Here is a 144,179-nt window from a genome sequence, read left to right on the forward strand (position 1 = left end):
TTATTCAAGCATTAAACACATTTTCACCTGCACGCTGTTTCCGACATCTACGGTGACTCTTCCGAGCTCTGGACAGCACCGACACTCAACAACAACACATCATTTGCAGACTATAATTACCGGTTTGCAAAAAAATATTTTGAAATTAGGTAAAGTGGCGAAGTGCTTTACACCACCGCATCCAACGCTTTGCATTGGACGTGGTGATGTATGGCTTGGATGCAGCTGCTCGGCCATGGAAAGCCATTCCATGAAGCTCTCTGCGTACTGTACGTGGGCTAATTGGAAGGTCAGATGAAGTTAAGAGCTCTGTAGCAACTGTGCAGAAAGTCTTTGCACTATGCGCGTAAAAGTTGAAGTTAAAGTGCCAATGATTGTCACACAAACACACACACCAGGTGCGGTAAAATGATCCTCTGCATTCGACCCATCCCCTCAGGGGAGCAGTGAGCAGCAGCAGTGGCCGCACCCGGGAATCAGTCAATCAATCAATGTTTATTTATACAGCCCTAAATCACAAGTGTCTCAAAGGGCTGCACAAACCACAACGACATCCTCGGTAGAGCCCACATAAGGGCAAGGAAAAACTCACCCCAGAGGGACGTCGGTGACAATGATGACTATGAGAAACCTTGGAGAGGACCGCATATGTGGGCAACCCCCCCTCCCCTAAGGGACCGAAAGCAATGAATGTCGAGCGGGTCTAACATGATATTGTGAAAGTCCAATCCATAGTGGATCTAACATAACGGTGAGAGTCCCGTCCATAGTGGAGCCAGCAAGAAACCATCTCAAGCGGAGGCGGATCAGCAGCGCAGTGATGTCCCCAAGCGATACACAGGCGAGCGGTCCATTCTGGGTCGCGACTCTGGACAGCCAGTGCTTCATCCATGGCTACTGGACCTGTGTCCCCCCCCCGCCCTCCTCCACAAGGGAGAGGGGGACAGAGGAGAAAAAGGAAATAAACGGCAGATCAACTGGTCTAAAAAGGGGGTTTAATTAAAGGCTAGAGTATACAAATTAGTTTTAAGATGAGACTTAAAGGGGAACATTATCACCATTTCAGAATGGTTAAAACCAATAAAAATCAGTTCCTAGTGGCTTATTTTATTTTTCAAAATTTTTTTCAAAATTTTACCCATCCTAGAATATCCCTAAAAAAAGCTTTAAAATGCTTGATTTTCGCTATTTGCTTAAGCCACTGTCCATTTCCCTGTGACGTCACATAGCGATTCCAATACAAACAATGGCGAATAGCACAGCAAGATATAGCGACATTAGCTCGGATTCAGACTCGGATTTCAGCGGCTTAAGCGATTCAACAGATTACGCATGTATTGAAACAGATGGTCGGAGTATGGAGGCAGATAGCGAAAACGAAATTGAAGAATAAACTGAAGCTATTGAGCGAATAGCTATTGACGCTAATCGGCCATCTTTGCGTTAGCATCGCCGGTAAAATGTGCAGACCAACCGATCAGGACTTTCACATTGACACTGGATCAACTTAAATCCGTCGATTTGTAAGTGTTTGTTTCGCATTAAATGTGGGTAGAAGGAAACACTGGATGTAAATATAGTTTCAAATGTACATACAGGTAGCCTAAATAGCATGTTGGCATCAATTAGCTGGCAGTCACGCCGCGACCAAATATGTCTGATTAGCACATAAGTCATAATGTAACATCCACAACACTCACCATTGTGATTTCGTTGACTTTATCGTTGGGAATGCATCTGCTTTGAGTGTCGCAGAATATCCAGACATTCTTGCCATCTCTGTCGTAGCATCGCCGGTAAAAACCAAACGAGGGACTTTCGCATCTCTTGACACTGGAGCAACTTAAATCCGTCGATTGCTAAGTGTTTGTTTGGCATTAAATGTGGATGGAGGGAAAGGCTGGATGCAAATATAGCTACAAATGAGGCATAATGCTGCAATATGTACACACAGCTAGCCTAAATAGCATGTTAGCATCGATTAGCATGCCGTGCTAATCGATGCACATTCTACGTAAATCAACTTGAATCCGTCCCTGATCGTGTCGTTACACCCTCCGACAACACACCGACGAGGCAAGATGTCTCCAAGGTATCGGAAAACAGTCGAAAAAACGTAAAATAACAGAGCTGATTTGACTCGATGCGTCTGATGTGTAGGGAAAAATGGCGTTGAGTACCGATGTGACGTCACGTTCTGACGTCTTCGCTCAGAGAGGCATAAACAGAAAGGCGTTTAATTCGCCAAAATTCACCCATTTAGAGTTCGGAAATCGGTTGAAAAAATATACGGTCTTTTTTCTGCAACATCAAGGTATATATTGACGCTTACATAGGTCTGGTGATAATGTTCTCCTTTAAATGCTTCACTTGGTTGCTGTTGTTCCCAAACTCTTCACTTTTCTTATAACAGTTGGCGACACTTGACGCCGAATGCCAGGCAGGGAGGTAACGGGTCCAATTTTCATAGTCTTTGGTATGACTCGGCCGGGGTTTGAACTCACGACCTACCAATCTCAGGATGGACACTAACCGCAAGCATCCGCTGACCCCTCCACTGCTCTAACGTCCACTGGCGACATGCTTTACACCACTGAATCCCACACTTTGCGTTGGACGTGGTGATGTATGGCTTAGATGCAGCTGCCCGGCCATGGAAACCCGTTCCATGAAGCTCTCTGCGTACTGTACGTGGGCTAATTGGAAGGTTCAACTGTGGAACAGCTTGGATGATTCCGTAAAATGTTCCAGTTCCATTCACACATTTAAAAAACACCTTAAGACCAATGTCTTGAAAAAGTGTATCACTTTTGAATCAACACAGTAGTTAATACTATGATCAATGTTAATTACAAACTAAATGTGGTATATAAATAATAATGGAAGTATAATTGTTTGTATATAGCATATCGCTGGTGCAAAGGTTTAACGGGTGTACACGGATGTTTCACATGCCTTTATTGTGTATAATCATTGAAATGTGTTTATGTTGTCTATAATGTGTATTTATAATATGTTGTGCAAAGGTCATCTTGTACTTGCCGTATTTCCTTGAATTTCCGCCGGGTATATAGTATGCGCCTGCCTAGAATTACTGCCGGGTCAAACTCGTTTTGCAAAATAATTAGCATATCCCTAAAATTTCCGCCGGGTCAAACTCGCCACGTCACGAGTGACACTTCATCTGTCATCATTTTCGAAATGGAGGAGGCTGATTTCAATAATTTGAAATCGCATAAAGGGAAGAAGATTAGGAGCTATTCAGTAGGATTTAAGGTCCAAGCTATTGAATATGCTAAAAAGAACTGTAAGCAGCTATGTTTTATTAGTATACCGTAGCTGCGTGTGTCAAATATGAGTCATTAAATGACTCCCGCCTCCTGGTGGTAGAGGGCGCTAGTGATATTTCTTGCGACTACTCGGCTGCAGAAGAAGGGACAACAAGCAGCAAGAGTGAGCAGCGATCGTTTGTTTTTTCCTCGGGCTTGCACTTTTAACATGGAGGATTACATATCTAAAATAAACAGTTTTCTAAACTGGACTTTCAATCGAAGCAGGAGGTAGTAAAGGAAGATCTAATAATAATAATAACTGCTATAGCAGCCGCAACATTAATGCTGCCACAACGACGACTCTTGCGGACCTACTGCCCTCGGTAATGGCACCCTTCCCAAAGTATGTGGGCTCTATTGATAACCTCACTAACAACTTTAACAACGCCCTGCGCGAAACCATTGATAACATAGCACCGCTGAAGTTAAAAAAGGCTCCAAAAAGGCGTACGCCATGGTTTACTGAAGAAACTAGAGCTCAGAAATTATGTAGAAAGCTGGAACGCAAATGGCGCACGACTAAACTTGAGGTGCACCATCAAGCATGGAGTGATAGTTTAATAACTTATAAACGCATGCTTACCTTAGCTAAAACTAATTATTACTCAAATCTCATCCGCATTAATAAAAACGATCCAAAATTTTTGTTTAGTACAGTAGCATCGCTAACCCAACAAGGGACTCCTTCCAGTAGCTCCACCCATTCGGCAGATGACTTTATGAAGTTCTTTAGTAAGAAAATTTAACTTATTAGAAAGGAGATTAAAGACAATGCGTCCCAGCTACAACTGGGTTATAGTAACACAGATACGATTGTATATACGGCGGATACTGCAAATATCCAAAATAGTTTCTCTCGTTTTGATGAAATAACATTAGAAGGATTGTTACAACGTGTAAATGGAATAAAACAAACAACATGTTTACTTGACCCACTTCCTGGGAAACTTATCAAGGAGCTTTTTGTATTATTAAGTCCATCAGTGCTAAATATTATAAACTTATCACTTTCCTCGGGCACTGTTCCCGTTGCATTCAAAAAAGCGGTTATTCATCCTCTCCTTAAAAGACCTAACCTCGATCCTGACCTCATGGTAAACTACCGACCGGTGTCTCACCTTCCCTTTATTTCGAAAATCCTCGAAAAAATTGTTGCAGAGCAGCTAAATGAGCACTTAGCGTTTAACAATCTATGTGAAACCTTTCAATCCGGTTTCAGGGCAAATCACTCGACTGAGACAGCCCTCGCAAAATTGACTAATGATCTATTGCTAACGATGGACTCTGATGCGTCATCTATGTTGCTGCTCCTCGATCTTAGCGCTGCTTTCGATACCGTCGATCATAATATTTTATTAGAGCGTATCAAAATACGAATTGGTATGTCGGACTCAGCCCTGTCATGGTTTAACTCTTATCTTACTGATAGGATGCAGTGCGTCTCCTATAACAGTGTGACCTCGGACTATGTTAAGGTAACGTGTGGAGTTCCCCAGGGTTCGGTCCTTGGCCCTGTACTCTTCAGCATCTACATGCTGCCGCTGGGTGACGTCATACGCAAATACGGTATTAGCTTTCACTGTTATGCTGATGACACCCAACTCTACATGCCCCTAAAGCTGACCAACACGCCGGACTGTAGTCAGTTGGAAGCGTGTCTTAATGAAATTAAACAATGGATGTCCGCTAACTTTTTGCAACTTAATGCCAAAAAAACGGAAATGCTGATTATCGGTCCTGCTAGACACCGACCTCTATTTAATAATACAACTTTAACATTTGACAACCAAATAATAAAACAAGGTGACTCTGTAAAAAATCTGGGTATTATCTTCGACCCAACTCTCTCCTTTGAGTCACACATTAAAAGCGTTACTAAAACGGCCTTCTTTCATCTCGGTAATATCGCAAAAATTCGCTCCATTTTGTCCACTAAAGACGCCGAGATCATTATCCATGCGTTTGTTACGTCTCGTCTTGATTACTGTAACGTATTATTTTCGGGTCTCCCCATGTCTAGCATTAAAAGATTACAGTTGGTACAAAATGCGGCTGCTAGACTTTTGACAAGAACAAGAAAGTTTGATCATATTACGCCTGTACTGGCTCACCTGCACTGGCTTCCTGTGCACTTAAGATGTGACTTTAAGGTTTTACTACTTACGTATAAAATACTACACGGTCTAGCTCCAGCCTATCTTGCCGATTGTATTGTACCGTATGTCCCGGCAAGAAATCTGCGTTCAAAAGACTCCGGCTTATTAGTGATTCCTAGAGCTCAAAAAAAGTCTGCGGGCTATAGAGCGTTTTCCGTTCGGGCTCCAGTACTCTGGAATGCCCTCCCGGTAACAGTTCGAGATGCTACCTCAGTAGAAGCATTTAAGTCTCACCTTAAAACTCATCTGTATACTCTAGCCTTTAAATAGACCTCCTTTTTAGACCAGTTAATCTGCCGCTTCTTTTCTTTCTCCTATGTCCCCCCCTCCCTTGTGGAGGGGGTCCGGTCCGATGACCATGGATGAAGTACTGGCTGTCCAGAGTCGAGACCCAGGATGGACCGCTCGTCGGGACCCAGGATGGACCGCTCGCCTGTATCGGTTGGGGACATCTCTACGCTGCTGATCCGCTTGAGATGGTTTCCTGTGGACGGGACTCTCGCTGCTGTCTTGGAGCCACTATGGATTGAACTTTCACAGTATCATGTTAGACCCGCTCGACATCCATTGCTTTCGGTCCCCTAGAGGGGGGGGGGGGGGGGGGGGGGTTGCCCACATCTGAGGTCCTCTCCAAGGTTTCTCATAGTCAGCATTGTCACTGGCGTCCCACTGGATGTGAATTCTCCCTGCCCACTGGGTGTGAGTTTTCCTTGCCCTTTTGTGGGTTCTTCCGAGGATGTTGTAGTCGTAATGATTTGTGCAGTCCTTTGAGACATTTGTGATTTGGGGCTATATAAATAAACATTGATTGATTGATTGATTGATCTCCATCTAGACAGAGAGACTTAAAACTAAAGAAAGATAAGGAAGACTTCTATAAACAAGTTATCGATGCTTTTGATCAGAAGGAGCTGCGCATGGACTTCATTTATAAGTAAAAGTAAGACCATAATAAGGTTTTTGTTAATTAAATGTGCTTTTCATGATGGTATCCTTACATCACACTCAAACTTATAAGCGCAGGACTAAATTTACCGCATGCCTTTGGTAAGCGCCGGAGTGGGAAAAGGTTTTAAAATAATTAGCGCAAGCTTGCCTTTACCGCATGCCTTTGGTAAACGCTGGAGTGAGAAGAGGTTTTAGATTAATTAGCGCCCCGGCGGCACTTCAAGGAAATACGGTAGGTGTAATAAGTGTTCAACTTCAGCCTAAACCCTTTCGCTCTGAAACATTTTCATTTTCAATTTCAATCTATGAACGTACAACTGTTTGTTTATTTTGTTGACCGTTGACCGAAGAATAATAATAAACTAAACTAAGTTTGGAGCCCTGTGACAACTGACTGTGCAGAAAGTCTTTGCACTATACTGACCTTCTCTGTCAGTTTACCTGGCCTACCACTTGGTTGCTGTTGTTCCCAAACTCGTCACTTTTCTTGTAACGGTTGGCGACATCTTTGCACTATGCGCTACAGCAGGGGTAGGGAACCTGTGGCTCTTTTGAGGACTGCATCTTGCGCTCAGATAAATCTTAGCTGACGTTGCTTAATACGGTAAGTAATGAATAATTCCGCTGGTAATCACAGTGTTAAAAATAACGTTCGAAATATAAAACATTCTCATGCATTTGAATCCATCCATCCGTTTCTATCGCACCTGTTCAAGAAGTCACATTAATGGTCAAAAGTATTTTATTTATTATTGGTTAGCCTCAGAATAACAATGTTATTAAAAAGAATAAGAGATGCACACATTTTTTGTTGTAATCAGGGAAAGTCCAAATAAAAGAGGAGGCGTACAATTTTCTTGTCAGAGCGTTGAACGACACTGTACAAAGTACAGGTCTACGCGTTTCTCCTCATTGAGCTAAATTGAATTCTGTCTCTGTTGAATTCCTTGCTTCTTGTCTGGTTAATAGATGTCATCAGTGTTTGAACCTGACGGTTGTAGTCAGTGGTAAAAATATTATATGCTCTCACGGAAATACATTTTGAAAATATTTGGCTTTCATGGCTCTCTCAGCCAAAAAGGTGCGTACAGCATCCGCTGACCCCTCTCTGGCAGTTGACGTTGCCCACCACTTGGTTGCTGTTGTTCCCAAACACTTCCATTTTCTTATAAAAAAAAGCCCACAGTTAACTTTGGAATATTTAGGAGCGAGGAAAATTTCACTGTTGCACAGGTGGCATCCTGTGACAGTTCCACGCTGGAAATCACTGAGAGCGGCCCATTCTTTCACAAATATAGAAACAGTCTCCATGCCTAAGTGCTTGATTTGATACACCTGTAGCCGGGCCAAGTGATTAAGACACCTGATTGCCATCATTTGAACGGGTGGCCTAATAGTTTTGGCAATACAGTGCAGTGTTTTCCAACCTTTTTTGAGGCACATTTTTTTGCGTTGAAAAAATCCGGAGGCACACTACCAGCAGAAATCGTTAAAAAACGAAACTCAGATGACAGTAAAAAGGTTTTGTCGCAATTGTTGGATATGAATTCACACCGCAACCATAACCATGCATCACTATAGCTCTTGTCTCAAAGTAGGTGTACTGTCACCACCCGTCACATCCCGCCGTGATTTATTTGGAGTTTTTCGGTGTTTTCCTGTATGTAGTGTTTTAGTTCTTGTCTTGCGCTCCTATTTTGGTGTTGATTGTCATGTCATGTACGGATGTACTTTGTGGACGCCGTCTGCTCCACAACGCTGTAAGTCTTTGCTGTCGTCCAGCATTCTGTTTTTGTTTACTTTGTAGCCAGCTCAGTTTTATTTTTGTTCTGCATAGCTTTCCCTAAGCTTCAATGCCTTTTCTTAGCAGCACTCACCTTTTATTTTGGGTTCAAGCATCAGACACCTTTTTTACCTGCACGCTGCCTCCCGCAGTTTCCGACGTCTACAAAGCAATTATCTACCTTCTGCCACCTACTGAAATGGAAGAGGATGACACGGTTACTCCGCCGACCTCTAGGCAGCACCGACACTCAACAACAACTCATTTTTGCAGACCATGAGGTGGCGACTTGTCCAGGGTGTATCCCGCCTTCCGCCCGAATGCAGCTGAGATAGGCTCCAGCGACCCCAAACTGGACAGGCGGTAGAAAATGGATGGGTGGACTGGTTTGCAAAAAATATTTTTAACCCAAATAGGTGAAATTAGTGGCACACCAGACTGGTCTCACGGCACACTGGTGTGCCGCGGCACAGTGGTTGAAAAACACTGATATAGTGTACCTGTCATGTTTTGTTCTGGATGAGACCGACTAGCAATCCTTCAAAGTGTATTTATACAGCTTTTGAGCACTAAAAAGTTGCAATATGATTTCTTCTTTCAGGAGACTTTCATATCGTGTAAATATTAGCACTCCCCCCACCCCGCAGAAGAGGAGGAAGCAGCATCACCCACAAGAAGAGGAATAGAAGTACAATGTCACGAACAGATGAGGTCAACAAGATGACGGAGAACGTCTACAAGGTGCGAGCGCCTCATTATTTCCACATTTACCTTGGAAGCAGGACGTTTGATGTTTGCTCTTTGTGTTTGCCAACAGGGCATTCTGGACCACTTCAACCCCAGCTTGAAGAATTTTGTCACCATGGGGAAACACTATGAGAAAGCCCTCACAGGTCCGTGCAAACATCTTCACTTCATGTTTATTTTAGAGATGTTCCCATCAGGGCTCCATGCCATTCAGGCACCACTCATCCAGCAAAAAGTGCTATTGAGGGTGTGACAGTGAGCAAACAACGTCAATAGTACAAGTACCGTATTTCCTTGAATTGCCTCTCCTCACTCCGACGCTTACCAAAGGCATGCGGTAAATTTAGGCCTGCGCTTATAAATTTGAGTGTGATGTAAGGATACCATCATGAAAAGCACATTTAATAAAAGAAACGTTGTTATGGTCTTACCTTTACCTATAAATGAAGTCCATGCGCAGCTCCTTCTGATCAAAAGCATCGATAACTTGTTTATAGAAGTCTTCCTTATCTTTCTTCAGTTTTAAAAGTCTCTGTCTCGATGGATATCTTCCGTTTTTACCTCCTGCTTCGATTGAAAGTCCAGTTTAGAAAACTTTTTTATTTTAGATATGTAATCCTCCATGTTAAAAGTGCAAGCGAGAGGAAAAAAATAAACGATTGCGGCTCACTTTTGCTGCTTTTTGTCACTTCTTCTGCAGCCGAGTAGTCGCAAGAAGGATCACTAGCGCCCTCTGCCACCGGGAGGCGGGAGTCATTTAATGACTCATATTTGACACACGCAGCTACGGTGTATTAATAAAACATAGCTGCTTACTGTTCTTTTTAGCATATTCAATAGCTTGGACCTTCAATCCTACTGAATAGCTCTTAATCTTCTTCCCGTTATGCGATTTCAAATGATTGAAATCAGCCTCCTCCATTTTGAAAATGATGACAGGACAAGTGTCACTCGTGACGTGGCGAGTTTGACCCGGCGGAAATTCTAGGCATATGCTTATTATTTGGCGAAACGAGTTTGACCCGGTGGAAATTCTAGACATGCGCTAATAAAAATAATATTCGACCCGGCGTTAATCCTGAGCCGTCGGAAATGCTAAGCATGCGTTAATTATTTTGCGAAACGAGTTTGACCCGGCAGTAATTCTAAGCAGGCGCATACTATATACCCGGCGGCAATACAATGAAATACGGTAACCCAGTGGTCAAATGTGGCTGCAGATGTGATTATTGACACTATCGTGATAGGATAGCCTAATTTCCTAAGGTGAAGAAATATTGTTAAATAGATAACAATAATATGAATTAAATTGTGTGTAGAATTTTGAGGACAAAAAGTATTATTTTCCATTTTGGAATAAAGCCATAAAAACAAAATGTGAAAGAACCATACAAATTCATGCTTGTCCTCATTAGCCGTTGTAGACCGCATTCCCAAGAAGATCCCATCAAGTCCCCCGAGCATGTAACCAGGGTCCGCAGATTGAGTCGAGGTCACCGGGCAACAAGCCAGCACAAACTCTTAAAAGGGAACTGCACTTTTTGCGGGGGATTTTGTTCGTACACAACTAGCCAGACAGAATTTTGTCACCAGTGTATTTGTAATGAACACGCATGATGTGCTGCGTGTATCACGATCAATATTAAAGTGACCCACTACATACCTTTATTTGGGTAAGCACTCCATTTATGTCGAACTAGCTTGTCTTCAATTCTCATTTACAGCGTCAAATGTCACTTTCACTTCACCCCCTCGGCTTCCGTCTGCTCCAACATCTCACCCTTCCTTCGTGCTCGCTTCTATAAGCAGTACTTCAACCTCAGTATATTCAGCTTCAAAAAGATACGGTTGGGAATCCTCATTTGTGCAAAAATAATCCTTCATGTTGTTTTGTTACCGGATCCAACATAATTAGAAAACACTCACGTTTGTTTCCGGAAGTAGGAACACACATTTGTTGCCAGATGTCGGAAGTGTGTTGCAATGGAAACTGAAATAAATGCGCGGAGGGAAGAAATTCCGGCATTGCTTAAAATGACTGATATATGGTAAATATTTGTAACTAAATTATATATATATATATATATATATATATATGTATGTATGTACATATATATATATATGTATGTGTATATATATATATATATATATATATATATATATATATATATATATATATATTTGCAGTGTGTATATTGTACATATTACATATTGTTATGAAGGTTTCTGTTTCTACATTATATATATACTTGCAGTGTGTTATTGTTATGAAGGTGTCTGTTACTACATTATATCTAAGGGTTATTTTTTTTAACAACTTTCAAATTCTAAAAAAAAAAAAGACGTGAGTTATTGTCCCTCATAATGACTGTGAACAAAAGGTATCAATTCCACCCAAAGTGCAGTTCCCCTTTAAGGGAGTGAGCTTTGAAGGTGGACTCATGGAAGTGTTGTCTCCTGCAGGCGTGACGCTGGCGGCCAAGGGCTACTTCGACGCCCTGGTCAAGCTGGGAGAGCTGGCCAGCGACAGCCAAGGTTCCAAGGAGCTGGGTGAGTAGCTTTCGGGCCAAAATCCCCAAACGAGTCGCTCAAAGGCCGCAAATCAGCTCAGAAGGTTTTGGGTCTTGACGTCTGGGGCCAGTTGGGAAATAGTCAGGCAGGCAGGAGGAAATGTAGAGAGAGTGGGCTCATTGTTGGGGGGATTAACAACACCACATGATCTCATTGTGAGGCCCCAAAAAAGCAGGGGGCTTGGGGTGGTGGTGGGGGCTGAGGGCGAGGTGCCAGAGATTGCATGGTGGCCGAAACACAGGACAAACATTTTCACCCACCAGCATGTAAGCCGCACCCGCTTCATTTTAGAAGAAATACGTATTTTCGCCGCACCATAAGCTGCAGAAACTGTAAGATGCTCCTTTTATCCTACACTTTGAACCCCGCGGCTAATAAGACGGTGCGGGTAATTTATGGATCTTTCTCCGATAACAGACTTAATAAAGATAGTTTTAAAACTAAAAGCAAATACACTTTGAAAGTGTTTTTTGCCTGATTTAGCCATTCCTTTACCACTTTTGGGATCATTGTCCTGTTGGAACACCCAACTGCGCCCAAGACCCAACATCGGGGCTGATGATTTTAGCTCGTCCTGAAGAATTTGGAACTACAGCATTTCCTTGAATGCCGCCGGGGCGCTAATTAATTTAAAACCTCTTCTCACTCCGGCACTTGCCAAAGGCATGCGGTAAATTTAGGCCTGCGCTTATAAATTTGAGTGAAAAGCACATTTAATAAAAAAAACTTTATTATGGTCTTACTTTTACTTATACATGAAGTCCATGCGCAGCTCCTTTTAATCAAAAGCATCAATAACTTTATAGAAGTCTTCCTTATCTTTCTTCAGTTTTAAAAGTCTCTGTCTCGATGGAGATCTTCCTTTATTACCTCCTGCTTCGATTGAAAGTCCAGTTTAGAAAACTGTTTTATTTTAGATATGTAATCCTCCATGTTAAAAGTGCAAACGAGAGGAAAACATAAACGATCGCTGCTCACTCTTGCTGCTTGTTGTCACTTCTTCTGCAGCCGAGTAGTCGCAAGAAGGATCAGTAGCGCCCTCTACCACCAGGAGGCGGGAGTCATTTAATGACTCATATTTGACACACGCAGCTACGGTGTATTAATAAAACATAGCTGCTTACGGTTCTTTTTAGCATATTCAATAGCTTGGACCTTCAATCCTACTGAATAGCTCTTAATCTTCTTCCCTTTATGCGATTTCAAATTATTGAAATCAACCTCCTCCATTTTGATAAATGATGACAGGTGAAGTGTCACTCGTGACGTGACGAGTTTGACCCGGCGGAAATTCTAGGCATATGCTAATTATTTGGCGAAACCAGTTTGACCTGGCGGAAATTCTAGACATGCGCTAATAAAAAATATTTTTTTGAAAAACTATTTTTACCTGGCGTTAATCCTGAGCCGGCAGTAATGCTAAGCATGCGCTAATTATTTAGCGAAACGAGTTTGACCCGGCAGTAATTTTAGGCAGGCGCATATTATATACCCGGCGGCAATTCAAGGAAATACGGTAATCCTCCTTTTTCATTGTCCCATTTAAAGCAGCAGTTCCATTGGCAGCAAAACAGGCCCAGATCATAATACTACCACCACCATGCTTGGCGGTAGGCATGGTGTTCCAGGGATTAAAGGCCTCCCCTTTTCTCCTCCAAACATATTGCTGGGTATTGTGGCCAAACAGCTCCAGTTTTGTTTCATCTGATTGATTGATTGATTGAAACTTCCTTAGTAGATTGCACAGTTCAGTACATATTCCGTACAATTGACCACTAAATGGTTACACCCGAATAAGTTTTTCAACTTGTTTAAGTCGGGGTTCACGTAAATCATTTCATGGTAACATCAACCCTGACATCACATGGACAAAGATAAGACCTTCTGGAGGAAAGTTCTGTGGTCAGATGAAAGAAAAATGGAGCTGTTTGGCCACAATACCCAGCAATATGTTTGGAGGAGAAAAGGTGAGGCCTTTAATCCCAGGAACACCATTCCTACCGTCAAGCGTGGGGGTGGTATTATTATGCTCTGGGCCTGTTTTGCTGCCATTGGAACTGGCACTGGAACAATCTAAAATCATCAGGTGGGGTCTTGGGCGCAGTTGGGTGTTCCAACAGGACAATGACATCAAAAGTGGTAAAGGAATGGCTAAAACTGGCTAAAATAAAGGTTTTAGAATGGCCTTCCCACAGCTTTGCTTTTCTTACATGGACTTAAATGTGTGGACAATGCTGAAGAAACAAGTCCATGTCAGGAAAAACAACAATTTGTTCCTGGGATTAAAGGCCTCACCTTTTCTCCTCCAAACATATTGCTGGGTATTGTGGCCAAACAGCTCCATTTTTGTTTAATCTGACCACAGAACTTTTCCCCAGAATGTCTTATCTTTGTCCTTGTGATGTCAGATCAAACAAAAAGTGAGCTGCTTGGCCACAATACCCAGCAATATGTTTGGAGGAGAAAAGGTGAGTCCTTTAATCCCAGGAACACCACACGTACTGTCAAGCATGGTGGTGCTAGTATTATGCTCTGGGCCTGTTTTGCTGTCAATATAACTGCTGTTTTACAGAGAGTAAATGGGACAATTAGCTCCAAATTCATTTCATGAAGTAATGACTATCCAAGTCTGTTGTGCAGGAGACACCTTGTTCCAGATGGCCGAGGTCCACAGACAGATCCAGGTGCAGCTGGAAGACGTGGTAAGTAAGATGTCGCACTTGTGAATGAGACGTGACCCAACCGTGTGTGTGTGTGTGTGTGTGTGTGTGTCAGCTCAAGTTGTTTCATTCGGAGCTGCTGGCCCAGCTGGATCAGAAGCTGGAACTGGACATCAAGTACCTGACAGTAAGTCAACGCACCTTTTTGTATTATCGGGCTGCCAAATATAATAATGCATAAAAAAATTAAAAAAAACATGACGTGGATGTCGGAAGGAAATAGTGCAACCGGGTAGTGCACATGCAGGGGACATGCAGGTGAATACAGGAAACCATGATTGAGGGGTCCGATTGGCAACCTGGGCCAGGTGCGCTCAGATTGCCAATCAGGCACAAGTGTGGGAGGTGCCGGGGCCAAAGGTAATGAGACAAACAGGAAGTAAGACCACTGGAAAAGAAAACACTGTAAACAAAGTCAAGTTCTCACCTTCAATGACATTTGAAATACATGCAAAGTTGGTCATCAGCACAATATTGCCTTCCTTATTTTGACTTGCATAATATTCCTTTTTTTGACTTGCATAATATACTCCTATGTATGTGTGTGTATATATCCATCCATTTTCTACCGCTTATTCCCTTTTGGGGTCGCGGGGGGCGCTGGCGCCTATCTCAGCTACTATCGGGCGGAAGGCGGGGTACACCCTGGACAAGTCGCCACCTCATCGCAGGGCCAACACAGATAGAAAGACAACATTCACACTCACATTCACACACTAGGGACCATTTAGTGTTGCCAATCAACCTATCCCCAGTGCATGTCTTTGGAGGTGGGAGGGGCCTATCCCCAGGTGCATGTTTTTGGAGGTGGGAGAAGGCCGGAGTACCCGGAGGGAACCCACGCATTCACAGGGAGGACATGCAAACTCCACACAGAAAGATCCCGAGCCTGGGATTGAACACCAGACTACTCAGGACTTTCGTATTGTGAGGCAGACGCACTAACCCCTCTTCCACCGTGAAGCCCATTATTTATTTATTTATTTATTTATTTATTTATTTATTTATATATATATATACATATATATATATATATATATATATATATATATATATATATATATATATATATATATATATATATATATATATATATATATATATATATATATATATATATATATATATATATGTGTTTATATATATATGTGTATGTATATGTATATGTACATGTGTGTGTATATATATATGTGTGTGTATGTACATGTGTGTGTATATATATATGTGTGTATGTGCATATACAGGTATATATGTGTATATATATGTGTATGTATATGTATGTATGTGTATGTATAAATACACATATATTCTGTATGTATATATATATGTATATGTATGAATACACATATGTATAAATATATATATAAATGTGTATTTATATCTGTATGTATTTATATGTATGTGTGTATGTATATGTATAAATACATATATACTGTATGTATATGTATGTGTATATGTATGTATATGTGTATGTATATATATGTATTTGTATATATGTATATGTATAAATACACATATGTATGTATATGTATGTGTGTATATATTTATGTATATGTGTATATATATATGTGTGTGTGTGTGTATATATATATATATAGTATATGTGTGTATATATGTATAAGTGTTTGTGTGTGTATGTATATATATATATATATATATATATGTGCGTATGTATGTATGTATTTATGTGCATATGTATGGCTATATGCATGTGTGTGGATATATATATATATATATATATATATATATATATATATATATATATATATACACAGTCGTGATTGCAGAACTAAGTCCTCAGCAGACATTTATTTGGAGGATATTTTTACCTTTTTCTTCATGATTTTGATACATTTATTTATTGACATTTTACGCCCCTTCTTTTTTCAAAAAAAAGAAGGGGCGGCCCCACTCTGACTGGACCCTTTAACAAGACCTTCTTGAATCTCTCTTCCCTCCTTCAGGCCACGTTAAAGAAGTACCAGACCGAGCGACGGTCCAAGTCCGAGTCCATCGAGCGCTGCCAGGCCCAGCTGAAGAAGCTGCGCAGGAAGAGTTTGGGCAGCCGGCACCCCAACAAATACGGAGACCGAGAGATGCAGGCCAGTACCCCACACGTCTCAACAGCCCCAACATTTTTGGACTCCAGCCGGCTGGGAGGAATAAAATATAACCAAAAAATACCCGCGAAAATTTTCCGGTATCGATTGAGGCTAAAAAAAACTAGCATTAAACACTTACATGCTAACGTTAGCTTGCTATACTGGGAACAGTTAGCATACTTGCAAAAGGGAGACATATCTCAAAACCCATGAATTGTAGTTTTTTGCAAACAAAATTACCAGAAAAATGGTAGCTTAGAAGTTAGCAGACTCCTAAAATGGTGGCAAGTATCAAAATCAATGATTTCTAAGTTTAATCATAAAAAATGCGTCCATAAAACATTAGCATGTTATTGTTAGCATGATGACATAGGAAAAGTTAGCGTACTTCTAAGAGGGCTCCAAGTATCAAAATTCATGATTTTTAGGTTTATATGACTTATAAAATTAGCAAAAATGTTCACATAAAACATTAGCATGATGACCTAAGAAAAGTTACTGTATTTTTAAGATATTGCCACTTATGAAAAGCCATCGTTTTTATGTTTAAACATAAAAATTGTGCATAACAGTTAGCATAAAATATTAGCGTGATCATGTTAGCATGATGACCTAGGAAAAGTTAGCGTACTTTTAAGGTAGTGCCAAGTATGAAAAGCCATCGTTTTAAGGTTTAAACATAAAAAAAATTGCAAAAAAGCTATCATAAAATGTTAGCATGTTAACGTTGGCATGATGACCTAGGTAAAGTTAGCATACTTTTAAGATAGTGCCACCTATGAAAAGCCATCGTTTTTAGCTTTAGACATAAAAAGTTAACAAAACAGCTAGCTTAAAATGTTAGCATGATGACCTTGGAAAAGTTAGCATACTTTCAAAATAGTGCCACCTATGGAAAGCCATCGTTTTTAGCTTTTGACATAAAAAATTAACAAAACAGCTAGAATAAAATGTTAGCATGTTAACGTTAGCATTATGACATAGGAAAAGTTAGTGTACTGCTCAGATGGCGCCAAGTATCTATATCGATGACTTTTAAGTTTAACCATACAAAATGAGCAAAATGCTAACATAAAAGATTAGCATGCTAACATCCCTAACCATAACGAACGTGGATGGCAATTATCTCCATGATTGTTTTGGCTTCTTTTGTGAGACAGGAAGTGATGACACAGGAAGTGACATCACACGTTTATTTCTCTGCGCTTACCGCCCTCAGTTTGTGGAGCTGATGAGTCGGCGCCAGGTGGAACTGGACACTCTGGTTGCTACGGGTTACAGGTCGGCGCTAACTGAGGAGCGCAGACGATACTGCTTCCTGGTGGAGCGCCAGTGTTGTGTGAGCAAGATGCTCATCAACTACCACTGCAAGGTGACGTCTCATACTCACACTAATAAATACAAACCCCGTTTCCATACGAGTTGGGAAATTGTGTTAGATGTAAATATAAACGGAATACAATGATTTGCAAATCCTTTTCAACCCATATTCAGTTGAATGCACTACAAAGACAAGATATTTGATGTTCAAACTCATAAACTTTATTTTTTTTTGCAAATAATCATTAACTTAGAATTTCATGGCTGCAACACGCGCCAAAGTAGTTGGGAAAGGGCATGTTCACCACTGTTACCTCACCTTTTCTTTTAACAACACTAAATAAAAGTTTGGGAACTGAGGAAACTAATTGTTGAAGCTTTGAAAATGGAATTCTTTCCCATTCTTGTTTTATGTAGAGCTTCAGTTGTTCAACAGTCCGGGGTCTTGTTGTCGTATTTTATGCTTCATAATGCGCCACACATTTGCGATGGGAGACATGTCTGGACTGCAGGCGCGCCAGGAAAGTACCCGCACTCTTTTACTACGAAGCCACGCTGTTGTAACACGTGGCTTGGCATTGTTTTGCTGAAATAAGCAGGGGCGTCCATGATAACGTTACTTGGATGACAACATACTGTATGTTGCTCCAAAACCTGTATGTACCATTTAACATTAATGGTGCCTTCACAGATATGTAAGTTACCCATGCCTTGGGCACTAATACACCCCCATACCTTCACAGATGCTGGCTTTTGAACTTTGCGCCGATAACAATCCGGATGGTTACGTTCCTCTTTGTTCCGGAGGACACCAGGTCCACAGTTTCCAAATATAATTTGAAATGTGGACTCGTCAGACCACAGAACACTTTTCTACTTTGCATCAGTCCATCTTAGATGAGCTCGGGCCGAGTGAAGCCGGCGGCGTTCCTGGGTGTTGTTGATAAATGGCTTTCGCTTTGCATAGTGGAGTTTTAACTTGCACTTACAGATGTAGCGACCAACTGTAGTTACTGACAGTAATTTTATGAAGTGTTCCTGAGCCCATGTGGTGATATCCTTTACACAGTGATGTCGGGGTTTTGATGCAGTACCGCCTGAGGGATCAAAGGTCCGTAATATCATGGCTTACGTGCAGTGATTTCTCCAGATTCTCTGAACCTTGTGATGATTTTACGGACTGTAGATGGTAAAATCCCTAAATTCCTTGCAATAGCTCGTTGAGAAATGTTGTTCTAAAACTGTTCGACAATTTGCTTACAAATTGGTGACCCTCGCCCCATCCTTGTTTGTGAATTGCTGAGCATTTCATGGAAGCTGCTTTTATACCCAATCATGGGACCCACCTGTTCCCAATTAGCCTGCACACCTGTGGGATGTTCCATATAAGTGTTTGATGAGCATTCCTCAACTTTATCAGTATTTATTGCCACCTTTCCCAACTTCTTTGTCACGTGTTGCTGGCATCAAATTCTAAAGTTAATGACTAATTGCAAAAAATTTTTTTTTAAATGTTTCAAGTTTTTAATATTATTGTTGTTGTGTTAAAAAAATAGTGTAAAAATCAAATAAATTAAGAAAATAAATAAATATGACTAAAAACACAAATGTAATTTAATAATAATAGTATGTCTTTTTTTAAAGGGATTGTTTTTTATAAAAGTTATTGTTATGGTTAAAAAATAAATTTTGTAAGAATAAAATAAGTACAAAATAAATAAATGTGACTAAAACACTACGTATATTCAATAATAATATTATGTCTGTTTTTCAAGTGTTTGTTTTTGTAAAGCTATTATTATTGTTGTGGTTAAAAAATATACTGTGTAAGAATAAAATTTGTAAAAAATAAATGAATATGACCAAAAACATTACTGATATTTAATAATAATATATGTATTTCTCAAATGTATTGTTTTGAATAATAATTATTATTTTTGTGGTTAAAAAATATAAAGTTTTACAATTAAATAACTAAAAAAATAAATAAATATTATTAAAAACATTAGTGTTATTTAATAACAATATTTTGCCTATTTTTCTAATGTATTTTTTAAAAATAAATATGATTATTGTTGTGGTTAACAAATAAATCATGTAAGAATAAAATAAGTACAAAATAAGTAAATATTACTAAAAATATGACTGCTATTTCATAATCATATGGAGTGTATTTTTTAAATGTTTGTTTTTTTTCAATATTATTATATAGTGTAAGAATTATGAATAATTAAGAAAATAAATATTACTAAAAACACTAGCATTATTTAATAATAATAGCATGTCTATTTTTCAATTATTTTTTTTATAAATAATATTATTGTTGTAATTCAAAAAATGTATCTTGTAACAATAAAAGAAGAAAAGACATAAATGAATATGACCAAAAACACTACTGATGTTTAATAATAATATTATGTCTGTTTTTAAAAAAATGTGTTTTTTATAGTTATTATTGTTGTGGTTGACAAAATATAGAGTGTAATAATATAATAGGTACAAAATAAATAATTATGACAAAAAACATTACTGATATTTAATAATAATATGGCTATTTTTCAAATGTATTGTTTTTAATAATCATTATTATTGTTGTGGTTAGAAAATATACAGTTTAAGAATTAAATAACTACAAAATAAATAAATATTATTGAAAACCAAGTTATTTAATACAAATATTTTGCCAATTTTTCAAATGTATTGTTTTTTTAGAAATATGAAAATTGTTGTGGTTAAACAATAAATCATGTAAGAATAAAATAAGTACAAAATAAGTAAATATTACTAAAAACACGACTGCTATTTTATAATCATATTGTGTGTATTTTTTAAATGTTTTGTTTTTTAATATTGTTGTGGTTGAAAAAATGTAGAGTGTAATAATAAAATAAGTACAAAATAAATGAATATGACCAAAAACATTACTGATATTTAATAATAATATGGCTATTTTTCAAATGTATTGTTTTTAATAATCATTATCAATGTTGTGGTTAAAAAATATACAGTTTAAGAGTAAAATAAGTACAAAATAAATAAATATGATTAAAAACACTAGTGGTATTTAATACATTCATTTGGCCTATTTTTTCATTGTTTTTTATGAATTTGATTATTGTGGTTGAAAAATTAATTATGTAGCAATAAAATAAGCACAAAATAAGTAAATATTACTAAAAACACGACTGCTATTTTATAATCATATTGTGTGTTTTTCAAATCTATTGTTGTGTTTAAAAAAAGTATTGAATATAATAAGAATAAAATAAATTAAGAAAATAAATAAATACTATTAAAAACAGTAGATATTTTTCTAATGTATTATTTTTAATCATCATGATTATTATTATGGTTGTAATAATACTGTGTAAAAGTATAATAAATATAAGATAAATTAATATTTCTGCTCTTATTTAATAATAATATTAAGTGTTTTTCAAATGTTTTATTTCTATTACTCATTACTTTTGTTGTGCTTCAAATAAATGAAAATAAGATAAATACAAAGTAAATGAATAATACCAAAACCTTGGTGATGATTACAATATTTGTGTTTGATGAGCAAATAAATGTTGGCTTGTGGTCTCTTCCTGTCAGGTGAGAGAGCTCCTGGCGCAGAAAGTGTCGTCGTGGCAACAGTCCTGCACGCAGCCAACCAAACTGCCGGAGCGCGCGCTCAATCTGATGCGTCACACGGCGCCGCAAAGCTCCGGAGCCGCCGGGGTGGCCGAGCTCCTTCGCCACACCAAGCCAGAGCAGGTGACCGCCTCCTCCCGCAGTCACAAGATGCAATTTGAAGGGCAACTGCACTTATTGGAGGAAGCACAACCTTCTCCTGTCCAGGTGAGAGTCAGCACCGCTATCCACTTTCACTGACTCAGAGGCCGTGCAGCAGCTCAGTATGGCAATACAGCAGCATAAGCCAGTTAGCTGCTGAAAGTAGTTCCTCTGTGTTAGCGCCTATAATAACAATATCACTAATACTTGTCAATATTCAGGTCACCGCCTGTACATTGAGTGAAATAGGAAAAGTTAGCGTACTTGTAAGATGGCGCCAAGTATCTAATTCCATGTTTTTTAAGGTTTATATGAATGAAATTAGCAAAAATGCTAACATGTTAACAGTAGCATGATAAGATAGGACAAGTTTGTGTACTTGCAAAATGGTGCCAAGTATTAAAATCCATGATTTTTAGGTTTATATGAATGAAATTTGCAAAAATGCTAACATGCTAACATTACTATGATAAGATAAGAAAAGTTAGCGAACTTGTAAGATGGCGCCAAGTATCGAAATCCATATTTTTTAGGTTTATATGAATGAAATTTGCAAAAATGCTAACATGTTAACAGTAACATGATAGGATAAGACAGGTTTGTGTACTTGCAAAATGGTGCCAAGTATTAAAATCCATGATTTTTAGATTTATATGAATGAAATTTGCAAAAATGCTAACATGCTAACATTAGCATGATAAGATAAGAAAAGTTAGCGAACTTGTAAGATGGCGCCAAGTATCAAAATCCATTGATTTTAGGTTTATATGAATGAAATTTGCAAAAATGAAGCATGCTAACAATAGCATGATGAGATAAGAAAAGTTAACGTACTTGTAAGATGGTGCCAAGTATCAAAAGCAAGGATTTTTAGGTTTATATGAAATAAAATTTGCAAAAATGCTAACATGCTAACAATAGCATGATGAGATAAGAAAAGTTAGCATAGTTGTAAGATGGCGCCGAGTATCAACATCCATGGTTTTTAGGTTTATATGAATGAAATTTGCAAAAATGCTAGCATGCTAACAATAGCATAATGAGATAGGACAGTTTTAAGTACTTGTACGATGGCGCCAAGTATCTAATGCCATGTTTTTTAGGTTTGTATGAATGAAATTAGCAAAAATGCTAGCATGCTAACAATAGCATGATGAGATAAGAAAAGTTAGTGTACTTGTAAGATGGTGGCAAGTATCAACATCCATGTTTTTTAGGTTTATATGAAGGAAATTTGCAAAAATGCTAGCATGCTAACAATAGCATGATGAGATAGGAAAAGTTAGCGTACTTGTAAGATGGCGCCAAGTATCAAAATCCATGGTTTTTAGGTTTATATGAATGAAATTTGCAAAAATGGTAGCATGCTAACAATAGCATGATGAGATAAGAAAAGTTAGCGTACTTGTAAGATGGCGCCAAGTATCAAAATCCATGATTTTTAAGTTTAAAAGAATGACGTTAGCAAAAATGCTAGCATGCCAACAATAGCATGACGAGATAAGAAAAGTAGGCGTACTTGTAAGATGGCGCCAAGTATCAAAATCCATGATTTTTAAGTTTATTTGAATGACATTAACAAAAATGCTAACAAGCTAACAATAGCATGATGAGATAAGAAAAGTTAGCGTACTTGTAAGATGGCGCCAAGTATCAAAATCCATGATTTTTAGGTTTATATGAATGAAACAGGCAAAAATGTTTGCATGCTAACATTAGCATGATGTTTTTGCAAGGCTTCTATGGGCACAATGTAGCGCTCCCATTGGCTGCATTGTTAGCCACCTCTTACTTTTCATATTTTACAACTCAGAATGTGCGCTGTGTGACAAGTGCACTTTCCCTTTAAGAAGCCAGCTGACAAACCCGGATGTTCTTTCAAAGTTTGCATAGAAGAGCTACCACTTCCCCCTGACCTTGTCACTGACCGTGTGACCTTGACCTTGTCACTGACCGTGTGACCTTGACCTTGTGACCTTTTGCAGAGGCCGTCAGTTCCAGAAGTGCCGCCGCTGTTAAACGGCGGTCGCTCGCAGCCGCGCTCGCTCCCTTCCTCGTCCTCCCAGAGCGAGTCCCCGCCCACCTCGCAGGGCTTCTCCAGGGGCGGGTCTCCGCAGCTGGGCGTGTCCACCCAGGCCGCCTCCCCCTCCCTCCTCATGGCGGCCAACACCAGCCACCTGTCGCCCAGCCTCATCCCCTCCACCGTCATGTCCGTCCAGCAGGTGTCGCCGTCCAGCAGCTGCTCGCAGGGCGTGACCCTCGCCATCCCGCACAGCCCGCCGCTGACCCACAGCGCCCCCCTCTCCAGGGCCGTCACACCCGTGCACCAGGGGGCGGGGCCCGCAGGTAACAGCACGCCGCCCTGGCTGATGAAGGCCGCCGACATGTGCGGCACTTCCACCCTTCCTCTACCCAGGAAGCCCGGCGGCGACGTGAGGCTGGCTGGCTTTCCAGGTAAGTGTACTTGTGAGATGGCGCCAACCGTCAAAATCCACCATGTCAAGGTTTATAGGAATGACATTAGCGAAAATGCTAGCATGTTAACGTTAGCATGACGACATAGAAAAAGTCAGCGTAATTGTAAGTGCGCCAAGTATCAAAATCTTTACTTTTAGATTTATATTAATGAAATTAGCAAAAATGCTGGCAAAAAAACCCGTTAGCATGCTAACGTTAGCATGATGAGAAAGGTAAAGATAGCGTATTTGTAAGATGGCGCCAAGTATCAAAAGCCATGTTAAGGTTTATATGAATGAAATTAGCAAAGATGCTAGCAAAAATGCTAGCATAAATGTTAGACAGAGGAAAAATTGTTGTACGTTCAAGATGGCGCCACGTATCAAAATCCTTGATGCTTAGGTTTATAAGAATGACATTAGTGAAAATGCTAGCATGTTAACATTAGCATGACGACATAGAAAAAGTTAGAGTAATTGTAAGAGAGCGCCAAGTATCCAAATCCTTTACTCTTACTTTGAATGAAATTAGCAAAAATGCTGGCAAAAAAAATGTTAGTATGCTAACATTAGCATGATGAGATGGGTAAAGATAGCATAGTTGTAAGATGGCGCCAAGTATCAAAATCCATGTTAAGGTTTATATGAATGAAATTAGCGAAAATGCTAGCAAAAAAAACGTTAGCATGCTAACATTAGCACTGTGAAATGGGTAAAGTTAGCGTACTTGTAAGATGGCGCCAAGTATCAAAATCCTTGATGCTTAGATTTATATGAATGACATTAGTGAAAATGCTAGCACTTTAACGTTAGCATGACGACATAGAAAAAGTTAGAGTAATTGTAAGAGGGCTCCAAGTATCAAAATCCTTTTCTTTTACTTTGAATGAAATCAGCAAAAATGCTGGCAAAAAAATGTTAGCATGCTAACATTACCATGATGAGATAGGTAATGATAGCATAGTTGTAAGATGGCGCCGAGTATCAAAATCCATGTTAAGGTTTATATGAATGAAATCATCAAAAATGCTAGCATAAATGTTAGACAGAGGAAAAATTGTTGTACGTTCAAGATGGCGCCAAGTATTAAAATCCTTGATGCTTAGATTTATATGAATGACATTAGCGAAAATGCTAGCACTTTAACGTTAGCATGACGACATAGAAAAAGTTAGAGTAATTGTAAGAGGGCGCCAAGTATCAAAATCCTTTTCTTTTACTTTGAATGAGATCAGCCAAAATGCTGGCAAAAAAATGTTAGCTTGCTAACATTAGCATGATGAGATAGGTAATGATAGCATAGTTGTAAGATGGCGCCAAGTATCAAAATCCATGTTAAGATTTATATGAATGAAATTAGCGAAAATGCTAACCAAAAAACGTCAGCATGCTAATGTCAGCACTGTGAAATAGGTAAAGTTAGCGTACTTGTAAGATAGCGCCAAGTATCAAAATCCTTGATGCTTAGATTTATATGAATGACATTAGCGAAAATGCTAGCATGTTAACGTTAGCATGACGACATAGAAAAAGTTAGCGTAATTGTAAGTGTGCCAAGTATCAAAATCCTTTACTTTTAGATTTATATTAATGAGATTAGCAAAAATGCTGGCAAAAAAAACGTTAGCATGCTAACGTTAGCATGATGAGAATGGTAAAGATAGCATATTTGTAAGATGACGCCAAGTATCAAAAGCCATGTTAAGGTTTATATGAATGAAATGATTAAAAATGCTAGCAAAAATGCTAGCATAAATGTTAGAGGAAAAATTGTTGTACATCCAAGATGGCGCCATGTATCAAACTCCTTGATGCTTAGGTTTATATGAATGACATTAGCGAAAATGCTAGCATGTTAACGTTAGCATGACTACATAGAAAAAGTTAGCGTAATTGTAAGAGGGCGCCATGTATCGAAATCCTTTACTTTAACTTTGAAAGAAATTTGCAAAAATGCTGGCAAAAAAATGTTAGCCTGCTAACATTAGCATAATGAGATAGGGAAAGATAGCATAGTTGTAAGATGGCGCCAAGTATCAAAAGCCATGTTAAGGTTTATATGAATTAAATTAGCGAAAATGCTAGCAAAAAAATGTTAGCATGCTAACGTTAGCACTGTGAAATAGGTAGCGTACTTGTAAGATAGCGCCAAGTATCAAAATCCATGTTAAGGTTTATATGAATGAAATTAGCAAAAATGCTAGCGAAAAAACGTTAGCATGCTAACGTTAGCACTTGTAAGATGGCGCCAAGTATGAACAATAGACGTGTAAAAGAAGTTAGCATGTGTGCTAACGTCTCCCTCCTCCAGGCTCCAGGGTGCTAGCTGAGTCGGGGCCGCGGCGAGTGGCGGCCATGTTTGCTCACGCCCCCGCGGCGTCGGAGGGAGGGAGCGTGGCCTCCCTGCTGCACTTCCTGGCCGGGGACAGCGTGACGCTGCTGATCTCGGAGCCCAGGGACGGCTGGCACTACGGACGCAACGAGCGCACGGGCCGGTGACTGCTGCCTCTTTTTATACAGTTTGTCCTTCCAACATGTAGCATAGCATCCTTCTTCTTGGGACTGAAAAATATATAATTTATCAGCTGCCATTTAATCATAATAATCTCAGTCTATTTGTCAAATATAATTATGAATCATAATTATTGTTTTTAATCAAATACCAAACAATAAAATCATTTAAAAAATACATAACACTAAAACCACTGAGATAAATATAATATCAATAGTGATAATGATAATTTATTTATTTGTTTTGGATATCATTTATTGTTGTGGTTAAAAAAGTAAGAGTAAAATAAATAAATATTACTAACGATGCTACTGCTATTTTATAAAAATTTTTCCAATGTTTTTTTAATAAACTTTTTTGTTGTTATTTAAAATATATAATAGTAAAATTAATAAATATTACTAAGAAAAATCTGCCATTTGAAAATACTATTTTTTGTTTTCAAAATATTTTAATAATTACTATTGTTGCGGTTAAAAATAAGAGTAAAATCAATAAATATTACTAACGATGCTTACTAACGATGCTACTTCTATTTAATAATGTATTTTTTCCAATGCTTTTTTTAAATTAAAACTATTTTTGTTGTTGAAAACATATCATAGTAAAATAAATAAATATTACAAAAAATGTCTGCCATTTAAGAATACTATTGACTTTTTTCAAATGTTTTTTTAAATAATTATTATTGTTGTGGTTAAAAAATATATTATCAACAATGCTACTGCTATTTAATAATGTATACTTTTTTCCAATTCATTTTTTAAATAAATATTATTTTTGTTGTAAAAAATATGTAATAGTCAAATAAATATATATTTAAAAAAAAAAATCGTCTGCCATTTGTAAATACTAAAAAAAAAATGTTTAAATAATAATTATTCTTGTTGTGGTTTAAGAAAAAAAGAGTAAAATAAATATTACTAACAATACTACTGCTATGTAATATATAATTGTTTCCAATTTATTTTTGTTAAAAATATATTACAGTAAAAAAAAAATATTACTAAAAATATCTGCCGTTTGAAAATACTTTTGTAATTTTTCAAAAGTTTTTTAAAATAATTACTATTGTTGTGGTTAAAAAAATATAAGAGTAAAATTAATAAATATTACTAAAAATGCTAATGCTATTTAATAATGTATCCTTTTTTCCAATGCATTTTTTGAATAAATATTATTTTTGTTGTTAAAAATATGTAATAGTGAAATAAATAAATATTTTTAAAAAAATTATCTGCCATTGGTAAATACTATTTTATTTTTTCAAATGTTTTTAAAATAATAATTATTATTGTTGGGGTTTAAAAAAAGGAGTAAAATAAATATTACTAACAATACTACTGCTATTTATTTATTTTTTTTTCGATTTAATAAACATTTTTGTTAAAAGTATACAACAGTAAAATAAATCTGTATTACTAAAAACATCTGTCGTTTGAAAATACTTTTGTAATTTTTCCAATGTTTTTTAAAATAATAATGACTATTGTTGTGGTTAAAGAAATATAAGAGTAAAATTAATAAATATTACAAACAATGCTACCGCTATTTAATAATATATCTTTTTTTCCAATGTATTTTTTAATAAATATTATTTTTGTTGTTAAAAATATATAACCATAAAATGAATAAATATTACGAAAAAACCTCTGCCATTTGAAAATACTATTGTGTTTTTTCAAATGCTTTTAAATAATAATTACTATTGTTGTGGTTAAAAAAAAAAAGTAAAATAAATCAATATTACTAACAATGCTACTGCTATTTAATATCTTTTTTTCCAATGCATTTTTTAAATAAAAAATATGTAATTGTAAAATAAATAAATATCACTAAAAGAAAACGTCTGCCATTTGAAAATACTATTGTCTTTTTTCAAATGTTTTTAAAAAATAATAATTACCAATGTTTTTGGTTAAAAAAAAAAAGAGTAAAATAAATAGATATTACTAACAATGATACCGCTATTTAATAAAACAAACAAAAAAACGTCTGCCGTCTGAAAATATTATCGTCATTTTTCAAATGTTTTTTTAAAATAATTATTATTGTTGTGGTTAAAAAAAATATTACTAACAATGCTACCGCTATTTAATAATATATCTTTGTTTCCAATGCATTTTTTATATAGATATTATTTGTGTTGTTGTTAAAAATATGTAATAGCAAAATAAATATTTTTTTAAAAATCGTCTGCCATTTGTAAATACTATTGTATTTTTTCAAATGTTTTTAAAATAATAATTATTATTGTTGTGGTTTAAAAATAAGAGTAAAATAAATATTACTAACAATACTACTGCTATTTAATAATATATTTTTTTAAATAACTATTTTTTTTAAAAGATATATAACAAGAAAATAAATAAATATAACTAAAAAGGTTTGCTATTTGAAAATATTATTTTATTTTTTCAAATGTTTTTTAAAATAATAATTAGTATTTCTGTGGTTAAAAAAATAAGATTAAAATAAATAAATATTACTAACAATGCTACTACTATTTAATAATATCTTTTTTCCAATGCATTTCTTAAATAAATATTATTTTTGTTGTTGTTAAAAATATGTAATAGTAAAATAAAAATATATATTTTTTTTAATCGTCTGCCATTTGTAAATACTATTGTATTTTTTCAAATGTTTTAAAAATAATATATGTTATTGTTGTGGTTTAAAAAAAGAGTTAAATTAATAAATATTACTAACAATACTACTGCTATTTAACAATATATATTTTTTAAATAAACATTTTTGTTAAAAATATCTAACAGCAAAATAAATAAGTATTACTAAAAATGTCTGCTATTTTAAAATACTATTGTATTTTTTCAAATGTTTTTTAAAATATTTATTATTGTTGTGGTTAAAAAAATAATAGTAAAATAAATAAATATTACTAACAATGCTACTGCTATTTAATAATGTCTTTTTTTCCAATGCATTTTTAAAATAAAATAATATTGTTGTTGTTGTTGTTAAAAATATATAAGTGTAAAATAAATAAATATAACCAAAAGAAAACGTCTGCCATTTGAAAATACTATTGTCTTTTTTTTCAAATCTGGGATCTGAGCCGTGGATTTCGTTGTGGCTTGTGCAGCCCTTTGAGACACTCGTGATTTAGGGCTATATAAATACACTTTGACTGATTGATTGATTGAAATAATAAGTATTATTGTCGTGGTTAAAAATCTACATAATAGTACAATTATTTACCAATACTATTATTTGTTTTAAATAATGTAAAAATTATTATCATTATTGTTGTTGTGGTTGAAAATGTACAAGTATAAGAAAAATACATAATAAATAAACAATACCAAAACTACTACTATTTAACAAGATAATAATAATATTCCCAAAAAAAAAAATAATAATGATTATTATCAAATGTGTTTTTATACGTACTGCATACATGTACTGTATATAAAGAAATATGAATGTATATAATCAATGTGATTATTTGTAGTTTGTATTCATTCATGTTTAGTAAAAAGTATGTTGCTGTGCTTCATATAAAATAATACTCCTGTTTGGAAAAGGCATTGTTATTATTATATGTGATCAATACTTTATAAAGAAAAGCAACATGTGATGTCTCGACAGAAAAGGCTGGTTCCCTTTCTCCTACACTCAACACGCTGGGACGGATCACCTGGACAGGTGAGTGTTGCCCACAACTATAAGCACGGGAAGTCAAGTGTACCTAATGGAGTGTCCCCCACCCCTTGCAGAGACCACTTCCTGTCCAAGGCCAACAGCACCAGCATGAGTGGGCTGGACCAGCTGGTGTCTCCGCCCCTCGCTGCCGAGTCAGACGAGGACCGCCGCCTTCCTCCGCCCAGGGTCAGCACCTTCCGGCCACGCCCTTACAGCATGGCCGACAGCCAGCAGGTGACACTGACACACTGGGACGGTGGTACAGTGGGACGGTGAGAGTGAAGCAGAGAGTTGATGGTTGCTGAGTGAAAATGTGTGCTCTTCTTCCCAGATCACTGCCCAGTTGGCCTCACCACCATCCTCTCCCACCAGGTGAGCATCCTCCACACAACAACCATCACACCAATAATCATCAACTATAATGATTGGAATCATAATAACGATCATAGTCATCATCGTAAAACAATAATGATTATAACAATACCAACAATATAAATTATAACAATATTCATCATCATCATAATAACAACCATGATGATTATAATAATAATAATAATAATAATAACCATAATAATAATTATAATCATAACACCAATAATAATTATAATCATAATGACAATAATAACTACAATTTAATAACAATAATAATAATCATAATGGCAACCATAATGATTGTTATAGTTATAACAATAATAATAATAGCCATAAAGACTATAAGAATAATAACAACAATATTAATCAATACAATATAATCATAGCAAAAATAATAATAATGATAAAAATAACAATGATGATAACAATAAAATTAATAATAATAGTAATAATGATAATAACATATAACGATAATAATAGTAATATAATACTAATAAAAATATGAAAAAAATAATAGTATCACCATTAATGACTATAATAATATTGATATTATAAATATTAATAATAATAACGACAACAATATAATTATGATAATCATAGTAATAACAATAATGATTTAAATAACAATTATAATAAATTGCAATAATAATGACAATAACTATAATAATAACAATAATGTTAATTATAATAATACAAATAATAATAATAATCATATTGATAGCAATAATAATATTAATAATTACAATATAATCATAAAACAAATAATAATAATGAAAACAAAAATAAAATTAATAACAATATTAGTACTAATAATAACAACAAATAATAATGATGATAACAATAGTAATAATACTAATAAGAATATTAACAATAATAATACAACCATTTATGACAATAATTATATAAATTATAATAATAGTAATAATATTGATAATAATAATACTAATAACAATAATATAATTATAATAGTCATAGTAATAGCAATAATAATTAAAATAATAACAAATATAATAAAAAATAACAATAATAATAACAATAATGACAATGACAATAACTATAGTAACAATAATGACAATACTGATAATACAAATAATAAAAGTTATAATATTGATAGCAATAGTAATAATAATAATAATAATACTAACAACAATATAATAATAATAATCATAGTAATAATAATAATTAAAGTAATAACAATTATGACAATAATGACAATAATAATAACTATAATAATAATAACACTGATGACAATAATAATATCAATGATAATATCAATACTAATAATAGTAATAACAATAATAACAACAACAATAATGATAATATAAACAAAAAACATAATGATCATAATAATAATAATGATAATAAAACTAATAATAACAATAATAATGATAATTATAATGATAATAACAATGATAATAATAATTAACAATAATAATAATTATGACAACAATAATAATATTGATAATAATATTAATTATAATAATAATATTGATAATAATAATATTAATAGTAACAATAACAGTTATGGTGATAATAATAATACTACTATTAATAATAATAATAGTAATTATAACAGTAATAGTAATAGTGATAACTAATAATAATAATAGTAATAATAACAATAATAGTGATACTAATTATACCAATTGTAATATTAATAAATATAATAATAATAATGATAATACAGTAACTACTATCAATTTGTCTTCTTTCTAACACTTAACTGTTCAGAGCCAACCCTTTTGCTCACGTGCGCCTCAGAAAGACTGTGACCAACGACCGCTCAGCCCCCATCATGGAGTGATGGCTGCTTATATCGCATGGAGTCACAGCACCCCTCTTCTACCATGGCTGCTTATATCGCATGGAGTCACAGCACCCCTCTTCTACCATGGCTGCTTATATCGCATGGAGTCACAGCACCCCTCTTCTACCATGGCTGCTTGTATCGCATGGAGTCACAGCACCCCTCTTCTACCATGGCTGCTTATATCGCATGGAGTGACAGCACCCCTCTTCTACCATGGCTGCTTATATCGCATGGAGTGACAGCACCCCTCTTCTACCATGGCTGCTTGTATCGCATGGAGTGACAGCACCCCTCTTCTACCATGGCTGCTTATATCGCATGGAGTGACAGCACCCCTCTTCTACCATGGCTGCTTATATCGCATGGAGTGACAGCACCCCTCTTCTACCATGGCTGCTTATATCGCATGGAGTCACAGCACCACTGTTCTACCATGGCTGCTTATATCGCATGGAGTGACAGCAACACTGTTCTACCATGGCTGCTTATATCGCATGGAGTCACAGCAACACTGTTCTACCATGGCTGCTTATATCGCATGGAGTCACAGCACCCCTCTTCTACCATGGCTGCTTATATCGCATGGAGTGACAGCACCCCTCTTCTACCATGGCTGCTTATATCGCATGGAGTCACAGCACCCCTCTTCTACCATGGCTGCTTATATCGCATGGAGTCACAGCACCCCTCTTCTACCATGGCTGCTTATATCGCATGGAGTCACAGCACCCCTCTTCTACCATGGCTGCTTATATCGCATGGAGTGACAGCACCCCTCTTCTACCATGGCTGCTTATATCGCATGGAGTCACAGCACCCCTTTTCTACCATGGCTGCTTATATCGCATGGAGTCACAGCACCACTGTTCTACCATGGCTGCTTATATCGCATGGAGTGACAGCACCACTGTTCTACCATGGCTGCTTATATCGCATGGAGTGACAGCACCACTGTTCTACCATGGCTGCTTATATCGCATGGAGTGACAGCAACACTGTTCTACCATGGCTGCTTATATCGCATGGAGTGACAGCACCACTGTTCTACCATGGCTGCTTATATCGCATGGAGTGACAGCACCACTGTTCTACCATGGCTGCTTATATCGCATGGAGTGACAGCACCACTGTTCTACCATGGCTGCTTATATCGCATGGAGTGACAGCACCACTGTTCTACCATGGCTGCTTATATCGCACTCATTGGAGAAACTACAAACTAGGGCTGTCATTGTCTCATCATGATATCATCAAGACAAATAAGTTTGATGACGTGTGTGCATGTAAAATGTGTGATATCATGTGCGATATGAGCGGTCATGCAGTGTGTTTACTTGTGTGTGATATCATGTGCAATATGAGCGGTCCTGCAAAGTGTTTACTTGAGTATGATATCATGTGCAATATGAGCAGCTTTTACTTGTGTGTGATATCATGTGCAATACGAGCAGTCCTGCAGTGTGTTTACTTGTGTTGATATCATGTGCGATACAAGTAGTCATGCAGCATGCTTGCTTCTGTGTGATATTATGTGCAATACAAACAGTCCTGCAGAGTGATTACTTGTGTGTGATATCATGAGCGATACGAGCAGTCCTGCCGTGTTTCTTCTTGAGTGATATAATGTGCGATACGAGCAGTATTTAATTGTGTGAAATATCATGTACAGTATTAACAGTACTGGAGCATGTCTGTGTGTGATATCATGTGCGATACGAGCAGTCTTGCAGCGTGTTTACTTGTGTGTGATATCATATGCGATACGAGCAGCCCTGCAGCGTGTTTACTTGTGTGTGATATCATGTGCGATACGAGCAACCCTGCAGCGTGTTTACTTGTGTGTGATATCATGTGCAATGCAAGCAGTCTTGCAGTGTGTTTACTTGTGTGTGATATCATGTGTGATACAAGCAGTCCTGCATTGTGTTTACTTGAGTTGTGATATCATGTGCGACACAAGCAGTCCTGCAGTGTGTTTACTTGTGTGTGATATCATGTGTGATACAAGCAGTCCTGCAGACAGTTTGAGTTGTGATATCATGTGCGATACAAGCAGTGCTGCAGCGTGTGTACTTGTGTGTGATATCATGTGCAATATAAGCAAAGCAGTGCTTCAGTTTGTGTACTGGTGCGTGATATGTGCAATACAAGCAGCCCTGCAATGTTTACTTGTGTGTGATATGATGTGCGATACGAGCAGTCCTGCAGCGGTTTTCTTGTGTGATATAGTGTGTAATATGAGCAGTATTTACTTGTGTGTAATATTGTGTGCGATACAAACAGTCCTGCAGCGTTTTTCTTTGTGTGTTACATCATGTGTGATACGAGTGGTCCTGCAGCATCTTTACTTGTGTGTGATATCATGTGCAATACAAGCAGTCCTGCAGCATGTTTACAGATGTGTGATACAAGCAGTCCTGCAGCGTTTTTGCTTGTGTGTAATATCATGTGCGATACGAGGAGTCCTGCAGCATTTTTTGCTTGTGTGTGATATCATTTGCGAAACGAGCAGTCCTGCAGCGTGTATACTTGTGTGTGATATCATGTGCGATACGAGCAGTCCTGCAGCATTTTTTGCTTGTGTGTGATATCATTTGCGAAACGAGCAGTCCTGCAGCGTGTTCACTTGTGTGTGATATCATGTGCGATACGAGCAGTCTTGCAGTGTTTTAACTTGTGTGTGATATCATGTGCGGTGCGATACGAGCAGTCTTGCAGTGTTTTAACTTGTGTGCAGTGCGATACAAGCAGTGTTGACTTGTGCAAAGCAGGACAGCCAGTTAACATCTAAATATCCACCTAAGTAGTAGTAGTAGTAACCTTGTGATTATCGCTCAGCTGCAACATAACTACAGTCTACTTCCACACCACTACAACCAGCACACATGGACTTCCTGTTTTGTGCCAAGTAAGTTGTATTAACTTGGATTGTACGAGAGAAAATAACCATGCACACTTTTCATTTTCTTTTTTAAGATGAAGTGACAGTTTAGTCACATGTTGCTGCTTTCCTGGGCTTGCTCTTTAGTTCCTGTCCAGCGCTCTTATTTTGTAGTTTCCACTTCATGTTGGTTAGTAATCAAGTCTGTGTATATACAGTATATACATATATATATACATATATATACATATATATACATATATGTATATATATATATATATATATATATGTATATATGTATGTATATATATATATGTATATATGTATATATATATATATGTATATATCCATCTATTTTTTACCGTTTGTCACCTTTGGGGTCAAGGGGAGTGCTGGAGCACATCTTAGCTGCATTCGGGCGGAAAGCGGGGTACACCCTGGACAAGTCACCACCTCATCGCAGGGCATCTATACAGTATATATGTATGTATGTATATATATATATATAATTACATATATATATATATGTATACACATATTCATATAAATATGTATGTATGCATGTATCTATATATGTATATATAACTATATACATAGATATATATCTATATATGTGTATATGTATGTATATATGTATATGTATATATATATGTGTGTATATATATATATACATATGTATAAATATGTATGTATATGTATCTATATATGTATATATATATGTGTGTGTGTATGTATATATATATGTATAAATATACATATACATACATATAAATATGTATGTATATGTATCTATATATAAATATATATACATGGATGTATATGTATATATATATATATATACAAATATACATATATATAAATGTGTGTATATATATATATATATATATTATACCTGAGCAGCTGGACAGGGCAGACTAAAACAATTTTTTTTAAATTAAATTGAATGAAAATCAAATACATCAACTCGGGACGTCCTGTTGTGGACATTGGCGTAAAGCCAATTAATATATTCTTATACTAAAACACTTTTTTGTAGATTTTAAGTGAAAAAAAACTGGCAGCGCAGCCACCAATTTCATGGCTTATGCTAGAATGAAGTGCCAGGGTTTTTTTTGTTGTGTTTTTTTTGGCCTAAAAGGGCCCTCCTTTTTTTCTAGGTGGTTATTGCTGGGCCTCACGTCTTCAGACAGTTTTGGTAGACCGCGACACCTTTGATCAGTTTCATGAGCAGGAGAAGAAGGAAAACGATTGTGCAGGTTTTTAGGATCTTTTGGTGTCTTTATGATGGGTGCTGCAGTCCCACAAGGCAGCAGCACGCCCTGGATATGTTGGAGAGGGTTTGGGGTCCAAGTGTGAGAAGAAGCAAAGTGTTGTTGAAGGTTGATGAGAAGTTTGACAAATGTGATCTCTTCTTCTTGTAGAAGACGTGAACATTTGTAGAAGCAGAACAAGCATGTTAGTGATCAGCATGTATTAGTCACTCCCATTTATGTTGCTTTCAATTTCTATTTTGATATCAATGGGAAAAAAAAGTTTGCTGCTGTAGAAAGGAAGTGGAAGTTTGAACACGACTATGCACCTACAATGTTGTCCAATAAAATCCAATGCATGAAGGAAGGAATTCTTGTGTTGTGAGTTTGTGGTGCAAAACCATGAAATGATGAGAATATTGCGGTGTAAAAAGTTCTGATTGAAGATTCTGTGATTGCACATTCAAGTTGTCTGCTTTTATTCAGCCAGTCATGATTTTTCTTGCTCAACAGCAACAATCACATCAATACAGTCACATCTCATTGGACTTAAGTCTTTTTTACAAATATTTACTGACAGAGTAGTTTGAAAAATGTTCCGTTGATTTGACTTTTAACCACAGGTTGCTTCAATCCCACGGAAGTATTGCGGTAGAAAAACTGTTTACAAACCTGTCTCTCAAGTTGTGTGTCTGTAATCTGAATATGTACTAGTTTGTGTATCTGTGTCTCAATTTGTGTGTCTGTAATCTGAATATGTACTAGTTTGTGTATCTGCGTCTCAATTTGTGTGTAATCCAAATGTGTATTAATTTGTGTGTCTGTATCTCAATCTGTGTGTATATTCCGTAAATGTACTAATTTGTGTGTCTGTATCTCAATCTGTGTCTGTAATCCAAATTTGTACTAATTTGTGTGTCTGTATCTCAATCTGTGTGTGTGTGTAACGTGAATGTGTACTAATTTGTGTGTCTATCTTAATTTGTGTGTCTGTATCTCAGTCTGTACGTGTGTAATCCAAATGTGTACTAATTTTTGTGTCTGTATCTTAATGTGTGTGTATATTCCGAAAGTGTACTAATTTGTGTGTGTGTATTCCGAAAGTGTACTAATTTGTGTATCTGTATCTCAATCTCTGTGTGTGTATTCCGAAAGTGTACTAATTTGTGTGTCTGTATCTCAATCTGTGCGTGTAATCTGAATGTGTACTAATTTGTGTGTCTGTATCTCAATCTGTGTGTGTGTAATCTGAAAGTGTACTAATTTGTGTGTCTGTATCTCAATCTGTGTGTGTGTAATCCGTAAATGTACTAATTTGTGTGTCTGTATGTCAATCTGTGTGTGTGTAATCTGAAAGTGTACTAATTTGTGTGTCTGTATCTCAATCTGTGTGTGTGTAATCCGTAAATGTACTAATTTGTGTGTCTGTATCTCAATCTGTGTGTGTGTAATCCGTAAATGTACTAATTTGTGTGTCTGTATCTCAATCTGAGAGTGTGTGTGTAATCTGAAGGTGTAATATTTTGTGTGTCTGTATCTCAATTTGTGTGTGTGTGTGTAATCTGAATGTGTAAGAATTTGTGTGTCTGCATCTCAATCTGTCTGTGTGTAATCTGAATGTGTAAGAATTTGTGTGTCTGTATCTCAATCTGTGTGTGTGTTTAATCTGAATGTGTACTAATTTGTGTCTGTATCTCAATCTGTGTCTGTAATCAGAATGTGTACTAATTTGTGTCTGTAATCCGAATGTGTACTAATTTGTGTGTCTGCATCTCAATCTGTGTGTGTGTAATCCAAATGTGTACTAATTTGTGTTTCTGTATCTCAATATGTGCGTCTGTAATCCAAAAGTGTACTAATTTGTGTGTCTATATCTCAATCGGTGTATGTAATCCGAATGTGTACTAATTTGTGTGTCTGTATCTCAATCTGAGAGTGTGTGTGTAATCTGAAGGTGTAATATTTTGTGTGTCCGTATCTCAATTTGTGTGTGTGTGTGTGTAATCTGAATGTGTAAGAATTTGTGTGTCTGCATCTCAATCTGTCTGTGTGTAATCTGAATGTGTAAGAATTTGTGTGTCTGTATCTCAATCTGTGTGTGTGTGTTTAATCTGAATGTGTACTAATTTGTGTGTCTGTATCTCAATCTGTGTGTGTGTAATCCGTAAATGTACTAATTTGTGTGTCTGTATCTCAATCTGTGTGTGTGTAATCCGTAAATGTACTAATTTGTGTGTCTGTATCTCAATCTGAGAGTGTGTGTGTAATCTGAAGGTGTAATATTTTGTGTGTCTGTATCTCAATTTGTGTGTGTGTGTAATCTGAATGTGTAAGAATTTGTGTGTCTGCATCTCAATCTGTCTGTGTGTAATCTGAATGTGTAAGAATTTGTGTGTCTGTATCTCAATCTGTGTGTGTGTGTTTAATCTGAATGTGTACTAATTTGTGTGTCTGTATCTCAATCTGTGTCTGTAATCAGAATGTGTACTAATTTGTGTCTGTCATCCGAATGTGTACTAATTTGTGTGTCTGCATCTCAATCTGTGTGTGTGTAATCCAAATGTGTACTAATTTGTGTTTCTGTATCTCAATATGTGCGTCTGTAATCCAAAAGTGTACTAATTTGTGTGTATATCTCAATCGGTGTCTGTAATCCGAATGTGTACTAATTTGTGTGTCTGTATCTCAATCTGAGAGTGTGTGTGTAATCTGAAGGTTTAATATTTTGTGTGTCTGTATCTCAATTTGTGTGTGTGTGTGTAATCTGAATGTGTAAGAATTTGTGTGTCTGCATCTCAATCTGTCTGTGTGTAAGCTGAATGTGTAAGAATTTGTGTGTCTGTATCTCAATCTGTGTGTGTGTGTTTAATCTGAATGTGTACTAATTTGTGTGTCTGTATCTCAATCTGTGTGTGTGTAATCCGTAAATGTACTAATTTGTGTGTCTGTATCTCAATCTGTGTGTGTGTAATCCGTAAATGTACTAATTTGTGTGTCTGTATCTCAATCTGAGAGTGTGTGTGTAATCTGAAGGTGTAATATTTTGTGTGTCTGTATTTCAATTTGTGTGTGTGTGTAATCTGAATGTGTAAGAATTTGTGTGTCTGCATCTCAATCTGTCTGTGTGTAATCTGAATGTGTAAGAATTTGTGTGTCTATCTCAATCTCTGTGTGTGTGTTTAATCTGAATGTGTACTAATTTGTGTGTCTGTATCTCAATCTGTGTCTGTAATCAGAATGTGTACTAATTTGTGTCTGTCATCCGAATGTGTACTAATTTGTGTGTCTGCATCTCAATCTGTGTGTGTGTAATCCAAATGTGTACTAATTTGTGTTTCTGTATCTCAATATGTGCGTCTGTAATCCAAAAGTGTACTAATTTGTCTGTCTATATCTCAATCGGTGTCTGTAATCCGAATGTGTACTAATTTGTGTGTCTGTATCTCAATCTGAGAGTGTGTGTGTAATCTGAAGGTGTAATATTTTGTGTGTCTGTATCTCAATTTGTGTGTGTGTGTAATCTGAATGTGTAAGAATTTGTGTGTCTGCATCTCAATCTGTCTGTGTGTAATCTGAATGTGTAAGAATTTGTGTGTCTGTATCTCAATCTGTGTGTGTGTTTAATCTGAATGTGTACTAATTTGTGTGTCTGTATCTCAATCTGTGTGTGTGTAATCCGTAAATGTACTAATTTGTGTGTCTGTATCTCAATCTGTGTGTGTGTAATCCGTAAATGTACTAATTTGTGTGTCTGTATCTCAATCTGAGAGTGTGTGTGTAATCTGAAGGTGTAATATTTTGTGTGTCTGTATCTCAATTTGTGTGTGTGTGTAATCTGAATGTGTAAGAATTTGTGTGTCTGTATCTCAATCTGTGTGTGTGTGTTTAATCTGAATGTGTACTAATTTGTGTGTCTGTATCTCAATCTGTGTCTTTAATCAGAATGTGTACTAATTTGTGTCTGTCATCCGAATGTGTACTAATTTGTGTGTCTGCATCTCAATCTGTGTGTGTGTAATCCAAATGTGTACTAATTTGTGTTTCTGCATCTCAATATGTGCGTCTGTAATCCAAAAGTGTACTAATTTGTCTGTCTATATCTCAATCTGAGAGTGTGTGTGTAATCTGAAGGTGTAATATTTTGTGTGTCCGTATCTCAATTTGTGTGTGTGTGTGTAATCTGAATGTGTAAGAATTTGTGTGTCTGCATCTCAATCTGTCTGTGTGTAATCTGAATGTGTAAGAATTTGTGTGTCTGTATCTCAATCTGTGTGTGTGTGTTTAATCTGAATGTGTACTAATTTGTGTGTCTGTATCTCAATCTGTGTGTGTGTGTGTAATCAGAATGTGTACTAATTTGTGTCTGTCATCCGAATGTGTACTAATTTGTGTGTCTGCATCTCAATCTGTGCGTCTGTAATCCAAGTGTACTAATTTGTGTGTCTATATCTCAATCGGTGTCTGTAATCCGAATGTGTACTAATTTGTGTGTCTGTATCTCAATCTGTGCGTCTGTAATCGAAAAATGTACTAATTTGTGTGTCTATATCTCAATCGGTGTCTGTAATCCGAATGTGTACTAATTTGTGTGTCTGTATCTCAATCTGTGTGTGTCTGAGGCCATGGTTTTCAGTGAGAAAGGGTGGACTGCACCCCTGGAGTCTTAAGTGGAGCTGGGACATCATGGGGAGACTCGGAGATAGGGTGAGGAGCTGGGACATCAATCAATCAATGTTTATTTATATAGCCCCAAATCACAAATGTCTCAAAGGACTGCACAAATCATTACGACTACAACATCCTCGGAAGAACCCACAAAAGGGCAAGGAAAACTCACACCCAGTGGGCAGGGAGAATTCACATTCAGTGGGACGCCAGCGACAATGCTGACTATGAGAAACCTTGGAGAGGACCTCAGATGTGGGCAACCCCCCCCCTCTAGGGGACCGAAAGCAATCATGGGGAGACTCGGAGATAGGGTGAAGAGAGGGACATCGTGAAGAGACTCAGAGATAGGGTGAGGAGAGGGACATCGTGAAGAGACTCAGAGATAGGGTGAGGAGCTGGGACATCATGGAGAGACTCAGAGATAGGGTGAGGAGCTGGGACATCATGGAGGGACTCGGAGATAGGGTGAGGAGCTGGGACATCATGGAGAGACTCAGAGATTGGGTGAGGAGAGGGACATCATGGAGAGACTCAGAGATAGGGTGAGGAGAGGGACATCATAGAGAGACTCAGAGATAGGGTGAGAAGACGGACATCACGGAGAGACTCAGAGATAGGGTGAAGAGCTGGGACATCACGGAGAGACTCAGAGATAGGGTGAGGAGAGGGACATCATGGAGAGACTCAGAGATAGGGTGAGAAGAGGGACATCACGGAGAGACTCAGAGATAGGGCGAAGAGCTGGGACATCACGGAGAGACTCAGAGATAGGGTGAGGAGAGGGACATCATGGAGAGACTCGGAGATAGGGTGAGGAGAGGGACATCATGGAGAGACTCAGAGATAGGGTGAGGAGAGGGACATTATGGAGAGACTCAGAGATAGGGTGAGGAGAGGGACATCATAGAGAGACTCAGAGATAGGGTGAGAAGAGGGACATCACGGAGAGACTCAGAGATAGGGCGAAGAGCTGGGACATCACGGAGAGACTCAGAGATAGGGTGAGGAGAGGGACATCATGGAGAGACTCGGAGATAGGGTGAGGAGCTGGGACATCATGGAGAGACTCAGAGATAGCGTGAGGAGAGGGACATCATGGAGAGACTCGGAGATAGGGTGTGGAGAGGGACATCACTGAGAGACTCAGAGATAGGGTGAAGAGCTGGGACATCACGGAGAGACTCGGAGATAGGGTGAGGAGAGGGACATCACGGAGAGACTCGGAGATAGGGTGAGGAGAGGGACATCACGGAGAGACTCGGAGATAGGGTGAGGAGAGGGACATCACTGAGAGACTCAGAGATAGGGTGAGGAGAGGGACATCACGGAGAGACTCGGAGATAGGGTGAGGAGAGGGACATCACGGAGAGACTCGGAGATAGGGTGAGGAGAGGGACATCACTGAGAGACTCAGAGATAGGATGAGGAGAGGGACATCATGGAGAGACTCGGAGATAGGGTGAGGAGCTGGGACATCATGGAGAGACTCAGAGATAGGGTGAGGAGCTGGGACATTATGGAGAGACTCAGAGATAGGGTGAGGAGCTGGGACATCATGGAGAGACTCAGAGATAGGGTGAGGAGAGGGACATCATGGAGAGACTCGGAGATAGGGTGTGGAGAGGGACATCACTGAGAGACTCAGAGATAGGGTGAAGAGCTGGGACATCACGGAGAGACTCGGAGATAGGGTGAGGAGAGGGACATCACGGAGAGACTCGGAGATAGGGTGAGGAGAGGGACATCACGGAGAGACTCGGAGATAGGGTGAGGAGAGGGACATCACGGAGAGACTCTGAGATAGGGTGAGGAGAGGGACATCACTGAGAGACTCAGAGATAGGGTGAGGAGAGGGACATCATGGAGAGACTCGGAGATAGGGTGAGGAGCTGGGACATCATGGAGAGACTCAGAGATAGGGTGAGGAGAGGGACATTATGGAGAGACTCAGAGATAGGGTGAGGAGAGGGACATCATAGAGAGACTCAGAGATAGAGTGAGAAGAGGGACATCACGGATAGACTCAGAGATAGGGTGAAGAGCTGGGACATCACGTAGAGACTCAGAGATAGGGTGAGGAGAGGGACATCATGGAGAGACTCGGAGATAGGGTGAGGAGCTGGGACATCATGGAGAGACTCAGAGATAGGGTGAGGAGAGGGACATCATGGAGAGACTCGGAGATAGGGTGTGGAGAGGGACAATATGGAGAGACTCAGAGATAGGGTGAGAAGAGGGACATCACTGAGAGACTCAGAGATAGGGTGAAGAACTGGGACATCACGGAGAGACTCGGGGATAGGGTGAGTAGCTGGGAGATCATGGAGAGACAGAGATAGGGTGAGGAGCTGGGACATCACGGGAGACTCAGAGATAGGGTGAGGAGAGGGACATCATGGAGAGACTCGGAGATAGGGTGAGGAGCTGGGACATCATGGAGAGACTCAGAGATAGGGTGAGGAGAGGGACATCATGGAGAGACTCAGAGATAGGGTGAGGAGAGGGACATCACGGAGAGACAGAGATAGGGTGAGGAGCTGGGACATCATGGAGAGACTCAGAGATAGGGTGAGGAGAGGGACATCATGGAGGGACTCAGAGATAGGGTGAGGAGAGGGACATCACGGAGAGACTCGGAGATAGGGTGAGGAGCTGGGACATCATGGAGACTCGTGCCTTTTGGTTGGGGAGCCTTTGGGACTGTGTGAAAAGGGATGGCACTTCAGTGACTTCTGTTGTGGGGTTTTTCTTGTGAACTTTTGGACCTGCCTCCCAGGAGCCTTTTGGCCATGGGGACCTGCTGCTGGGTCTCTGCCACACCAGAGTCTGTTTGGAGAGACTGGAGGAGATGCGGATGAAGAGACATAACTGCAGAGCTGGACAAGCTTCACAGTGTCTTGGCTGAATGATCAGGTATCGGACACCTCGAACGTATCCCCGCTGGACTGAACACTGGTCGAGAGTTGGTGGGCGGGTGAGGGTGGATTTGGCTCTCTTGGTTGCTTTGTTGGGTCCGCTCCTGTCTCTGGCCATGCTCCCCCCACCCCAGCAGTTGGTGGCGTGGAACACCGCAGAGGCCACCACCACGGTGTATGTTTTTGTTTTTTTTGTTATTTTACTTTTGTGGCTGTGTGTAGAAGTGGCTGGTCGCATCAGCTCTGCCTTTTTCGCGTTTACCTGTGTCTCACCTTTTTTGTAAGGGCCGCCGGAAGTTGTCCGACCCGTCAGCGATCCTGTTCTGTTTGACTGCTCTTGAATAAGGTTGTGCTGAAAATCTTAAATTTCCCCTCGGGGATTATTCAAGTATTTCTGATTCTGATAGTGAAAGATTCAAAGTGTGGCCATCATCTCCAAATGCAATCATGTCACAGGGAGTCAGGAAATAATCAGCAGTTTTTCTTCGAACGCACAATTTTACTGACAGGTTGCCAAACGACAGAACCTTACAAATTTATCAACCATTCCAGCGATGGACCTTGAGGGTCACACGGGTGTGCAGGAACGTCGGGCATGTTTCCATCATCTCGCACAGGAACTGCAAGGATGCAAGGGACATGAACGTCTAAGGTAAGTTAAGATGTTTGCTAGTGTGGAGACTCTGCAAGTCAGTTGTGATTACCGTATTCACACCTAAAATCCTTCATTCCCTCAAAACTGGATAATGCGCCTTTTAACCCCAGTTTACCTACCTGACTACGTCAAGGGTTTTGTAGCATTGGACAGACACCAACACTGTCATAAACATGTGCCATATAGTGAGACCACACTAAACAACAATGACAAACACATTTCGGGAGAATATTTGCACCACAACACAACAAATACCCAGAATTCCCTGCAGAACCAACTCTATGGGGACACTACACTATTTCATTCGATATATGGTGTAGTGATAAGTGTGACCAGTAGATGGCAGTCAAACATAAAAGATAAGTCCCAAGTAAACAACAGTAACATTTTATATGTTCCATTGAAAATATAGAACATTACACACGGCACTCCAAAATCTATCAAAATGTTTAAGTAGTAAATGTTTTAGTGCCATTTCTAATGTAAAGTAGTATAAAGTTCTCACTTATATCTGTCAGTAAACTCACCACGAAAGCGCTAAAACATACCGGTGTAGTGAGTTTACATTATTCACCCAAGGAACTTTAATTATTATATTATTGCCTCCCCGGTAACAGTTAGAGATGCTATCTCAGTACAAGCATTTAAGTTCCATCTTAAAACAAATTTTTATACTCTAGCCTTTAAATAGACCCCCTTTTAGACGAGTTGATCTGCCGTATCTTTTCTGCTCTGCCCCCCTCTTCTTCGTGGAAGGTGTGTGGGGGTGGGGTGGGGGGGGGGGGGGGGCACAGGTTCGGTGGCCATGGATGAAGTGCTGGCTGTCCAAAGTGGGGACCCGGGTGGACTTATCCCCTGTGCATCGGTTGGGGACATCTCTGCGCTGTGACCTGTCTCCCCTCGGAATGATCTCCTGCTGAACCCACTATGGACTAAACTCACTATTATGTTAGATCCACTATGGACTGGACTCACTATTATGTTAGATCCACTATGGACTGGACTCACTATTATGTTAGATCCACTAAGGACTAAACTCACTATTATGTTAGATCCACTATGGACAAGACTCACTATTATGTTAGATCCACTATGGACAAGACTCACTATTATGTTAGATCCACTATGGACAAGACTCACTATTATGTTAGATCCACTATGGACCGGACTCTCACTATTATGTTAGATCCACTACGGACTGGACTCACTATTATGTTAAATCCACTATGGACTGGACTCTCACTATTATGTTAGATCCACTTTGGACTGGACTATCACTATTATGTTAGATTCACTTTGGACTGGACTATCACACTATTATGTTTGATCCACTATGGACTGGACTCTCACACTATTATGTTAGGTGTACTATGGACTGAACTCTCACACTATTATGTTAGATCTATTATGGACTGGACTCTCACACTATTATGTTAGATCCACTATGGACTGGACGCTCACTATAGTGTTAGATCCACTATGGACTGGACTCTCACTATAGTGTTAGATCCACTATGGACTGGACTCTCACTATTATGTTAGATCCACTATGGACTGGACTCACTATTATGTTAGATCCACTATGGACTGGACTCTCACACTATTATGTTAGATCTACATGGACTGGACTCTCTCAGATACTGCGCCATTATCTCTTATGTGTGACTGCCATCTACTGGTCACACCATGTACCAAATGAAATAGCTTCGAGGTCGGTAAGCACGACCCAAATGATTCCGTGCATTGGGTTATAAGGCACCTTGTCCAGTTTTGAGAAAATTAAAAGGATTTTAAGTGCGCCTTACAGTCTGAAAAATACGGTAATCCAACTGACCGCAGTTTGGTAAGGCCATTCACACGATCACATGCTTACAGCAGCACACAGACGACAATGCACCAATACAGAGAGCCAGTAGTCGCAGCGTATGTACGCGGCGTCATCTTGGCAAACAAAGGAGCAGGAAAGACAAACAATCATACCTGGGTAGTTGTATGGCACCGCCGCATTCATCATGGCAGAATACTTGGTGGTAGGACTTATAAATGGAAGAATGATACCTGACAAAGGAAGGAGATCATAGTGTTTGCCCCAGTGACTCGACAAATACAGCCGTGGTCAAAAGTTCACATTTGGAACATCACATCATGGCTGTCTTGAGTTTCCAATCATTTTTTTGTGATGTAGTAATTGGAGCACATACTTGTTGCTCACAAAAAACATTCAAGTTTGGTTCGTTTAAGTCAGGACTTTGGGAAGGTCATTCTAAAACCTTCAGTCTAGCCTGATGTACCCATTCCTTTACCATTTTTGACCTGTGTTTGGGGTCATCGTCCTGTTGGGACACCCAACTGTAGCCAAGACCCAACCTCTGGGCTGATGATTTTAGCTTGTCCTGAACAATTTGGTGGTAATCCTCCTTTTTTATTGTCCCATTTACTCTCTGTAAAGCACCAGTTCCATCGGCAAAAAAAAAAACAGGCCCGGAGCATAATACTACCACCACCATGCTTGACAGTAGGTGTGGTGTTCCTGGGATTAAAGGACTCGCCTTTTCTTCTCCAAACATCCATCCATCCATTTTTCTACCGCTTATTCCCTTTTGGGGTTGCGGGGGGCGCTGGTGCCTATCTCAGCTACAATCAGGTGGAAGGCGGGGTACACCCTGGACAAGTCGCCACCTCATCACAGGGCCAACACAGATAGACAGAAAACATTCACACTCACATTCACACACTAGGGCCAATTTAGCTTTGCCAATCAACCTATCCCCAGGTGCATGTCTTTGGAAGTGGGAGGAAGCCGGAGTACCCGGAGGGACCCCACGCATTCACGGGGAGAACATGCAAACTCCACACAGAAAGATCCCGAGCCTGGATCCGAACCCAGGACTGCAGGACCTTCGTATTGTGAGGCAATAACCCCTCTGCCACCGTGAAGCCCTTCTCCAAACATATTGCTGGGTATTGTGGCCAAACAGCTCAGTTTCATCTGACGTCACATGGATGTCTGGAGGAAAATGGAGCTGTTTGGCCACAATACCCAGCAATATGCTTGGAGGAGAAAAGGTGAGGCCTTTAATCCCAGGAACGCCAAACCTACCGTCAAGCATAGTGGCGGTATAGTGTTATGCTCTGGGCCTGTTTTGCTGTCAAATGGAACTGGTGCTTTAAATGGGACAATGAAAAAGGAGGATCACCTCCAAATTCTTCAGGACAAGCTAAAATCATCAGCCCGGAGGTTGGGTCTTGGGGGCAGTTGGGTCTTCCAAGTATACATTTGACCCAGCAGATTTGCTCACATTTTTAGTAGAGCCATAATAAATTCATAAAAGAAGCAAACTTCATGAATGTTTTTTTTGTGAGCAACAAGTATGTGATCCAATCACTACATCACCAAAAAATAAGAGCTGTAGAAATGAATGGAAACCTTAAGACAGCCAGGACATGATGTTCTTTGCAGGTGTATGTACACCAGGGGTGTCCAAACTTTTTCCACGGAGGGCCGCACATGGAAAAATTTAAGCATGCGGGGGCCATTTTGATATTTTTCATTTTCAAACCATAACAAAATATATGGATTTTTTTTTTAATCCTTAGAGCTCCTGTGGAGCATAGAGGGTCTCAGTCACTAAAATGTTGAAAATAAGTAAAAAAAAAAAATTTGTTTTTAATTTAATACTTACAGTAAATTTCTATATCAATTTGAGGGTGATATAAAGTAAAACAAATAAGGTTGTATGCCTTTTCTGTCAAAGACAACTTTTTTTTATAGTAAAACTGAAATATGCAGTATTTAGATAGATGGATAGATAGTCCTTTTTGATTCCTTCAGAAGAGTTCCTTTATTTAGCAATTAAAGCCCTCAAAGATGAATAATGCAGGACACCATTGATTTTAATTATTTAATATTTTTGAGTAATCACAGTGAAAAGTTACATAAAATCCTACTAAATATATTTGAGATCCGAAAGGTTCCCCACTCATAAAATGATGCATTTCTATTAGTTTTTTTTTACTTTTAACACTTAAATTTCAAGATCAACTTCCGATATATCTGTCGATTTCAAAGGCCTACTGAAAGCCACTACTACCCACCACGCAGTCTGATAGTTTATATATTAATGATGCAATAATAACATTGCAACACATGCCAATACGGCCTTTTTAGTTTACTAAATTGCAAATGTTAATTTCCCGGAAGTTTCTTCTTGAAAACGTCGCGTCAAGGCTGTTAGGAAATATGAGCACTGCACACACACACAGCTAAAAGTCGTCTGCTTTAACCGCATAATTACACAGTATTTTGGAGATCTGTGTTGCTGAATCTTTTGCAATTTGTTCAATTAATATTGGAGAAGTCAAAGTAGAAAGATGGAGTTGGGAAGCTTTAGCCTTTGGCCACACAAACACACGGTGATTCCTTGTTTAAAATTCCCGGAGGTGAAACTTTACTCTGGATCACAGCGAACATGGATCCCGACCGAATGTCAACCATCAGGTTTCGGTGAGAAAATTGTGGTAAAAAGTCGCTTCTAACCGGAGATCAGCTGAGCTTGTGCCGCCCATAAAGCTGCCGTTGACTTCCCTGAGACACTCCGCGTCAACATGACACACCCCTCCGACTATCAGGTACTGTTAAACTCACAAAAACACTAGCAACACAATAGAAAGAAAAGGGATTTTGCAGAATTATCTTAGTAAATGTGTCTAAAAACATCTGAATCCGTCCCAATGCAATTGCGTTTTTTTTTACTTGTTTTTTTTAATTCGAGTCCGTCGCTATCAATATCCTCAAACACGAATCTTTCATCCTCGCTCGTATTAATGGGGAAATTGTCGTTTTCTCGGTCCGAATAACTCTTTTTGTTGGAGGCTCCCATTAAAAACTGTGAATATGTGAGGAGCCATCAACATGTGACGTCAGCGTCTGCGACTTCCGGTAAACGCAGGGCTTTTCTGTTAGCACCAAAAGTTGCGAACGTTATCGTGGATGTTCTCTACTAAATCCTTTCAGCAAAAATATGGCAATATCGCAAAATGATCAAGTATGACACATGGAATGGACCTGCTATCCCCGTTTAAATAAGAAAATCTAATTTCAGGAAGCTTTTAAATTCTAACTAGGTGGAAGGCGGCGTACACCCTGGACAAGTCGCCACCTCATCACAGGGCCAACACAGATAGACGGACAACATTCACACTCACATTCACACACTAGGGCCAATTTAGCTTTGCCAATCAACCTATCCCCAGGTGCATGTCTTTGGAAGTGGGAGGAAGCCAGAGTACCCGGAGGGAACCCACGCATTCACGGGGAGAACATGCAAACTCCACACAGAAAGATCCCGAGCCTGGATTCGAACCCAGGACTGCAGGACCTTGGTATTGTGAGGCAATAACCCCTCTGCCACCGTGAAGCCCTTCTCCAAACATATTGCTGGGTATTGTGGCCAAACAGCTGAGTTTCATCTGACGTCACATGGATGTCTGGAGGAAAATGGAGCTGTTTGGCCACAATACCCAGCAATATGCTTGGAGGAGAAAAGGTGAGGCCTTTAATCCCAGGAACGCCATACCTACCGTCAAGCATAGTGGCGGTATAGTGTTATGCTCTGGGCCTGTTTTGCTGTCAAATGGAACTGGTGCTTTAAATGGGACAATGAAAAAGGAGGATCACCTCCAAATTCTTCAGGACAAGCTAAAATCATCAGCCCGGAGGTTGGGTCTTGGGGGCAGTTGGGTCTTCCAAGTATACATTTGACCCAGCAGATTTGCTCACATTTTTAGTAGAGCCATAATAAATTCATAAAAGAAGCAAACTTCATGAATGTTTTTTTTGTGAGCAACAAGTATGTGATCCAATCACTACATCACCAAAAAATAAGAGCTGTAGAAATGAATGGAAACCTTAAGACAGCCAGGACATGATGTTCTTTGCAGGTGTATGTACACCAGGGGTGTCCAAACTTTTTCCACGGAGGGCCGCACATGGAAAAATTTAAGCATGCGGGGGCCATTTTGATATTTTTCATTTTCAAACCATAACAAAATATATGGATTTTTTTTTTAATCCTTAGTGCTCCTGTGGAGCATAGAGGGTCTCAGTCACTAAAATGTTGAAAATAAGTCAAAAAAATTTTTATTTTTTATTTAATACTTACAGTAAATTTCTATATCACTTTGAGGTTGATATAAAGTACAACAAATACGGTTTTATGCCTTTTCTGTCAAAGACAACTTTTTTTTATAGTAAAACTGAAATATGCAGTATTTAGATAGATAGATAGATAGATAGATAGTACTTTATTGATTCCTTCAGAAGAGTTCCTTTATTTAGCAATTAAAGCCCTCAAAGATGAATAATGCAGGACACCATTGATTTTAATTATTTAATATTTTTCAGTAATCACAGTGAAAAGTTACATAAAATCCTACTAAATATATTTGAGATCCGAAAGGTTCCCCACTCATAAAATGATGCATTTCTATTAGTTTTTTTTTTTACTTTTAACACTTAAATTTCAAGATCAACTTCCGATATATCTGTCGATTTTAAAGGCCTACTGAAAGCCACTACTACCCACCATGCAGTCTGATAGTTTATATATCAATGATGCAATAATAACATTGCAACACATGCCAATACGGCCTTTTTAGTTTACTAAATTGCAATTGTTAATTTCCCGGAAGTTTCTTCTTGAAAACGTCGCGTCAAGGCTGTTAGAAAATATGAGCGCTGCACACACACACAGCTAAAAGTGGTCTGCTTTAACGGCATAATTACACAGTATTTTGGAGATCTGTGTTGCTGAATCTTTTGCAATTTGTTCAATTAATATTGGAGAAGTCAAAGTAGAAAGATGGAGTTGGGAAGCTTTAGCCTTTAGCCACACAAACACACGGTGATTCCTTGTTTAAAATTCCCGGAGGTGAAACTTTACTCTGGATCACAGCGAACATGGATCCCGACCGAATGTCAACCAGCAGGTTTCGGTGAGAAAATTGTGGTAAAAAGTCGCTTCTTACCGGAGATCAGCTGAGCTTGTGCCGCCCATAAAGCTGCCGTCGACTTCCCTGAGACACTCCGCGTCAACATGACACACCCCTCCGACTATCAGGTACTGTTAAACTCACAAAAACACTAGCTACACAATAGAAGGATAAGGGATTTTCCAGAATTATCCTAGTAAATGTGTCTAAAAACATCTGCATCCGTCCCAATGCAATTGCGTTTTTTATTACTTTTTTTTTTTAATTCTAGTCCGTCGCTATCAATATCGTCAAACACGAATCTTTCATCCTCGCTCGTATTAATGGGGAAATTGTCGTTTTCTCGGTCCGAATAACTCTTTTTGTTGGAGGCTCCCGTTAAAAACTGTGAATATGTGAGGAGCCATCAACATGTGACGTCAGCGTCCGCGACTTCCGGTAACGCAGGGCTTTTCTGTTAGCACCGAAAGTTACGAACGTTATCGTGGATGTTCTCTACTAAATCCTTTCAGCAAAAATATGGCAATATCACGAAATGATCAAGTATGACACATAGAATGGACCTGCTATCCCCGTTTGAATAAGAAAATCTAATTTCAGTAGGCTTTTAAATTCTAACTATTTAGTTTGTTTTATGCTCTTTCGTCAAAACTTTGATGTTTTTGTATGGCAACAACACACATATGCAATATTTTTTTCCACATAAAACATTTTAAAGTCATAATTTTTAAGTAATAATTAATTATAACATAGATTTTTTTTGTCCTTTTTTTTTTGAGCAATGGAATTAAGAGAAAATAAAGACAAAAGCGAAAAAAAACTGTCTGCATGGCAACTTTGTGTCGACATTGCCACTTTTTCTCATTAGATTTCACCTCATTCCACTTTTTAAAAAATGTTTTCTTTTAATTTTTGCAACACTATCAATTTTGCAATTTTTGCAGAATGTGTGGCGGGCCGGTAAACGATTAGCTGCGGGCCACAAATGGCCCCGGGGCCGCACTTTGGACACCCCTAATGTACACTGTTCATGGCAAGTGTACATGTCCAGCATGTAAACACAGAAGAATAGTTACCCGTCAATCCAATGGCGCACGCAGCAAAGATGACAGGCTCCTTATTCCATGCATTTTTCAAGAAGGCTACAACTCCTGCACAACAACATAAAACATAACAACACAGTAAGTGTAAGTAATTGCTATGACACAGAAAAGGGGTGGGATTAGATAAGCGTTGCTTCTTCCTATTTATTTGCGGACACGTCAAAAGAGAAATGAAAATACGTTAACTGTGTAATCCATAATCTTGAAAGTGTATACATTTTCAAAATAAATGACATGCTATTGTAACGCTAAGCTAATGTTAGCATTACATCCAAGGTCAGGCTACGACTTGCACCGAGTTCCAGTAGCAACACTTCAACAACGATTTGAACTTTAATTGGCTTTAATAGAAATCATTAAGACAACATGCATCGATGCTATGTCGCCGTAAATCAAACATTTAGATATTTCGAAGAACAAAATACGTAAACGAACCCGCCATGTTGGTTTGCGACGCAGTCAGTGGAAGACAGAGGCTCATGGGAAATGTAGTTAGAAGTGACAAAGTTGCGAAGGAACACTGAAGGCTCACGGGAAATGTAGTCTGGGACGCATGTGACGTGTTACTGGTGCGCCCGCTGCGTGTAAACAAAGTAGTGAGCGGGCGGCCACAATAAATGTTGATCTGTTGACTTTAACGCGCTCGCAGCCGCACTTTGATGGAAGTTCGCTTCGTAGAATGTCTTAATACGTTTATTTTTTAACTTTGAAGAGATTTAAGTGCTTTGGGGACTTTGACTGAGTATCCATTGCTGTAAGTGTTCCATACATTACCACGCTAATTCTTGATATGGTGTTTTTTTTTTCCACATCTATATATTTTTTTTCATGACTTTGTTCGTGTATGTTTTATATGAGCACTTCAACTGCGGTGGAAGATTGCTCTTTAATGGTCGTATTTATGATCAAAAGTGTACATACACGTGTAAATAATCAATCAATCAATGTTTACTCATATAGCCCTAAAGGCCTACTGAAATGAGATTTTCTTATTCAAACGGGGTTAGCAGGTCCATTCTTTGTCTCATACTTGATCATTTCGTGATATTGCCATATTTTTGCTGAAAGGATTTAGTAGATAACATCGGCGATAAAGTTCGCAACTTTTGGTCGCTAATAAAAAAAAGCATTGCCTGTACCGGAAGTAGCAAACAATGTGCACGTGACGTCACGGGTTGTGGAGCTCCTCACATCTGAACATTGTTTACAATCGTAGCCACCAGCAGGTAGAGCGATTCGGACCGAGAAAGTGACGATTTCCCCATGTATTTGAGCGAGGATGAGAGATTCGTGGATGAATAAAAGTGAGAGTGAAAGACTAGAAGAAAAAAAAAATAGACTATACAGTGGAAGCGATCCAGATGTTATTAGACAAATTTACTAGGATAATTCTGGAAAATCTCTTATCTGCTTATTGTGTTACTAGTGTTTTAGTGAGATTATATGGTCGTACCTGAACAACCTGAAGGTTGGCCCCGCACCTTTCTTCAGCACCAGTCGATGGGTGGTGGCGATGCCCATCTCAGCCCTTCCCAGGGGTTCCCTCTTCGAAACACAATCTTCCGAAATGATCGCTGCATAATACACTGTACTTAGTGTGTGTGGTCTAATCCAACCGTGTTCGTTTGAACGCTCTGTTCCTTAGTAAAACTTCACCGTCAATGTAAACAATGAAACAGGCGGCCGCAATACACCGCTTCCCACCTACAGCTTTCTTCTTTGACGTCTCCATTATTCATTGAACAAATTGCAAAAGATTCAGCAATACAGATGTCCCTAATACTGTGGAATTATGCGATGAAAAGACACAACTTATAGCTGTGAACGGTTCCGGAACAAAATGTCCTCTACAATCATACCGCAACGTTTTAGCATGATACTTCCACGCGAAATTTAAAATTGCAATTAAATAAACTAAACCGGCCGCATTGGCATGTGTTGCAATGTTAACATTTCATCATTGATATATAAACTATCAGACTGCGTGGTCGGTCGTAGTGGGTTTCAGTAGGCCTTTAAAGTGCAAATGAAAAGACAGCTTTTAGTCATAAGTTTTGCGCTTAAGAAATTAGAACTTCTTTCATATTGTCATTACTGCCACAAGTGGTGTATTATTATACAGACTACAGCTGAAAAACACATATATTACATTCTATGGTTAAACACTGGTATACAGTATATGCCCTCAACATGCCGGAGACCATCTCGTGGCAAAGAAATACACCTAGGGCCCCCGCTACTTCAGTTTTATAGTAAGTTGGTTTTTCATGCTCATTTTTTTTGCTGTTTTTATCTGCCATGCTTGGAAAGCCGGTGGGTGAAGAGCGTGCATACATTAAAGCGCTCCCGGGTTGGGGAACCCTGCTTAACAGAACTTACTAGTGACATGGGTAACTTAATATTGGATGTCCTAATTTCCCATTTTGTCCAGTCACGGTGGAGGCTCGTCTTTGCAGGTAATGGAAGATTTCTCTGGTTTGGCCCTCCCTCCTCTATTTGGGGGTCACATCCTGGAAGCAGAACTGGAGCCTGGTGGTGTGGAACTAGGACCCGGAGAGGTAAAGTAAACGTCATCGCTGTACCGTTATTTATTTCAGTAAAATGGTCGTGTAAAATTTGCAGTCTTTTAAAATGTGTTTAAAGGCCTACTGAAAGCCACTACTACCGACCACGCAGTCTGATAGTTTATACATCAATGATGAAATATTAACATTGCAACACATGCCAATACGGCCTTTTTAGTTTACTAAATTAGAATTGTAAATTTCCCGCGGAGTTTCTTGTTGAAAACGTCGCCGAATGATGACGTGTGCGCGTGACGTCTCGGGTTGGAGGGGACATATTAGCCCAGCACCACTTACGGCTAAAAGTCGTCTCTTTTCATCGCATAATTACACAGTATTTTGGACATCTTTGTTGCTGAATTTTTTGCAATTTGTTCAATTAATAATGGAGACTATAAAGAATAATGCTGTTGTTGGAAAGCGATGGATTGCAGCTGCCTTTAGCACCGAAACACAGCCGGTGTTTCTTTGTTTGTTGTGAAGCTTTAACACAGAGCGGTCAAGCAAACATGTTTCTCTACGTCAACCAGCAAGTTTTTGGATGGGAAAATTGTGATATTAAGTCGGCTCTTACCGGAGACTTCAGTGGATTATGGGACTTCCTCCTGCAGCTCAAAAAGGCAGCTGTGATCTTGGCTCCACGGCTTCTCTGAGAGACACTGCCGTTCACCGCAGCCCTCCGACTTTCATGGTTGACTTTACAATCTCACTAAAACACTATAAAACAATAAGCAGATAAGGGATCTTACAGAATTATCCTAGTAAATGTGTCTAATTACACCTGAAATGGTCCCATTGCCGCCGCCTGGAGCCGTCGCTTTTTCTTTCTTATTTTTTTTGTGCTTCACTCTAACTTTCCTCATCCACGAGTCTTTCATCCTCGCTCAAATTAATGGGGAAATTGTCGCTTTCTCGGTCCGAATAGCTCTTGCTGCTGGAGGCTCACATTATTAACAATGTTCAGATGTGAGGAGTCCTACAACCGGTGACGTCACCCGCACATCGTCTGCTACTTCCGGTACAGGCAAGGCTTTTTTATTAGCGACCAAAAGTTGCGAACTTTATCGTCGATGTTCGCTACTAAATCCTTTCAGCAAAATATGGCAATATCGTGAAATGATCAAGTATGACACATAGAATGGACCTGCTATCCCCGTTTAAATAAGAAAATCTCATTTCAGTAGGCCTTTTAAAATGTTTTACAGACCTCAGTATTTAGGTACAGTGGTGGTCAAAAGTGTAGATACACTTGTAAAGAACATGATGTCATGGCTGTCTTGAGTTTCCAATCATTTCCACAACTCTTATTTTTTTGTGATGCAGTGATTGGAGCACATACTTGTTGCTCACAAAAAACATTCATGAAATGTGCTTCTTTTATGAATTTATTGTAGGCAACATACAAACTTCTGCATACCCCACAATTCACATATGATTTGAACCGTTCCAACATCCACACCCTCTACTCACAGATTCCCGGATTACCAGGAATTTCTCCCCAATGACAATGAATGCGCAATATACAAACCTCTCCACATTCCACCTTTCCACACTCATTTGAACCGTTCCAACATACACTCACCCCGGTTCGCCGCTTGCGCACATAGGGCGTTCACACGCGATTAAACTTTTCGTCTGCAGGTGGAATTGGGACCAAGGAGCAGTGAGCTGCTGGAGAGCGTTACCCAAGAGGACGAGGGGAGACGAGTGCTTGATAAGAGGAAATACCTGACTCTGAACAGACGATGCAAAGAGATTGAACAGGTGCGTTCTTGTTGTACAAACCTTGTTTCCATATGAGTTGGGAAATTGTGTTAGATGTAAATATAAACGGAATACAATTATTTGCAAATCCTTTTAAACCCATATTTAGTTGAATGTGCTACAAAGACAACATATTTGATGTTCAAACTAATAAAACATTTTTTTTTTTGCAAATAATCATTAACTTTAGAATTTGATGCCAACAACACGTGACAAAGAAGTTGGGGAAGGTGACAATAAATACTGATCAATTTGAGGAATGCTCATCAAACACTTATTTGGAACATCTCACAGGTGTGCAGGCTAATTGGGAACAGGTGGGTGCCATGATTGGGTATAAAAACAGTTTCCCAAAAAATGCTCAGTCTTTCACAAGAAAGGATGGGGCGAGGTACACCCCTTTGTCCCCAACTGTGTGAGCAAATAGTCAAACAGTTTAAGAACAATGTTTCTCAAAGTGGAATTGCAAGAAATTTAGGGATTTCAACATCTACGCTCCATAATATCATCAAAAGGTTCAAAGAATCTGGAGAAATCACTCCACGTAAGCGGCATGGCCGGAAACCAACATTGAATGAACGTGACGTGACCTTCGATCCCTCAGACGGCACTGTATCAGAAACCGACATCAATCTCTAAAGGATATCACCACAAGGGCTCAGGAACACTTCAGAAAACCACTGTCACTAAATACAGTTCATCGTTACATCTGTAAGTGCAAGTTAAAGGCCTACTGAAATGAGATTTTCTTATTTAAACGGGGATAACAGGTCCTTTCTATGTGTCATACTTGATCATTTTGCAATTTTGCCCTATTTTTGCTGAAAGGATTTAGTAGAGAACATCGACGATAAAGGTCGCTAATAAAAAGCTTTGCCTGTACCGGAAGTAGCAGACGATATGCGCGTGACGTCACGGGTTGTAGGGCTCCTCACATCTGAACATTGTTTATAATCATAGCCACCAGCAGCAAGAGTGATTGAGAAAGTGACGATTTCCCCATTAATTTGAGCGAGGATGAAAGATTTGTGGATGAGGAAAGTTAGAGTGAAGCACTAGGGGAAATAAGGCGAGGGCAGTGGGAGCGATTCAGATGTTATTAGACACATTTACTAGGATAATTCTGGAAAATCCCTTATCTGCTTATTGTGTTACTAATGTTTTAGTGAGATTATAAAATCATACCTGGGGCGGCATAGCTCGGTTGGTAGAGTGGGCGTGCCAGTAACTTGAGGGTTGCAGGTTCGATTCCCGCTTCTGCCATCCTAGTTACTGCCGTTGTGTCTTTGGGCAAGACACTTTACCCACCTGCTCCCAGTGCCACCCACACTGGTTTAAATGTAACTTAGATATTGGGTGTCACTATGTAAAGCGCTTTGAGTCACTTGAGAAAAGCGCTATATAAATATAATTCACTTCACTTCACTACCTGAAAGTCGGAGGGCTGCGGTGACCGCCAGTGTCTCTGAGAGAAGCCAATGGAGGAACTAAGATGACAGCCGCTGCAGGAGGACGCTAACGCCGCACAAGTCTCCGGTAAGAGCCGACTTAATATCACAATTTTCTCATCCAAAAACTTGCTGGTTGACATGTGGTAGAGAAACATGTTCGCTAAAGCTTCACAACAAACAAAGAAACACCGGCTGTGTTTCGGTTGCTAAAGCAGTTGCAATCCACCGCTTTCCACCAACAGCAATCTTCTTTGACGTCTCCATTATTAATTGAACAAATTGCAAAAGATTCAGCAACACAGATGTCAAAAATATTGTGTAATTATGCGATGAAAAGAGACGACTTTTAGCGGTAAGTGGTGCTGGGCTAAAAATGTCCGCTCAACCAATAACGTCACAAGCATGCGTCATCATTCCGTGACGTTTTCAAGAAGAAACTCAGTGGGAAATTTAAAATTTTAATTTAGTAAACTAAACCGGCCGTATTGGCATGTGTTGCAATGTTAAGATTTAATCATTGACATATAAACTATCAGACTGCGTGGTCGGTAGTAATGGGTTTCAGTAGGCCTTTAACGCTCTACTATGCAAAGCGAAGGCCATTTATCAACAACATCCAGAAACGCCAACTATCAGCGCCGCGTGCAGGTGTCCGTTTATATTTACATCTAACACAATTTCCCAACTCATATGGAAACGGGGTTTGTACATGCAGTCGCCAAATTTGTTTTGCCCAATGCGGCCCCCCAGGTCAAGAAGTTTAGACACCCCTTGTCTCAAAGTTCGTAAATGGAAAGGTTTGCAAATAAAGGGCTTTGTATCAGTCACTCCCTATTCACTGCAAGGGAAGTGTCAAAATAAAAGCGTGGCAATATTGAGATGGTTTCTCCTACAAAACCCAACAAAATGCACATGTGTGTATTTGATTTCTTGTGAGCTCCTGGAAGAAAGTAGAGCAGATGTTATTGTGGTGTGTGCTTGCAATGAGTCTGACCCTGGCTGCTCACCACGGATGCCATGCAGGTGAATCAGAAGATCCTTGGTCGCCTTCATCAAGTCCAAAGACTGACACGACGGTTGAAGAAAGAACGGCGGTAAGAACCTGCGTCCAAAGAAGGATTCTCTCCACTTTGTGTCAACGCTTCTCTCAACCCTGCAGGTTCCTCATGAAGACCCTGGACCACCACGGAGACGACTACCGGAAGGCTGAGCTGAGCGTGCTCCTGGAGGTGGACCACCACGCAGGTCCTGTGAGGAACACGACGGTTTTGATCGGTTTTCCACTTCTTTTAGGATGAGCCCGGAGCCCCTTCAGACACGGCCACAGGGTCCCAGGACGACCTCATCAACGGTTCATCTCCTGCCTTCCATCAAGCCCCCGCCTCCAAGAAGAGAAGACATGCAGCGCCACGCCAAGACAAGGATCACCAAGTAGGTTGGCCCGAGCTTCTTAAAAACAGCAGATAAAACCTGTTTGACTGGTGTTTTTACAGCAGGTCCTCAAAAACAGCATTCTTTGCAGTTGACTCTTAAAAAGAGCAGAGTGCCGCTGTCATGTATAGGATTTGTACAGTATCTCCTTAAAAACAGCAGTAGTGCTATAAAATATGTGATCTTTAACAATATTTTTTGTTACAGTAGGTCCTTAAAAACAGGAGAGCTTTTTTTTTGCAGGCCTTTATAAGGATCTTTGACTAATATTTTTACAGTAAGTCCTTAAAGACAGCAGAGCGTTCCTTTCGCATGCCTGTACAAGGATCTTTGATTAGTGTTTGTACAGTAGGTCCTCAAAAACAGCAGCGTTTTTTTTTGCATGCCTGTGTAAGGATCTTTGACTGGTGTTTTTACAGTAGGTCCTTAAAAACAGCAGAACGTTCTTTTCGAATGCCTGTATAAGGATCTTTGATTAGTGTTTTTACAGTAGGTCCTCAAAAACAGCAGACCTTTCTTTTTGCATGCCTGTATAAGGATCTTTGATTAGTGTTTTTACAGTAGGTCCTTAAAAACATCAGCACTGGTATAAAATATGGGATCCTTGAAAATCATTTTTTTACAGTACGTCCTTAAAAACAGCACAGCGTTCTTTTCGAATGCCTGTATAAGGATCTTTGATTTGTGTTTTTACAGTAGGTCCTCAAAAACCGCAGAGCTTTCTTTTTGCATCCCTGTGTAAGGCTCTTTGACTGGTGTTTTTACAGTAGGTCCTTAAAAACAGCAGAATGTTCTTTTCTAATGCCTGTATAAGGGTCTTTGATTAGTGTTTTTACAGTAGGTCCTCAAAAACAGCGGAGCTTTCTTTTTGCATGTCTGTATAAGGATCTTTGATTAGTGTTTTTACAGTAATGTCTTAAAAACATCAGCACTGGTATAAAATATGGGATATTTGAAAATCATTTCTTTACAGTAGGTCCTTAAAAACAGCAGAGCTTTCATTTTGCAGGCCTTTATCAGGATCTTTGACTAATATTTTTACAGTAAGTCTTTAAAAACAGCAGAGCGTTCCTTTCGCATGCCTGTACAAGGATCTTTGATTAGTGTTTTTACAGTAGGTCTTCAAAAACAGAAGAGCTTTCTTTTTGCATGCCAGTGTAAGGATCTTTGACTGGGGTTTTTACAGTGGGTCCTCAAAAACAGCAGATTTTTCTTTTTGCATGCCTGTGTAAGGATCTTTGATTAGTGTTTTTACATTAGGTTGTTAAAAACAGCAGAGCTTTCTTTTTGCATGACTGTGTAAGGATCTTTGACTGGTGTTTTTACATTAGGTCTTTAAAAACAACAGCACTGTTATACAACATGGGGTCTTTAAGAATCTTTTTTTTTTACTGTAGTTCCTTAAAAACAGCAGTGCTCCTTTTGCCTGCCTGTAAAAGGATCCTTGACTAGTGCTTTTACAGTAGGTCCTCAAAAACAACAGAAGTTTATTTTTGCATGTCTGTATAAGGATCTTTGACTGGTGTTTTTACAGTAGGTCCTTAAAAACAGCAGAGCGTTCTTTTCACATGCTGTATTAGGATCTTTGACTCGTGTACTTACAGTAGGTCTTAAAAAACAGCAGCGCTGCTGTCACATAAATGATTTTTCACTCGCATTCTTTGCAGTTGATTCTTAAACAGAGCAGAGTGCCGCTGTCATGTATGGGATTTTTGACATGCATTTTTGTAGGCGGTCCTTGAAAACAGCAATGTTCCTTTCACATGCTTGTATAGGATCTTTGACTAGCATTTCTTTATACAGTAGGTCCTTAAAAACAGCAGCACTGCAATAAAATATGGGATCTTTGGAAATATTATTTTGTTACAGTTAGGTCCTTAAGAACAGCAGAGTGTTCCTTTCGCATGCCTGTGTAAGGATCTTTGACTGGTGTTTAAATGAAATGTTGACTCAAATGTTTGTGTGTTGACTAGGGAAGTCCTCTACTGTACTGTACTGTAGTGTAGTGTAGTAAAGTGTGCTAAAAGGAAGCTTAAGGGATTGCACTTGTCTTCCCAGACTGAAGCAGACATGTCGGTGCTGGCCGACACACACTTTGGAGAGATGCCCAGTCCCACGTCGCTGTCACACTGACCCTGCGCTACATCTGCTCTCTACAGCAGGTAGACTTTTCCTTCTGATCGTTGATGTCTCAGGATGGCATCACATAATTCAAACGGCGCTCCTTAATGTGTCTGAGAAGTGATTCTGCTGCCACCTTGTGGCCGTGTCCAGCAGTACACCTTGCGGCTGGCCATGTTTTGCCTTGCACGAGAGGTTTCGCACGATTCTGTGAAAACACACAAGTAATCGTGGTAAATGTGTTTCTTTCTGGGTTTTTTTTTATCGTGTTTTGAAATGTTCCTCTTCAATAAAGAAACGTTTAGGGAAAAGTACGATATTTTTAAACATTTCTTTGGGATCTCAAATAACATGAGAAAGTTTACGCTGCCGCAGAAAGAAAGGAAGAAAGGAGGAGGTGTCAGGTTGAAACCCCGGTAACAATTATTAAACAGACAAAAAGCAAGGAATTAAACAGAGACAGAGTTCAGTTTGGCTCATGAGGAGAAACGTCTAGTCTTCCACCACGCTCTGACAAGGGAGTTCTACGCCTTTCTTATTTGGACTTTCTTTCCCTGATTACATTGCATCAGCTGTTTCTAAAGGGAGGAGGGGTCGTAAACAGATGTTGCTCTCGGTCACAAATAGTTCAAAGAAAAGGTGCCTTGCATCAGGTCCTGCTTCCTCTGTAGATCTCGGGTCAAGACAAGATCTTCCTGTGAATTACAATAGATCAGGGATGTCCAAAGTGCGGCCTGAAGGGAATTTCTTAACGGCTCTACGGCACATTCTAAAAATATGATTTAAAAAAATACAAAACATAAACAGTGGCATAAAAGAGGTGAAATTTAACAAGAAAATGTTGCAATGTTGACTCTAATAACACAAAGCTGCCATGCAGACTGTTTCTTAAAAAAATAAAAATAATAATGAATCAAAATCAATGTCATTATGAATTATTGACCTATTCAAGGCTCCAATTACGTCACATTAAATATTCCACTTTGAGATATTCTTTGTGTAAAATGTTGCATATTTAGTGTTTTCCACACGTTTTTGTTTTAAAACGAACAAGCAAAAAACATAAACAACAATAAAACTTATATTTGACGGATAGATCTGAAATTGATCTCGAGATTATTGTGTTAAAAGTAAACAAAATAATTATAATTTATTTTTTAACACTTTAATGAGTATGACCGTTTTGGATCCCCAATAATTTTAGTATGTTTTTTTTTTAAGTGTCATTGCTCAAAAAATAATAATGTATTAAAATCAATGTTGTTCTGACTTATTGACCTTTTTAAAGCTACACTTATTATATAATCTAAAATATTCCACTTAAAAATGTTATTGGGTGAAAATATTGCATATTTTGTGTTTTTTCAATAAAAAAATGGTTTTCTTTGACAAAAAGATCATACAACTTATTTTTTTTAAAATGTTATATTGACAGATAGACCTACTGTTGATCTGGAGATTTAAGCCTATAATAATAATGATACTGAATAATGACACATTTTTATTTTTTTTGGGACCAAAACCCTTTGTTTTCCCTGGGATCAAGCCTGAGTGGAGGCCTAAATGTATATTGGTTTTTAAAATAAAATATATCAAAATGGCCCCAGCTTGCTTTGATTTTTCAGTGTGCGGCCTTCAGTGGAAAAAGTTTGGACACCCCTGCAATAGATCAAAGAAACCGACACCTTCATGTCACTTCCCATCACAGTGGAGTTTTACAAGCCTTTTGCTTGGTAAGATCAAAGACAGCTTTTGTCTCCTCGCCGGGAACTCATGGAAACACAAAGTTTTGCGATAACTTAGATGCAATTACTCTGACAGGAGGAGTAGAAGAAAGCGAGAGCTAGAGAACAAAGAAGTCTTCAAGATGTTTATATCGGCTTTAGGAAATGTGAGAAGGAGGAGGAGAGGTTTGGGCCGCAATGTAGCATCCTGGTACTTGGAGGAAGAAGAGCAAAACACACTTCATCTGATAGTGATATCAGCAAAACTACGATGAAACATGGAAAATGCAATTCATTCAACAATAATCATTTGGAGAGTAACCTTTTGACCAAAAGCCTTATACCGTACATTAAGCCGCAACTTTTTTCCTACACTTTGAACTGTGCAGCTTGTAAGATGGTGCTGGTGACTTACTAAAAGAAATAGTTTGAAAAAGACTGAGAATATGTTTCATTGTCTGTGCTTTGGCACCATCTTTCGGACAAGCTTGCTCACGGCAGGTGCTGCAGTGTCCTTCCGTTTACCCGTAGTGCTTTCCATTGGTAGTGGAGTGCCGTTCTGCGTTCCTACTATTCATTCATTCATCACTCCCAGCAACGTGTGTACGTTTTACAATAAAACTAAAACAATTCTGCCAGGTGTGACGCCTGCGTCTTCATGCATGTTTTTTCGTGCTATCGCAATGTCATTAGCATTAGCCAATATGCTAACACGGTTAGAATGATTAACTTGCAATGGCGGTTTGTTTGCCTGGTTTCAGTTTCACAAATCCTTCAGTAAACTCACCAAAACGTCAGCCTGGTGTTATTGAGTCTGTTTAGTTTCTAGTGGGTCCATGACCATGACTGCTGTTTTGTTTGACCGTCCGTTTTACTGCCGTGTTCCAGACATCGTTTGGGAACGATTAAGGTGTGTAAATAAACATTTGCAAAATATTTCTGTGTAAATAACTCATTTCACAATGTATACAGTATATCTGTGGCTTAAAGGCCTACTCAAACCCACTACTACCGATCACGCAGTCTGATATTTTATATATCAATGATGAAATATTTACATTGCGACACATGCCAATGCGGCCTTTTTAGTTTACTGAATTAAAAATTTTAAATTTCCCGCGGAGTTTCTTGTTGAAAAGGTCGCGGAATGATGACGCCTGTTTGTGACGTCTCGGGTTGTAGCGGACATTTTAGCCCAGCACCACCTACGGCTAAAAGTCGTCTCTTTTCATCGCATAATTACACAGTTATTTGGACATCTGTGTTGCTGAATCTTTTGCAATTTGTATTATTAATAATATAAACTATAAAAAATAATGCTGTTGGTGGAAAGCGGTGGATTGCAGCTGCCTTTAGCACCGTAACACAGCCGGTGTTTCTTTGTTTTTTGTGAAGCTTTAACACAGGGCAGTCAAGCGAACATGTTTCTCTACGTCAACCAGCAAATTTTTTGATGGGAAAATTGTGATATTAAGTCGGCTCTTACTGGAGACTTGAGTGGATTATGCGAGCTCCTCCTGTAGCTGTCAAAAAGGCAGCTGTGATCTTGGCTCCTCTCAGAGACACTGGCGTTCACCGCAGCCCTCCGACTTTCAGGTATAACTTTATAATCTCACTAAAACACTATTAACACGATAAGCAGATAAGGAATTTTCCAGAATTATCCTAGTAAATGTGTCTAATAACATCTGAATCGGCTTTCTTTTTTTAGTGCTTCACTCTAACTTTCCTCATTCACAAATCTTTCATCCTCGCTCAAATTAATAGGGAACTTGTCGCTTTCTCGGTCCGAATTGCACTTGCTGCTGGTGGTTATGATTATAAACAATATGAGGATTTGAGGAGCCCTACAACCCGTGACGTCACGCACACATCGTCTGCTACTTCCGGTACAGGCAAAGCTTTTTTATTAGCGACCAAAAGTTGCCAACTTTATCGTCAATGTTCTCTACTAAATCCTTTTAGCAAAAATATGGCAATATCGCGAAATGATCAAGTATGACACATAGAATGGACCTGCTATCCCCGTTTGAAAAAGAAAATCTAATTTCAGTAGGCCTTTAAAGTCTGGCGCAACTATTATATGGCAAAATATTTGTTTTCCCCTCAAACTTAGTAGGTGCAGCTGATACACAGGTGCGCTTTCTAGTCTAGGAAAATACGGTACGATATAAACTAGGGATGTACGAACATCGGAGCAAAGTTTGTCCCATACTTGGAGAAGGTGGGGTTTAGGGTGTAGGAAGAATGGAGTGGAGACATCCCCAGCAAGACCCAGCCTATTTCAGCTGCATTCGGGCGGACAAGTCGCCACCTCATCGCAGGGCCAACACAGATAGACAGACAACATTCACACTCACATTCACACACTAGGGACAATTTAGTGTTGCCAATCAACCTATCCCCAGGTGCATGTCTTTGGAAGTGGGAGGAAGCCGGAGTACCCGGAAAGAACCCACGCAGTCACGGGGAGAACATGCAAACTCCACACAGAAAGATCCCAAGCCTGGGATTGAACCCAGAACTGCTCAGGACCTTCGTATTGTGAGGCAGACACACTAACCCCTCTATCACCGTGCTGCCCATATATATATATATACATATATATATATGTATATATATATATATACAGTATATATATATATATATTTATATATTTATTTATTTACATATATTTTTATATATATAAATAAGTGGTGTGGGAAAAAATCGATTCGGATACGAATCGCGATTCTCACGTTGTTAGATTCAGAATTGATTCTCATTTTTACAAAATCGATTTTCTTTTTTTTTTTTTAATCAATCCAACAAAACAGCAATACCATAACAATGCAATCCAATTCCAAAACCACACCTGACCCAGCAACACTCAGAACTGCAATAAAAAGAACAATTGAGAGAAGACACAAACACGACACAGAACAAACCAAGAGTAGTGAAACCCATCCATCCATCCATTTTCTACCGCTTATTCCCTTTCGGGGTCGCGGGGGGCGCTGGCGCCTATCTCAGCTACAATTGGGCGGAAGGCGGGGTACACCCTGGACAAGTTGCCATCTCATCACAGGGCCAACACAAATAGACAGACAACATTCACACTCACATTCACACACTAGGGCCAATTTATTGTTGCCAATCAACCTATCCCCAGGTGCATGTCTTTGGAAGTGGGAGGAAGCCGGAGTACCCGGAGGGAACCCACGCATTCACGGGGAGAACATGCAAACTCCACACAGAAAGATCCCGAGCCTGGATTTGAACCCAGGACTCCCACCGTGAAGCCCAAGTAGTGAAACAAAAAAGAATATTATCAACAACAGTATCAATATTAATTATAATTTCAGCATAGCAGTGATTAAAAATCCGTCATTGACATTATCATTAGACATTTATAAAAATGTAAAAAAAGAAACAATAGTGTCACAGTGGCTTACACATGCATCGCATCTCATTAGCTTGACAACACACTGTGTCCAATGTTTTCACAAAGATAAAATAAGTCATATTTTTGGTACGTTTAATAGTTAAAACAAATTTACATTATTGCAATCAGTTGATAAAACATTGTCCTTTACAATTATAAAGGCTTTTTAGAAAAAATCTACTACTCTGCTTGCATGTCAGCAGACTGGGGTAGATCCTGCTGAAATCCTATGTATTGAATGAATACAGAATCGTTTTGAATCGGAAAAATATTGTTTTTGAATCGAGAATCGCGTTGAATCGAAAAAATCGATTTATAATCGAATCGCGACCCCAAGAATCGATATTAAATCGAATCATGGGACACACAAAGATTCGCAGCCCTAATATATATATTTATAAACATATATATGTATACATATATATATATATATATATATATATATATATATTGTATATATTTACATACATGTATATGTGTCTGTATATATATATATACACACATATATACATATATATGAATGTACGTGTGTGTGTGTATATATGTGTATATATACCTGTTTATATGTATATATATGTGTGTATATGTAATGTATATATATTATATATATATATACATATATATATATATATATATATATTTCATGTATGTATATGTGTGTGTGCACATAATGTAATGGATAAGTAATTATTAGAATTGGATATTAACAGTGTGTGAAACTGTGACTCTTACCTTGTGATGATCTTCTAAAAGTTTTGTCATCAATCAGAAATATCTAGCAGCTTAAATGGATAAGTGTGGAGAGAGTGGTTTGCATTTTTCTTCTCATGCACTCTAATGGATTTAAATGGGTGTACATTAAAATGGTTTATGTTTGGATGTTTTTTATAACATACACAATGTTCAGTGAGTGGATTTTGCTATGTGTGACCATGTGTTTGGACTTTTATCTTAGTTGCATTTTATAAATATATGTTGTTGTTTTTATGCACCATGACTAGGGAAGGTTGTTTGGATTGTGTCACTTAAGTAAATGCTGTGATATTTTTGAAAGATCATTGATGTAATTTACTCACATTGTCCACAAGATGTCAGCAAATATGCAGCATTCAGACACTGCCTGGGATTTGAAATTAAATTGAAAGTACTCCACGGTGTGGTCCTTTGTTGTACTCATGATGTTTCGGGGGCCAAATTGAAAAGGCTGGGCCATAGTTTGGACACCCCTGGTTTGGTGTAAAATTAAAAAAAACATTTGGACTGTGGGCGTTACACAAAGTAGAGATAAATATACACACGTAATCCCTTAAAAAGGTTAAGATGTCACAGTAGTACAAAGCCCAAAAGCAGTGAAGTTGTCACCTACTAAATGGTAAATAAAAAGAAAATTCAATGATTTGCAAATCCTTTTCAACTTATATTCAATTGAATAGACTGCAAAGACTAGATATTTCATGTTCACACTGACAAACTTTCTTATTTTTTTGCAAATATGAGCTCATTTGGAATTGGCTGCCTGCAACATGTTCCAAAAAAGCTGGCACCAGTGGCAAAAAAGGGAATGCTCATCAAAGACTTACTTGGAAAATCCCACAGGTGAGCAGGCCAATTGGAACAGGTGGGTGCCATGATTGGCTATAAAAGCAGCTTCCATGAAGTTCACAAACAAGGACGGGGCGAGGGTCACCACTTTGTCAACAAATGCCTGAGCAAATTGTTTAAGAACAACTTTTCTCAAGCAGCTATTGCAAGGAATTTAGGGATTGCACCGTCTACGCTCTGTAATATCATCAAAACGTTCAAAGAATCTGGAGAAATCCCTGCACATAAGCGATGATATTATGGACTTTTGATCCCTGAGGCAGTACTGCATCAAAAAGCCACATCAGTGTGTAAAGGATATCACCACATGGGCTCAGGAAAACTTCAGAAAACCACTGTCAGTAACTACATTTGGTCGCTGCATCTGTAAGTGCAAGTTAAAACTCTACTATGCAAAGCCAAAGCCACTTATCAACAACACCCAGAAACGCCGCCGGCTTCGCTGGGCCCGAGCTCATCTAAGATGGACTTATGCAAAGTGGAAAAGTGTTCTGTGGTCTGATGAGTCCACATTTGAAATTGTTTTTGGAAACTGTGGATGTCGTGTCCTCCAGACAAAAGAGGAAAAGAATAATCTGGACTGTTCTAGGGTGAAAGTGTAAAAGGCAGCATGTGTGATGGTATGGGGGTGTATTAGTGGCCAAGGCATGGGTAACTTACACATCTGTGAAGGCACCATTAATGCTGAAATACAGTTTTTGGAGCAACATATGTTGTTATCATGGACGCCCCTGCTTATTTCAGCAAGACCATGCCAAGCCAGATGTTACAACAGCGTGGCTTCATATAAAAGAGTGTGGGTACTAGACTTGCCTGCCTGTAGTCCAGACATTGAAAATGTGTGAAGGCTAAAATATGAGAAGGGAGACTGCTGAACAACTTAAGCTGTACATCAAGCAAGAATGGGAAAGAATTCCACTTCAAAAATGTGTCTCCTCAGTTCCCAAACCTTTATTGAGTGTTGTTAAAAGGAAAGGCCATGTAACACACTGGTAAAAATGCCTTTTTTGCAATGTGTTGCTGCCATTACATTCCAACTTCATGATTATTTGCAAAAAAATAAGAAGGTTTGTCAGTGTGAACATGTAATATCTTATCTTTGCAGTCTATTCAAATGAATATACGTTGAAAAAGTATTCATACAGCTGTAAAGCTGCATTGGAAACATGTTTAAAAGTAACAGCATGCAGTCATAATATTACAAACAATGGGATTAAAATCTCTGAGGTCAACCACGAGAGACACGGATTAAAAACGTTGCAGGCAAACTGACTGGGGTCATGTGATTTTTCTGAGCCAATGGCTGCTTCTCCTCATCTTCCTTTTCTTCTTCTTTTGTTTAATGGCGGTTGGTAAGCAACCTTCTGGTTTGCATTTCCACACTGCAAAAACTGAAATTTAAGTAAGATGAAATATCTCAAATGAGGGTGATATTTACTTTTCTGTCTTATTTTCTTCTCACTAAGCAGATTTTATGTTCGAGTCTTTTACTTGTTTTAAGGGTCTTAAATGATGTCAGAAAGATATTAAACCTTGTTGCTGAGATGTGATGAGCTATATTGAGTGAAACATGCTTGAAAGTAGAATATAAAGAGTTGCAAAGCTGTGTCATCAACACTCACAAGTATAAAACTACTTTTTTAAAGTAATAATTTCTTATTTCAAGCATGAAAAAAAAAATCAGGAAGAAAACACTGACAAAACTGTCTGTAACTTCCAGTAGGAATGTCGTGGAAACATGAAGCAAAAACCACTACGTAGGGCTCGATTAGACCTATATTTTATTCACTGAGATCCCCCGGCTAAAATCAACAGGAAGTTTGCTATTCCCACTTCAATACAAAAGTTGGCTAAAAAAAATGTTGCATTTTTTCAAACATTATCTCCTCTGAGGCTGTTTGTTGTTTCGGCTTCAAATAAGCACAGAAGAGAGATTGAACCCTTCTGATTAAAAGTAAAAAAATAGTTTTTTAATTACTACCCCGGTTAGATTTCATGAGCCCGCAAAGAACCATTATGCAGCTGCTGTTGTCACAAAATGGCGGCTTTCTGCTCAGACAAAACTGTAGGACTGTCATTCACACATGAAACAAAAACCTCAATGTAGGTCTCACTGAGACCTATATTTCATACTCTGACCGCCCCCAACTAAAATCAACAGGAAGTTTGCTATTCCCACTTCAATACAACAACTGCATTACATTCACCATGCATTAGTCTCAAAATGGCGGCACCAAGGCGTCCTTATAAAATGCCCAAGCCACTTTACAACTGTTATTACTGAGACTGATGTATAACACATGTGTACACAACTTTTTCTCTGTGTAATAATCTATCCATCCATCTTCTACCGCTTATCTAGGCTAGGGTCGCGGGGGCAGCAGCCAAAGCAGTCCCGCCCATCGCTGCTTGCAGCTTTAATTTGACTTGTTTTGGAAAGTCTTGACAAGCCAAATGTTCTTGTTCTATTAGCAGATCATTTTGCTTAGTTCAGGTGTGTCCAAACTTTTTCACTGAGGGCCACACACTGAAAAATCAAAGCACGCGGGGGCCAAGTTCACATTTTTTCATTTTCAAAACCAATACTATATACACTTTTTTTTAAATTATTGTTGGGGCTCCCTCAAGTTAGGTCTTAAAGACCCAGAAGGGTTTCAGTCTTAAACAAGGTTCAAAACAATTCATATATTATTTTTTTCATAAAACCCTTGAATCGCTAATTCTACTTCATTATTTTTTTTACTTTTTACGAAGTTTTTGTCGAAACCCTATTTTTTGAAGCGATATACCAGTTTTTTCCCAAAAATATTTTCAAAGTGAAATATTTAATGTGAAGAAATTGGATCCCTGAATAGGTCAATAATTCATAGCAAAATTGATTTGAATTCATTTTTTATTTTTTTTTTGCAGACAGTTAATACATTCCACTAAAATCCTTGGGGATCCAAAAGTGCCCCACTCATAAAAAGGTCATGCTTTTTTGTAATTTTTATTTTATTTTTCATTCAACACTTAAATCTCTATATCAACTTCAGATAATATATATTGTAATTGGTTTAGTATATTTATAATAACAATCAATATGATAATTAGTATTAGTATATAATTTGTATGGAATTTTTTTTTTCTAAATTTGACATTCTTTTAATGTTTTTATGTTTTTTGTATTTATGTCCTTTTTGTCCTTAAATCAATAAATATTTTATAGCAACATTGATTTTTATTCATTATTATTTTTTGAGAAATTATTTAGAAAAGGGTGTTATTAGAGTCAACAATGCAACTTTTTCTCGTTGCATTTCACTAATTTGCTCTTTTATTGCACTTTTTAATGTTTAAAATATATAAATATATATATTTTAGTATTTTTAGAATGATGTGCTGTGGGCCAGTAAAACATTAGCTGCGGGGCGCAAATGGCCCCCGGGCCACACTTTGGACACCCCTGACTTAGTTCAAATAAAATACCCCTCATTTTTGTATTTTTTTTCCCCCGTTTTTGAAGATTGACTTTTTGCAGTGCACCACCTACTGAAATGGACTGTGGACCGAGGTGGAACCCTACTGTACTCTATTTTCTTTTATTTAACCCTGTCTTTTTAAAATATGTATATAATGCTTTGTAACTTAGTGTTCTGAATGGAAGCCTAAAATATCGTCCTCTACTAACCTAACCTTTTCTTTCTCTAACTTATTTCCCTTTCTCTATTTTATTTCCTACAATGTATTAAAACATGTCTTACACTTACAGCAGGGGTCACCAACCTTTTTGAAACCAAGAGCTACTTATTTGGTACTGATTAATGCAAAGGGCTACCAGTTTGATACACACTTAAATGAATTGCCAGAAATAGCCCATTTGTTTAATTTACCTTTAATAAATAAATATATATATATATACACATATATATATATATGAAAAAAAATGAGTATTTCTGTCTGTCATTCCGTCGTACATTTTTTTTCCTTTTACGGAAGGTTTTTTGTAAAGAATAAATGATGAAAAAAACACTTAATTGAACGGTTTAAAAGAGGAGAAAAACAGAAAAAAATTAAAATTAAATTTTGAAACATAGTTCATCTTCAATTTCGACTCTTTAAAATTCAAAATTCAACCGAAAAAAAGAAGACAAAAACTAGGAAATTCAAATCTTTTGGAAAAAATTTTAAAAATAATTTATGGGTCATCAGTAGTAATTTTTCCTGATTAAGATTAATTTTAGAATTTTGATGACATGTTTTAAATAGGTTAAAATCCAATCTGCATTTTGTTAGAATATACAACAAATTGGACCAAGCTATATTTCTAACAAAGACAAATCATTATTTCTTCTATATTTTCCAGAACAAAAATTTTAAAATAATTTCAAAAGACTTTGAAATAAGATTTAAGTTTGATTCTAAAGATGTTCTAGATTTTCCAGAATATATTTTTTGGAATTTTAATAATAACAAGTTTGAAGAAATATTTCATAAATATTCTTCGTCGAAAAAACAGAAGCTAAAATGAAAAATGTAATTAAAATGTATTATTCTTTACAAAAAAAAAGAAAATTTACTTGAACATTGATTTAAATTGTCAGGAAAGAAGAGGAAAGAATTTAAAAGGTAAAAAGGTATATGTGTTTAAAAAACCTAAAATGATTTTTAAGGTTGTATTTTTTTCTCTAAAATTGTCTTTCTGAAAGTTATAAGAAGCAAAGTAAAAAAAAAAAAATGAATTTATTCAAACAAGTGAAGACCAAGTCTTTAAAATATTTTCTTGGATTTTCAAATTCTATTTGAGTTTTGTCTCTCTTAGAATTAAAAATGTCGAGCAAAGCGAGACCAGCTTACTAGTAAATAAATAACATTTTAAAAATAGAGGCAGCTCACTGGTAAATGCTGCTATTTGAGCTATTTTTAGAACAGGCCAGCGGGCGACTCACCTGGTCCTTACGGGTTATCTGGTTCCCGCGGGCACCACGTTGGTGACCCCTGACTTAAAGTATATCTGATAGCAACAGTCACACAGCCTGTATTATGTTTCCTATCAATGTCAATGAACTATTTATTATTTCTAGTAATAATGTCTTCTTATTCCTCCTCTCATTACACCTACTCTCCTCTGGACTTTGTAATACTCTCTGCCTTTTGTTTCCTTATTTCAATTATATTGACACTTTTTATTGTCTTCTTACTGTGGTTCATCTCCATGTTTCCTTCTCTTTTTAGTGCTTGCTTGTTTTGCGTACCTATCTGATAACTCCTTCCCCACAACTCCTACATGAGCAGTCACCCAGAGGAATGTTACCACGGATCTCACTTTATTTATTCTGCAGATTGCCTGAACTATTTCATAAACTAACCAGATGAGGCCATTCCTGAAGGAATTGCGTGTGAATGCTCCAATGCTGAAGTTAAACTGAAATCTTGGATCTTTTTTTTTTTAGAATTGTTGAAGTAGAGCACACAATTCCCAAGCAGGCTGAATATTTTGAAGTTGGAACGGTTTGAATCAGAAGAAAAATGTGGGCGTTGTGGAACTTTGAAGAATGGCCTGATTTCCCGAAAATTGGGGAAAAGCGGGAATTATTTGGGAAAATGGTTCTGAATAAGTTCGGATGGTTGGTGTTGGAATTTTTCAAATCGGTGGAGAAATGTTGAAGTAGAATTGAGAAATGGTATTAAGGAATTCCTGGAATTTCTGTAATATTTCCAGTTCAAAGAACAACTTTGTTTTTTTTCCTGATTAGGAGGAATGTTTGGACGGCGGAACGGTTGAAGTGGGTTGTAAAATATGCGAGGAAGAGTCGCAAGAAAAAAGGGTGGAAATAGGGCTTTGGAAAAGCAGGAATTCTGGAAAATCCTGGAATTATTTTAACTTGGAAAAAGTGTACTTTGAATTCCCAGAATGGTTAAAAGTGGAATGGTTTGAATAGGTTGAAGAATGTGGGAATTTTGGAAGTTTGAAAAATGGCCAATTTATTTTGAATGGGAAAAATGTCCCGGAAAACCTGGAATTCTGGGAAATCTGGGAATTTTTGGAATTTGTCAAGGGAAAGCCTACAATTCCTGAATGAGCTGAACAGTTCGAAGTTGGAACGCTTAGAATCAGGTGAAAAATTTGGAAGGTCGAACGCACCAAAATCTGGAGAAGAATCATAATAATAATAATAATAAATAGAGGAATTTTGGTGTAGAAAACAATGTGTGTGATAATAACAAATAGATGAATTTTGGTGTAGAACACCATTTTTGTGATAATAATAAATAAATTAATTGTGGTGTAGAAAACCATGTGTGTGATTAAAAAAATGGTACATTTGGAGCTTTGCTCTGGGGCATTCACACAATGATAAGTTAAATACATTGATGAATATTGGTGTAGAAAACCATGTGTGTGATAGTAAAAAATAGATGACATTTGGTGTAGAAAACCATGTGTGTGATAATAATAAATAAAATAATTTTGATGTAGAAAACCATGTGTGATAAAAAGTTAAATTTTGGTGTAGAAAACCATATGTGTGATAATAATAAATTGTTGAATTTTGGTGTAGAAAACCGTGTGATAAAAGATACATTTTGGTGTAGAAAACTATTTGTTTGGCAATAATAAATAGATGAATTTTGGTGTAAAAAAACATCTGTGTGATAAAAATAAATTGCTGAATTTTGGTGTAGAAAACCAAATGTGTGATAATAATAAACACATGAAATTTGGTTTAGAAAACCATTAGTGTGATAATAATGAATAAATTACTTTTGGTGTAGAAAAAACGTGTGTGATGATAATTAACACATGAAATTTGGTTTAGAAAACCATTTGTGTGATAATAAACACATGAAATTCAGTTTAGAAAACCATTTGTTTGATGATAATAATAAATACATTAATTTTGGCGTGGATGACCATGTGTGTGATAATAAATAGATGAATTTTGGTGCAGAAACCCATGTGTCTGATAATAATAAATACATTAAGTTTGGTGTAAAAAAACATTTGTGTGATAATAATAAATAGATTAATTTTGGTGTAGAAAACCATTTGTGTGATAATAATAAATAGATGAATTTTGGTATAGAAAACCATATGTGTGTTAATAATAAACAGAGGAAGTTTGGTGTACAAAACCCAATGTGTGTGATAATAATAAATAGATGAATTTTGGTGTAGAAAACCATTAGTCTGATGATAATAAATAGATTAATTTTGGTGTAGAAAATCATTTGTGTGATAATAATAAATAGATGAATTTTGTTTTAGAAAACCATTTGTGTGATTATAAAAAAAATAGATAAATTTTGGTGTAGATAACCATTGGTGTGATGATAATAAATTGACAAATTTTGGTGTAGAAAACCATTTGTGTGATTATGAAAAAATAGATACATTTTGGTGTAGAAAACCATTGGTGTGATGGTAATAAATAGATGAATGTTGGTGTAGAAAACCATTTGTGTTATTATAGTAAACAGATGAAGTTTGGTATAGAAAACCCAATGTGTGATGATGATAAATAGATACATTTTGGTGTAAAAAACCAATTGTGTGATAATAATGAATAGATTAATTTTGGTTTAGAAAGCCATTTGTGTGATAATAAATAGATGCATTTTGGTGTAGAAAACCATATGTGTGATGATAATAATAAATAGATGAATTTTGGTTTAGAAAACCATTTGTGTGATTATAAAAATTAAAAAAAATTGGGTGTAGAAAACCCTTTGTGTGACAATAATAAATATATGAATTTTGGTGTAGAAAACCATTTGTGTGATAAAAAATAAATTGTTGAATTTTGGTGTAGAAAAGCATTTGTTTGATAATAATAAATAGATGAATTTTGGTGTAGAAAACCATTTGTGTGATAATTATAAACACATGAAATTGGGTTTAGAAAACCATTTGTGTGATAATAATAAATAGATGAATTTTGGTTTAGAAAACCATTTGTGTGATAATAATAAATAGATGAATTTTGGTGTAGAAGACCATGTGTGTGATAATAATAAACAGATGAAGTTTGGTGTACAAAACCCAATGTGTGTGATAATAATAAATAGATGAATTTTGGTGTAGAAAACCATTAGTCTGATGATAATAAATAGATTAATTTTGGTGTAGAAAATCATTTGTGTGATAATAATAAATAGATTAATTTTGTTTTAGAAAACCATTTGTGTGATTATTAAAAAAATAGATAACTTTTGGTGTAGATAACCATTGGTGTGATGATAATAAATTGACAAATTTTGGTGTAGAAAACCATTTGTGTGATTATGAAAAAATAGATACATTTTGGTGTAGAAAACCATTGGTGTGATGGTAATAAATAGATGAATGTTGGTGTAGAAAACCATTTGTGTTATTATAGTAAACAGATGAAGTTTGGTATAGAAAACCCAATGTGTGATAATGATAAATAGATACATTTTGGTGTAAAAAACCAATTGTGTGATAATAATGAATAGATTAATTTTGGTTTAGAAAGCCATTTGTGTGATAATAAATAGATGCATTTTGGTGTAGAAAACCATATGTGTGATGATAATAATAAATAGATGAATTTTGGTTTAGAAAACCATTTGTGTGATTATAAAAATAAAAAAAAATTGGGTGTAGAAAACCCTTTGTGTGACAATAATAAATATATGAATTTTGGTGTAGAAAACCATTTGTGTGATAAAAAATAAATTGTTGAATTTTGGTGTAGAAAAGCATTTGTTTGATAATAATAAATAGATGAATTTTGGTGTAGAAAACCATTTGTGTGATAATTATAAACACATGAAATTGGGTTTAGAAAACCATTTGTGTGATAATAATAAATAGATGAATATTTGGTTTAGAAAACCATTTGTGTGATAATAATAAATAGATGAATTTTGGTGTAGAAGACCATGTGTGTGATAATAATAAACAGATGAAGTTTGGTGTACAAAACCCAATGTGTGTGATAATAATAAATAGATGAATTTTGGTGTAGAAAACCATTAGTCTGATGATAATAAATAGATTAATTTTGGTGTAGAAAATCATTTGTGTGATAATAATAAATAGATTAATTTTGTTTTAGAAAACCATTTGTGTGATTATTAAAAAAATAGATAACTTTTGGTGTAGATAACCATTGGTGTGATGATAATAAATTGACAAATTTTGGTGTAGAAAACCATTTGTGTGATTATGAAAAAATAGATAAATTTTGGTGTAGAAAACCATTTGTGTGATAAAAAATAAATTGTTGAATTTTGGTGTAGAAAACCATTTGTTTGATAATAATAAATAGATGAATTTTGGTGTAGAAAACCATTTGTGTGATGATTATAAACACATGAAAATGGGTTTAGAAAACCATTAGTGTGATAATAATAAATAGATGAATTTTGGTGTAGAAGACCATGTGTGTGATAATAAAAAAAATTGATACATTTTTGTGTAGAAAGCCATTTGTGTGATAACAAAAAACACATGAAATTTGGTTTAAAAAAACCATTTGTGTGATAATAATAAATAGATGAATTTTGGCGTAGAAGACCATGTGTTTGATAATAAAAAAAATGGATACATTTTGGTGTAGAAAACCATTTGTGTGATAATAAATAGATGAATTTTGGTGTAGAAAACCATGTGTCTGATAATAATAAATATAGTAGATTAGAATAGATTAGATAGTAGTTTATCTATTCCGTCAGGAGAGTTCCTTCAGGAAAATTAAGTTTAGTGTAAAAAAAACATTTGTGTGATAGTAATAAATAGATTAATTTTAGTGTAGAAAACCAGTTTTGTGATAATAATAAATAGATACATTTTGGTGTAGAAAACCACATGTGTGATAATAATAAATAGATGAATTTTGGTTTACAAAGCCATTTGTGTGATGATAATAAATAGATGCATTTTGGTGTAGAAAACCATTTGTGTGACAACAATTAATAGGTGAAGTTTAGTGTAGAAAATATTTTGTGTAAAAATATTAAATAAATGAATTTTGTTGTAGAAAAGCCAATGTGTGGATGCTTTGGAGCGTTCACACAAATATGGCTGCTTCTCCTCCGGGCGGAAGTAAGTCGTTGACGGACACCCGCGTCGTCCAATCAGAGGCCGCGGTTTAGGTTTAGGGCGGGCTGCTAATGCGGAGGTGGGATGTTAGCTCGCGTCCATCTTCGGCTAAATTACACTGAGCGAGCTTGTCGAAAAGAAAGTACATTTGGAAGTAAAGAAGACACTGGACTAAGTCTAGCCGTGGTTGAAAAAAGGAAAACGAAAGCCCATATCGTAGGTAAATGTCGTGCAAAGATGTGAATGTTGCCTGTGGGTTCGACCCAGTTTCCATTTTTTTCCTCCAATTGCCTAGCCGAGCCTCCAGCTAGCATCTTTAGCCCGGCTAGCTAGCAGCTTACAGATAAATGTGTGCATTTCTCCAAACTCTGCGTGGAAGTGGGCATGCACGTCCCCTCCCGTGTGCAACCGTGCACCGGGCTGCCGGCAAAGCGAGTTAGTAGGCGGGGTGAAGGAGCTTCAGCTGCAGGCGAGTAGTGCTAACGTTAGCCGGTGAAGTGGTTAGCATCTGTGAAGCCCCCAGCCAATATCTGATCATCATAATAATAATAACTACAAAATTCTGAAATATTGATCTATCTGTGCCCTGGACCTCTGGCCGGGGGTGTCTTACTCATAAGATCAATCAATCAATCAAAGTTTATTTATATAGCCCTAAATCAAGAGTGTCTCAAAGGGCTGCACAAGTCACACTGACATCCTCAGCGAGTGCCGAGTGGGTATTTAGGTGTAACATAAGAGAGCCACAGAGCTAGCACAAAACAGTAGCATGTTTACACAGAAAATGCTAACACGTAGCATGTGTGCGTCTTCATGGTATCCTGAAATGATCCCAATTTAAAATAGCTCTATGAGTGGAAAGTACACCTTTCTGAGGGTATAACATACGTGGGGGTTCTTCTCGTAGTAGACAAAGTAGGCGTACCCATTCAATTGGCACATATTTTGTTTTGGTCGTGAATAGCGTCGCCATTTTAGCCTAAAATGATCCCAATTTAAAATACCCTCCACCTCCTCCCGTAGGCGGATAGTAGACCTTTCTGATGGTATAACATATGTGGGGGGTTCGTTGGCCGGTTCATCTCATAGTAAACAAACTGTCTTTTTTTTCCCCGTGAACAGCGTTGCCATGTTAACATAAAATATTCCCAATTTAGAATACAATCATTGGCTCAAAGCAGACCTTTCCGTCGGTATAACATATGTGGGGGTTCGTCGGCCGGTTCGTCTCGTAGTAGGCAAAATTTCTTTTTTTTGTTTGTGAACAGCATTGCCATGGTAACACAAAATTGTGTCAATTTAGAATACAATCATCGGCACTAAACAGACCTTTCCGATGATATAACACATGTGGGGGTACATTGGCCGGTTCGTCTTGTTTTAGACAAAGTAGGCGTACCCATTCAATTGGCCCATTTCTGGCACATATTTTGTTTTGATCGTGAATAGCGTCTACATGGTAACCTGAAATGATCCCTATTTAAAATACCCCCATAGGTGGAAAGTAGACCTTTCTGACAATATAATACATGTGGGGGTTCGTTGGCCACTTTGTCTCGTATTAGACAAAGTAAGCGTACCCATTCCATTGGCCCATGGCTGGCACATATTTTGTTTTGGTGGTGAATAGCGTCACCATTGTAGCCTGAAACGATCCCGATTAAAAATACCCCCATAGTTGGAAAGTAGACCTTTCTGACGGTATAACATATGTGGGGGTTCCTTGGCCGGTTTGTCTCGTAGTAGGCAAAATGTCTTCTTTTTTTTTGTTCGTGAACAGTATTGCCTTGGTAACACAAAATTTTGTCAATTTAGAATACAATCATCGGCTCAAAGCAGACCTTTCCGTCGGTATAACATATGTGGGGTTTCGTCGGCCGGTTCGTCTCGTAGTAGGCAAACATTTTTTATTTTTTTTTGTGAACAGCATTGCCATGGTAACACAAAATTGTGTCAATTTAGAATACAATCATCGGCACTAAACAGACCTTCCCGACGGTATAACACGTGGGGGTACGTTGGCCGGTTCGTCTCGTATTAGACAAAGTAGGCGTACCCATTCCATTGGCCCATTTCTGGCACATATTTTGTTTTGGTGGTGAATAGCGTCACCATTGTAGCCTGAAATGATCCCAATTAAAAATACCCCCATAGTTGGAAAGTAGACCTTTCTGACAATATAATACATGTGGGGGTTCGTTGGCCAGTTCGTCTCGTATTAGACAAAGTAAGCGTACCCATTCCATTGGCCCATTTCTGGCACATATTTTGTTTTGGTGGTGAATAGCGTCACCATTGTAGCCTGAAATGATCCCAATTAAAAATACCCCCATAGTTGGAAAGTAGACCTTTCTGACGGTATAACATATGTGGGGGTTCGTTGGCCGGTTCGTCTCGTAGTAAGCAAAATTTCTTTTTTTTTTGTTCGTGAACAGTATTGCCATGGTAACACAAAATTTTGTCAATTTAGAAGACAATCATCGGCGCAAAACAGACCTTGCCGACGGTATAACACATGTGGGGGTACGTTGGCCGGTTTGTCTCGTATTAGATGAAGTCAGCGTACCCATTCAATTGGCCCATTTCTGCAAAAAAATTGGCGGATGTTTTGTTTTAATCGTGAATAGCGAATAATAATAGTAACCCCAAATGCTCCCAATTTAAAATACCCCCATAAGTGGAAAGTAGACCTTTCTTGCTGTATAACATATGTGGGGGTTCATTGGCCGGTTCGTCTCGTATTAGACAAAGTAGGTGTACCCATTCAATTGGCCCATTTCTGGCACATAATTTTAGTTTGATCGTGAATAGCGTCGCCATGGTAACCCAAAATGATCCCAATTTAAAATACCCCCATAGGTGGAAAGCAGACCTTTCTGACGGTAAAACATATGCGGGGGTTCGTTGGCCGGTTCGTCTCGTAGTAGACAAAATGTCTTTTTTCTTCTTCTTCTTCTTGTGGACAGCGTTGCCATGGTAACAAAAAATGTTCTCAATTTAGAATACAATCATGGGTGTAAAACAGACCTTTCCGACGGTATAACACATGTGGGGGTACGTTGGCCAGTTTGTCTCGTATTAGACAAAGTGGCGTACCCATTCAATTGGTCCATTTCTGGCACATATTTTGTTTTGGTCGTGAATAGCGTCCCCATGGTAGCCTGAAATGATCCCAATTAAAAATACCCCCAGTAGGTGGAAAGCAGACCTTTCTGACGCTATAACATATGTGGGGGTTCGTTGGCCGGTTCGTCTCGTAGTAGGCAAAATATATATTTTTTTGTGTGTTCATGAACAGTATTGCCATGGTAACACAACATTTTGTCAATTTAGAATACAATCATCGGCGCAAAACAGACCTTGCCGACGGTATAACACGTGTGGGTGTACGTTGGCCGGTTCGTCTCGTATTAGACGAAGTCAGCGTACCCATTCAATTGGCCCATTTTTGCAAAAAAATTGGCGGATATTTTGTTTTAATCGTGAATAGCGAATAATAATGGTAACCCCAAATGCTCCCAATTTAAAATACCCCCATAGTTGGAAAGTAGACTTTTCTGACGGTATAACGTATGTGGGGGTTCTTTCCCCGGTTTGTCTCGTATTAGACAAAGTAGGTGTACCCATTCAATTGGCCCATTCCTGGCACATAATTTTGGTTTGACCTTGAATAGCGTCGCCATGGTAACCCAAAATGATCCCAATTTAAAATACCCCCATCAATGAAAACTAGACCTTTCTGACGGTTTAACATATGTGGTGGTTCGTTGGCCGGTTTGTCTCGTAGTAGGCAAAATGTCTTTTTCTTTTTGTTCGTGAACAGTATTGCCATGGTAGCACAAAATTTTGTCAGATTAGAATACAATCATCGGCACAAAACAGACCTTTCCGACGGTATAACACGTGGGGGTACGTTTGCCGGTTCGTCTCGTATTAGATGAAGTCAGCGTACCCATTCAATTGGCCCATTTCTGGCACATATTATGTTTTGGTCATGAATAGCGTCGCCATGGTAGCCTGAAATGATCCCCATTAAAAATACCCCCATAGGTGGAAAGCAGACCTTTCAGACGCTATAACATATGTGGGGGTACGTTGGCCGGTTCGTCTCGTATTAGACAAAAGGTGAGTTCCTTTTCAATTGGCCCATTTTTTTATTTTCCCGTGAATACCGTTGCCATGGTAACACAAAAATTTCCCAATTGAGATTTCCGCAATGGGCGCGAACGAGACCTTTTCCGGCGGTATAACGTGTGGGGATTTGTTGGCCGTTTCGTCTCTTAGTGGACGTAAGAGTTAAGGACAGAAGAAGTATAAAAATGAAGTTTAAGACTGTGGGCAGCGGATGTGCTCTCTTGCTGCTGACCTTGTGTTGTCTTTCCCCTTCTCAGCTCACGCGGTGACAGACGGAATGTGGACATCGTCGTAGTCAGACCATGGCTGACAAGAGGAAACTACAAGGTAAGAAGTGTTTCCATTCGCAGTCTGCTAGAACATCCATGTTGTGTTATAGAGCTGCAACGGACTATTTTATTGGGCAGTCGACTAATCGGATTATAAAGTGCTGTAATTCATTCACCGTTTTTTTAATCAATCAAAACATACAGTGTTGGTCAAAAAGGTACGTACACTTGTAAAGACCATCATGTCATGGCTGTCTTGGCTTTCTACAACTCTTATTTTTTCGTGATGTAGTGATTGGAGCACATACTTGTTGCTCATGAAAAACATTCATGAAGTGTGCTTCTTCTATGAATTTATTATGGCTCTACTGTAAATGTGAGCAATCAAAAGTATACATACAGCCATGTTAATATTTGCTTACATGCAATAAGGCGCTTTTGGTAGCCATCCGCAAGCTTCTGCTTGAATTTTTGACAAAATTGGTGCAGTTCAGCTAAATGTGTTGCTTTTCTGACACAGACTTGTTTCTTCAGCATTGTCCACACGTTTAAGTCAGGACTTTGGGAAGGCCATTCTAAAACCTTTATTCTATCCTGATTTAGCCATTCCTTTACCACCTTTGAGGTGTGTTTGGGGTCATTGTCCTGTTGGAACACCCAACTGCGCCCAAGACCCAACCTCCAGGCTGATGATTTGAGCTTGTCCTGAAGAATTTGGAGCTAATCCTCCTTTTTCATTGTCCCATGTAAAGCAGCAGTTCCATTGGCAGCAAAACAGGCCCAGAGCATAATACTACCACCACCATGCTTGACGGTAGTAGTGGTGTTCCTGGGATTATAGGCCTCACCTTTTCTCCTCCAAACATATTGCTCAGATCTCCGCAGCAAAGTCTTTGTAGTTAGTATGCCATGATTCAAGCCAAACGCTGCTAGTGCGCGTGCACCTGACTTCTTGTGGCCCAAAATGACGGTTTTTCTGTAATTAAATAATTAAACGGTATTACTCACCGTCGGGAATTATCACAGATTATCATTATACCGTTTACCTTAACGCCCCCCGTACATTAACAAGTAAAATGTCGAGAGCGGTCATGGCATGTTCTTGCCGCAAATGTTGATCAATTTTTTGGGCATTACGGCGAATGACGAGGGCGGTCGCGGCAGTTGCCATAGTTGTTATAGTAAACAACCAAACAATTATGGATGTTCTTATAGTGCAAGCACGACTTGGAAGGAGGAAGGGGAGGGGTTTAGTAGCAAGTGGGGAGAATGAGGAACACAACAAATAAGCGTTTTTTTTTGTTAATTTTAACTTGAAATAAATTATATTGATATAACGATGTTTTCTGAAATTATATCTTCTTTGAAAATATATAAATATAACTTACAAAATCGATATATCGCCCAGGCCTACGCGTGATTGGAACTGAAATGCTTGAATTTCCCGGGTGAGTCGAGTGTGTGGATGGTGGAACGGTTCAAATCGGATTAAAATGTTGGGATATGTAGTAGATTGTATATTTCCCATTCATTGTCAATGGGGAGAACATTCTGGGAAAACCAGGAATTTGGGGAAAGGAAAAACATGTTTTGCGTTCGATATATCGGAACAGTGGTGGCTGGAAGGTCGGAATCGGGTTTAAAAATGGCTCAAAAATTTCAGAATTTAGGGCATCATCGGATTATAAAGTGTATGGGAATTTCAGAAAAACAGGAAATTTGTGAACATTTTGATATTCACACAATTGTCCCGGTTGATATGAATGGGTTGCTGTTGGAATTTTTGGAATTGGTTGGAAAATGTTGATGTAGTAACAGTTTGAATTGAAATTTTTGGAAAACCGGGAATTTTTACCAAAAACAAATAGGAGCATTTGTTGTCCCGACTAAGAGGAATGTTTTGTAGGTGGAATGGTCCACAAGGTTTGAAAAATGTGGACTGTGACAACTTTCCAGGAAGAGGTGAAAATAAGGCTTTGGAAAACCGGGAATTCCTGATTAGTTTTTTTAATGGAAAAATGGTAGTCTGATTGTCAGAAGTGAGAGGAGTGTGCGGATGGTGGAACGGTTCAGATCAGGTGAGAAATCTGGCAATTGTGCAAGTTTGAAAATTGGCCCATCCATTTTCAAATGGCACAATGTCCTGGAAAACCGGAAATTCTGGGTAAACGGGGGATTTTTTTTCAAAATTATTTTGTGGCCGAAAAGATACTCGGGTGATTCTTTTGGTGAACAAAATATGCTGCTCATTGGGCCGTTACAAACATTAAAATAACTAACAATCTTTTGTCTATTGACAAGCAAGGACAGGCAAACTAAACAAAGTATAAAACACCAGAAGTATCTTGCTGAAGAAGAAACAAGCACTTTGTGATGGTGTGTTGAACAGCTGCACACTGCTTTATTATTGATTAACTCCTGTCATTTCTGCAACCGAGGCTTGTTTGTACCGGTATCAAAATGCATTTTGATACTCTACAAAATAAAGGTCACCCCAAAAAAGTCATTATATATTTTACTTTAACAACAAAAAATATTTAAAAAATAATTTTGATACTTTAAATGTATGTTTGTTAATGTTCTCCAAGAACAATTTATGCGTGAAATAAGATGTTGAACATACTAGACATCAAGTCTTTTAGTAGTAAGTAAACAAAGAAAAACTCCTAATTAGTCTGCTGATGTATGCAGTAACATATTGTGTCATTTATACACCTATTGTCAACATCATGATGGATTATTAATCTGCTTGTTCATTAAATGGTAATGTCTCCTTACTTTTTGTTTCAACATGTTTGAGCTACCATCCTGCTTAAATGTAATCAGCACTTGCACTTTGGTAGTACTACAAATGTGGGTATGGATCCTTTACCGAGTAGTTACAGTCCTCTGGTGTCCAGGGACCTCCTTCTGACTTTTAACGATGACAAAAGGTTTTTTGTTTATGAAAAAGATCAATGTAATTGTTGTAGCACTGAATATTTATGACTCTTGTACTTGGTATCACTACTGTCGATATAGTGCAACTTTGACTTACAAGATTAATGGTTTCTAGAACAGTATTAATACATGGAAAAGTTTGTACAGTGAAGTAGAGTTCACTGTAAGGCCTTTGTCCACCAAACGTTTGGTTGCTGGAACCTCTGGTTCCTAGATCTAAGGGGTTCCTGTGGAAGTGTGGTTTTGTGTTTCCACTGCATTTCACACTTCAGGTAGTTTATACAAATCAGGCTGATGACGCATGGAGCTGTGAGGTACTACATTTCTATACTGATACCATGTAAGCAATACCTAAATAATATTTGGTTATTTCAGTAAAAAATACATTTAAATCCGAGCATTCTTATACAACACAATATGATTTTTAAAAATACTAATAAAGTGTACCGAATTATTCATAAAAAGTCAAGCTTTTGTCCAAAATGAAAGTCATCCTCTCAGGAAATGATGAATTAATGAGAGTCAGGTGGTTCCTTTATGTCCATTTGATCTGTAAATAACAATCTATACATACATGTCAGTGTTTATCTGGAAATAAAAATATATAAATGTCAGTGTTTTTCTAATAATAACAATATATAAATAAAAAAGGTCAGTGTTTATCTGTAAATATATCAAAAAATGTCAGTATATTTCTGTAAATAATATATAAAAAAAAGTTCTGTGTGTATCTATAAATAATATCCAAATATAAATGGTCAGGGTTTATCTGTAATTAATATAGAAATACTACATTTCAGTGTTTATCTGTAAATAACAATATATAAATAATAAATGTCAGTGTATCTGTAAATAATATATAAGTAATAAAGGTCAGTGTGTATCTGTAAATAACTGTATATAAGTAATAAATCTCAATGTTTATCTGTAAATAACAACAAATAAATAATACACATCAGTGTTTTCATGTCAATAACATGTCAGGGTTTATTTGTAAATAATATATAAATGTCAGTTTGTATATTTAATGTAACATATGTAATAATTACATATTGTATATACCAGACCTGGGCGAATTAAGCACATTTGTCCCGTTAAGCTTTTCGATCTGGCCCGCCGGACATTCCCAAATAATTGTTTTAGAACTTTAAGATGGAATGTGTAGCTGCCACTAGGGCTGGGCGATATATCAATATATTAGAGTATATGTTCTCACGCAGTAGCTTTTAGCTGCCGGAATTACACTACAAGCTCTTCCCACTCCTTCTTGTGTCTCCTTCTCACAGACAGCGAACACACATTCTTACACACGTCACATACTGTCACCTCATACGTCACATACGTACACGCCCTCGCTCAGCAGAGAGGTAGCAGCATAGCTAATATTAGCTGTGATTCCAGTGGGGTGTTGCGAGGGATAATACGAGAGAAAGAAGGTGCGTATATGGTAACAAATGAAGGAAGAATTGATTCCCAAGAAAAACAGCACGGGGTCCATCATCTGGCGGTCGTTCGGCTTCAAGCGGGAAGATGTCGAATAGACAACTTTAATTTGTCAAGTGTGGGGCACAAGCGTTTCTACCAAAAGTAGCATTACTGCTAATATGTAGCATCGTTTGAAAAGTCACCTGCTAATAACTTTAATAAAGACAGTTTTGGTGAATTGACTTAGTTGTGATTTCCCTCTCTGCATGAAAGTTTAAAATTAGCATACATTAATGCAATATGAACAAGAATGTTTTGATGTTGACACATAGAATCATCATACTGCTGTGATTATACTGTATGTATCAAGTGTTATTTCAAGGCTAAGGCAAAATACCGAGATATATATCGTATATCGCGATATTAAAAAAAGGCCATATCCCCCAGCCCTAGCTGCCACTATGATGTGCACTCATCTTTTCTAATGACTAAGTCTTGAACTATACTAAGTATTTCAATGGTTGAAATCTGCAATTCAATTTTGCATTACTTACTATGGTTATCTAATTAGTTACTATGGTAATGCAAGTCACAGCAGCTCAGACGAGGTACCAAGCAGTGTGGGTGGGGAGCGTTTCCACAGAGTGTTTCCACAACCTGAAATGCAGGTGTAAGGGAGATTTTTACAACAGAGTTCTAAATCTTAGTGATGGATCAGATTGTAGGTGGGTTTATTTTTTACCCTTCGCATTCATATTTTGCATTATATCCATTGCTTTTGTCCTCTCCAAGGTTCTCATAATCATCATTGTCACCGACGTCCCACTGGGTGTGAGTTTTCCTTGCCCTTATGTGGGCCTACCGAGAATGTCGTAGTGGTTTGTGTTGTGGTTTGTGCAGCCCTTTCACACACTAGTGATTTAGGGCTATATAAGTAAACATTGATTGATTGATTGATATTTCGCTGCGTTTGTTGCATTTTTGTTGCGTTTCGCTTAATTGTAAAATATGTGGATGGAGAGGGGGTGTGACGTTCATATGTTGTCAATATTCAGTGTTTTATCCTTCATAGTTGATATTGTAACATTTTTTATTTACATGTACATTCTGGGTGTCTCATTCAGTAAAAAAAAAATTAAAAAAATTCCATTCCCTTTTTTTGAAGGTGTTCTGTTATAACATTTTTAGCTTTCATTATTGTGAGGTTTTGTATTAGTGTTCCTAAAAATAGATATACTGGCCCCCAGTCACATTTGTTTCCATTAAATTTGGCTCCCAACTCAAAATATTTGCCCAGGCCTGGTATATACTGATATATTATATTATTATATCTTATTATATTTTTATATAATATACACAATATATAACATTTACCATGTACAATATTACAGTATGTGTAACAGCTGCAGCGTAAAATAAAGAGTAGATCCAGCAGAAAGGAAATAGATTTTATAAACAAAGAGAGGTAGCTAACATGTCAGGTAATAGACAGATATCATCTAATGCTGTATGGCCAGTGATTATACAGCTGGATGAAGGAGTTCTTCAATCAAATCCAAATCAATCGAATCAGCTTGTGGCGTAGACAAAATTCCCTCACAATTTATGATCGTCCATCTGTTGAGTATCTGTTGTCTTAAGAGCGGCTCGTTTGGTCAAACGTTAAAGAACGACCCCTGTTTCTGGCCTAAAAATAGTCAACTGAAACAAATATTGCCGACTTGTTGTTAATTTTCAAACGATAGACGTCTCCAGCGATTTTTGTGTAAAAATGTTGGAAGGGGCACATTTTTTAAGGGGGCGCTACAAAGTTATTTTTGACATTTTGTGTTCGAAACCCCGAAAATGTTTTTCCACACAACCGAACACGCTTGAGTGTTACTTTTCCATACATGTTCAGTTCCTCTATAATGCGAGTAATACGAAACTACGCCATTCCATCAGGGTCTACATATACAAGTAATACAATTTTATTGCATTAAAGGGTATGCTTGCATTATTATGATTACGTGTTAGCAATACATCAGTGCTTAATTTGGTCTCAAAATAATGTAGGCTAAGGTTGTCCCGACACCAATATTTTGGTACGGCTACCAAAATGTATTTCGATACTTTTCTAAATAAAGGGGACCACAAAAAATAGAATTATTGGTTTTATTTTAACCCAAAAAAATAAGAAACATGTGTTTCTTATTGCAATTGTGTCCTAAAATAAAATAGTGAACATACTAGACAACTTTTCTTTTAAGCAAACAAAGACTCCTAATTAGTCTGCTGACGTATGCAGTAACATATTGTCATTTATACACCTATAATTTTGTACACATTATAAGGGACAAACTGTAAAAAATTATTATTAATCCACTTGTTTTCTCTTTTAACATGTTCTATTTACACTTCTGTTAAAATGTAATAATCACTTATTATTCTCTTCTTTGATACTTTACATTAGTTGCGGATGATACCACAAATGTAGGTATCGATCCGATACCAAGTAGTTACAGGTCATATTCAAAGTCCTCATGTGTCCAGGGACGTATTTCCCGAGTTTGTAAACATAATATAAATTTTACAAAAACGAAAAAAGATTTTGTGATGCTAAAAAAATATCGATTTAATCATAGTAGTGTCGACTAAATACGCTCCTGTTCTTGATATCAGTTCAGTGGATCTCTGGTGTAGATTCACCTATGGTGTTTGTTTACATTGTGACGCCAGTGAGCTATTGTATCCTCCTACGGTGTGTAGTGAAGCATGTTTAGCTGTTCTTCGTCCTCCAGGGATAATGGTACTTGTAAGAAACTTACTTTACTTCTCGCCATGGAGACAATGTGTAGTGATTTAGAAGTAGCTAAAACACTGCTGATTGCCGTTAACTAGCCATGTCTTAAAGCAATGGTTCTCAACCTTTTTTTAGCGATGTACCCCCTGTGAACATTTTTTTAATTCAATTACCCCCTAATCAGTGCAAAGCATTTTTGGTTGAAAAAAAGAGATAAAGAAGTAAAATACAGCACTATGTCATCAGTTTCTGATTGATTAAATTGTATAACAGTCCAAATTATTGCTCATTTGTAGTGGTCTTTCTTGAACTATTTGAAAAAAAGACATAACTAAAAACTTGTTGAAAAATAAACATGTGATTCAATTATAAATAAAGATTTCTACACATATGAGTAACCATCAACTTAAAGTGCCCTCTTTGGGGATTGCAATAGATATCCATCTGGATTCATCAACTTCATTCTAAGCATTTTTTCACAAAAAAATAAATCTTTAACATCAAAATTTATGGAACATGTCCACAAAAAAATCTAGCTGTCAACACTGAATTGCATTGTTGCATTTCTTTTCACAGTTTATGAACTTACATTCATATTTTGTTGAGGTATTATTCAATAAATATATTTCTAAAGGCTTTTTGAATTGTTGCTATTTTTTTAGAATATTTTAAAAAAAATCTCACGTACCCCTTGGCATACCTTCAAGTACCCCCAGGGATACGCGTACCCCCATTTGAGAACCACTGCCTTAAAGCACCTCTTCCTGAGGGAGTTTCCAAGCAAGTAGCAATGATTGTCACACACAGACACTAGTCGTGGTGAAATGATTCTCTGCATTTGACCCATCACCCTTGATCACCCCCTAGGAGGTGAGGAGAGCAGTGAGCAGCAGCAATGGCCGCACCCAGGAATAATTTTTGGGGATTTAACCCCCAATTCCAAGCAGGGAGGCAATGGGTCCCATTTTTATAGTCTTTGGTATGACTCGGCCGGGGTTTGAACTCACAACCTACCCATCTCAGGGCGGACACTCTAACAGGGGTGCCCATAACGTCTATCGCGAGTTACCAATCGATCCCGGAGGATGTGTTAGTCGATCGCCAGCCAGGCGATCAATCTTAACCAAGACGTCACTTTCGTCACTTGATTGACATTCACGACACCTGAGGGTCTTGTGAGATGACACTGGCTGCTGTGAGCTCACTATTAAGAAAAAATGATAGACAGGAAGGCGAGAAACACTTTTTATTTCAACACATTTGCGCCGCACCTGCTGTCAAAACTCTAAAGGCCGACTGCATAGTTCTTATCTTCACAATAAAAGCGCTGCTTCCTCTTGCCTGCGCTAACAAAATAAGAGTCTCAGAAAGCTGGCGTGCACAAGCTAGCAAGCTACGGAGCAAATGGATTTCTTGTAAAGTATATAAAAACGAGTATGGAAGCTGGTCAAATAAAATACCAAAAACCAACCACTTTCATGTAGTATTGGACAGAAAGGAGGACTTTTGTTCTCCATTTGAAAATGCCGACGTTATCCGCACTTCTGTCGGATTCCAATCAATGCAAGTCATCCGAATCAGGTAATACTCCAATTTATATTCTTCTCATTATTGCATTATCATTAAAAACCTTTAATATGTTTAACAAAAACGTTAATTTAATTAGTAAAAACATAAATTATATATATGAATGAGGTAGATCCCCTCGACTTGGGTCAATTGAAAAGTAGCTCGCCTGCAGAAGAAGTATGGGCACCCCTGCTCTAACCACTCCACAGTGTTATAACTTCACCTTTATCTTTACTTTTTAGGCCCAAATGCATCCGTCTCCCTTTTCTGTCCACACTCTGTGTCTGCTTGTAAGTACTCTGTGTGTGTGCACTGCCGAACATGCTCGTAAAACCAGCAATGTTGCGACATGATGACGATGCGCTGTCATGTCCCGTAAAAAAAGGGGATAGGGAGACTGGTACTTTTTAGAGGCGGTATTGTACTGAATATGATTCATTAGTATTGTGGTACTGTACTAGTACCGGTATACCGTACAACCCTAATGTAGACGATAATATCGTTCATCCACAAGGAAACACAAGCGATGACGTTGCGACTATTGACATTTATTTGTTGGCCACAAATGTTATGGTGGTTGTTTGTTGCCCCCAGCATTGAATGACACGCACCTCTCTGGTTCTCCCTCTCTCACAGGGGAGATTGACCGATGTTTGAAAAAAGTAGCTGAAGGCGTGGAGCAGTTTGAAGACATCTGGCAAAAGGTGAGAATCTTGTCTCTTGTGCTTCTCTTGACCATTTCAGCGAACGGAAACAAATAAAAACACTGGAATATAACGTGACAGTTTATATTTCAGCTTCACAATGCGGCCAACGCAAACCAGAAGGAAAAATACGAGGCTGACCTCAAGAAAGAGATTAAAAAACTACAGGTATGGCTAAGGAGCTGCGCCACCAACGTTACGGCTGCGGTCTCCCTCAAACCCCCAACTTGCTTCTAATGTCTCCTAATCTTTCCAGCGATTAAGAGATCAGATAAAAACATGGGTAGCCTCCAACGAGATCAAAGACAAACGGCAGCTAGTGGAGAACCGTAAGCTTATCGAGACGGTACGACGCCGTTGCATCTCCTCGGGCTATTGAAGATACCTTCTCCCTGCCTCGCGTTTGACTCTTGTGTTCTGTGTAGCAAATGGAGCGCTTCAAAGTGGTGGAGCGGGAAACAAAAACCAAAGCCTACTCCAAGGAAGGCTTGGGGCTGGCTCAAAAAGTCGATCCGGCTCAGCGGGAAAAGGAGGAGACGGGCCAATGGCTGACGGTAACGCACCTTCTCTTCCCCAGGACGGAGACATTTGGACTCCGGGAAAACCTCACTGCTTGTCCTCTCCTCCTGTAGAATACCATAGACACTTTAAATATGCAGGTGGATCAGTTTGAAAGTGAGGTGGAGTCGCTTTCCGTTCAAACGCGAAAGAAGAAGGGCGATAAAGAGGTCAGTCCAGCTTTACTTTAAAAGGGGAACTGCACTTAAAAAAAGAAAAAAAAGAATATGTCCATCATTTGTAAACCCTATGTAAGACAAAAACACATTTTTGTTTTCTCTATGCATTCTAAGTTGTAATATAGGGCAAGTAAGGGGTGGCTAACAATGTGGCTAACGGGAGTACTCTATTGCAGTGATTTTCAACCACTGTGCCGCGGCAGATTATGCAACTTCACCTAATAGGTCCAAAAAATATTTTTTGCAAATCAATAATCATAATAACGGGCTCCTGATGCGGCCTTTATCCGATGTGAAAAGGTCAGTCTTTAGGCAATAAGGAGCGTTTAAATTGTCCCACAAAAAAATACAATCTGTGTCCCTTGAGGGCAGATAAATGTAATTGGGTGTGCAGTGTGAATGGGGCCACGGAGAGAGAACTAGCTTATGCGGCTTTATTGACATATTGAGCGGCTGCATCGCCTCTGAGTCTAGATCGGTGCTTTTCAACCTTTTTTCAGCCAAGGCACATTTTATGCGTTGAAAAAATGCGGAGGCACACCACCAGCAGAAATCATTAAAACACGAAACTCAATTGACAGTAAAAAGTCATTGTCACAATTGTTGGATATGACTTTAAAGCAGGGGTCTCAAACAAGCGGCCCGCGGGCCAATTGCGGCCCGCGAGACGTTGATTTGCGGCCCGCACCTTGATAAAAAAACTGAATGTTGGTACGGCCCGCGAGTTGTTTATGAATGGCGCTTTGCAGCTTAAATACTACCTCGATTTTTCCGGGAGACTTAACATTTTCAGTGCCCCCCCAGGAATGATCATTCTCCCAAATTTCACCCAAAGAACAATATCAAGGGGGCATCGTGAAGGCACTGCCTTTAACATCCTCTACAACCTGTACAAAGAGCGTACGAGCCCAACAACATGATGTATTTGACATATGTAGTCACAACTGGCGACTGCAAGACATACTTGATCAACAGCCATACAGGTCACACTGATGGTGGCTGTATAAACAACTTTGAGACTGTTAGAAATACGTGCCACACTGTGAACCTCCACCAAACAAGAATGACAAACACATTTTGGGAGAACTTCCTCACCGTAACACAACATAAACACAACAGAACAAATACCCAGAATCCAATGCAGCCTTAACTCTTCCGGGCTACAATACACACCCCACTTCTTCTTACCCCGCCCCCTATTGTAGCCCGGAATAGTTAGGGCTGAATTGGAGTTTGGGTATTTGTTCTGTTGTGTTTATGTTGTGTTACGGTGAAGATGTTCTCCCAAAATGTATTTGTCAATCTTGTTTGGTGTGGGTTCACAGTGTGGCACATATTTGTAACAGTGTTAAAGTTATTTACACGGCCACCGTCAGTATGACCTGTATGGCTGTTGATCAAGTATGTCTTGCAGTCACTTCCTTGATTCTGCGGAAATCTCTTGCAATTTGTGAATGGGCCGGCATGATGTTCGTACGGAGGGAAAGTGGACGTTAAAGGCAGTGCCGTCACAGCATGGCCTTAAAATTGTTGTCCGTATGATAACCCGTAGAATGTCTACCCCAGCAAATTGTAGGTAGGAGCACTGATATTCGGGTGTTTCCCGGAAAGGTCGCGAGTGTTGGCAAGTATATTGCTAGGGCGGGAACGTAATTCAAAGAAGGTGAATTCATTAAAAAGTGCATGTTAGATTTTTGTAAAGAAATCTTTGCTTGCGGCCCAGCCTCACCCAGTTTTTGCATCCGGTGGCCCCTAGGTAAATTGAGTTTGAGACCCCTGCTTTAAAGCATAACCAAGCATGCATCACTAGCTCTTGTCTCAAAGTAGGTGTACTGTCGTGACTTATTTGGAGTTTTTTCCTGTGTGTAGGGTTTCAGTTCTTGTCTTGTCTTTGGTGTCTTTTTCTCTCTTTTTTTTTTGGTGTTTTCCAGTAGCAGTTTCATGTCTTCCTTTGAGCGATATTTCCCACATCTACTTTGTTTTGGCAATCAAAAATATTTTTATCCTTCTTTGTGGGGACATTGATTGTCATGTCATGTTCAGATGTACTTTGTGGATGCCGTCTTTGCTCCACAGTCAGTCTTTGCTGTCGTCCAGCATTCTGTTTTTGTTTACTTTGTAACCAGTTCAGTTTTAGTTTTGTTCTGCATAGCCTTCCCTAAGCTTCAATGCCTTTTCTTAGGCGCTCTCGCCTTTTGTTTATTTTTAGTTGAAGCATTATACAATTTTTTACCTTGACACTGCCTTCCACTGTTTCCGACATCTACAAAGCTATTAGCTACCGGCTGCCACCTACTGATATGGAAGAGTATTACATGGTTACTATGCCGAGCTCTAGACATCATCGACACTCAACAACATTACATTTTGCAGACTATAATTGGTGAAAAACAATGTTCTAGATGATAAATCATGTCTCTGACCTGGATAGTAGAAGGTTTGCGGACATTACCCCAAGACCCGGAGAAATGGCGAGAAAGACATGAAAATACCTCTGTTACCAGAAACGTGTTTTTTAACCCTTTTGTGAGGATTATGAGGATCTTCGTCAACTGGAAATATATAAACATCCCATTAGTCAGCATTGCAGTGAGAGCAGACATTGTACAGTAAGTGATTTTTTTTTTTATGTTAATAGTTTGTACATCTTGTTTAGCACTTAGCAATACTGCTACATGATGCTTAGTGTTTCACTAAAGTTGGATCTGTTTAGTAAAATACGTAAATATTACATGTTATGAATTTTACTACATTCCATGTATACTTAGTGTGTAAATAAAACAAGGATGAAGGCTTTTGGATGTTTTTTACAGCACTTTAAAAGCGGAATGCAGTACTACAATTGGCTCCATTGCAGAGGTGGGTAGTAACGCGCTACATTTACTCCCTTACATCTACTTGAGTAACTTTTGGGATGAATTGTACTTCTAAGAGTAGTTTTAATTCAACATACTTTTACTTGAGTATATTTATAGAGAAAAAATGCTACTTTTACTACGCTTCATTTATCTACATTCAGTTCGCTACTTGCTACTGATTTTTATCGATCGGTTAATGCACGCTTTGTTTTGTTTCGTAAGACAGACTTTCAAAGTAGGATCTATCACATGCCTGCGTTTCACCAATCAAATGCAGTCACTGGTGAAATTTGACTCCGTTTCACCAATCACAGCCAGGTGGTCACATGATTAACTGCACTTTTCTTTTTTTATAAACCTTTATTTATAAATTTCAACATTTACAAACACATGAAAATAATAATCAAAGTAAGTACAAAAACAGTACAAGACAGTATAAAAAACGTACAAAACAGCGCCAGTGGGTTGTAAATTCAAAGTAGGTCAAATAAAATGCAAAAAAAAAATATATATAAAATAAACAAGGGCAAAGCCATAGGCTCACTCAATCTCAGTAAATAACTTAATTTTGGAACACAGCATCATCGTTTTCACAGCTTTTTGGTTGTTAGATGTAGAGTGTTTTTATGTAGAGTTCTAAATCTTTTTTAAAGGCACAAAAAACAGGTCGGGTATTGAGAAACTTACATTTATGAATATAAAACTTAGCCAATAGTATAATGAGGTTGCAAAGGTAAAATCAATTTTAAATTTTTTTTTCAATACAGTGTAAAACCAAATATATATTATTTGATATATATTATTGTTTTAGTTGCTTAAAAGATATTCCTGACTCTAAATTTGTTCATTGCTATATTAATGTTTTTGTGCATTGCTTGTTGCCGTCATCATTAAACAAACAGGTTACTCATCAGTTACTCAGTACTTGAGTAGTTTTTTCACAACATACTATTGACTTTTACTCAAGTAAATATTTGGGTGACTACTCCTTACTTTTACCTGAGTAATGAATCTCTAAAGTAAAAGTACTCTTACTTGAGTACAATTTCTAGCTACTCTACCCACCTCTGCTCCATTGTTAGCTGACATTTTCTAACATGCACGCATAAAAAAAATATGTTCTTGTCTTACACGGGGATTGTGAACGATAGGCAATATTCCGAAAAAAGTGCGGTTCCCCTTTTTAAGCATGGCGCTCCACATGTTTGCACTTGAAAAGTCATCCTCCTCTCCGTCACGCAGAAGCAGGATCGAATCGACGAGCTCAAGCGACTGATCGAGAGACATCGGTTCCACATCCGCATGTTGGAGACCATCTTGCGCATGCTGGACAACGACTCGGTGCCGGTGGACGCCATTCAGAAGATCAAAGACGACGTGGAGTACTACATCGACTCTTCTCAAGACCCTGACTTCGAAGAGAACGAGTTTCTGTATGACGACTTGGATCTGGAAGACATACGTGAGTCCACCGCCGTATGTAGCGCAGCTCTCCTTCGAGTCGCACTGCTTCAGGAGGGTGCACTTTTTTCCCGCTGCAGCGTTAGTGGCCACCTCTCCGTCGGGCCAGGGCAACTTGGAGGATGAAATGTATCTCCACTCCAGCAGCACTCCCACTTCAACCACCTCCTCCTCGCCCATACCTCCATCGCCCGCCACGTGCGCTGCAGTGAGTGCTTTCCTTTTTGCTCGTGTTGCCCGTACATACAGAAAACTTATGTCCTCAAAAGGTGGCCTGTGCTTTTATATATTTTATTACTGTATTTTCCGCACTATAAGGCGCACCTAAAAACCTCAAATTTTCTCAAAAAGCTGACAGTGCGCCTTATAATCCGGTGCGCCTTATATAAGGACCAATATTGAGCCACAACAGGTCTCACAACTATGGTAAGCAGCCGCCGATTTCATTTTCCCCCGCAGGAGAAGAAGCGCACGGTGCATGCTGGGATATATGACTGCACCAGGCCGTGCAGTTTCATTTCCATTTGTGTGTTTATGTAAAGACACCAAAATGGCTCCTATTGAGAGACATGATTTCAGGAAAGCAGGAATTGTCACTGAACTGCTAGACAACAGCAGCAACACTGACTCCAATAACGACGTCTCGAAATAGTGCAAAGCAATAACTCAACGTTGCTCAAACGTTAATGTCACACAACACACAAAATAAACATGTAAAGCTCACTTTATTAAGTTATTCCTCACCCACCAATCCCTCGAATTCTTCTTCAGTGTCCGAATTAAACATGCCACAAGAGTTCTCGCAACTGCGGTAAGCAGCCGCCTACCTTATTTTCCCTCGAAGAAGCGCGCGGTGCATGCTGCGATATATGACTGCGGGAGGCGTGCCGTTTGTGTGTTTATATAAAGACCCCAAAATGGCTCCTATTAAGAGACACGCTTACGACGCAGAGTTTAAACTCAAGGCGATCAGTCACAAAGTAGAACACGGGAATAGAGCAGCAGCGACACTGACTCGTTTAATGACGACGGCATGTTGGATGCCGTATTCGCCCAACTGTTTGATTCGAACACTGAAGAAGAACAATTTGAGGGATTCGTGTACGAGGAATAACCTAATAAAGTCAGCTTTACATGTTTATTTTGTGTGTTGTGTTGTTTGACATTATCGTTTGAGCAACGTTGAGGTATTGATATATTATTGTTTTGCACTATTTCGAGGGTTACTATTAGGGATGTCCTGTTCCAGGTTTTTGCACTTCCGATCCGATACCGATTTTTATGTGTTTATTGAATCGGGGGAAATAATAAAACAGCTGTTTATTCATTTTGGGAGTGAACGGAGTTGTCAGAGCGCTGGTTCGTAATCTATTAATAAAGTTTGATTGACCTATCTGACTGTTTTGTTGACATTCCCTTTAGTGCAGCTCCATCTAAAGGATGCATAACCTAACCCCAGCCTCTACTGTAGCATCTATTTTATGCGCCTTATAATGCGGTGCGCCTTATATATGAACAAAGTTTTAAAATAGGCCTTTCATTGAAGGTGCGCCTTAATAATCCGCTGCGCCTTATAGTGCGGAAAATACGGTAATTTATTAATTTCCTTTTATTTAACAAGGTACAAATATGCTCTTACAGACATCACACATTGGACGGTTTTGTAAGTAGGAATTATTTTAGTTATGTCAACATTATACAAACATTGCTTGGATTGATGAATGAAAAATCCATACAAGTATAAACACTATGGATGGTTTAACCTCTGGTTCAAGGCAGGAAATACATTTTCTACCCGCCACCCATGCAGTGAGCAAACTCGTCCACAACTTTGGGTCGTAGCACCAACAATAACACATCCTTTGTTCTGTCTCTGCTTGTGTTTAATTAAAACTACCGCGTTTTTCGGAGTATAAATCGCTCCGGAGTATAAGTCGCTCCGGAGTATAAGTCGCACCTGCCGAAATTGCGTAATAAAGAAGGGAAAAAACATACAAGTCGCACTGGAGTATAAGTCGCATTTTTGGGGGAAATTTATTTGATAAAACCCAACACCAAGAATAGACATTTGAAAGGCAATTTAAAATGAATAAAGAATAGTGAACAGGCTGAATAAGTGTACGTTATATGACGCATAAATAACCAACTGAGAAGGTGCCTGGTATGTTAACTGAGCATATTATGGTAAGAGTCATTCAAATAACTATAACATGCTATACATTTATCAAACAATCTGTCACTCTTAAATGCTAAATCCCATGAGATCTTATACGTCTAGTCTCTTACGTGAATGAGCTAAATAATATTATTTGATATTTTACGGTAATGGGTTAATCATTTCACACATAATTCGCACTTGGTATAAGTCGCACCCCAAGCCAAACTATGAAAAAAACTGCGACTTATAGTAAAAAAAAAATACGGTATTTGCATTATGGACATCAGTGAACAAAAAAACAATAAATTAGCTCCACCGTTTGATAAGCCGCAGGGTTCAAAGCGTAGGAAATAGCTAATGTCTTATAGTCCGCAATTTAGAATACGTGAAATACATTTTTTAGTTCTTTAGTTCAGCAGAGTGCCAACTTCGTTCCAGGGTCTTTCAGCTGCAGCGCTTATGCTGACAAGCTATTCAGATGCTTGATTTTCAAAATAAAGCATAAAGAAAAAATATATTTCAGATGTTTTGCAAACTAATTACAGCCAGTTGTGTGTAAATATTAGACAATTTACAGTATATCCTTTCTTACAATATATTACATTTAGTTAAATGTTTTTATTGTCATGGTGGTGCGCCACAAACAATTACACCAGAAAACAGCCGCTACTCTCTGCAGTTTAGTAGAAAGTGGAGGAAAGAACTTGTGTGATGCCCGTGTTCTGCGTCTAACCTCCCACAAGCCCACTTGTGTGGTAATCCTCTGCTGTGTTTCCTCCTGCAGGACAACTCCGAGGACGATAAGAAAAGGGGACGGTCGACAGACAGTGAAGTTAGCCAGGTGAGATCTTTTTCTTCTGTGTGGGAACTTGCTTTCTCTCACCCTCTGCTTACCTTCTCTCTTCCTTCACATGTTAACGACCACCTTGTTGATTATTACCTAGTTTGTTACTATAATTACTGCCATATTCATTACTACCTTGTTTATTATTACTTTATTTAAGAGTACTTTGTTATTACCTTGTTAACGACCACCTTGTTAACGACCACCTTGTTGATTATTACGTAGTTTGTTACTATTATTACTGCCATACTTATTACTACCTTGTTTATTATTACCTTATTTAAGAGTACTTTGTTATTACCTTGTTAACGACCACCTTGTTTACGACCAGTACTAGTGTACTACTTACTACCTCGTTAACTATTCCCTTGTTAATATTGCCTCGTATGTTACTATTATAACTGCCATGTTTATTACTACCTTGTTCATGATTACCTTATTTAAGTCCACCTTGTTAACGACCACCTTGTGTACTACTTATTACCTTGTTAACTACTGCCTTGTTTATTACAACCTTGTTTATTATTACCTTGTTAACGACCACCTTGTGTACTACTTACTACCTCGTTAACTACTGCCTTATTTATTATTACCTAGTGTGTTTCTATTATTACTGCCATGTTTTTTACTACCTTGTTTATTATTGCCTTATTTAAGACCACCTTGTTAACGACCACCTTGTGTACTACTTACTACCTTGTTTATTATTACCTTTTTAAGAGTACCTTGTTAACGTCCACCTTGTGTACTACTTACTACCTCGTTAACTACTGCCTTATTTATTATTACCTAGTGTGTTTCTATTATTACTGCCATGTTTTTTACTACCTTGTTTATTATTTGCTTATTTAAGACCACCTTGTTAACGACCACCTTGTGTACTACTCACTACCTTGTTTATTATTACCTTTTTAAGAGTACCTTGTTAACGTCCACTTTGTGTACTACTTACTACGTTGTTTATTATTACCTTATTTAAGGCCACTTTTTTAACGACCACCTAGTGTACTACTTACTACCTCGTTAACTACTGCCTTGTTTATTACTACCTTGTTTATTATTACCTTGTTAACGACCACCTTGTGTACTACTTACTACCTCGTTAACTACTGCCTTGTTTATTATTACCTATTGTGTTTCTATTATCACTGCCATGTTTATTACTACCTGGCTTATTATTACCTTATTTAAGAGTACCTTGTTAACGTCCACCTTGTGTACTACCTCGTTAACTACTGCCTTGTTTATTACAACCTTGTTTATATTACCTTGTTAACGACCAGTACTAGTGTACTACTTACTACCTCGTTAACTATTCCCTTGTTATTATTGCCTCGTATGTTACTATTATAACTGCCATGTTTATTACTACCTTGTTTATGATTACCTTATTTAAGTCCACCTTGTTAACTACCACCTTATGTACTACTTATTACCTTGTTAACTACTGCCTTGTTTATTACAACCTTATTTATTATTACCTTGTTAACGACCACCTTGTGTACTACTTACTACCTCGTTAACTACTGCCTTATTTATTATTACCTAGTGTGTTTCTATTATTACTGCCATATTTTTTACTACCTTGTTTATTATTGCCTTATTTAAGACCACCTTGTTAATTACCACCTTGTGTACTACTTACTACCTTGTTTATTATTACCTTTTTAAGAGTACCTTGTTAACGTCCACTTTGTGTACTACTTACTACATTGTTTATTATTACCTTATTTAAGGCCACTTTTTTTAACGACCACCTTGTGTACTACTTACTACCTCGTTTACTGCCTTGTTTATTATTACCTATTGTGTTTCTATTATTACTGCCATGTTTATTACTACATGGCTTATTATTACCTTATTTAAGAGTACCTTGTTAACGTCCACCTTGTGTACTACCTCGTTAACTACTGCCTTGTTTATTACAACCTTGTTTATATTACCTTGTTAACGACCACCTTGTGTACTACTTACTACCTCGTTAACTACTGCCTTGTTTATTATTACCTAGTGTGTTTCTATTATTACTGCCATGTTTATTACTACCTTGTTTATTATTACCTTATTTAAGAGTACCTTGTTAACGACCACCTTGTGTACTACCTCGTTAACTACTGCCTTGTTTATTACAACCTTGTTTTTATTACCTTTTTAACGACCACCTTGTGTACTACTTACTACCTCGTTAACTACTGCCTTTTTTATCATTACCTAGTTTGTTACTATTATTACTGCCATGTTTATAGTTAGGGTTGGGAATCTTTGGGCACCACATGATTAGATCCGAGTTTTGGTGGTAACGATTCGATTCCGAATCGATTCTCAAATCAAAACGATTTTTAAATCAAAGTCCATACTTAAATAACATTGGGTGCCAGTTTTATGATGAACTACATTCCTCCATAACATAGATAAACAACTCTGATCAATTTCTGTATTACTTGAAAGAAAAGGGGTTTACTTGAATAAAATGCTTCCCATAAAATCAAATCCAAAATAAGGCAACGAGAGAAGTATCCAGCATTTTTCTTTTCTAAAGTAGATGTGTACAGCAGATATAGATCATCCACATATATTATATGATTTGTTTGGGTGGCTGGACAGGGCCAATAACGAAAATTAAAAAAACAATTTCTGATACATTTTTTCTTAATCGATTAACAATCTTTACAAGTAAGAATCGCGATTCATTCGAATATCTTTTTTTTTTTTTTTTCCACCCCTATTTATAATGTCTTCAAAGTGTGCCGTTTTTTTACTAATATAGGGACTTTTGTTGAGACTAGAACAGTGGTTCTTAACCTGGGTTCGATGGAACCCTAAGGGTTCGGTGAGTCGGGCTCAGTGGTTCGGTGGATGTCAAAACACACCCGACTCATTGTGTAAATAAAAACTTCTCCCTATCGGCGTATTAAGGATATGGCAACAATAGAAGTCAGACTGATTTGCAGGTGTGTAATTTGTTGTGAGTTCATGCGCTGTGTTGTTTGAACAAGGTGATGTTCATGCACGGTTCATTTTGTACACCAGTAAAAAAAACATGGTAACACTTTAGTATTTGGCACATATTCACCATTAATTAGTTGCTTATTAACATCCTTATTAGTAACATATTGGCTCTTAACTAGTTATTATTAATTACATATTAATGCCTCATTCGGCATGGGCTTATTATAACCCTAACCCTCTAAACCATACCCTAACCTGAACCCTAACCATATAACTCTAAATGAAGTCTTTGTTACATAGAATATGTTTCCCTAGTGACCAAAACCCCCAAATGAGGTCTTTGTTACTATGTTACTTTGTTACACCCCATCCTAAAGTGTTATCAAAAACATATAATAACTTTGTTTTGAATTTGTTAAAAATAGGAGGGTGCGGTGGATGCGGATATGAAACTGGTGGGGTACGGTACAACCAACAAGGTTAAGAACCACTGGGCTAGAACCAATTATTCATGTTAACATTGATTCTGGAACTTGTTGGTTTACCTACCATGTTCTAGAACCAATTAGTTGGTAAATGGAGGTTCCATTGTGCCTAGTTTACTGCTGCCTTGTTGTTTCTCACACGCTGATCTCTGTCTTACTTTCCAGTCGCCCGTTAAAAACGGCACACCCTCTCTGCTCTCCTCTTTCTCCTCCTCCTCCACCTCCGGCTCCTCCTCCTCCTCCTCATCGCTGGTGTCCATGGCGAGCGTGGTGGGAGGCGTGCCTGTGGTGCCGGCGAGCGGTGGCCTAATCGGGAGCTTCAGCAGTGCCGTGCAGCAGCATCAGCATTCGCCCGCAGCGCAGCAGCAAGTGCAGCAGCAGCACCAAGCTCCGCCACAGAACCACTCGCAGCAGCAACCCCCCCTCTGCAAACCCTCAGCACCCTCAAACAGCGCCCCCAGTCCGCCCAGCAACCTGTTACTCCCGGCATCCAGCGCCCCGTCTCTGCCCGCGCCCACCACGCCCATTTCTTCAGCTGCCAATTCACTGTCTCAACCCACGTCTGCGTCCAGCAGTCTGGGACTCGGGCTATGCTTGAGCTTAGGCAAAGGTGGCCTCACGGGGACCAGCAGTGCCAACCAGGCGGGTTTAGGACTGGGCGGCCACACCACTACACTGAGCTCCATGGCGGGGCTCATTTCGGGGTCCACGGCCACCCCTTACGCACAAGCGGCGGCATCGAGCAGCTTGAGTATGAGCAGCAGCACGCCGTGCAGCCTTTCGGCAGAGAGCAGCGCCTCCGTCAGCTCGTCCGGCTCCAGTGGAGTCACCAGCAACGGGGCGGCGACAGGACTCTGCCTGCTGGGCTCCAGCCCGGCCCACGGCTCGCTGAGCGGGAGTATTCTGAGTTTGGTTTCCGGACAAAATGCTTCCCCCGCCACATCTCAGGGGCCCCAGAGTTCCGTCTGCGCTTCTTCCAGCGTGGTCGGCATGATGGGAGGCGGTGTCGGGATGGTCGGCGGCGTGAGCGCCGCGCCTCCCAGGCCTCCTAGTGGACTCAAGCAAAATGGAAGCACAAGTATGTCAACCTTTCTGCTTGGTGACTGTCACGGAAGTCCTGTGTCAGAATGTTGCACTTCAACCCTCAGGTTACAGCGCTGTGGTGGCGGAAAGCTCCGCAGAATCAGCTCTCAGCACGCCAAGCCAGTCTCAGAGCAGCCAGCCCTCGTCTCTCAGCTCCTCCACCAGTCAGCCGTAAGTTTGTTCCTTCTCCGCGCTTCCTACCAGGGGAAAACCTGCGCTTTCTTCCCATGCAGGTTAGACAACGGCCCCACTTTAATCAGCTCCATCACTTTACCCCCCAGCTCCCCGTCACCTTCCTTCTCCGACAGCACGCCTGGCGGGGGGAACCTCCTCAACGGGCCCCACTCCTACACGCAGGCCTCAGAAGGCCTCAAGGTAGACATTCTTTCCATGGTTTACCGTTTTGTTGAGGCAGAGACGCTGCTACGTTGTTTAATCAGCATGTGAAAAATCGGCCATGTGTGTTGTCAGGTTCAAACACTGATGACATTTATTAAACGAGACATGAAGCAAAGAATTAAACAGAGACAGAATTAAATTTGGCTCGATTTGAGCTAGGCTTGTACGCTTGTACAGTCTCCAGCCCGCTCTGTCGAAAGATTGTACGCCACCTCTTTTTATTTGGACTTTCCCTGTTTACATAAAACAGCTGTTTCTAAAGGAATGGGGGGGGGGGGGGGGGGTATGTAAACAACCATTGTTTTCGGTCATATTAACACAAAAGAAAAAGATGCCTTGAGCTTGGACTGGTCCTGGATCGAGCTTGGGCAGGTCTCGGATCAAAATAGATAACCCCTCCTGTCTCCTTCCATCGTACACAATGGAATTTTACAAGCCTTTGGCTTGGTACACTAAAGACAGCCTATGTCTGTTTGCCCGAAAGTTTCCAAAAACGGAAACTTCTGTGATAACTTACAAATGATTATTCGAACGTGTGATTCGAGATCACAATCTTTTTAGTGATTAATCGTGCCAACCTACTTCTATGGTTGTCATCACGCATCAAAAGTCAGTAACAAAGCTTCTCACCTCTGCTCTCCTGTTCCCTCTTCAGGCTCCAGAACCCCTCATTTCCTTGAAGGCAATGGCAGAGCGGGCGGCGCTGGGCTCAGGCCTGGATGGAGAGATTCCCAACCTGCACCTAACAGAGCGAGGTGGGAACAAGGCTTCACCCTCTAAACTCTCTCCATGTTGTGCTTTGTGGCAGCGCGTGTGTGTGGTGGTCAGGGCTGGCAAAACTTGCTGGCTTCGTTTTCCTTTGTTTTTGTGTTGGTTGGCTTGTTGGGTGTTGCCCGGACCTGCCCTCGCGCTCTGCCACACCGTCCTTCGCACCCGGTGTCGTGCTGTCGTCTGGGTGTGGGGTTGTCCCTGGGACGAGGGCAGACCTGGGAGTGAAGTGATTGGCTGGTTCTCGGTGGACGGTGGGTTCCATGGCTGAATCTCTGCCACACCGGCCGGTGTATGGTTTTGTTAATATATACCGTAATTTCCGGACCATAGGGCACACCGGATTATAAGGCGCACTGCCAACAAATGGTCTATTTTTGATCTTTTTTCAAATCAGTGGCCTAGTGGTTAGAGTGTCCGCCCTGAGATCGGTAGGTTGGGAGTTTAAACCGCGGCCGAGTCATACCAAAAAATGGGACCGATTGCCTCCCTGCTTGGCACTAAGCATCAAGGGTTGGAATTGGGGGTTAAATCACCATAAATGATTCCCAGGCGCGGCATCGCTGCTGCCTACTGCTCCCCTCACTTCCCAGGGGGTGATAAAGGGGATGGGTCAAATGCAGAGGACAAATTTCACCACACCTAGTGTGTGTGTGACAATCATTGGTACTTTAACTTTAACTTTAATATTATGCGCACCAGCATTAATATCTCTGCATTTTACGCTTCTCCACCTACTTATGAACACATTGTAATATTCGGCATGTTAAACATTCTGCAATTGCAGACTGTCCATCAGAACAGGTTATGAAGGAATCCACAATAGTGATGGTCCTATTGTGTAGTGAAGTGTAATTACAGGATGTGGGCTGCAGAGGGCAGTGGCAGGCATGCCTGCAGCATTAAAGCTAGTCTCGGTGGTAGCGAAGAAGAAGAGAAGATTGTTCAAAGACAATCTTCTTCCTTCATGTCGCCGCTGCCATGACAACACACTTCATTTCAACACAGCTTGATAAGGCATCGTACACCCTGGACAAACTGTCACCCAGAAAAGATATTTGAACATCAACTAGTGAGGTATTTACTGGGGCTGCGAATCTTTGGGTGTCCAACGATTCGATTCAATATCGATTCTTGGGGTCACTATTCGATTTAAAATCGATTTTGTTTTTCAACTCAACACGATTCTCAATTCAAAAACGTTTTTTTCCCGATTTTAAAAGGATTCTCTATTCATTCAATACATAGGATTTCAGCAGGATCTACCCCAGTCTGCTGACATGCAAGCAGATTAGTGGATTTTTGTAAGAAGCTTTTATAATTGTAAAGGACAATGTTTTATCAACTGATTGCAATAATGTAAATTTGTTTTAACTATTAAACGAACCAAAATATTGGAACCAGTGTGTTGTCAAGCTTATGAGATGGAATGCAAGTGTAAGCCACTGTGACACTATTGTTCTTTTTATTTTTATTTTTATAAATGTCTAATGATAATGTCAATGAGGGATTTTTAATCACTGCTATGCTGAAATTATAACTAATCTTGATACTGTTGTTGATGATAATATTTTTTTTTTTGTTTCTCTACTTTTTGTTTGTTCTGTGTCATTTTTGATTGATTGATTGAAACTTTTATTAGTAGATTGCACAGTTTAGTACATATATTCCGTACAATTGACCACTAAATGGTAACACCCCAATAAGTTTTTTGTGTTTGTGTCTCCTCTCAATTGCTCTGTTTATTGCAGTTCTGAGTGTTGCTGGGTCAGGTTTGGTTTTGGAATTGGATTGCATTGTTATGGTATTGCTGTGTATTGCTTTGTTGGATTGATATAAAAATAAAATAAATTTTTTTAAAATGAGAATCGAATCTGAATCGCACAACGTGAGAATTGCGATTCAAATTCGAATCGATTTTTTTCCTCACACCCCTAGTAATTACATTATTTTCTTCTACCTTTTCTGAGAAACTGCATGTTCCAAATGGATACAAAACATGTCCACTAGGGAGGACACTGCTTCTCATAAAGTCAAAGTTGAAAGACAAAGTAAACATGACAACATCATGGTTACGCTGCATGTGTACTTTGTCACTTCATAGGCACGCAACTGTTGTCTTTTTTTAAGAGTTGCTTGAAACTGGATAAATTAAATATTCTTAGCGAGGGACTTGTTCCACATTTGGTAAGTGACAGTAAGTTTGGGCTGTGTCCGAGGTTGCTCTGGCGTAGTTAGTGGATTGTGACTCAAACAATAAACTATGTTTCTAGTAGGGCTGCGAATCTTTGGGTGTCCCACGATTCGATTCAATATCGATTCTTGGGGTCACGATTCTATTCAAAATCGATTTTTTTTTTTTTCAATCAACACGATTCTCGATTCAAAAACGATTTTTTCCCTATTTTAAAAGGATTGTCTATTCATTCAATACTTAGGATTTCAGCAGGATCTACCCCAGTCTGCTGACATGCTAGCAGAGAAGTAGATTTTTGTAAAAAGCTTTTAATTGTAAAGGACAATGTTTTATCAACTGATTACAATAATGTAAATTTGTTTTAACTATTAAACGGACCAAAAATACGACTTATTTTATCTTTGTGGAAATATTGGACACAGTGTGTTGTCAAGCTTATGAGATGCGATGCAAGTGTAAGCCACTGTGACACTATTGTTTCTTTTTTTTAATTTTTATAAATGTCTAATGATAATGTCAATGAGGGATTTTTAATCACTGCTATGCTGAAATTATAACTAATATTGATGCTGTTGTTGATAATATTCATTTTTGTTTCACTACTTTTGTTTTGTTCTGTGTCGTGTTTGTGTCTTCTCTCAATTGCTTTGTGTATTGCAGTTCTGAGTGTTGCTGGGTCAGGTTTGGTTTTGGAATTGTATTGCATTGTTATGGTATTGCTGTGTGTTGTTTTGTTGGATTGCTAAAAAAACGATTTAAAAAAAAAAAAAGAGAATCGATTCTGAATCGCACGTGAAAATCGCGATTCAAATTCGAATCGATTTTTTTCCCACACCCCTAGTTTCTAGATTACTAGAATGGTCATGAATTAGAGTTGGATCACGGTGATCAGCTGGAAACATATGTCCTCCATCAAGCATGGTGACAATATCTGTTAGGTGTTACGAAGCAACGCTACTTGGTATAATCCTGCACGGGACAATCCTCTTTAATCATTTTAAAAAAGTGATATTGAGATCAGATGCTATGAAAAAATAATTTGTAATAATTTTTTCTGCCATATCGCCCAGGCCTATGTTTCAGTCGTTTTCCAAAATGGAATAAATTCATTTTTGTCCACAAATACTAAGATACAATGCCCTATAATGCAGACGTGTCAAACTCATTTTAGATGGGGGGCCACATGAAGAAAAATCACAGCACGATAACTTATAACTAAAAACAACCTCAGATTGTTATTTTTGTTTAAAAATAGAACAAGCACATTCTAAAACACTCTTCCGGGCTACTACCAAACCAAGGCACTGCAGGCCCCAGTCCAGACAGAGATGCAGTTGCTCTATGTAGAATGTGCTGAGAACGGGGGGAGGGAGCTGTGCTCTTTTCATCCCACGTAAAAAGTGCATGCGCTGCTGAGCTCTTTTTTTACAGGGACCAGGTAATATTGTCCGTTCTGTTGCTTCTAGTTCCTATGCTTGTTACCTTTTTTATTCCTGTGCTAAGTTTTGCCTTAGCTATCTTTAGTTTGTGATTTGTTAGGAATAAATAATTTTCCTTACCTTTGCCCCCGGAGTTTCCGTCTGCATCCTGGGAGAACAACCCACGTCGTAATATTAAGTTAAAAGTTAAAGTACCCACGATTGTCACACACACACACACAATTGGTGTGGCTAAATTATTCTCTGCATTTGATCACCCCCTGGGAGGTGAGGTGAGGTGAGCAGTGAGCAGCAGCGGTGGCCGAGCCCGGGAATCGTTTTTGGTGATTTAACCCCCAATTCCAACCCTTGATGCTGAGTGCCAAGCAGGGAGGTAATGGCTCCCATTTTTATAGTCTTTGGTATGACTTGGCCGGGGTTTGAACTCACGACCTACCCATATCAGGGCGGACACTCTAACCACTAGACCACTGAGTAGGTATGCGTTGTAGTCTAGCTACCTATAGCTCGCTACTGCCGCCAACCATGCTTTTATAGAAGTGCTCATGTATCCATCAATCCATCCATATATTTTCTACCGCTTGTCCCTTTTGGGGCGGTGGGGGTGCTGGAGCATATCTCAGCTGCTTCAATCCTAACCTATAATAATAATCCCAACCTAAACATAACCTTAAACCCTAATCCTAACCTCTAAAAAAATTGAGTTAATAATTACCTACCAGAGCTGAACTAGGTGTCTACGTCCAGTGCTGGTAGACGGCCACCATGTACTCCACCTGGTGCAATGACAGTTTGTACTCTCCCCGCAGACATCTTCTCGTCGTCGACGGCGCCCGGCACCCCCGCCGCCCCGCAGCCGTCCGTGTCGGAGGTCAACATCCCGCCCTCGTTGGGCGTCTGCCCGCTGGGCCCCACCCCCCTCCCCAAAGACCAGCTGTACCAGCAGGCCATGCAGGAGTCGGCGTGGACGCACATGCCGCACCCGTCGGACTCGGAGCGGATCCGGTGAGTGAGGAGTCTCCGCAAAAAGGCCCGAATCCACCTTGATGGTTTTGTGTTCCTCCTGAAGGCAATACCTGATGAGGAACCCCTGCCCCACCTTGCCCTTCCACCATCAGATGCCTCCTCACCATTCAGACTCCATCGAGTTCTACCAGCGACTCTCCACTGAAACGCTCTTCTTCATCTTCTACTACCTGGAGGTAATCATCATCATCATCCTCATGATGTGCGCTGTGATCCTCCTCATGGCTGCTGTCGCTCCCTCAGGGCACCAAGGCTCAGTATTTGTCTGCCAAGGCGCTGAAGAAGCAATCATGGAGGTTTCACACCAAGTACATGATGTGGTTCCAGAGGCACGAGGAACCCAAAACCATCACTGATGAGTTTGAGCAGGTGAAATCATTTATGACAAAAAATATCTTCATTACTTTTAGGGCTGGGGAAACTGAAGTGTTTGATATCGCTCCACATCTACAAGTATCGACATTTCCTATCACTTGTGGAATTTAAGCACCGGGAGAAAAATATTTGACATGTACATGCGGAAAGTATTCACAGCGCTTCACTCCTTGCTTATGTCAGCCTTATTCCAAAAGGGAATACGTTCATTTTTGTCCTCAAAATTCTACACACAATACCCTTTAATGACGTGTTTTGTCAGAGATTCTTTCAAATGTATTAAAAATTTAGGTAAAATGTACATAATCATTAGGGTTGTCAAGAGGCGGTATAGTACCGAGAATGATGCATTATTATCGCGCTACTATACTAATATCGGTATACTGTACAACCCAAAAGTTTGCACCTGAAAGACTCTCAGACCAGGAGAAACTGAATTTTCTGGTGTGATGAGACAAATATGGAAGTCTTTGACGTGAATGTTGTCAGTAAAGAAAAATCCATCAATTAGTTTTAAAAGCCACAGGATTTAAAGTGTAGAAAAAATGTAGCCGTCTATAGTCCGGAATTTAGGTGAGTCATTTCAATAAAACGGTCACTAACTGAAGTAGAACATGGGCAATACATTTATTTTAGGTGGCATTAAAAATCACTGAATTAGACTTGCTGAAACCGACCGATAAAACCATAACACAATCACTTACAGTACAATGTCTGCTCTCACTGGGATAAAGACTGATGGGATGTTTAAATCTTCCCCTTCACTTGAACGATTCATCAGAATCCTCACAAACGCTTCAAAAAACATAAGGTGCCGCAAATAGGCCTCTTTTGGCATCTTGCTGGCCATCTCCAGGTCTAAGTTGGATGTCAAAGTTGACCAACTTGTGGGTTTATGTCCACAACCTTCTACTAGCCAGGATCTACAATGAACTTTCACCAATTCGGAGGCGATGCAGCAGCTCAGTATGTCAACATAGCGTGTCATAACAACACTACTAAAAGTAGTTCCTCTGCGTTAGCGCTTACAATAACAAAATGTCTAATACTTGTCAGTATTGTTGAATGTATTTTGGAGGGCTTTATAGTATATGTAGTAATAGTCTACTGCCATCGTTAGCCTCATTTCAGCACTTAGAATGCATGAAAATAGATATATTTCCTTGTCCTCCATAAGGATTGTGATTGACGTTCCACAAAAGTGCAGTTCCCCTTTTAGGAAAAGGAGCGCTTGATTAGCTGGCCCTAAGTCCCGTTTGGTTGCTGTGTGCTTGCAGGGCACTTACATTTACTTTGACTATGAGAAATGGGGCCAGAGGAAGAAGGAGGGCTTCACCTTCGAGTACAGGTACCTGGAAGACCGAGACCTGCAGTGACGCCCCCGACACGGAGAGACAAAAGAAAAAGTACTGCTGTCCACATTCCCAGACTGAAGTCCAAAAGTGTGGCTAGAGATTGTGATGTGTAGTAGAAAGGTGTCCCTCAACATGGAGGCCGGTGTGTGTACAGGCTGGCGTCTCACATCCCAGCAGAACGCCCTGTGGACTCACCCGCTCGCAGGTGTGCCCCGTCCGGAGCCGTGCATGTTTCACCTTTTCTTTTCTCTTTTCTCTTTCCTTCTCCGGAGCCCGGGAAGTCTTGCTCTTGTATTTCCTGTCAGCTGCTGCTCCACCACGGGGACCTTTCTCTCCAGACCCTGTGATGCCTGTTGAACATAGCCAGCGCTTATCAAAGTTTGATATTTGTCGGAGGGTGAGCGCAGGGCCTCTCCCTGTGCCAGGGACAGCGTCCGTATTGGACTTGGATTAAATTGCTATGCAATTGAAGTGGTCTCTGACTCCCTCTCTTTACCCTGATGATGTTTGGGAGACACACCTGGGCACCTGTGACTCTGCACCTGCTCAACTTGTGTGGAAACGCTCGCCTTTTGGAAGCTCTTTGTGGCCTTTGCTGAGGTCGGCGTGTTCTAGGAATTGTCAACAAACCTAGAAACTTCTCCGCTCGTCTGCTCACAGATCCACCGTGCAGTGCAGATGTCTAACATTTCAATAAATACTCAGCAGAGTTTGTGTTCACTATAAAACTACATTTATTGACATGAGTAATCCAACCGGACTTCAATCTTCACCATGTTGGAGGAATAGTTGTGCTGTGCTTGGGCCTGTGGGTGGACCATCTCCAACCCCTTGTATGTGGGGGTGGACCACTTCCAGCCCCTTTGGGTGGACCATCTCCAGCCCCTGTGTGTGGGGGTGGACCATCTTCAGCCCCTGTATGTGGGGGTTGGACCATCTTCAGCCCCTTTGGGTGGGCCACCTTCAGCCCCTGTGAGTGTGGACCATCTCCAGCTCCTGTATGTGGGGGTGGACCATCTTCAGCCCCTGTATGTGGGGGTTGGACCATCTTCAGCCCCTGTATGTGGGGGTTGGACCATCTTCAGCCCCTGTATGTGGGGGTTGGACCATCTCCATCCCCTGTATGTGGGGGGTGGACCATCTCCAGCCCCTGTATGTGGGGGGTTCGACCATCTCCAGCCCCTGTATTCTGGGGTTGGACCATCTCCACCCCCTGTATGTGGGGGTGGACCATATCCGCCTCTGTATGTGGGGGTGGAATACCTCTAGCCCCTGTGGGTGGACCACCTCCAGCCTCCGTGGCTGGACCATTCCCATCCACCGTGGCTGGACCATTCCCATCCACCGTGGCTGGACCATTCCTATCCACCGTGGCTGGACCACCTCCAATCCCCGTGGCTGGACCACCTTCACCCCCTTTGTCTGGATACCTCCAGCCCCTGTGGGTGGACCACCTCCAGTCTCCGTGGCTGGACCATTCCCATCCACCGTGGCTGGACCATTCCTAACCCCTGTGGCTGGACCACCTCCAACCCCTGTGGCTGGACCACCTCCAACCCCTGTGGCTGGACCACCTCCAGCGCCTGTTGGTGGGCCACCTTCACCCCCTTTGTCTGGATACCTCCAACCCCCATGGGTGGACCACCTCCATCCTCTGTGGGTGAGGATGGACCATCTCCAGACCCCGTGGGTGGGGGTGGACCATCTCCAACCCCCGTGGGTGGGGGTGGACCATCTCCACCCCCTTGGTTGGACCACCTCCAGCCCCCATGGGTGGGGGTGGCCCATCTCTAGCCCCTGTGGGTCTTCCCTCCGTTTGTCACAATCTGCTTCTGCAGCGACCTCTGGTGGCACAGAAGAACATTACATCACAACAACACTTTTAAACGCATTTCAGGGCAGGGACATCAGTTGATGCCATTTCATTTCAAATCAATCATACATATGTATATGTGTGTATATATATATATATATATATATATATATATATATATATATATATATATATATATATATATATATATATATATATATATATATATATATATATATATATATATATATAATGTGTATATGGGCTTCACGGTGGAGGAGGGGTTAGTGCGTCTGCCTCACAATATGAAGGTCCCTCAGTCCTGGGTTCAATCCCAGGCTCGGGATCTTTCTGTGTGGAGTTTGCATGTTCTCTCCGTAGATGTGTGGGTTCCCTCTGGGTACTCCGGCTTCCTCCCACTTCCAAAGACATGCACCTGGGGATAGGTTGATTGGCAACACTAAATGGTCCCTAGTGTGTGAATGTGAGTGTGAATGTTGTCTGTCTATCTGTGTTGGCCCTGCGACGAGGTGGCGACTTGTCCAGGGTGTACCCTGCCTTACGCCCGATTGCAGCTTAAATATGTGCCAGCGCCCCCCGCGACCCCAAAAGGAAATAAGCGGTAGAAAATGGATGGATGGATATGTGTGTGTGTGTGTGTGTGTGTATATATATATATGTATGTATATATATTTATATATACATTATATATGGGCTGTCAAAGGATTCAAATATTTAATCGTGATTGATCGCATTTTGTACATAGTCAACTCAAAATCAATTGCAGAAAGTTATACCTTTTCGTCATTACCAAGTATACCGAGACAGATCTTTAATGGGTTTTGAATACCATAACTGGACAATTAATTTGCTTCAATGAAATGTGTTTAAACATAATTCTTTTTGAAACCGCTCAACACGAAAAGTATACAAACACGTTTTTAAAGAGTATAAAAAAATGCCTGCAGTGCGTTTTCTATTTCTATTTTAGGAGCACTTGCATTTAGAGGAAAGAAGCTACACTTCCATGTTCAGACAGCAGTTACACGCATTAATAACACATGTGGATTGTTACCATCCTGCCTATTCAAAAATGTTAGCTGATAGTTTTTCAACATGATTAAATGTTACCGATATTCTGTACTTTACATTTATATTTTTTATACGGTTATAAAATAACACTATTGTGTAGTTAACTGTAAGTACCCCATGTGGGCTGCAGGGGGCAGTGGCATCTTTGCCTGCAGTATTAAAGCTAGTCTCAGAGGTAGCAAAGAAGAAGCAAGATTTTTCAAAGACAATCTTCTTTTATATTGCTACTGCCTTGACAACACACTTTTAATCTGCCAGGAAACATTTATTTAGGTAGAAATATTGTACAGAATTGCTTGGTATTTTAATTGGTTAATAGTCTGTTTAATTTAATTGTTATTTTTTCCTTTATTACCTCTTGTGTTATTTATGTTTACTCCATATTTGTCCTCACTACTGCATCTTAAACTGGAGTCCTTAATCTCGTTATATGCAAATATAATGACATTAAAGTCCATTCTATTCTATTCTTGTAAATGTCAAAGAATAGCATGATCGTATTGTAAGACGATTTTTCGTGCTTTTGTTGGTTAGACCAGATGTGAATGAAGAGTTTTTATTGTGAAACCGCCAAGCGGGCATGTGTGATCATGACAAAATACTTTTAGGCAAAAATGACTTTAGATTTCCTGTCTACCGTCTTTTTGTCTGCTTTGCTTGCTTTCCATCCCACTAAAGCAGCTTGAGTAACAATCTACATTCTATGTTTTAATTCCCCTAACTGGAATGTGAACACAGACGTAAAGCTTCTCCTCAGTCTGAGCAGCGATGCTCGCTTGAAGGTCAAATTGTCTTGTCTTGCAATGGCTTTCAATCTGAAATTTCCAGTGGCTTAGCAGTAACTGGACGCCATAACACCAAACCGAGGGTCAAAAATGCTAAATGGCCGTTAAAGGAACTTCTAGTGAACACGTTATCACCTGAACTTTGACAGCCCTGATACACTGTACATACATCCATGCATCATACCTCATCCACCATATTTAATCCATTTGTACGTCCTTGTCTTGTTCTTTATTTGTGTTATCTGTGCTTAGGGGACCTTCCAATGGGAGAACGAGCATTTTTGCCCCAGAATTGGCTGAAGAAGCTGCAAAAATATGTAGATGTAAGGTAACCGGGACACTTATGTAAGAGAAGAGAAATAGAACGTTGGCCCAAAACAAAACTAGGTATCCAAAGTATGACCTAGGGGCCAATTCGAGTACAGACCTCAACTTTTTAGCCTTATTTTAGTTAAAGAACATTAAAAGTGTTGATGTTTTGATCAAATAGCATAGCATTGACATGTATACTGTTACATGTTTTTAGCCTTCTGCTTTAAGGCCTGTTTTTAAAATGAGATGACAATGCTGTTAGTTATGTCAATATGTAATACTTACCTTTTAAAAATGCTGAAAGACGAAAAGGTAAGTTCATGCATGCACATTTTATGCTATTTGTTTTACATTGCACATCACAACTGATTTACAGTACTGAATCTTTTGAGGTTTCAATACAATCATAACTGCCCCAAACTGCTATATGTATGTATGTGAATAGATGTATGTATGTATGTCTTTATATATCTGTATATGTGTATGTATATATATGTGTGTGTGTATATATAGATGTATGTATATAATATATATGTATGTATATATATGCATACATATGTATGTGTGTATATATATATGTATATATATATGTGTGTATGTATGTATGTATGTATGTATGTATATATATATGTATATATATATATATATATATGCATACATATGTATGTGTGTATATATATATATGTATATATATATGTGTGTGTGTGTATATATATATATATATATATATATATATATATATATATATATATATATATATATATATATATATATATATATATATATATATATATGTGTGTGTGTGTGTGTGTATATACTGTGGGGCAAAAAAAGTATTTAGTCAGCCACCGATTGTGCAAGTTCTCCCACTTAAAATGATGACAGAGGTCTGTAATTTTCATCATAGGTACACTTCAACTGTGAGAGACAGAATGCGTGAAAAAATATCCAGGAATTTACATTGTAGGAATTTTAAAGAATTTATTTGTAAATTATGGTGGAAAATAAGTATTTGGTCACTTCAAACAAGGAAGATCTCTGGCTCTCACAGACCTGTAACTTCTTCTTTAAGAAGCTCTTCTGTCCTCCACTTGTTACCTGTATTAATGGAACCTGTTTGAACTCGTTATCTGTATAAAAGACACCTGTCCACAGCCTCTAACAGTCAGACTCCAAACTCCACTATGGCCAAGACCAAAGAGCTGTCGAAGGACACCAGGAAAAGAATTGTAGACCTGCACCAGACTGGGAAGAGTGAATCTACAATAGGCAAGCAGCTTGGTGGGAAAAAATCAACTGTGGAAGCAATTATCAGAAAGTTGAAGACATACAAGACCACTGATAATTTCCCTCGATCTGGGGCTCCACGCAAGATCTCATCCTGTGGGGTCAAAATGATAATGAGAATGGTGAGCAAAAATCCCAGAACCACACTGGGGGACCTGGTGAATGACCTGCAGAGAGCTGGGACCAAATTAACAAAGGTTACCATCAGTAACACACTGCGCCGACGGGGAATTGAATCCTGCAGTGCCAGACGTGTCCCCCTACTTAAGCCAGTGCATGTCCAGGCCCGTCTGAAGTTTGCCAGAGAGCACATGGATGATACAGCAGAGGATTGGGAGAATGTCATGTGGTCAGATGAAACCAAAATATAACTTTTTGGTATAAACTCAACTCGTCGTGTTTGGGGGAAGAAAAAATACTGAGTTGCATCCCAAGAACACCATACCTACTGTGAAGCATGGGGGTGGAAACATCATGCTTTGGGGCATTTTTTCTGCTAAAGGGACAGGTGGATGTGTATATATGAACAGATATGTATATAAATTTGTATGTATATATGTGCACACATGTATGTATATATGTGCACACATGTATGTATGTATGTGCATACATGTATACATGTATGTATGTATATATGTGTATACATGTATGTATATATGTGCATACATGTATGTGTATACATGTATGTATGTATATATGTGTATACATGTATGTATGTATATATGTGCATACATGTATGTATGTATATATGTGCATACATGTATGTATGTATATATGTGCATACATGTATGTATGAATGTATATATGTGCATACATGTATGTATATATGTGCATACATGTATACATGTATGTATGTATATATGTGCATACATGTATACATGTATGTATGTATATATGTGCATACATGTATGTATGTATGTATATATGTGTATGTATGTATATATATGCATACATGTATGTGTATATGTGCATATATGTATGTATGTATGTATATGTATTATGCATACATGTATGTATGTATGTATGTATATATGTGGACATGTAAAAATTTGTAGACATGTATTTATGTAAATATGTGTATACATGTATGTATGTATATATGTGCATATATGTATGTATATATGTGCATATATGTATGTATATATGTGCATATATGTATGTATATATGTGCATACATGTATGTGTGTATATATGTGCATACATGTATGTGTGTATATATGTGCATACATGTATGTGTATATGTGCATGTATGTATATGTATTATGCATACATGTATGTATGTATATATGTGGACATGTAAAAATTTGTAGACATATATTTATGTAAATATGTGTATACATGTATGTATGTATATATGTGCATATATGTATGTATGTATATATGTGCATATATGTATGCATGTATATATGTGCATGTATGTATGTATATATGTGTATACATGTATGTATGTATATATGTGCATACATGTATGTATACATGTGCATACATGTATGTATGTATACATGTGCATACATGTATGTATGTATATATGTGCATACATGTATGTATGTATGTATATATGTGCATACATGTATGTATGTATATATGTGCATACATGTATGTATGTATGCATATATGTGCATGTATGTATGTATGCATATATGTGCATGTATGTATGTGTGCATGTATGTATATATGTGCATACATGTATGTATGTATGTATGTATATATGTGCATACATGTATGTGTACATGCATGTATATATGTGCATACATGTATGTATGTATATATGTGCATACATGTATGTATGTATATATGTGCATGTATGTATGTATATATGTGCATACATGTATGTATGTGCATACATACATGTATGTAGGTATATATGTGCATACATACATGTATGTAAATGTATATATGTGCATACATACATGTATGTAAATGTACATATGTGCATACATGTATGTAAATGTATATATGTGCATACATGTATGTATATATTTGTATGTATGTGCATACATGCATGTATGTTTATATGCACATTTATGTATATATGTGCATACATGTATGTATATATGTGCATACATGTCTATGTGCATACATGTATGTATGTATATTTTTGCTATATGTATATATTTGCATACATGTGTGTATGTATGTGCATACATGTATGTATATATATATTTTTGCTATATGTATATATTTGCATACATGTATGTATATGTCCATACATGTATTTATAATTGTGCATACATGTATGTATGTATATGTATTTCTTGTGCGTACATGTATGAATGTAAATATGTGCATATATGTATTTATGTATGTGTATATGTGGAGACATGTAAAAATGTGTAGACATGTATGTATGTAAATATGTGCATACATGTATGTATATATGTGCATACATGTATGTATGTATATATATTTTTGCATATAAGTACATATTTGCATACATGTATGTATATATGTGTGTACATTTATGTATGTATACAAATATGTATGTGTATACATGTGCATACATACATGTATGTATGTATACATACATGTGCATACATGTATGTATACATACATGTGCATACATGTATGTATATACATACATGTGCATGTATGTATGTATGTATGTATACATACATGTGCATACATGTATGTATGTATGTATACATACATGTGCATACATGTATGTATGTATGTATGTATACATACATGTGCATACATGTATGTATGTATACATACATGTGCATACATGTGTATGTATGTATACATACATGTGCATACATGTGCATGTATGTATGTATACATACATGTGCATGTATGTATACATACATGTGCATGTATGTGTGCATACATGTGCATGTATGTATACATACATGTGCATACATGTATGTATACATACATACATGTGCATACATGTATGTATACATACATACATGTGCATACATGTATGTATACATACATACATGTGCATACATGTATGTATGTATGTATACATACATGTGCATACATGTATGTATGCATACATGTATACATACATACATGTGCATACATGTATGTATACATTAATGTGCATACATGTGCATACATGTATGTATACATACATGTGCATACATGTGCATACATGTGCATACATGTATGTATACATACATGTGCATACATGTATGTATGTACACATGTGCATACATGTATATATGTATATTTGCATACATGTATGTTTGTATATCTGTGAAGACATGTATTTATATACATGTGCGTATACATGTATGTATATATGTGCATACATGTATGTATATGTATTTATGTATGTATGTATATGTATTTATGTATGTGGATACATGTAAAAATGTGTATACATGTATGTATGTATGTATATTTATGCATACATACATGTATGTGTGTATATATGTGCATACATGTATGTATATATATGTATTTCTTGTGCATACATGTATGTATGTATGACTGTATATGTTTGTATATATGTGTATACATGTAAATATGTGTATACTTTTATGTATGTATATATGGGGTAACATGTATTTATGTATGTAAATATGTGTATATATATGTATACATGTATGTATATATGTGTATACATGTATGTATGTAAATATAACTATACATGTATGTATGTATGTATATATGTGGATACATGTATGTATGCAAAATGTGTACACATGTATGTATGTATATATGTGGATACCGGTATGTATATATGTTCATGTATGTATGCATATATGTATGTATGTGCATACATTTATATATGTATTTATATATGTGCATACATGTATATATGTGCATACATGTATATATATATGTCCATACATGTATGTATGTATGTATATATGTGGATACATGTATGTATGTATATATGTGGATACCGGTATGTATATATGTTCATGTATGTGTGCATATATGTATGTATGTGCATACATTTATAAATGTATTTATATATGTGCATACATGTATTTATGTATATGCATACATGTATGTATATATGTACATACATACATACATGTATGTATGCATGTATATATGTGCATACAAAGATGTATACATTTGCATACCTGTATGTATGTATACATGTGCATGTATGTATGTATACATGTGCATGTATGTATGTATACATGTGCATGTATGTATGTATACATGCGCATGTATGTATGTATACATGCGCATGTATGTATGTATACATGCGCATGTATGTATGTATACATGCGCATGTATGTATGTATACATGCGCATGTATGTATGTATACATGCGCATGTATGTATGTATACATGCGCATGTATGTATGTATACATGCGCATGTATGTATGTATACATGAGCATGTATGTATGTATACATGCGCATGTATGTATGTATACATGCGCATGTATGTATGTATACATGCGCATGTATGTATGTATACATGCGCATGTATGTATGTATACATGCGCATGTATGTATGTATACATGCGCATGTATGTATGTATACATGCGCATGTATGTATGAATACATGCGCCTGTATGTATGAATACATGCGCCTGTATGTATGTATACATGCGCCTGTATGTATGTATACATGCGCATGTATGTATACATGCGCATGTATGTATACATGCGCATGTATGTATACATGCGCATGTATGTATACATGCGCATGTACGTATGTATGTATGTATACATGCGCATGTACGTATGTATGTATACATGCGCATGTACGTATGTATGTATACATGTGCATGCATGTATGTATACATGTGCATGTATGTATGTGCATGTATGTATGTATATATGTGGATACCGGTATGTATATATGTTCATGTATGTGTGCATATATGTATGTATGTGCATACATTTATAAATGTATTTATATATGTGCATACATGTATTTATGTATATGCATACATGTATGTATATATGTACATACATACATACATGTATGTATGTATATATGTGCATACAAAGATGTATGTATACATTTGCATACCTGTATACATGTGTATGTATGTATACATGTGCATGTATACATGTGCATGTATACATGTGCATGTATGTATGTATACATGTGCATGTATACATGTGCATGTATGTATGTATACATGTGCATGTATGTATGTATACATGTGCATGTATGTATGTATACATGCGCATGTATGTATGTATACATGCGCATGTATGTATGTATACATGCGCATGTATGTATGTATACATGCGCATGTATGTATGTATACATGCGCATGTATGTATACATACATGCGCATGTATGTATACATGCGCATGTATGTATGTATACATGCGCATGTATGTATGTATGTATACATGCGCATGTATGTATACATACATGCGCATGTATGTATACATGCGCATGTATGTATACATGCGCATGTATGTATACATACATGCGCATGTATGTATACATGCGCATGTATGTATGTATACATGTGCATGTATGTATGTATGTATACATCTGCATGTATGTATGTATGTATGTATACATGTGCATGTATGTATGTATACATGTGCATGTATGTATGTATACATGTGTATGTATGTATGTGCATGTATGTATGTATTTATACATATGCATGTATGTATACATGTGCATGTATGTATGTATATTTGTGTATACATGTATATATTTTTATACATGTATATATGCACATGTTTGTATATTTGCGCACTCGTGTATATGTGCATGAATGTATGTATGTATATATATATGTATATGTTTACATGTATGTGTATAAGTGCATACATGTATGTATATGTGTGCATACATGTGTATATACGTGCATACATATAAGTATATATGTGTTAAAACGTATGTATATACGTGCATACATGTATGTATGTATACACTTACATGTTTGTAGGTATATATGTGCATATTTGTATGTATGTATATACTGTATGTTCATACATGTATCTATGTACGTGCGCACATACATGCATATGTATATAAAAGAAACAAACACGTACAAGTGTCATAAATAAGTCATATATATACATAATAATTATTTATTTTACTTTTAACACCTCAAATATTTCAGCAAATTCAGAACAATCCCAGAAATGTTTATTATCTAAAAACTATTAACTTTTTTGATTATGTGGAAAATACAAAATATTCAATATTTCCAACAAAATATGTTGGAAACAGTAACATTTTAGATGAGATATTGACACAGGGCGGTATGCTCGGCCGTGGTCAGTGCTGATGATGCCTCACAGCAGGAAAGTCACAGGTTTGATTCCCAGAAAGGAGGTGGAGTTTGCATGTTCTCCTGCACTGCTGCCTTCTCTCTAGGTCCTCTTTGGCTTCTCTTTGGGTTCCATGGCGTCCAAAGACACTTCTGCCTGAGTGAAGCTGGGATGCAGTACCGAAAAGGGACAAGCAGTAGAAAATGGATGGATGGACAGTATCGGCATCTGTTTCAGCGTTATGTATACAAACATGCATGCATACATGTATGTATGTATGTATATACATACATGTATGTATGTATACATACATGTATGTATGTATACATACATGTATGTGTACATACATATGTGTATGTATACATGTATGTATGTATACATATGTACACATACATGTATGTATACATACATACATGTATGTATACATACATACATACATGTATGTATATATGTATGTATACATGTGTGTATACATACATACATACATGTGTGTATACATACATACATACATGTATGTATACATACATACATACATGTATGTATACATACATACATACATGTATGTATACATACATACATGTATGTATACATACATACATGTATGTATACATACATGTATGTATACATACATACATGTATGTATACATACATACATGTATGTATACATACATACATGTATGTATACATACATACATGTATGTATACATACATGTATGTATACATACATACATGTATGCATACATACATACATGTATGTATGTATACATACATACATGTATGTATACATACATGTATGTATACATACATACATGTATGTATACATACATACATGTATGTATACATACATACATGTATGTATACATACATACATGTATGTATACATACATACATGTATGTATACATACATACATGTATGTATACATACATACATGTATGTATACATACATACATGTATGTATACATACATATATGTATACATACATACATATATGTATACATACATACATGTATGTATACATACATACATGTATGTATACATACATACATGTATGTATATACATGTATACATACATACATGTATACATACATACATGTATGTATACATACATACATGTATGTATACATACATACATGTATGTATACATACATACATGTATGTATACATACATACATGTATGTATACATACATACATGTATGTATACATACATACATGTATGTATACATACATACATGTATGTATACATACATACATGTATGTATACATACATGTATGTATGTATACATACATGTATGTATGTATACATACATGTATGTATGCATACATACATGTATACATACATGTATGTATGCATACATGTATGTATGCATACATACATGTATGTATACATACATACATACATACATGTATGTATACATACATACATGTATGTATACATACATACATACATGTATGTATGCATACATGTATGTATGTATGTATGCATACATGTATGTATACATACATACATGTATGTATACATACATACATACATGTATGCATACATACATACATACATGTATGCATACATACATGTATGTATACATACATACATACATGTATGCATACATACATGTATGTATACATACATACATGTATGCATACATACATGTATGCATACATACATGTATGCATACATACATGTATGCATACATACATGTATGTATGCATACATACATACATGTATGCATACATACATGTATGCATACATACATACATGTATGCATACATACATGTATGCATACATACATACATGTATGCATACATACATGTATGCATACATACATGTATGCATACATACATGTATACATGCATGTATGTATACATACATGTATGTATACATACATTCATACATACATATATGTATACATACATGCATGTATGTATACATACGTGCATGTATGTATATACACAAGTATACATACATGTATGAATGTATACATGTATATACATGTATGTATGTAAATATACATTTATGAATGTATACATATATATATTCATATATATATATAAACACACATGCACATAAATGTATATGCATGTTTATATATACATACACATTTATCTATATACGTTTATATACTTATATATACATATGTGTATATATACATATATGTATATACATATACACATACATGTGTTCATACAATATAGATATACAAATATACATATATAAACATACACATACACAATATATATACGCATACATACACATGTATATATACATATATATTTATATATACACATATACTTACATATATACATATACATATGTATTTATACAAATATACATACACATATATATACATACATAGACATGTATACTTATATATATATATAAGTGTGTATATATGATATACATACATATATGCATGTATATATATCCACATACATATATATACATACACATACATACATATATATACACATTTATACATACATCAACATACACATATATACATACATATGTATATTTATATAAACATATGCATATATATGTATATATATGCATATATACTGTATGTATATGTATATACTGTATGTATATACATACACATGTGTGTATCTATACACACGTGTATATTTACATACATACATACATACATCCGTATATATACACACACACATATATATATATATAAATATGTGTATGTATACATTCATACATGTATGTTTACATGTATGTATGTACACATACATACATGTAAACATGCACATACATTCATACATGTCTGAATACTTATATATATGTATGTATATATATATATACATACATAGATACACACAATATATATATACAAACACCATATATATATATATATATATATATATATATATATATATATATATATAATAATATGTATATATACACACACACACACTATATTGCCATAAGTATTTCGCTTTCCGCCTTGCCTCACATATGAAGTGCCATCCCATTCCTAACCCATAGGGTTCAATTTGACCTTTTGCAGCTATTACAGCTTCAACTCTTCTGGGAAGGCTGTCCACAAGGATGTGGAGTGTGTTTACAGCAATTTCACACCATTCTTCCAAAAGCGTATTGGTGAGGTCACACACTGATGTTGGTGGAGAAGGCCTGGCTCTCAGTCGCCGTTCTAGTTCAATCCCAAAGGTGTTCTATTGGGTTCAGGTCAGGACTCTGTGCAGGCCAGTGAAGTTCATCCACACCAGACTCTGTAATTCATGTCTTTATGGACCTTGCTTTGTGCACTGGTGCACAGTCATGTTGGAAGAGGAAGGGGCCCGCTCCAAACTGTTCCACAAGGTTGGGAGCATGGAATTTTTCAAAATGTTTTGGTATCCTGGAGCATTCAAAGTTCCTTTCACTGGAACTAAGGGGCCAAGCCCAACTCCTGAAAAACAACCCCACATCACAATATCTCCTCCATTAAATTTCACACTCCGCACAATGCAGTCCGAAATGTAGCGTTCTCCTGGCAACCTCCAAACCCAGACTGTGGCGTCTCCACTGCTCTAGAGTCCGGTGGCGACTTGCTTTACAGCACTGCATCCCACACTTTGCATTGGACTTGGTGATGTATGGCTTAGTTACAGCTGCTTGGCCATGGAAACCCATTCCATGAAGCTCTCTTGAGTACTGTATGTGGGCTAATTGGAAGGTGACATGAAGTTTGGAGCTCTGTAGCAACTGACTCTGCAGGAAGTCTTTGCACTATGCTGACCTCTCTCTCAGTTTATGTGGCCTACCACCTGGTGGCTGAGTTGCTGTTGTTCCCAAACTCTTCACTTTTCTTATAATACAGTTGACTTTGGAATATTTAGGAGCGAGGAAACTTCACAACTGGATTTGTTGCACAGGTGGCATCCGATAACGCTGGAAATCACTGAGAGCGGCCCATTCTTTCACAAATGTTTGTAACAACAGTCTCTGTGCCTAAGTGCTTGATTTGATACACTTGTGATTAGTGATTCTCATCATTTGAAAGCGTGGCCAAATACTTTTGGCAATATAGTGTAACAGGGATCTTACGCAGGACTGTGCCAATTTCAATACATACTTTCAAGCCCCAAAGTTTTGAGTTCAGTTTCACAAGCATTTATTAATATGAGAAAGCCAGCAAAATAAAATCTTACATCTTGGATTCCTTCTTGACCTTGACAAACTCAGCCATGTTGGAGAAATATTTCTGGTTCGCCTCGGCCACCTTCTTCTCTGCAGCTTGTGGGTTGACGATCTCCAGCCCCTGTGCACAGAAGCCAAGTGGATCACCACCATGGTGAGAGCAGCAAGAAGAGACTGGGTGGATCACCACCACGGTGAGAGCGGCAAGGAGAGACTGGGTGGATCACCACCACGGTGAGAGCGGCAAGAAGAGACTGGGTGGATCACCACCACGGTGAGAGCGGCAAGAAGAGACTGGGTGGATCACCACCACGGTGAGAGCGGCAAGAAGAGACTGGGTGGATCACCACCATGGTGAGAGCGGCAAGAAGAGACTGGGTGGATCACCACCATGGTGAGAGCAGCAAGAAGAGACTGGGTGGATCACCACCATGGTGAGAGCAGCAAGAAGAGACTGGGTGGATCACCACCACGGTGAGAGCGGCAAGGAGAGACTGGGTGGATCACCACCATGGTGAGAGCACCAAGAAGAGACTGGGTGGATCACCACCACGGTGAGAGCGGCAAGAAGAGACTGGGTGGATCACCACCAAGGTGAGCGCGGCAAGAAGAGACTGGGTGGATCACCACCAAGGTGAGCGCGGCAAGAAGAGACTGGGTGGATCACCACCAGGGTGACAGCACCAAGAAGAGACTGGGTGGATCACCAGCATGGTGAGAGCGGCAAGAAGAGACTGGGTGGATCACCACCATGGTGAGAGCAGCAAGAAGAGACTGGGTGGATCACCACCATGGTGAGAGCGGCAAGAAGAGACTGGGTGGATCACCACCATGGTGAGAGCAGCAAGAAGAGACTGGGTGGATCACCACCATGGTGAGAGCGGCAAGAAGAGACTGGGTGGATCACCACCAAGGTGAGCGCGGCAAGAAGAGACTGGGTGGATCACCACCAAGGTGAGCGCGGCAAGAAGAGACTGGGTGGATCACCACCAGGGTGACAGCACCAAGAAGAGACTGGGTGGATCACCAGCATGGTGAGAGCGGCAAGAAGAGACTGGGTGGATCACCACCATGGTGAGAGCAGCAAGAAGAGACTGGGTGGATCACCACCAGGGCAAGAGCGGCAAGAAGAGACTGGGTGGATCACCACCAGGGCGAGAGCGGCAAGAAGAGACTGGGTGGATCACCACCGCGGCGAGAGCGGCAAGAAGAGACTGGGTGGATCACCACCACGGTGAGAGCGGCAAGAAGAGACTGGGTGGATCACCACCAGGGTGACAGCACCAAGAAGAGACTGGGTGAATCACCACCAGGGCGAGAGCAGCAAGAAGAGACTGGGTGGATCACCACCATGGTGAGAGCGGCAAGAAGAGACTGGGTGGATCACCACCAGGGTGACAGCACCAAGAAGAGACTGGGTGGATCACCAGCATGGTGAGAGCGGCAAGAAGAGACTGGGTGGATCACCACCGCGGCGAGAGCGGCAAGAAGACACTGGGTGGATCACCACCAGGGTGAGAGCACCAAGAAGAGACTGGGTAGATCACCAGCATGGTGAGAGCGGCAAGAAGAGACTGGGTGGATCACCACCGCGGCGAGAGCGGCAAGAAGACACTGGGTGGATCACCACCAGGGTGAGAGCGGCAAGAAGAGACTGGGTGGATCACCACCATGGTGAGAGCAGCAAGAAGAGACTGGGTGGATCACCACCAGGGCGAGAGCGGCAAGAAGAGACTGGGTGGATCACCACCATGGTGAGCGCGGCAAGAAGAGACTGGGTGGATCACCACCATGGTGAGAGCAGCAAGAAGAGACTGGGTGGACCACCACCAGGGCGAGAGCAGCAAGAAGAGACTGGGTGGATCACCACCATGGTGAGAGCAGCAAGAAGAGACTGGGTGGATCACCACCAGGGCGAGAGCAGCAAGAAGAGACTGGGTGGATCACCACCATGGTGAGAGCGGCAAGAAGAGACTGGGTGGATCACCACCAGGGTGACAGCACCAAGAAGAGACTGGGTGGATCACCAGCATGGTGAGAGCGGCAAGAAGAGACTGGGTGGATCACCACCGCGGCGAGAGCGGCAAGAAGACACTGGGTGGATCACCACCAGGGTGAGAGCACCAAGAAGAGACTGGGTAGATCACCAGCATGGTGAGAGCGGCAAGAAGAGACTGGGTGGATCACCACCGCGGCGAGAGCGGCAAGAAGACACTGGGTGGATCACCACCAGGGTGAGAGCGGCAAGAAGAGACTGGGTGGATCACCACCATGGTGAGAGCAGCAAGAAGAGACTGGGTGGATCACCACCAGGGTGAGAGCAGCAAGAAGAGACTGGGTGGATCACCACCATGGTGAGAGCAGCAAGGAGAGACTGGGTGGATCACCAGCATGGTGAGAGCGGCAAGAAGAGACTGGGTGGATCACCACCGCGGCGAGAGCGGCAAGAAGACACTGGGTGGATCACCACCAGGGTGAGAGCGGCAAGAAGAGACTGGGTGGATCACCACCATGGTGAGAGCAGCAAGAAGAGACTGGGTGGATCACCACCAGGGCGAGAGCAGCAAGAAGAGACTGGGTGGATCACCACCATGGTGAGAGCGGCAAGAAGAGACTGGGTGGATCACCACCGCGGCGAGAGTGGCAAGAAGAGACTGGGTGGATCACCACCGTGGTGAGAGCGGCAAGAAGAGACTGGGTGGATCACCACCAGGGTGACAGCACCAAGAAGAGACTGGGTGGATCACCACCATGGTGAGAGCGGCAAGAAGGGACTGGGTGGATCACCACAAGGGTGAGAGCGGCAAGAAGAGACTGGGTGGATCACCACAAGGGTGAGAGCGGCAAGAAGAGACTGGGTGGATCACCACCAGGGCGAGAGCGGCAAGAAGAGACTGGGTGGATCACCACCATGGTGAGAGCGGCAAGAAGAGACTGGGTGGATCACCACCAGGGCGAGAGCAGCAAGAAGAGACTGGGTGGATCACCACCATGGTGAGAGCAGCAAGAAGAGACTGGGTGGATCACCACCAGGGCGAGAGCAGCAAGAAGAGACTGGGTGGATCACCACCATGGTGTGAGCAGCAAGAAGAGACTGGGTGGATCACCACCATGGTGTGAGCAGCAAGAAGAGACTGGGTGGATCACCACCATGGTGTGAGCAGCAAGAAGAGACTGGGTGGATCACCACCATGGTGAGAGCAGCAAGAAGAGACTGGGGAAGTTACCTGCAGAGGTGTGAAGGCCACGCTGGAGCTGGTTCCTGACGAGCGGTCTCGCACCGTGGACTTTCCTCCGTACGTCATGCTCTGCTTCTGCAGTGTCCTCTGGTGGCGGACAAGAACATTACATCACCACTGTTGTCTCACACCAGCCAATATCAGTTATTTCCAGTCACGCCCCCCAGAGAAGAATATTTTTTACACTCCCCTGGAATTAATGCTGTTTTTTATCTGTGTATTTACAGTGGTGGTCAAATGTGTAAAGAACATAATGTCATGGCTGTCTTGAGTTTCCAATCATTTCTACAACTCTTATTTTTTTTTGTGATATAGTGATTAGAGCACATACTTGTTGCTCACAAAAAAACATTCATGAAGTTTGCTTCTTTTATGAATTTATTATGGCTCTACTGAAAATGTGAGCAAAATCAAAAGTATACATACAGCATTGTTAACATGTCCCTTGGCAAGTTTCACTGCAATAAGGCACTTTTGGTAGCCATCCACAAGCTTCTGCTTACATTTTTCACCACAAAATTGCTGCAGTTCAGCTAAATGTGTTGCTTTTCGGACATGGACTTGTTTCTTCAGCATTGTCCACACCTTTAAGTCGGGACTTTGGGATGGCCATTCTAAAACCTAACCATTCCTTCACCATTTTTGAGGTATGTTTGGGGTCATTGTCATGTTGGAACACCCGAATGTGCCCAAGACCCAACTTTTGGGCTGATGATTTTAGCTTGTCCTGAACAATTTGGAGCTAATCCTCCTTTTTCATTGTCCCATTTACTCTCTGTAAAGCAGGGGTGTCCAAACTTTTTCCACAGAGGGCCACACTGAAAAATGTAAGCATGCGGGGGCCATATTGATGTTTTTCATTTTGAAACCATAACAAAATATATGGATTTTCTTTTTAATCCTTAGGGCTCCTGGGGAGCATAGAGGGTTTCAGTCACTAAAATGTTAAAAATAAGTCAAATTATTATTATTTATTTAATGCTTACAGTAAATCTCTATATCAACTTGAGGTTGATATAAAGTAAAACAAATAAGGTTTTATGCCTTTTCTGTCAAGGACAACTTTGTTTTTATGGGAAAACTGAAATATGCAGTATTTAGATCGATAGATAGATAGTACTTTATTGATTCCTTTGGGAGAGTTCCTTATTTAGCAATTAAAGATTAATAATGCAGGACACCATTGATTTTAATTATTTAATAATTTTGAGTAATCACAGTGAAAAGTTAAATAAAATCCTACTAAATATATTTGAGATCCGAAAGGTTCCCCACTCATGAAGTGATGCATTTTTATAGTTGTTTTTTTACTTTTAACACTTAAATTTCCAGATCAACTTCCGATATATTCTTTCCACATAAAACATTTTTAAGTGAACATTTTTAAGTACTAATTTATAACATAGATTTTTTTGTCCTTTTTTTTTTTTTTTGAGCAATGGACAAAAAAGAAAATAAAGACAAAAGGGAAGAAAAACTGCCTGCATGGCAGCTTTGTGTCAACATTGCCACTTTTTCCTCATTAGATTTCACCTCATTCCACTTTTTTTTAAATGTTTTTATTTTTGCAATACTATCAATTTTGCAATTTTTTCAGAATGTGTGGCGGGCCGGTAAACGATTAACTGCGGGCTGCAAATGGCCCGCGGGCTGCACTTTGGACACCCTTGCTAAAGCAAAACAGATCCAGAGCATTACACTACCACCACCATAATTGACAGTAGGCATGGTGTTCCTGGGTAGCTGTTTGGCCACAATACCCAGCAATATTTTTGGAGGGGAAAAGGTGAGGCCTTTAATCCCAGGAACATCATTCCCACTGTCAAGCATGGTGGTGGTAGTATTATGTTCTGGGCCTGTTTTGCTGCCAATGGAACTGGCGCTTTACAGAGAGTAAATGGGACAATGAAAAAGGAGGATTCGTTCCAAATTCTTCAGGACAAGCTAAAATCATCAGCCCAAAGGTTGGGTCTTGGGCGAAGTTGGGTGTTCCAACAGGACAATGACCCCAAACACACCTCAAAAGTAGTCAAGGAATGGCAAAATCAGGTTAGAATAAAGGTTTTAGAATGGCCTACCCAAAGTCCTGACAATGCTGAAGAAAAAAGTCCATGTTAGATAAGCAACATATTTAGCTGAACTGCAGCAATTTTGTGGTCAAGCAGAAGCTTGTGGATGGCTACCAAAAGCGCCTTATAGCAGTAAAACATGTTACCAAATATTAACATTGCTTTAAGTATACTTTTGACCCAGCACATTTGCTCACATTTTCAGTAAAGCCATAATAAATTCATAAAAGAAGCATACTTCATGAATATTTTTTGTGAGCAAAAAGTATGTGCTCCAATCACTACATCACAAAAAAATAAGAGTTGTAGAAATGATTGGAAACTCAAGACAGCCATGACATGATGTTCTTTACAAGTGTATGTAAACTTTTGGCCACCACTGCATGTCATGAAATTGCATAAAAGATGTAATTTCATGAAAAATAAAAACATTGATTTGACATAAATGATTAAATTAGAACGACAGATTAAAAAGGTCACATACCAAAATGTATTTTAAATACATTGATTTTGAATTACAAATGTAATAATTTAGAAAAATAAATTACATAATTAAAAAAAACTAAAAATGCATTTATAGTGGCTTTCTAAATCAATGAAAAAAGTGGATTTAAAAGCTTCAGTTGAGGGAGAAACTATAACAATCGAGCGGTATAGCTCGGTTGGTAGAGTGGCCGTGCTAGCAACTTGAGGGTTCCAGGTTTGATCCCCACTTCTGCCAACCTAGTCACTGCTGTCGTGTCCTTGGGCAAGACACTTTCGCCACCGGCGCCCAGTGCCACCCACACTGCTTTAAAAATGTAACTTAGATATTGGCTTTCACTATGTAAAGCGCTTTGAGTCACTAGAGAAAAGTGCTACATATTGTTCATTTCACAATAAATAAATCCATGGAATATACCTTGTTAGTCATGGGGCATTTTTTTAAATGATAATACTATTCAAAAATATGAATGGAAAACAGAATCACTAAAAATAATATCTGGTTATTTGTAAAAATGCAATAATTATAATAAATAAAATATAAAAGTTATATATATAGTAGTTATTGGCAAAAATTGCCTCTTAAATGTTACAATAAATGAAGTGTTGAGCAACACTAATAAAATATTAATTGAAAACAGAATCAGTAAAATTAATATATGGTTAATTGTAAAAATGCAATAATTACAATAAATAAATCATACAAAGTTATATATTAGTAATTGGCAAAAATAGCCTCTTTAAAGTTACAATAAATGAACTGTTAAGCAATACTAACAAAAAATGATACATTAAAATATATCAAATGGGAGAAATAGAAAAGTGATACATAATAAAAGATCTCACCTGCAGTGACTTGGAGATTCTGGCCTTTGTGGCGTCGTTGACCTGAGCTTGTCTGACACGGCCGCTGCCGCTCTTCCCCAGCTGACCCAGACTGAAGCCCAGGTCCTCCTGGTACGCGTCATCTTCAATCTGCCGCAAGAAAACGTAAAAAAAATAAAGCTCAAACATTGAAGCATATTTTTTTAGGGAGCGGGGTGATTTGTAACCTCTGCAAAGGTCATCCTGTTGGCGTGTTTACGGATTTCCGTCAGACCGAGCCGCTCCTTCATCTTGCGATACCTGCGCACGCACAAAGAAGGCAGGAAGTGCTTTAGGGTGGTGTGCGTCTTCATACCGAAGGCAACGTTGTCATACACCAAACCTCCTTCCTCCTCTCTTCTTCCTCTGCCCGTCCAGCGGCGCCGGAAGTGGCTTGACTTGCTTGACTGGCGGAGGCTCCTGCCATTTGTCGAACTTCCTCTCGATTTCTTCCTTCAGGTCGTAGCCAACCTGCACACAGAGACCTGCATTGGTATGACCAGGATGGCAGGATCATGTCGTGTGAAGCGGCGATGGCTTCCTGTCAACACGTCTTCCCAGATATGTGTGGGCGGGGGTGTGGCTACAAGTGGCTGGAGGCAGTGTCCAAATCACCTCATCTGATCATTTCCACAAATGCATAAGACGTGTGTAGTTTTTTGAAGGTTATAAATAAGGATGTCCGATAATATCGGACTGCCGATCATTACACCATGTACCAAATAAAATAGCTTCGAGGTCGGTAAGCACAACCAGAATTATATTATTCATGTTTGTTGTTTTTTTTGTCCTGTCCAGCTTCTCAGGCAAATCATATAGTTGATGTAGATGCCCATATCGGCTGTTCAGATTTACTTTACAAAAGAGAAGTGTAGGATACTTCTCTTGTTGCCTTATTTGAATTTGACTTTATTAAATGTATTTATATTATCATTTGGTGCAGCCGGGCCAGAGCAGGAGGGGATAGAAAGAGAAAAAAAGGAAGACAGAGGGGGAAATTGTGGGGATAAGAGGGGGATTAGACAGAGAGACCAAAACAACAACAGCAAACACAACAATAACAACAAAAACAACAATAGAACAACACCAGCACATACGATATGTACAAATATGATCGTAAAAGTGATAGCAAATAAGCAGTTAGTGAAATAAATAGTAATATAGAAATGACATTGAGCATTTTTACACTACAACTGGAGCAATACAAATACCAATAGAAAAAGCACTATTGATTATGAACAATACCAATAGTTTACCTCTATTATCAACAATACAGTTGTTCAAATGCAACAATACATATACAAAATAACTAGAAAGATAAATACAATTTAAAAAATAAATAAATAAATAAAAAGGAATACCGAAAGATGGAAGGGAAGAGAGAGAGGCAACCTATATTAATCTTGTAGATTGTTATAGTAACAATAGGTTAAGCTTTGTCAGTATGCCATGTGTTACCCAGTTTACCATAGGGCAACAACGTTGATATATGTTTGATTAAACGTGATTATGTGTATGTATGTATATGTACTTGTATATGAATGTTTGTACAGTAAACGTATTCATGTTTAAATAACTTTTCCTGCAAATACCAGCTATCGGCCTCTTTGACTTCTAATAATCGGTATCGGCCTCTCACGTTTATACGCTCACATGGGATCTGATTGGGGTTCCTGATGAAAAGTCCGGAGCTCACCTTGCCATCGCAGCTCTCGTGAAAGCCGTCCACTCTTGCAGCCAGCGTGCACTTGGCAGACACAAGGCGAGCCGCCTTCCTCCTGAGGTCCTGAAAGGTGACGTTGAGATGTGAAGCCAAAAATGCATGAATGAATGAATGATGCTCACAGGCGGCAGCGTCTGGACCACGTCACAGTGATAGATGAAGCCCGTGTGCGGCAGCAAGGAGGTGCTGCTGAAGCCAGAGAGAGTTCTCCTTTGAGCTCCCAGCAGCATCAGGTTGCAGGCGGGCATCTTGGACAGGTTGGTGAGGCCCCCAGCAATACCTGGGAGGACATCAAAGACAATAAGAGACAGGGAAGACTAGGTAGGACATCAGAGAAATAAGGGACAAGGAAGACTAGGTAAGACATCAGAGACAGTAGAAAAGGAATAGGACATTAAAGACAATAGGAGACAAGGAAGACTATGTAGGACATCAGAGAAAAGGAAGACTAGGTAGGACATCAGAGACCGGAGACAAAGAAGACGAGACAGGACATCAGAGACAGGAGACAAGGAAGACTAGACAGGACATCAGAGACTGTAGACAGGACATCAGAGACAGTAGACAAGGAAGACTAGACAGGACATCAGAGATAGTAGACAAGGAAAACGAGGTAGAACATCAGAGACAGTAGACAAAGTAGGAATAGGTAGGACATCATAGACAGTAGACAAGGTAGGACTAAGTATGACATCAGAAACAGTAGACAAGGTAGCACATCAGAGACAGTAGACAAGGAAGACTAGGTATGACATAAGAGACAGTAGACAAGGAAGACTAGGTTTGACATCAGAGACAGTAGACAAGGAAGACTAGAAAGGACATCAAAGACAGGAGACAAGGAAGACAAGACAGGACATCAGAGACCGGAGACAAGGAAGACTATACAGGACATCAGAGACAGTAGACAAGGAAGACTAGACAGGACATCAGAGATAGTAGACAAGGAAAACGAGGTAGAACATCAGAGACAGTAGACAAAGTAGGACTAGGTAGGACATCAGAGACAGTAGACAAGGTAGGACTAAGTATGACATCTGAGACAGTAGACAAGGAAGACTAGGTATGACATCAGAGACAGTAGACAAGGAAGACTAGGTTTGACATCAGAGACAGTAGACAAGGAAGATTAGAAAGGACATCATAGACAGAAGACAAGACAGGACATCAGAGACAGGAGACAAGGAAGACTAGACAGGACATCAGAGACAGTAGACAAAGTAGGACATCAGAGACAGGAGACAAGGAAGACTAGGTATGACATCAGAGACAGTAGACATGGAAGACTAGACGGGGCATCAGAGACAGGAGACAAGGAAGATCAGACTAGGAGAGCGATCTCACCCATGATCTTGGCAGCAGTGGAAGCCCCGACGATGATGGACAAATTGGGGGCGATGAAGGACATTCTGGACTCCACATACTCGTAGATGGCGTGTTTGGACTGGTTGAGTTCCAGAGCCATGTCACATGCCTCCTCCAGCTGCTTCAGCTCCAACTCGCTAAGCAGCGACCTGCACACAAAGAGACAAGGACTTTACAGACTTAAAAAAAAAAACGGTGTTCCACATCCCCCATTATCTCTCTCACACACACACACACACACACACACACACACACACACACACACACACACACACACACACACACACACACACACACACACACACACACACACACACACACACACACACACACACACACACACACACACACACACACACACACACACACACACACACACACACACACACACACACACACACACACACACACACACACACACACACACACACACACACACACACACACACACACACACACACACACACACACACACACACACACACACACACACACACACACACACACACACACACACACACACACACACACACACACACACACACACACACACACACACACACACACACACACACACACACACACACACACACACACACACACACACACACACACACACACACACACACACACACACACACACACACACACACACACACACACACACACACACACACACACACACACACACACACACACGGCTGAGTACGGAGGAGCCAGGTGAGTAAACACTATCACGGGAGCCATTTGCACCAGGAGGTCATGAAACCATGGCCACCAGGACGCTGACACAAAGCGCCCCCACAGCCATGGCTGATAACCCCTGATGAAGATGGCCGCTTCTGAGGAACGCTGGAAAGTAAAAGTAATAAAACCTTTAAAAAAGTAAGAACCATGAGTAGGTATAAATGATAAAATACTAGTATAAAAACATACATATACAGTAAATGTATAATGAATAAATAGAACTACATAATATCTAGCGGAACTGATAAGATAAAAAGGAAAGTAGGAATGACTTCAATAAAATTAAGAAATATTAGCTAAAAGCCAAATCAAAAAGGTGGATCTAAAGCCTGCTCTTAAAAACATGAACGTTCTCTGCAGCCCTGAGGTCCTCCGCCAAAACGTTCCATAAACTGGAACACCATAATGGTGGTAAGATGCCACGTCGTGACTTTGTGCCCTGACTTTTGGGATTATTAGGAGACGAGTGCCGGATAATATTAGGGTCTGGGAAGGTTTGTGGGGTAAAAGCAAATTGGAAAGCTAAGAAGGCCCATTGACCATAAAAAAACAAAAAATTTATAAACAATAAGAAGAAACTTAAAATTGATTGTGATTTTAAAACTTGTGTAATGTGCGCCCGCTTTCTGGCCTTCGTCAGGACACATGCGGCTGAATTTTGGAGTAATTGTAAAGGTGCAATTACCTTTTTAGGAAGAGCAGAAAGCAGGGCGCTAGGGCTGGGCGATACATGTAATATACTGGATATATTGCGGGTTTATCTCAGTGTGATATAGAAAATGACTATATGGTGATATTCTACACAGTAGCTTTTAGCTGCAGGCATTACAGTACAGGCTCTTCTCACTCTTTCTTCTCTACCCTTCTCACAGAGACATAAAACAATCGCACCTTCTTACATATGTCACATAATGTCGCACGCGCAACGTCATACATACGCTCTTGCAGAGCAGAGAGGTAGCGACATGGTAACGTTAGCTGTGGTGCTTGCGGAGTGGTGCGAGTGATAATACGAGTGAAAGTAGGTGCCAATCTAGTAACAAATGAAAGAAGAAGTAATTCCCAAAAATAACAGCAGGGGGGCCATGATCTGGTGGTGGTTTGGCTTCAAGCAGGAAGATATTGAACAGACAACCGTAATATGTCAAGTATGCGGCAAAAGCGTTGCCACAAAAAGTATCATTACTGCTAATTTGTAGCATAATTTGAAGTCATCCGCTGGAAAATGAAGAGTGCCTACTCCGCATGTCAACATCTCCATTCGGTGCCATACCCACAAAATGCCAAACAACCATTTCCAGATCAACACTGTATGAATAAACTAGTCAACAACAGAAGGAGATAATGTCCGCAGGAACCTACCACATAGCGAATGACATACCCTATTGGATTTCCTACTATGCAGCTCATTTTTATTTGACACTTATTAAATATCTTGTATGACATCATGCACAAAAATGAACTTTTTTCGTTTTAAACTATTGTAGTGGTGGTCTGTACAAAAAGTGCACTTGAATTTAGTGTTGTTTTGATATGTCATCTTAGTGACATCATGCACAAAAGTGCACTCATAGCTTGTTTTAAAATGTCTCTGACAATCTTGCACTTTCTGTTTTGGATCTTACATGAATGTTGGTGCCACTGCTTGATAATTGTTTAATAAATACACTTTTGGTAAATTGACTTAGTTGTGATTTCCTTCTCTGCATGAAAGTTTAAAAGTATCCACATATATATCGTGTATCATGACATGGAATAAAAATATCCAGAGATTAATTAAAGGCCATATCGCCCAGCCCTAGAAATATCTATACCCCTTGCAATAAAAGCATGCATTAGTGTTACCCTAAGAGCGGATTGGTCAAACCCTGGCTATATTCCTAAGATGTTAAAAACCTTTTTTTGTTATATTTTCATATGTGTATAAAACTAAATTCAGAGTCAAAAACAGCGCCCAGATTTTTCACTTGGAGAGATGGAGTAATAAAATATGTTTGTGGTTTCTATATGTGTTTCTCTCTCAGGGCCTCAGGTTTCCCTGCTCGTCAGGGGATTTTATAAAATCCCTTGACGAGCAGGGAAACCTGCGAAACAGGCTTGTAGGAAAGATATAGCCTCTGCATTTTTTCCTGACCTAACATATATTCTGCTCTACCCTTGTATTGAGCACTGTATAACGGATAAACCACAGAAACCTCAACTATTTATACACACATATATATATATATATATATATATATATATATATATATATATATATATATAATTTTTTTTACCTTATATATATTTTTTTTAAATATATATACACTGTATATATTCACACACATATATACATTGTTTAAATATATATAAGGTTAAATACACATAAATGTATATATATATATATATATATATATATATATATATATATAATTTAACCTTGTATATATTAAAAAATATATACATACACACACACATATTACATATATACATATTTAACCTTGTATATATTAAGAAATATATACATACATATATTTTTTTAAATATATTTATATATAAGGTAAAATATATACATATTTAACCTTATATATATATTTTAAAAAAAAACATGAATACACACACACATACATATATATATATATATATATATATATATATATATATATATATATATATATATATATATATATATCTGTTTTTCCTTGATTGCAGTGTGCTTCATAGTTGCACTCCTGCTGTGTTGTTGACAATGAATGTTTGGTTTACAACTCACCCCTGTGTGGTGGAAGCTGTGACGCTAACAACCATGATGGTGGCGTTGGTGAGGATCTGCTGCAGGTTCTCGTTGTTTTTGCACTTCTCCAGGTTGTTTCCCAGCTCCTGTAGAGTCACAAACAAAACGTCATCCGTGAGTTCCAAGTAGGGAAAACTTAGAGCGGGGCTTGGCGACATTTACTATTTTTCTTTCATTTTTGTTTTGGATGCAACAACAAAAGAGCAGCGGGCCAGCTGGTGTGCACGATAGGTTGCTTAAGGAAGTTCCCACGGTTGTTTGTCGTTATGTGCAGAGAGTAATCCATCCCCTCTACATGTTCTTTCTGGAGGAGCCACTAGTGACAAATCAAGTCTATATTGTACATATTACATATTATTATGAAGGTGTCTGTTACTACATTATATATATACTTGCAGTGTATATATTGTACATATTACATATTGTTATGACGGTGCCTGTTACTACATTATATATATATATATATATATATATATATATATATATATATATATATATATACTTGCAGTGTGTATATTGTACATATTACATATTGTTATGAAGGTGTCTGTTACTACAGTATATATACTTGCAGTTTGTATATTGTACATATTACATATTGTTATGAAGGTGTCTGTTACTACATTATATATACTTGCAATATGTATATTGTACATATTACATTGGTATGAAGGTGTCTGTTACTACATTTTATATATATATATATATATATATATATATACTGTATATATACATACATATATATGTACTTGCAGTGTGTATATTGTACATATTACATCTTGTTATGAAGGTGTCTGTTACTACATTATATATATACTTGCAGTGTGTATATAGTACATATTGTTATGAAGGTGTCTGTTACTACATTACATATATATATATACTTGCAGTGTGTATATAGTACATATTAAATATTGTGAAGGTGTCTGTTACTACATTGTGTATATATATATATATATACATATATATATATATATATATACATACATACATACAATGTAGCAACAGACACTATCATAACAATATGTAATATGTACAATATACAGACTGCAAGTATGTATATATATATATATATATATATATATACATATATATATATATATATATATATATATATATATATATATATATATATATATATATATATATACATACATATATATATATATACATACATACATACATACATATATATATATATATATATATATATATATGATAGTGTCTGTTACTACATTGTATATATACTTCCAGTGTGTATATAAAATGTTGGAGGCTTTTGAAGTTGTTTTGGAGACTTTGAAGCTTCCAACAGTGACACCCATTAGTCGCATCTCCCAAGTGTCTTTTATCATCTTTAAAATCCTAAAAATTAAATGTGTGTCTCTCATAATGATTGTGAACGATAAACAACATTATAAAAGAAAAGTGCAGTTTCCCTTTAAGAAGCAGCATTGAACCTGCCGTTCTTAGGCCAATATGAAGCGAACAAATCTACTACTGTAAGCAGACAAGAAAGTTGATACCTGAGAAAACAAAAGGTTACAAAGTAAAGCGAGTGAAAGGCTGCAGATTCATCCTCTCACCTTGACTGTGCGGATGTAATCCAGAGAGTTGGGCACCAGGGACTCCAGCTCTGGGAACCTCTTGGAATACTTGTCCCGTGTAAACTTGTGAATGATGTCTGAGGGAAAGAGAAGAACGGAGTTGACCAGAACAAAACATTGCGATGTTTAGAGAGGATGATTCCTACGCACTGAGCTCATTATCAATCTCCACCGTCAGATTATTGGCCGCTACAATGAGCCTGTACTCGGGGTCGGCCTCCACGGGTCCTGACACTGTTGGGTAACAGAGCAGAGAAATTGATGTCATGCTAAGAAAAACCTCTAAAGACATGTTGAACTCACCGTCTGAATTCTTGCGCTGCTTTCCAACATATGCCGATACCTTCTCTACGATATCTGAAAACTGTAAGAGTGACACGTTAGTGAGTCAACCGCCACCTTCAAGATCAGCTAACACAGGGGTGTACAAACTTTCTCCACTGAGATCCGCACTCTGAAAAATTAGAGCATGCGGTGACCATGTTGATATTTTTTATTTTCAAAACCAATACTATACATAATTTTTTTCAACAATCTTGAGATCTGGGGTGTCAAACTCGTTTTCATTAGGAGCCACATCGCAGTTATGATTCCCTCCATGGACAGTTGTCTGTTTGGTCCATTTTTTCCAGATAATTTGGGTAAGCACTCCATTTATGTCAAAATAACTTGGCTTCAAGTGCCATATTAGCACCATGACTAAGTCATGTCCAGCTCACTCCCTCGGCTTCCGTCTGCTCCATTTTTCACTCTTCCTTCGTGCTCTCTTCTATAAGCAATAGTTCATCTTTTGTATATTAAGCTTTAAAAGGATAAGGTTGTGAATCCTCATTTGTTCAAATATAGTCGTCTTTGTTGTCTGTTACCAAGTGTGACATGATCAGAAAAC

The 144,179-nt window shown here is 38.5% G+C and overlaps 5 protein-coding genes across 10 annotated transcripts in view; 3 read left to right on the top strand and 2 right to left on the bottom strand.

Moving 5' to 3' along the window:
* Positions 1-32,492, top strand: part of zgc:158689 (uncharacterized protein LOC791177 homolog) — a 41,941-nt gene extending 9,449 nt beyond the window's left edge. For both annotated transcript variants that reach the window (XM_061915247.1, XM_061915248.1), the window contains exons 2-15: positions 8,821-8,960; positions 9,037-9,112; positions 11,430-11,516; positions 14,178-14,239; positions 14,313-14,384; positions 16,222-16,359; positions 17,579-17,731; positions 21,277-21,522; positions 23,442-23,910; positions 26,224-26,407; positions 30,037-30,093; positions 30,165-30,324; positions 30,422-30,462; positions 32,194-32,492. In XM_061915247.1, coding sequence (XP_061771231.1) covers positions 8,913-8,960; positions 9,037-9,112; positions 11,430-11,516; positions 14,178-14,239; positions 14,313-14,384; positions 16,222-16,359; positions 17,579-17,731; positions 21,277-21,522; positions 23,442-23,910; positions 26,224-26,407; positions 30,037-30,093; positions 30,165-30,324; positions 30,422-30,462; positions 32,194-32,266 — 1,866 coding nt within the window. In that variant the 5' untranslated portion in view covers positions 8,821-8,912 and the 3' untranslated portion in view covers positions 32,267-32,492. The remainder of the gene's footprint in view (positions 1-8,820; positions 8,961-9,036; positions 9,113-11,429; positions 11,517-14,177; positions 14,240-14,312; positions 14,385-16,221; positions 16,360-17,578; positions 17,732-21,276; positions 21,523-23,441; positions 23,911-26,223; positions 26,408-30,036; positions 30,094-30,164; positions 30,325-30,421; positions 30,463-32,193) is intronic.
* Positions 32,493-44,464: 11,972 nt separating this feature from the next.
* ndufa3 (NADH:ubiquinone oxidoreductase subunit A3) lies at positions 44,465-53,250 on the bottom strand. The gene is made up of 4 exons (XM_061915262.1): positions 53,170-53,250; positions 52,708-52,782; positions 46,622-46,699; positions 44,465-44,606 (listed from the first exon to the last, which is right to left on the bottom strand). The coding sequence occupies exons 1-4, from the start codon at positions 53,213-53,215 to the stop codon at positions 44,515-44,517; spliced, it is 291 nt and encodes a 96-aa protein (XP_061771246.1). The 5' UTR covers positions 53,216-53,250; the 3' UTR covers positions 44,465-44,514.
* On the top strand, positions 44,603-62,379 carry tfpt (TCF3 (E2A) fusion partner). 4 transcript variants are annotated; one of them, XM_061915257.1, is made up of 7 exons: positions 44,603-44,638; positions 55,191-55,292; positions 56,940-57,062; positions 59,537-59,607; positions 59,673-59,742; positions 59,807-59,944; positions 62,003-62,379. In XM_061915257.1, exons 2-7 carry the CDS (start codon positions 55,194-55,196, stop codon positions 62,075-62,077), a joined length of 576 nt encoding a protein of 191 aa, XP_061771241.1. In that variant the 5' UTR covers positions 44,603-44,638; positions 55,191-55,193; the 3' UTR covers positions 62,078-62,379. The 4 variants fall into 4 exon arrangements, with proteins under 4 accessions (XP_061771241.1, XP_061771240.1, XP_061771238.1 ...); XM_061915256.1 differs by lacking the exon at positions 44,603-44,638 and adding an exon at positions 53,272-53,488 and having other exon boundaries at positions 55,166-55,292; XM_061915254.1 differs by lacking the exon at positions 44,603-44,638 and adding an exon at positions 53,273-53,488.
* Positions 62,380-78,917: 16,538 nt separating this feature from the next.
* On the top strand, positions 78,918-113,291 carry LOC133561739 (CCR4-NOT transcription complex subunit 3-like). 2 transcript variants are annotated; one of them, XM_061915243.1, is made up of 18 exons: positions 78,918-79,083; positions 83,255-83,324; positions 92,619-92,686; positions 92,768-92,854; positions 92,943-93,032; positions 93,112-93,240; positions 93,319-93,414; positions 97,524-97,743; positions 97,823-97,950; positions 100,685-100,741; positions 104,344-105,256; positions 105,327-105,432; positions 105,543-105,636; positions 106,316-106,415; positions 110,874-111,069; positions 111,134-111,266; positions 111,334-111,459; positions 112,743-113,291. In XM_061915243.1, exons 2-18 carry the CDS (start codon positions 83,300-83,302, stop codon positions 112,839-112,841), a joined length of 2,667 nt encoding a protein of 888 aa, XP_061771227.1. In that variant the 5' UTR covers positions 78,918-79,083; positions 83,255-83,299; the 3' UTR covers positions 112,842-113,291. The 2 variants fall into 2 exon arrangements, with proteins under 2 accessions (XP_061771227.1, XP_061771225.1); XM_061915241.1 differs by having other exon boundaries at positions 78,920-79,083; positions 92,780-92,854; positions 105,495-105,636.
* A 10,769-nt stretch (positions 113,292-124,060) lies between these two features.
* Positions 124,061-144,179, bottom strand: part of prpf31 (PRP31 pre-mRNA processing factor 31 homolog (yeast)) — a 28,081-nt gene continuing 7,962 nt past the window's right edge. Inside the window, exons 3-15 of the mRNA XM_061915251.1 lie at positions 143,594-143,654; positions 143,441-143,524; positions 143,270-143,367; positions 141,663-141,769; positions 138,143-138,312; positions 136,921-137,078; positions 136,772-136,861; positions 135,419-135,546; positions 135,264-135,336; positions 135,058-135,186; positions 131,648-131,746; positions 128,432-128,541; positions 124,061-124,440 (exon numbers count right to left, since the gene is read on the bottom strand). Of these exons, the coding sequence (XP_061771235.1) occupies positions 124,377-124,440; positions 128,432-128,541; positions 131,648-131,746; positions 135,058-135,186; positions 135,264-135,336; positions 135,419-135,546; positions 136,772-136,861; positions 136,921-137,078; positions 138,143-138,312; positions 141,663-141,769; positions 143,270-143,367; positions 143,441-143,524; positions 143,594-143,654 (1,371 nt within the window). The 3' untranslated portion in view covers positions 124,061-124,376. The remainder of the gene's footprint in view (positions 124,441-128,431; positions 128,542-131,647; positions 131,747-135,057; positions 135,187-135,263; positions 135,337-135,418; positions 135,547-136,771; positions 136,862-136,920; positions 137,079-138,142; positions 138,313-141,662; positions 141,770-143,269; positions 143,368-143,440; positions 143,525-143,593; positions 143,655-144,179) is intronic.

This window comes from Nerophis ophidion, linkage group LG11 (genome assembly GCF_033978795.1).
Source record: "Nerophis ophidion isolate RoL-2023_Sa linkage group LG11, RoL_Noph_v1.0, whole genome shotgun sequence".
In the NCBI taxonomy this organism is placed as follows: Eukaryota; Metazoa; Chordata; class Actinopteri; order Syngnathiformes; family Syngnathidae; genus Nerophis; species Nerophis ophidion.

What these genes read in the sequence shown, in the direction of transcription:
- ndufa3 (XM_061915262.1), bottom strand. Translation starts at nt 53,215, where the DNA reads ATGAGCCTCTGTCTTCCACTGACTGCGTCGCAAACCAACATGGCGG. An exon ending in GTGCGCCATTGGATTGACGG is followed by an intron (nt 46,700 to 52,707) that starts GTAACTATTCTT and finishes TTCCTTTGTCAG; the next exon opens with GTATCATTCTTCCATTTATA. An exon ending in GGTGCCATACAACTACCCAG is followed by an intron (nt 44,607 to 46,621) that starts GTATGATTGTTT and finishes GCATCCTTGCAG; the next exon opens with TTCCTGTGCGAGATGATGGA.
- tfpt (XM_061915253.1), top strand. Translation starts at nt 54,889, where the DNA reads ATGGTTAAACACTGGTATACAGTATATGCCCTCAACATGCCGGAGACC. An exon ending in CCCGCTACTTCAGTTTTATA is followed by an intron (nt 54,987 to 55,165) that starts GTAAGTTGGTTT and finishes CATTTTGTCCAG; the next exon opens with TCACGGTGGAGGCTCGTCTT. An exon ending in CGGTTGAAGAAAGAACGGCG is followed by an intron (nt 59,608 to 59,672) that starts GTAAGAACCTGC and finishes TCAACCCTGCAG; the next exon opens with GTTCCTCATGAAGACCCTGG.
- LOC133561739 (XM_061915241.1), top strand. Translation starts at nt 83,300, where the DNA reads ATGGCTGACAAGAGGAAACTACAAG. An exon ending in CCTGCACCTAACAGAGCGAG is followed by an intron (nt 106,416 to 110,873) that starts GTGGGAACAAGG and finishes CTCTCCCCGCAG; the next exon opens with ACATCTTCTCGTCGTCGACG. An exon ending in TCACTGATGAGTTTGAGCAG is followed by an intron (nt 111,460 to 112,742) that starts GTGAAATCATTT and finishes GTGTGCTTGCAG; the next exon opens with GGCACTTACATTTACTTTGA.